At 38.9% G+C, this 128,464-nt stretch overlaps 4 protein-coding genes across 7 annotated transcripts; 3 read left to right on the top strand and 1 right to left on the bottom strand.

The window, feature by feature from the left end:
- Window positions 1–17,607: 17,607 nt before the first annotated feature.
- Window positions 17,608–43,292, top strand: tmem47 (transmembrane protein 47). Its single transcript, XM_057841785.1, has 3 exons — window positions 17,608–18,001; window positions 37,280–37,420; window positions 40,330–43,292. Exons 1-3 carry the CDS (start codon window positions 17,776–17,778, stop codon window positions 40,506–40,508), a joined length of 546 nt encoding a protein of 181 aa, XP_057697768.1. The 5' UTR covers window positions 17,608–17,775; the 3' UTR covers window positions 40,509–43,292.
- A 270-nt stretch (window positions 43,293–43,562) lies between these two features.
- tab3 (TGF-beta activated kinase 1 (MAP3K7) binding protein 3) lies at window positions 43,563–61,438 on the bottom strand. The gene is made up of 7 exons (XM_057841784.1): window positions 61,249–61,438; window positions 58,439–58,631; window positions 54,649–55,867; window positions 47,360–47,520; window positions 47,153–47,246; window positions 46,425–46,508; window positions 43,563–44,928 (listed from the first exon to the last, which is right to left on the bottom strand). The coding sequence occupies exons 2-7, from the start codon at window positions 58,538–58,540 to the stop codon at window positions 44,783–44,785; spliced, it is 1,806 nt and encodes a 601-aa protein (XP_057697767.1). The 5' UTR covers window positions 58,541–58,631; window positions 61,249–61,438; the 3' UTR covers window positions 43,563–44,782.
- Window positions 61,439–71,013: 9,575 nt separating this feature from the next.
- nexn (nexilin (F actin binding protein)) lies at window positions 71,014–95,650 on the top strand. 3 transcript variants are annotated; one of them, XM_057842158.1, is made up of 15 exons: window positions 71,014–71,129; window positions 72,032–72,357; window positions 72,445–72,642; window positions 77,511–77,595; window positions 77,670–77,818; window positions 86,428–86,628; window positions 86,720–86,893; window positions 87,879–88,067; window positions 88,323–88,514; window positions 89,216–89,260; window positions 89,964–90,158; window positions 90,892–91,113; window positions 93,255–93,443; window positions 93,520–93,877; window positions 94,014–95,650. In XM_057842158.1, the coding sequence occupies exons 2-15, from the start codon at window positions 72,064–72,066 to the stop codon at window positions 94,025–94,027; spliced, it is 2,505 nt and encodes an 834-aa protein (XP_057698141.1). In that variant the 5' UTR covers window positions 71,014–71,129; window positions 72,032–72,063; the 3' UTR covers window positions 94,028–95,650. The 3 variants fall into 3 exon arrangements, with proteins under 3 accessions (XP_057698141.1, XP_057698140.1, XP_057698142.1); XM_057842157.1 differs by having other exon boundaries at window positions 71,015–71,129; window positions 93,520–95,650; XM_057842159.1 differs by lacking the exon at window positions 89,216–89,260 and having other exon boundaries at window positions 71,020–71,129; window positions 93,520–95,645.
- A 2,166-nt stretch (window positions 95,651–97,816) lies between these two features.
- On the top strand, window positions 97,817–122,197 carry mindy4 (MINDY lysine 48 deubiquitinase 4). Of its 2 annotated transcripts, none has more exons than XM_057842048.1 (18): window positions 97,817–98,137; window positions 101,584–101,703; window positions 105,034–105,263; window positions 105,337–105,604; window positions 107,318–107,517; window positions 107,586–107,638; window positions 107,890–107,999; window positions 108,075–108,191; window positions 108,268–108,362; window positions 108,568–108,669; window positions 108,810–108,870; window positions 110,395–110,460; window positions 112,837–112,904; window positions 112,980–113,043; window positions 114,933–115,094; window positions 115,477–115,657; window positions 116,238–116,301; window positions 117,470–122,197. In XM_057842048.1, exons 1-18 carry the CDS (start codon window positions 98,078–98,080, stop codon window positions 117,516–117,518), a joined length of 2,070 nt encoding a protein of 689 aa, XP_057698031.1. In that variant the 5' UTR covers window positions 97,817–98,077; the 3' UTR covers window positions 117,519–122,197. The 2 variants fall into 2 exon arrangements, with proteins under 2 accessions (XP_057698031.1, XP_057698030.1); XM_057842047.1 differs by having other exon boundaries at window positions 97,819–98,137; window positions 116,235–116,301.
- Window positions 122,198–128,464: the final 6,267 nt, after the last annotated feature.

Here is a 128,464-nt window from a genome sequence, read left to right as displayed (position 1 = left end):
ATTACGACATCCACTGATCTGAACCCCCAAAAGAGCCAGGAAAAACCCTTAATCTTCAGTTTTAAGGAGAGGGGATGCCCCAGTGGTGACAATGGCCTTGTCCCATCTTTTTTTAGATTTGGTGAAGCCTGGAATTTAGAATCACAATATTTTCCCATAAAATGATACATCCTCTGAGTTTAAACTTTTGAATTGTCTATGTTCTGTTCTGATTAAAATAATACAAAAATTCATCATTGCCCATCATTGCTTTCAGTTTTAATTCACAATTTGCATAGTGTCCCAACTTTTATGGATTCAGTTTGTATCTACAGTACATAATTTTTTGTCGGATTCATATAATTCATATGTCCAAAAAAAAAAAAAAAATCAGGAAATCAAGACGAAACAGCTTTTCATTTTGTTTTCGGCAAAAATGCCTATAACCATGAATGCCACAGACATCTATAACCTTCAATGCCAAAAATGTCTATAACCATCAATTCCAATGACATCTACTGTATCAGTGTCAATGCAAAAAGACGGTAATAGCCATCAATTCAACAGCTATGTTCATCAATTTGAGACGAAGATATCCGTCAACTCCAGTGGGAATTAAGAAGGAAAAATACCCATAGTCAACAGGAATTGACTTATCATTAACATAAACTTGAAATGTCCTGAAAATACTCAAAAATCAACAGGAAGTGACCTGATATCAACAAGAAGTGACTTGGAAATGCCCCAAAATCAACAGGTAGTGTCCCGGAAATGCTTGTACTTTGTAGTAAAAGTACAGTATATGTACAATTATATTTAGTACAAGTACATGTGCTTGTCGTAGAACTAGGAGTACAAGGATAAATACGTTTCGTGGAAGTAGGAATATTATTACAAGCACTTGTAGTAAAAGTAGGATGATAAGCAGAAGTAGTACTTTAGATATTCCTTGTAGCAGAAGTACATATACAACTACCTGTGCTAGAAGTGAAGCGAAAAGTACTTGTAGTAGAAGTAGGACAAAAAGTACAAGTAATCGTAGTAGAAGTAGGAGTAAAAGCACTTGTAGTGCTTCTTAGAAGTACCTGTACAAGTACCCGTAGTAGAAGTAGAAGCACTTGTAGTAGAAGTTGGAGAGGAAGTACGAGTACAAGTGCATGTAGTAAAAGTAGGAATAGAAGTACAAGTAGTTGTAGTAAGAGTAGAAGCAGAAGTACTACAAGTACTAGTAGTAGGATTAAAAGTACGTGTATAAATCCATGTACACGTGTATTTAAAAGTATGCATACGTACATGTTAAAATACAATTTTATATACATGTATTATTGCAATTACCAGTACTTGTGGAAGAGGTTAAGGTTCTAGTTTTTTGGCTAAGATTAAGTACAGTTCCATCAAAATCCAATTGATATCCTCCTTGGACCTGTTAAAAATCTTTAATTCCAATATTCAATATTCCTATATTCAACAATTTCAAGGACGGAAACATCCGTCAATTCCAAAGACGGCTGAGTTTGTGAATTCCACAAATGGAAATATCTGTCAATTCAAAGACGGCTAAGTTTGTGAGTTCCACAAACGGAAATATCAGTCAATTCCAGTGAGAATTGAAATAAAGTTACCTACCAGCAGAGCAAAGCATCCCCACGCAATTTCCCCTGAAATTACATTTTCTAGTTTCGAATATAATTAAGTGATATCAGCCAGCAGTGCCGATTCTCAAATGCCCCAGTCAAATTAATTTGACATAGCGACACTAAAGCCTGAAATCTGAGTTGAAAAAAAAAGTCATAATATTACTACATCTACATGTACTGCAATTATAATGAAATTAAAGGAATCGACTGCATCGTTGCTTTTGATGTCATATAAATAATAAATGTTGATGAATGCAGTGGACAGAATACTTCATGAGGTGGAAGAGGAAATGAACCATTCAACTAGACGAAGGGGTGGCCCATTCATCGTTTACTGAATGAAATAATCTGTCCCTTGCACAAATGAGAAAACATGCATGTTTTAAAAACATGGCATGCAAGTTTTATATCATGCCGGGAAATAAATAGATCGATATACATTGAGGAAAATACAGTTGTGGTCAAAAGTTTACATACACTTGTGAAGAACATAATGTCATGGCTCTCTTGAGTTTCCAGTTATTTCTAAAACTCTGATTTTTCTCCGATAGAGTGATTGGAACAGATACTTCTTTGTCACAAAAAACATTCATGAAGTTTGGTTCTTTTATGACTTTATTATGGGTTAACAGAAAAAGTGATCAAATCTGCTGGGTCGAAAATATACATACATGGATCTGAAAAAGCGAATCATTGACTTGAAAAAGTCAGGAAAGTCACTTGGAGCCATTTCAAAGCAGCTGCAGGTCCCAAGAGCAACAGTGCAATCAATTATTTGTAAGTATAAAGTGCATGGCACTGTTTTGTCACTGCCACGATCAGGAAGAAAACGCAAGGTATCACCTGCTGCTGAGAGAAAATTGGTCAGGAGGGTGAAGATTCAACTGAGAATCACCAAAAAGCAGATCTGCCAAGAATTAGAAGCTGCTGGAACACAGATGTCAGTGTCCACAGTCAAGCGTGTTTTGCATCTCCATGGACTGAGAGGCTGCCGTGCAAGAAGGAAGCCCTTGCTCCAAAACAGCATCTTAAGCCTCGACTGAAGTTTGCTGCTGATCACATGGACAAAGATAAGACCTTCTGGAGGAAAGTTCTGTGGTCAGACGAAACAAAAATTGAGCTGTTTGGCCACAGGGCCCAGCAATATGTTTGGAGGAGAAAAGGTGAGGCCTTTAACCCCAAGTACACCATGCCTACCGTCAAGCACGGTGGTGGTAGTATTATGTTGCGGGGCTGTTTTGCTGCCAATGGAACTGGTGCTTTACAGAGAGTAAATGGGATAATGAAGAAGGAGGATTATCTTCAAATTCTTCAAGATAACCTAACGTCATCAGCCCGAAGATTGGGTCTTTGGCGCAGTTGGGTTTTCCAACAGGACAATGACCCCAAACACACATCAAAAGTGGTAATGGAATGGCTAAATCAGGCTAGAATTAAGGTTTTGGAATGGCCTTCCCAAAGTCCTGACTTAAACCCCATTGAGAACTTGTGGACAATGCTGAAGAAACAAGTCCATGTCAGAAAGCCATCAAATTTAACTGAACTGCACCAATTCTGTCAAGAGGAGTGGTCAAAGATTCAACCAGAAGCTTGCCAGAAGCTTGTGAATGGCTACCAAAAGCGCCTATTTGAAGTGAAAATGGCCAAGGCACATGTTACCAAATATTAGCGCTGCTGTATGTATATTTTTGACCCAGCAGATTTGATCACTTTTTTCTGTTCACCCATAATAAAGTCATAAAAGAACCAAACTTCATGAATGTTTTTTGTGACAAAGAAGTATCTGTTCCAATCACTCTATCAGAGAAAAATCAGAGTTGTAGAAATAACTGGAAACTCAAGAGAGCCATGGCATTATGTTCTTCACAAGTGTATGTAAACTTTTGACCACAACTGTAAGTATTTGAACACCCTGCGATTTTTGCAAGTTCTCCCACTTAGAAATGATGGGCGGGTTTGAAATTTTCATTGTAGGTACTATGAGAGACAATCTTAAAAAAGAATTAAGGTGTATGATATTTTAACAATTTATCTGTATTATACTGCTGCAAATAAGTATCTGAACACCTGAGAAAATCAATGTCAATATTTGGTACGGTAGCCTTTGTTTACAATTACAGAGGTCAAACGTTTGCTGTAACCTTTCACCAGGTTTGTACAGACTGCAGCAGGGATTTTGAACCACTTCTTCAGACAGATCTTCTCTAGATCAATCAGATTTCTGGACTGTCATTGTGAAACATGGAGTTTGAGGTTCCTCCAAAGATTTTCTATTGGGTTTAAGTCTGGAGACTGGCCAGGCCCCTCCAGAACCTTGATATGCTTTTTACGAAGCCACTCCTTGGTTATTCTGGCTGTCTCCTTCGGGCCATTGTCATGTTGGAAGACGCAGTCAGGACTCATTTTCAATTCTCTAACTGAGGGAAGGAGGTTATTCCCCCAAATCTCACAATACATGGCCCTTGTCATTCTCTCCTTAATACAGTGCAGTCGTCCAGTCCAATGTGTAGAAAACCCCCAAAGCATGATGCTACCTCACCCATGCTTCACAGCAGAGTTGGTGTTCTTGGGATGGTACTCGTCATTCTTCTTCCACCAAATACTATAAGTGGAATTAAGACCAAAAAGTTCCATTTTGATCTAATATGACCACATGACTTTCTCCCATGACTTCTCTGGATCATCCAAATGGTTATTGGCAAACTGGACAAGGGCTGGTTTAAGGAGGGGAAACTTCCATGCCATGCATGATTTTAAACCATGACGTCTTAGTGTATTACGCACAGCAACCTTGGAAATGGTGGTCCCAGCTCGTTTCAGGACATTGACCAGCTCCTCCTATGTAGTTCTTGGCTCATTCCTCACCATTCTTAGGATCACTGAGACCCTATGACAGGGGATCGGGAACCTTTTTGGCTGAAAGAGGCATGAACACCGCATATTTTAAAATGTAAATCCATGAGAGCCATGCAATATGTTTAAAAGTAAAAATACAAGTAATGTTTGCATTTTATGTAATTTCAACACTTTTGAAGTATAATACGTCTCTGAATTATTTTAATAACATTGTTATGCGCTTGCTAATCAATGATGAGTATTTTTTACCATAAATGCGACTTCTGGTGCTGCATGGTTTTGCTGATAGCTTTGTAGTCTGGTTGATACTTGGTAAGGTTAAGCTTCATGCAGGCGTTGAAAAACTTAGGATGCGTCTCTTTTCATGTTCACGGAGAAGTGCCACAAATCCTCTGTTTTTGCCCACCATGCACGGAGCGCCATCACTGCACACCGAAACAAGTTTATCCATCGTCTTTGTGTGGCTTGAAAAGCGCTCTCCAAATAAAATGCATTATTATTATTATTATTATTATTATTATAATTATTATTATTATTATTATTATCGGCAGATTTCTTTCTTCAGTTAATTCAGTGAAGGACTTGAATAAATCCTGTTTCTTTCATAATCAAAACGTCACAATCACGCTGAACTGGGATAAATTGCATTTGTCTGTTGACTCATCCAAAGCCAAAGAAAAAAATGGTGCCGCATTTATTTCCTTCACTTGCGTTGCCTCAATTTGATTTGACATAATGATGGTATAATCATGAACAGTTCTTGCCGACAGAGGCATGTCTGTTATCCATTTAATTATCTTGTCTTTAGCCAAAAAGTCGTCAAAAAGTTCATTGGCACCATCAAGCATGAATGCTTTGGCATAATCCTCATCCATGATTGGCTTCCCGTTTCCCACAATTGCTAAAGCGCCAGCAAAGCTAGCCGAATTCCAGTCACCTTGATGGGTCCAAACACGGAGTTGCTGCTGACTAGCACTCTTGATAGAAGCTGTTGACATGCTTTCTTCCTGCTGCCCCCGCAGGATATTTCGATGCAAATGTAGTATGGTGGGTGTCAAAGTGCTGCTTTATATTTGACCTTTTCATAGATGCAATTTTATCATTGCATATTAGACACATCGTAGAACATGCTCTGTCCACAACGGCAAATTCCTCTGTCCATTCCTTCTGAAACTAATACAATACTCCTCGTCTGTTTTTCTCTTTGCCATCTTCTCAAAAGGGTTTCTAAAATTAGCTGACGACGCGGAAAACGAAACTAGAAACGAGGGAAGTTTACTTCACGCACATGCGCACATCGGCCGCTATTTTGGAGAGCAAAACACGGCAACCCCACTTGAACAGTGTCTCTTCCTCATCTGCATTGCCTATGCAATTGATTGATAGATAAATAGATAAATAGACACAACAACATGTACTGTATGTTTGCCACTTTCCCACTAAAAATACTGTGAACCAGATTTCTAGTCGCCGGTGACCGCCGCCGTTTCACGCAATGCGCAAAGGAGTATAACGAAACCTTCTTTTTTCTTAATAATTAAAGATTTGTCTGCGAGCCAGATACAGCCGTCAAAAGAGCCAGATCGGGCTCGCAAGCCATAGGATCCGACCCCTGCCCTACGAGGTAGCTCTTGCGTGGAGCCCCAGTCCGACGGAGATTGACAGTCTTGTTTAGCTTCTTCCATTTTCTAATAATTGCTCTACGGTGGCTCTTATATCGCCAAGCTGCTTGGCAGTTGCCCCATAACTCTTTCCCTCCTTGTAGAGGTCTAAAATTCTGTCACTGATGTGTTTGGACAGCTCTTTGGGGTGGATAGGTGTTTATATGCAGCTAACCACCTCATACAGGTCAAAAAGTCAGACTCATAAAGTCCATCTCCACTCCACTTATTTAGGAGAACAAGTGGAGTGGAGGTGGACTTTTTAAAGGCGACTAACAGGTCTTTGAGGCTCACAATTCTATGTTATAGACAAGTGTTCAAATAATTATTTGCCGCTGTATAATACAAATACATTAAAAAAAAAAAAAAAAAAACATACGCTGTGATTTCTGTAATTCTTTTTTTAATTGTCTCTCACAGTGGACAAGTACCTACCATGAAAATTTCAAACTCGCCCAGTTGAACTTGCAAAATCACAAGGTGTTCAAATACTTTTTTTCCGCACTGTAGCTACAGTATATAGATGCTTATGCAAAGGTTATGCTCAGCGCGTGATTTATCAACACATGATTGTTGTATGCATGTAAGCCATGAAGGGCAAGTGTTCTAAAGGCCTTTTCATACTAGTGGCTAACGGCAGCTCAGTGTGAACGCGTCCAATGAACAATATGGCAAGACGACAGAGCCCTGTCGTTTTGACGTAGCCACGTTGAAGAAGTAGGACTAACAAGCCGAGAACTCTTGTCCAAGTTCCACGCAAGAATGCATTTTTTTTTTTCATTTTTGTTCAGAAAAGTCCTTACGTTTCTCATTTTAAGGAGGTTGAGGAAATTATTCAGCTGTGAAAAGGGCTCTGACTCCAGTGAGCACGCTATGTCATTGCTCTGCCCTCTTGTGCAATAGTTCAATAGTTTCAAATTGCATGGAGAATGACGTCATTGATAAATGGATTTTTTAAAAAAAGGCAAAAAAACGGTCAGGTGACTTTGACGAGAATTTACTCAGTCGTTATACAGGGGATTTTTCACCGACATCATGAATGTCATGTGATTCCACCCAAAGAAAAACTTTTAGCCATTTTGGCCGTTTAGCACACTGTGTATACGTACAGTGCAAATTAAAGTACATTGTTGCACAAAAATGGATGACAACGTGTCATCGGACGATTCAGATTAGTTAACGCTGGGAGTGGTATATTTCCAAGATATTGCATATGGGTTAACTGAACCGTATTGGTTGCTGAAAATGTACTTGAAGGAAGTGTTGTCGGATTCTGGAGTGCAGAATTTGGAACACTCGGACATGATACAAAGGAATTTACTTTAGTGCACACTTCTCACAATCAGACAAGGGCGTAGGTTTGCGTAGGGACGGTAGGGACATATCACTACCAACTTTTCCGGATGCTCAAATTTTCCCCACCATTTTTTTGAGCAACTTTATTTGCATTATATAATGAGTTCAATTTTTTTTTCGGTTTTTCAATGAATTCTTTTCATAATGTTCAAGCCTTACATTTATCCTTCTTCACTTGCTGAATGTGCCTGTCCATTTTTTCCCTCTCAAACGCACATCTGAGGACTTGCATTTATCTTAAATGTATTGACTTATTTTCCACATTATTTATTTCTTTATTTTTATTTCTAGCCTATGCAGAGGTTTTTTTTCAGATAATCATACATTAATCATAGTTGAGGTAAAAAGTTGCATGTTCTCCTCGTGCCTGAGTGGGTTTTCTGCAGGGACTCCGGTTTCCTCCCACATCCCAAAAACATGCTTTGTAGCCCGATTGAACACTCTAAATCACAGGTCTCAAACCGATTCCAGAAAGGGCCTAGTGGGTGCTGGATTTTGTTCCAACCGATAATGCGCAGAGAGTTTAACCAATGAACTTCCTGCTGAAACAAGCAGCACCTGACAAAGTTTAACTGATTACACATGTAAAAGATCTAATTGGTGAAAAGGTGTCCTCTTCATTGGTTGGAAAGCAAACCTGCACCCACTAGGCCCTTTCTGGAATCGGTTTGACACCTGTGCTCTAAATTGTCCGTAAGTATGAGTGTGTGCGTGAATGGTTGTATGTCTCATTGTGCCCTGCAATTGGCTGGCAACCAATTCAGGGTGTAGCCTGCCTACTGTCCGTAGTTAGCTTGGATAGGCTCTGCAACCTTCGTGAGGAAAAGCGGCATGGAAAATGAATGCAGGAATGAGGTAAAAGGTTTTCATATTTTGTTGCGTTTAGCTGTGCTTGTGGACAAAAGGAGTAGTGTTTTACCTAAAGGAAGGCTCCATTTTTATTTATTTTTGTCATACCATGACTAAGAAGTTTTTTTCAATTAATATTTATTGATTTAGATAGACATTGTTGAGTGGTCTTATGACAAATATTTTTTTTTTTTTTTTTGCATTCCTGGATAGTTAAGAGATTATTAACCATATTCAAATATTGCAATTTTAAATTTGCTGAATAAAATTATTATGGAGGTTGTTTCTTTAATCGTTTTTGAAAACAAAGGTTTGAATATACGTGAATGTTAGTACAAGTCAATACAGATTTACTTTGGATTGATCATTTAGCTTATCAACTATTTAGGTTCATATTCATGAGAAATGTAGCCTTGACCCTCATTCACCCAATCTGTTTGGTCTTAATAATGTCCTGCCCCCATGAAAAAGTGCACATGCAGGTTATGTCGTTCATCACACTACCAATGTTGAGACTAAACCTATGCCCTTGCATTTAGAGGAAAGTTTTGCTTCATAGTACCCATTAAACACCACTTTATACACAAACCATCGCCATTAACCAGTGGGGAAGGACAATAAATTTGTATACTGTAGTTGGTATAAAATGGTCATGACATAGCCTCGATGTGTCATTTGAAACAAAACTTTCCTGTTCTAGCAGCAAGCTACGTCACGCCTCTCCTACTCATGGTGTATCCATTAAAAGTTGCGATTTTCACAATTTGTGCTCAAATGCAACTCAGTTCTTCCTTCGAGTGATTCAATGTTTGCGGGAATAAAAAGTTGAAATCCGCCAAAAAATAGGAATTTTTGAAGGACGATGTAAATGTGTAATGGGATGTGTGAAGGTGTTTACTAGCTTTAGCTTTCTGTTTATTTGTTTTTGTAAAGTCCATCCTGGTTCATGGAGGATGTTGAACAGACAGAGGAAGCACTGTTCCAGTAGAGTTGCCATAACTTAAATACCTTCATCAAAATCATCAACATGTAATGTGCTCCTTCTTGATCCATGCACAGCACCTGCACCAAAATTTCTGGATATATTTGGGCGGCATAATCCTTCCTGTTCTTTTCTATCCTCTTTTGCTCAAAAAAAAAAAAAAAAAAGAAAAAAAAAAGTCGATTAAAAACCATTGGCTGCCTAAGACCTCTGTTTATAGTGTATAAAATCTCTGATGGGTAGCAGCTCTACACCCCTCAGAGCTACCATATCCAAAATACACTGTAATAAATGAGCACCTCATTAAATTGTGTTGAGTTACTTAATGTTGAATGTAAAAAGGTTGGAAGACATACACTGACTGTGGTGACATTAACCTTTCAATAATATGTAAATTTATGCAGTATTAGACCACCGACAGCGTTGACTTACAGTATTGAATCTGCCTAGGCATCCCAAACTATGTGTTCATTAACACATTACTTATACCAGGAAATCAATTGCAATTCATGTGTTTTGTATAATATTTTTGTCTTACTGCAAGAAAAATATCAAAGATGTCTAGAAGGTATAGCCTTAAAGACCTCCTAAGTTAATGTGACCTAATTATGGTTACTAGTAGGAGCCGAGCAAGTATGACATACTGTGTATGAAGTATGGTTACCCCAGCAACGACTGTCAGTGAAATTATTGGGGGGTTTGTGTGACTTCAAGGTACTCTCCCCAGAATGTCTGTTTTAGAAAAAAGTTAATCAGGCCATTTTCCTGGTCAGCAATGTTAGAGAGTGAAAATCGTTAGATTAGTTGAAGATTAACAACATGTTCGTAAAAAATGCATACAGTGTATCACAAAAGTGAGTACACCCCTCACATTTCTGCAGATATTTAAGTATATCTTTTGATGGGACAACACTGACAAAATGACAGTTTGACACAATGAAAAGTAGTCTGTGTGCAGCTTATATAATAGTGTTAGGTTTTGTGTTTGTTTTCTCCTAGTGTGTCTTGTCCCTGTGATTGCCCATTGATTTAACCTGTTGGGCCTCCTCCTAGTGTATCTCCAATCTGCATCCTCCTGTGCTCACCTGTTCCTCGTTGTGTCGTTACCCCTTGTCTGTGTGTGTACATAAGCTTCCGGTTTCTTTTTACTCCTTGTTGAGTCATTGTCAATGTTGAAATCAAGTCCTGTCCAAGCCCTCGTGCACCCGTCCCTCCTATTAAGTTTTGTTTGAACATTGCCTTTTTGATCCCTATTCCTTTTGGTTGCACTTTGTGATTTTGTTAGTTATTATTAAAATGTTTTTTGAGTTCACTGCCACCTGCCTTGCTGCGTTTTTTGTTTCCCTGCATTTGGGTCTACACCATCTGCCTGCCCCGCGTCCCTGACAATAGAGTTAATTTATTTTCCCCTCAAGATAACTCAAAATATAGCCATTAATATCTAAACCCCTGGCAAAAAAAGTGAGTACATCCCTTAGAAACTACATACCTAAATGTCCAAATTAAGTACTGCTTGTCCTTTTCCCTCCAAAATGTCATGTGACTCATTAATGTTACTAGGTCCAGGTGTGCATAGGGAGCAGGTGTGTTCAAATTTGTAGTGCAGCTCTTACACTCTCTCATACTGGTCATTGAAAGTTCCAACATGGCACCACATGGCAAAGAACTCTCTGAGGATCTTTAAAGACATATTGTTGCGCTACATGAAGATGGCCAAGGCTACAAGAAGATTGCCAACACCCAGAAATTGAGCTGCAGCACAGTGGCGAAGATCATCCAGCGTTTTAACAGAGCAGGGTCCACTCAGAACAAGCCTCAGGTTGGTCGTCCAAAGAAGCTGAGAGCACGTGCTGAGCGTCACAGCCAAATGCTTTCTTTGAAAGATCGTCGCGGGAGATTGAAGAGGTGGGGGGGTCAGCCTGCTAGTGCTCAGACCATACGCCGCACTCTACATCGAATTTGTGTGCATGGCTGTCACCACAGCACACTTCTGAAGACGGTACACAAGAAAGCCCGCAAACAGTTTGCTGAAGACATGTCAACAAAGCACATGGATTACTGTAACCGTGTCCTATGGTCCGATGAGACGAAGATTAATTTGTTTGGTTCCAATGGTCTCAAGCATGTGTGGCGGCGACCAGGTGAGGAGTATAAAGATAAGTGTGTCATGCCTACAGTCAAGCATGGTGGTGGGAATGTCATGGTCTGGGGCTGCATGAGTGCTGCAGGTATTGGAGAGGTACATTCCATTAAGGGAAACATGAACTCCAACATGTACTGTGAAATACTGCAGCAGAGCATGATCCCCTCCCTCCCGAAACTGGGTCGCAGGGCAGTGTTCCAGTATGACAATGACCCCAAACACACCTCCAAGATGACCACTGCTTTGCTGAAGAGGCTGAGGGTAAAGCTGATGGACTGGCCAAGCATGTCTCCAGATTTGAACCCAATAGAACATCTTTGGGGCATCCTCAAGCGGAAGGTGGAGGTGCGCAAAGTCTCAAATATCCGGCAGCTCCGATACATCGTCATAGAGGAGTGGAAGAGCATTCCAGTGGCAACCTGTGAAGCTCTGGTCAACTCCATGCCCAGGAGAGTAAAGGCAGTTCTGGATAATAGTGGTGGCCACACAAAATATTGACAATTGACATGTTGTCGGTTAATATTGACAACTTTCACTGAGGGGTGTACTCACTTTTGTTGCCATGGGTTTTGATAATAATGGCTATATTATAAGTTATTTTGAGGGGAAAATAATTTAACTCAATTATACAAGCTGCACACAGACTACTTTTCATTGTGTCAAAGTGTCATTTTATCACTGTTGTCCCATGAAAAGATATACTTAAATATCTGCAGAAATGTGAAGGGGTGTACTCACTTTTGTGATACACTGTATATGTGAAAACGATTATTGCTCTCCTAAACCACTCTTAACCACATCAATAAATACACTGCACTCCATCCAATCTTTTCCTTTCCCCTTTCACATTAACTAACTAATGAGCCCCACACCATTGGCTTTCTATTGACTGCTTTGGAAAGGCCATGAGTTGCTAGTTTGCACACTGATGATTTAGCTTTTGCTTAGTATTCTGTGGTAGTCAAATGGAAGACTTCAACAACATTAGAGACAATATTGCCCGACTTTAAACCAAGCTGGACGCATAGGAATGAATTATGTACAGCATGTATGTCGTGTAGTCTTGCAGGAGATTCCACGTTTTCTTTTATTAAATATTCCAAGTTCCAAAGGAAAAGAGCAAGGGTTGTCATGAATATGACCTGTAACAAGATTAATATGTTGGTTGGTTTTAGTACACAACACACAGGAAGAGCATTTTCAACAATGTTTTTTTTGCTCTTTAGAGAGTGTCGGTTTCATGTTATTCTGATGACTCAATGGAATCAATTCAACGTCATTGTTTCCCTGTTTATGCTTTTGCCATTAGGTAATTTTGGGAACACTGCAATATATTGGAATTATTATTAAGCTGTAGAGAAAATAATAGCTTGCCTGTCTCTAATAAAATTTTATCAGGAAGTTACAATTGTATCAAATGGTGCCCTTGCACACGTTTAATTCAGTAAGTAACAAAACCTCTGATGAAGTACAAATCCCGAATCGTCATATAGTTTAAGATCAGTAGTATTACAAAAGGACACCATAGATCGCGGTCCAGGACAGTCTCCAAGTGGACATTTCACAGCGCAGATTTTATGAATTTCAAATTCTAATCTGTTCTTGAAGTCTGCTCGTAATTCCTCAGATCAAGTGTGCACCAACATTCCACTGAGTAAACCAGATGGCCCAGAAATGTGCCATGTTTTAAGGAAATTTAGAGAAGTCTGCTTATAGGTGAAAAAGAGAGTCAGAGATGTTCAAGCTTTTAGATGCCATTTTATGACGTTTTCCCCCAGAACGGTCCAACATTTAAATAGTAAAAAAGAAGGCATAAAACCAAATAACATTCATTCATTCACATGCAGTACTCCCAGCTCGAATCTATTTGAAGTCTATCTCTGTCAATGGCAGTCAGGCAATTAAAAAAAAAAAATCTGAACATTCTTCCAAGTAAGCGCAAAATGAGGTCATATTGACGATATTGTTCTCTCCCTTACATCACAAAAACCTTGCATTTCAACTATTGCTGCAATGATTCATCGATTAATTCAAGTAATTTGATTAGAATAAAAGCTTCTGATCAAATTCTGCTGCTTCAATGATTTGTTTAATTACCGTGGGGTTGCAATGGTTTGTTTTGAAAGTGTTTGAATTTAGTTTGATTCATTTGGGTGGATACACTGCCCTCTAGTAGCAACAGTGAATACGATATAACTCATTTAACATGGTTGAATCCGGCTGCTCCCTGTTAAGACCAACATAAAGTAGGTTTTTGTTTGAGCTAATGTGATTTATTATGCAATCGTCATCTAGTTTATAGGTCTCTTAGAAGTTTTTTGGGGAATATATGTTTGAACGATTTGTTAAGAACATTGTAAAAAAACTTTAACTTTCCATACCATTTATGGCCTATTGCTATGCAAGTTAGCTAATTGCTCTGTTGTTGTACAGTGATCCCTTGCTATTTCGCGTTTCAAACTTCCCGCCCTCAGTCCATCGGAAATTTTTTTTTCAATTAAAAAAAAAATACAGATGAGCTGTCCCGAGCCGATCGCATAGTCTCAATCTCGCTCCCTCCCTCCCTCCCTCCCTCTCCATGCTCTCTGTTGGTCAGGCAGTGAGTGCACTGGCATTGCCAATTAAAGTTAACGATGATTGAATGATTGATAGATGTTTAATGTTTGAACTTGCCATAGAAGTGGACTTCAAAGCACGGCATGCGTCAGTCATCGTTTAACTTGTTAAAAAAAAACTTTAAAAAAAACTGCAATGCTCAAGCAGGTCGAAATCCAGCATAGGGCTACTGCACCTTAAAACATGTTGAGTTTTCTCCTTGAGATAACTGTTGATGTGATTTGGTCTAAACAAATAAAAGTTGATTTGATTTTATTTGATTTAGAACACATCCATAACTGAACAGTATGGACATGCAGGTGACAATGTTTTTTTTTAGGTAACCTATTGTAGTTCTTCGGTTTTATTATTATTATTATTATTATTATAGTTATTTTGTTCCGCAGCCCCTTTGAGCTCAATTTGACCCCCTTATGTCACTTACAGCAACAAATCAAGTCAGAAACCTTGGCGTAATTGTTGACTCAGACCTAAAATTTGATAGCCATCTAAAACCCGTCACTAAATCTGCTTATTACCACCTAAAAAATATAACCAGAATTAAAGGGCTTCTGACTCAACAAGACATGGAAAAACTTATGCATGCATTCATTTTCAGCAGATTGGACTATTGCAACGGTATATTTACGGGTCTTGATAAAAAAAATCAATCAGGAAGCTGCAGCTAGTACAGAATGCTGCAGCCAGAGTCCTCACAAATACAAGGAAGCTGGACCACATTACACCGGTTTTGAAATCGCTACACTGACTTCCAGTGAATCAAAGGATAGACTATAAAATACTACTGCTCGTCTATAAAACACTTAATGGCCTTGGACCAAAATACATTCTTGATTTGTTAGATTCCTATAAGACATCTAGACCCCTAAGGTCGTCTGGAACTGGTCTCCTGCATGTTCCAAGAACAAGAACCAAGCAGGGTGAGGCAGCATTTAGTTATTATGCTCCTCACCTCTGGAACAAGTTACCTGAACGTCTGAAGTATGCTCAAACTGTAAAACGCTAAGACGCTTTTGTTTAGCACTGCATATCCATAACTGTCTATATATTTCAATCTACTTGCTTTCTATTCCTCTTGTGCTTATCTCCATTGCTGATTTCAATTATTATTAGTAATAGTAGTATTTGTTTTATTTTTATTTATTTATTTTTATTCTATTTGTGATTAAATGCGATTTTTATGTATAATTTTATTTCCGATTTTGATTGTCTTGGTTTTTACATTGTATTGATTTAAATGTGATTTTTATGATCTTCATGTAATGTAAAGCACTTTGAATTGCCTTGTGTTGAATTGTGCGATATAAATAAATTTGCCTTGCCTTGCCCTTAGAATGCTTCAAAATGCACCAAAATAGGCAGGCAGGTCAAGACAGGTGCAATCTTTGATATCATCTAACACAAAATTCCAAATACACTATGTAGCGCCCCCTAGCAGTCATTCTTTGTCCCGCCGACGCTTTGAGCCCTACTTTGACCCCCTCAGAATGCTTCAAAACTCACCAAACTCAACAGCCAGGTGAACACTGGTGAAAACTTTGATAAAATATTAAAAAAAAAAAAAAAAATATGCGTAAATGTGTGTAGCGTTCCCTAGGAACAAAACCAACATTTATTTATTTATTTATTTATTTATTTAAAGGTGAAAGTGTTATGTTACAATATGGATCCAAACACAGACTTTGAAATTAGAAGTATTTATTACAAAAAACGAGAACAAAGGGAGCACGCCAAAGTAACGCGAGTAAGAAAATACAACTGAGAGAGCACGCTAAGTAACGCGGGTAAGAAAATACAACAGAGAGCACGCTAGAAAACGCGGGTCAGAAAATACAACTGAGAGAGCACGCTAGAAAACGCGAGTAAGAAAATACAACTGAGAGAGCACGCCAAAATGGCGTGAATATAACAGTACAAAATTATAATGACAAAATCCCAATAAAACACAAAGGTAAATGAGATCAAACCAGAACACGATTGAAGAATGTCGGGAAGCACCAAGGGTGACGATGAGCACACAGCGGTAAGCAAAGCAGGTAACAAGCAAATGCAATAGTCCGACACTCGCAGACGGTGACAGGAGTCCTTAAATAATGAGCGCTCCAAATGTGCCACAGGTGTGCAGCACAGCCCCGCCCATCCAGCTGCATAATGTGCTGGAAAGGAAAGAAAAGAACTGAGAAGGCACATAAACATGACAGAAAGAGGAGGTAAAAACGCACACGTTAAAACTTAAAAACACATCAGTACTACATGAATGGGATACCATACGCGGTGCCCAGACTGCTGTTAGTACTACATCCAGTTTTCTTTGGGTGGGCAGAGCGCGTCCGTGGGTTGGCACTGCCCCCCCCCCTCCCCGGTAATGCCCCTGGCTATGGTCAATTCTATCCTTACAACATATGGGAAGACAATCTAAATTACCTGTATAACTGAACACATGTTATAATGCAAATAAGGTTGCTTAAAACTTGGTGGGGACAATATAGCTACGTTCATACTACAGGTCTTAATGCACAAATCCGATTTTTTTTCATATCTGTTTTTTTGGCATGCCCGTTCAGACTGCCTTTGTCCATTGAGACCATTCAAGTATTAGGCATGCGCACTAATTCGCAGTCCGACACGCGCTGAGCAAGACGACCCGCATGCGCAGAAACATCAAAACAAATGACCACACATGTTGGCTGTCATCCGTCATTCCAGGGATTATCATATTTAGCTCGTTAAAAAGAGGACACAAATAACAGACATTAATAATCCACGTTTAGTTTTATTTTCAAAGTTTATATGGACCGATAGAACGTATACACGCACACACATAAGCCTTGACGTGTGTGCGTGAAATGACGTGAGTGCGTCAGTTTGCCCCGACTCGGCCATGTGTGCAATAATGAAATATTGCTCATTCGGCGCACAGAATTAAAATCGAAAATTGACAGGGTTATCCTTTACTGCATTTTATTTTTTTATGACTGTGGTCAATCCCGCTTCGTGCTTAAAAGCAGAGTTCAAGCTAGGCGCTAATGCCTGCATCGCTGCCGTCCTTCGTGCCTCTTGCTGTTTGCTGACGTAATTAGTGCATGAATTCCGATTCCGGAGACTGGACAGTACAGACCGCTGCGACAGTCTGGAAAAATGTGGCCCAGATCGGATTTGAACCACATATGAAAGTGACCCAGATCGGATTTGAAATGGTCCAGTTCTATGCGACTTGTCACGTTCAGACCGTCAAGTTAATGCCTCACTCGAGTCGGAAAAACACGAAAAAATCGGATTCGTGCATTAAGACCTGTAGTATGAACGTAGCCTAAGAGCATCCTGAAAAGTTGGTAGTGTTATGTCCCTACCGACGCCACGCAAACCAAGGCCCTTGCCTGAAAATGACTCTCACTCCAGCCCTGGCTGCAGCCCTAATTTCAACAACGGTGGGCAGCCTTCGCACTCGGTGGGCACTAGGACCGAGCGGAGGCAGTGCCGTGTGTTATTTCAGTGATGAAGCGCTCTTCTCTTCAGTCAGCAGTCACAGTCAGTGGCAGTACCACGGCCGTCCTGCTGAGTTGGGCCAGAGAGTGAGCATCTCCCCCATCCCTGCGACCGCCACAGTCTGTTTAAAGAGCGGAATAGCAACACTTATGTGCCACAAGTCAACTCGGCACCCTCATGCGGTTTTTGAATGACTAAAACACCTAAGACATGTCTTCATCCGTGAGCGGGACAGAGGAGGTGCGCGTTTCGGCGTTGACGCCCCTGAAGTTGGTGGGGCTGCTTTGCGTCTTCCTCGCGCTGTGCTTGGACGTGGGCGCCGTGCTCAGCCCGGCTTGGGTCACGGCGGACGACCAGTTCTACCTGTCCTTGTGGGAGTCCTGCTGGAAGCCAGTCAGCTCGGCGGAGTGGTCCTGCAACAGCACACTTGCCACCGGTGAGAGGCACATTAAACCACATGGCAGTTGTTTATTTGTATGTTAAAGAGAGTGAACTAAAGGAGTCTATTCATATTTAAATGATGCAAAGGGCGCAGAGACAACAAAGACACTTCTAGAAAGGGTGCAGAAGGTTTTCTCCTTGTAGCAATTATGGAAGATTAGCCATAGGAGACTGCAAAATGACTTGAAATAATTGGCTAGTTAATTCAAAAATTTAGCACATGAAAGAGAACGGTGAACTGTTGGCATTTCACGTGGGAAATAAACTTGATTTTATTAATTTTTTTCAATGAGTGAAATCAAAGTCTGGTGAGAGTGGGGAACCGTTCTATTTAAAATTGGATTAAGCTTTTCTTTAAATATTTGCCTTGGGAATGATGTGGGAATTCATCGGGGCCGAGGAGCGCACCAGCTGGGGTTTCGTTTGGCCTTTTGTTACCGACAAAATGAGCCTTTTGTGTGTTTCCTCACTGACCCACAAGTGGGGCAACGCCGAGTCTGAGGACTCCCCCCAGAGATCCAGATGCCTGGACATTAGTAACCTGGGAAACAAGTGCACAGCCCTAGAAATGCTCATTTTTCACGGTTCACTCAAGCAAGCAAGCCACGATATGGAGCTGTCACATGTAATCCAACATCTGGAGGACTGTCAGTTTCACACATTGTAATGCAATTTGTAAGTTGTAGTATTCAAATTTATCTGTCTGTATAGCTGCACTAGGATGTCATATTTTTACTCCAAAAGATACTGCCACAGAATGGCGAACAGTAGGGTGACCAAACGTCCTCTTTTGCCCGGACAGGTCCTCTTTTTACATTCTGTCCGTGGCGTCCGGCCGGGTTTTATAAATTTTTGAAAATGTCCAGTTTTCATTATTCTTCACAGGACCAATTAGCATGTGTTGAAATTGAATGACACTTTGCACAGAATACTACGGTACTGTGCTGCCTGTGACGTGTTCCCAAAGAACAAATTTGCGCTTGCGTGTGCAGTCATAGACTGGCTTTATCATGGCGTCAATTCTCTTTCACAAACAAACATTCATCCAGACGGGAGCCCATAGGCTATCGGTATTTACACTTGCTAAATTTACATTTCGGCAACTGTTGCCGTCTATCTGAGCTTTGTACTGGGTGTGATCTGTAAAATTCCGTTTGGTGTCGCATCGTTGCACTGCCGATGACTGAAAACCTTTATAGCAATGTTTGATTGTGCCTTGGCTACTGGTGCTCGCTAATAGGGTAGCTGTAAGTGAGCTAAGCCGCACTAGACATTATGAGAACTGTAGTTTTGAACTGCTGCGTTAGGAAACACGCTAGTTATATTGTTTGTCAGTTTGTTTCGGTTATTGTTTGCATGCAATCTAGAACAGTGAATGAGAATAATAATTGAGTGGTAATAACAATTTGTCAACGACAATTGTATTGATAGTATTAGTAATTTATAAAAATGTTTAGTTGGCACATAACCTATTGTGTGTGCGAACTGACTGGACTACATTTCAACGCGTCTGCATTATATTAATGAAATATTCAGCTTTAGTTTCTGAACGACTTCTGTGTAATGATGACCTAATGATGACGTTGCTGACTATGATTATACATTATGGTGATAGTATTATTTATACATTTTTGTATTGTATTAAAGTGATAAGGCATCGTTGAGTGAACTTCGAGTAAAATTTACGTATCTCGAGGCCGGGTCGAGCGTCCTCTTTTTTGGAAATCAATATTATATGGTCACCCTAGCTAACAGTGATGCTATAGAAAACAAATATGATGGTCATAGAAAAGGAAATAGAACTTGTCGAACAGCACATGGTCTTTGTCATGGCTGCATTGCACAAAATGGCAAAAGCGACAATAACGTTAAAATAAATACTGTGGTAGCTCTACTTAAGAATGTCTCTATATACAGAATTTTCAGGTTAGGGCGTGCCTCAACGGAAAAATATTGCTTCTTGCTACGAATGAAATTTCAGGATACGAAAGGCAAAAATACAGTACGGCTGGTACTCGCAGCTCTCAGAGTTTACTGAACAAAACATACTAAAAGCTACTCTACCATTGGCTATTGGCTAGCATTCCTGTCATCCAATTGGCTAAGAGGCACCTCTACTGTATGTGTATGTGTGTATCCCAGCGTCCTGTTCATTCGCCCCTTGTGTTCCGGCAGCTTTACGGCCGTTTCAAACTAGCGGCAACCTAGTGTAAAGGGTTCAGCGGCAACCCATTTATTGTGTATGTGGGAGGGGGCTTCTCGGCGAAAGTGAGCAGTGGGTGGCCGTTTTGGGCGGAACGTCAAGTTTGAATGAATTTTTCGCCAAGACTGAATTGGCTTTGCAGTATCTGCCCTGTGATTCAGTCCAGGGTGAACTCACACAGCACCAGTTGATAGAATAGCGTTAAATTTGTGGCTTTTGTGCATAAAACCATTTCATTGAGAACTATCTTTTTAATACTCGACAGACGATCACTTTGACACACGATCTTTCCGGCATCCGACGTAAAATTTGACTCGCCATTTGTTTCTACATCCGACGACATGCTCGAAGTACAAAGATCCATGACAGTGCCGCAGTTTCTTTGTTTTCCCGCAAGACGGACGCACAGCGGATTTTCTTGTGAAAGAAATCAACATGGGTTCCAAGAAGGTTAGCACAGGTGGTGAAAAAAAGAAAAAGGTGACGCTTACCATTGAAATGAAGATTGAAATGATAAACAAATATGAATGTTGTGTGCCGGTCTGTGAACTGGCTCGACAATACGGCCGTAGAATGTCTACCATCTCGACGGTCCTCCTCTGACCTCCGTTTTTCAGTCTTTATAAGTTAAGGTGACAATTATTATTGTGGTAACATCGCCAAAGAAATCGCCAGCTATGTCAGGTTTTTAATCATTTATTTCAGAACTTATGAAACACAACATGCCTACTGTCCGTCGCAGTTGTCGCCAAGTCGCCAACAACATCAAAACATTAAAAGAGAAAGTAAAATCTCTACCGCACTCTCTCGCTCTCACGTCAGCCACGCTGTGTGTTTAGGTACAGCACGGAAAACACATCCACCACATTATAACCCGATTCGTTACATTATTCCGGGAATTACTGTTATTTTTATACTGTATTATTATTCAGATTTTTATTTATAATTTATTTGTTTTGCTATGTGTAATTGTCACTTGTAATAGTACCAATAGTATTCATTAAGGATTTAGTGTTGGTTTTCAGTAGGGCTGCAGCTATCAATTATTTTAGTAGTCGATTAATCAATGAACTAGTTAGTTCGAATAATAAGGATAAGGAACATGAAAAATCAAAATTCCTCAGCTGAGTCTAAATTTAAAAAAAAATTTTTTTTACAATGCTCTTAACAAATGGTTCAGACACATACCCCAACAAAAAAACCGGCTAAATATACCAATACACTACATTACAAATGCATTTAAAAAAAAAAACATTAGCTCAAACTAAAACTTTGCATATGTTGGTCTTAACAGGGAGCAGCTGGATTCAGCAATGTGAAATGAGGCCGACTAGAGGGCAGTGTATCCACCCAGATCAATAACACTAAATGCAAAAACTTATAAAATAAACCATTACAATGCCACTTTAATTAAACGAGTACTCGAAGCAGCAAAATTTAATTCGAATCCTTTTTTTCTAATCGAATACTCAAGTTAAATCGATTAATCGTTGCAGCACTAGTTTTCAGGTTGTGGAACGAATTAATGGAATTATAATGTATTCTTATGGGAAAATCCTGCTCGACATACGAACATTTCAACTTGCAAACAAGGTCCTGGAACGAATTAACTTCGTATGTAGCGGTACCACTGTGTGTCCATTTGCAAATCAAAATATTTAATATGAAAATGAAAGTGCACTGTAATTATTTTTTTAACCACAGGGTATTATGAAATTATTAATTTGTCAATTTTCCAGCACATATCAGATAAAGGAGAAACGTTGGTGTACAAGCTAAAGAAAACCATGGCCTTAAACAGTCAGCGAGAAATTGGTACAGACTTCTCAATGACACATGGAACTAGAAAATTTTGTTAAAGTTTATCACTGTGTATACAGGAAACAGATAGGGAATAATATAATCATTGTCATTATCTTGGTTGATGATTTAATAATTGCAGCCAGCAATACCGACATAGTATGGGAAATCTGAAAAAGCACACTGGAATGTATTATGTTCGACATTTGAGGTTGTTCTAATTTAATCTGGAAGTCCTCTCAAGTGTTTTTGCTTATTGTATGTTTGGGCTTTTGTGCCTAGCTGTGAACAGCCTATTTGTTCTTCTGACAAACGATTGTCTTCCTGTTTAAGACTCTACTAACTGTGGGTCACGCAGACCGCTATCTTTCTGTCACCCAGTGCAGACAAGAAGTGCCCTGTGGTGCCTTATAAAGACATGTAGCCCCAGTGTTGGCATACCAACCGTAAACAGTCATCCGCTCATTTCCTTTTCCCACAGGAGCTCGAAGCTTTATTGATATGAAGAATCCTAGCACAACTATCAGGCTCGACAGTAACTCGTGTCCTACCAGTGTTCACTGTTCAGTGTCACGCTTTGAGCATTATATAAATCCTGTTATTTTGACACAGTGGTGGCCCACTCTGTGTTTTAAATCTTCAATCACGAGTGTGTAGCAGAAATTGGAAGTAAGTTTTTACTATGACGTGTTCACAAAAAAAAAGCAAAGAAATACCATTAAATTAAGTTTTACAAGTTTGGGGTGCTCTATTTTTTTGCAATTTGTGTTGCATTCATTTAGCAAATTTTGAGCCTTTTTCTCACTGAAATTGGTTGAAGAAGCAGATTCAAATGAAAATAAGAAATATTTTTTTGTGTTATAGTTGGAGAACGATTCACAACAAAATGAGTCATCGCAGTCTTTTAAAATACCAACAATTTGTTTTGAGACGTTTCTTCTCTGAGTAATTGCTAGATAAATTTGGTTGGTCCATGCTTGAACTTGGTTTTAAAAAATGAGGAGAAAACTGACTTTTCACAACAAACCTTCACTTATCCTTAGCAACCAGCATGTCAGTGACAGTGACAACCCAAAAAAATTGGCACAGAAACTCAGGACGTACTAAGGAACAATTTTTTGTATGTTTCAGCAATGAAATAATGACTTTAATATATTTCAACTTCACTTTTAAAATCCATTCTGAAACAGTGTAACTGAATCCAATCAACAAGCAAGGGTTCTTGATTGAGTGATTAATCTCCAAACCTGAACCATAATTGTCATTCCAATTGTTCTGCCCACGGCTTACGTCATTTTCAAGTTCACCAAAGTTATAGACAAGTTCCCGAGGTGCTTCCATTTTACTTCCGCATGGCTGCTCGCAACTTTTGTTTAAGAATTTCTCCATCCAAAACAACAGTGGAGCTGGAGTAACATTTCTCATCAAAATCCCTTAAAAAAGACCATTTGGAAATACCGCATTCATCTGCCATCATTACGACAGAGGAGGACAACATGTTTATGAAGGCAGATGTGGAATCAAGCTCGTGCTACCACAAAGACTGGGTGTTTTTGTAGCCATGTTGCCGCTGTGTTATGGAAGGTGTGTTCTTCCCATCCCTGCATTTTCATGTGTTCGGTGCTCGAAAAATACTTAAGCTAAAATATTGCGCATGAAACGACTTGTTGCCTTTGATATTTTTATTAAGATGATAATTGTAATTAGGATGAGCTTTAATAGTATTTACCACAACTACTGTATCTGCTACTTGCCTGTTGCTAATCAGTTCGTGTAGATGGTACAATTATGTCAGCGCATAAATGCAAGTGTTACAAGTTTTTTGTTCGTTTGTGTACAGGTGGAAAACGCTGTTAGGCAAGGGAAGATAATAATAAGTTGATGTGCCTCACAGCAACACTTACTGTACGTTAATGGACACTACGGCTGGAGGCGGTGGCTCGCCTCGCGGCAGACCGTCAGCTTGATCCCGAGATCCAACTACGAGCTTTTTAACTACAGCAACTTTAAGAGCTGGAATTGTGTGGGTGAAAGTTTGGCGAGGCTCCAGAGCTCTGCTGTCTGATAACACATTTTCGTATGCTATTTTTCCAATAATTTTATAAATTGTGATTTATTGACCTGTTTTGCACATGCGCCAATTGGTTTAAATAAAACAAGAAATGGAATCATGTTGTCCAAATGTTTGATTGCAATCAATATCTGGAATTAAAAAGAATGACATACAGTGCCTTGCAAAAGTATTCGGCCCCCTTGAACCTTGCAACCTTTCGCCACATTTCAGGCTTCAAACATAAAGATATAAAATTTTAATTTTTTGTCAAGAATCAACAACAAGTGGGACACAATCGTGACGTGGAACAAAATTTTTTGGATAATTTAAACTTTTTTAACAAATAAAAAACTGAAAAGTGGGGCGTGCAATATTATTCGGCCCCCTTGCGTTAATACTTTGTACCTTTTGCTCCAATTACAGCTGCAAGTCGCTTGGGGTATGTTTCTATCAGTTTTGCACATCGAGAGACTGACATTCTTGCCCATTCTTCCTTGCAAAACAGCTCGAGCTCAGTGAGGTTGGATGGAGAGTGTTTGTGAACAGCAGTCTTCAGCTCTTTCCACAGATTCTCGATTGGATTCAGGTCTGGACTTTGACTTGGCCATTCTAACACCTGGATATGTTTATTTTTGAACTATTCCATTGTAGATTTGGCTTTATGTTTTGGATCATTGTCCTGTTGGAAGATAAATCTCCGTCCCAGTCTCAGGTCTTGTGCAGATACCAACAGGTTTTCTTCCAGAATGTTCCTGTATTTGGCTGCATCCATCTTCCCGTCAATTTTAACCATCTTCAATTTTGGTTTCATCTGACCAGAGCACCTTCTTCCACATGTTTGGTGTGTCTCCCAGGTGGCTTGTGGCAAACTTTAAACGAGACTTTTTATGGATATCTTTGAGAAATGGCTTTCTTCTTGCCACTTTTCCATAAAGGCCAGATTTGTGCAGTGTACGACTGATTGTTGTCCTATGGACAGACTCTCCCACCTCAGCTGTAGATCTCTGCAGTTCATCCAGAGTGATCATGGGCCTCTTGGCTGCATCTCTGATCAGTTTTCTCCTTGTTTGAGAAGAAAGTTTGGAAGGACGGCCGGGTCTTGGTAGATTTGCAGTGGTCTGATGCTCCTTCCATTTCAATATGATGGCTTGCACAGTGCTCCTTGAGATGTTTAAAGCTTGGGAAATCTTTTTGTATCCAAATCCGGCTTTAAACTTCTCCACAACAGTATCTCGGACCTGCCTGGTGTGTTCCTTGGTTTTCATAATGCTCTCTGCATTTTAAACAGAACCGTGAGACTATCACAGAGCAGGTGCATTTATACGGAGACTTGATTACACACAGGTGGATTCTATTTATCATCATCGGTCATTTAGGACAACACTGGATCATTCAGAGATCCTCACTAAACTTCTGGAGTGAGTTTGCTGCACTGAAAGTAAAGGGGCCGAATAATATTGCACGCCCCACTTTTCAGTTTTTTATTTGTTAAAAAAGTTGAAATAATCCAATAAATGTTGTTCCACTTCACGATTGTGTCCCACTTGTTGTTGATTCTTGACAAAAAAATTAAATTTCATATCTTTATGTTTGAAGCCTGAAATGTGGCGAAAGGTTGCAAGATTCAAGGGAGCCGAATACTGTTGCAAGGCACTGTACATACCTTGTAGTATTTCCTTGTAACAACAAAATCCGTGTCAGCCCTTCTGCATTCGGCAAATGTAATATATTTTGTAATTTTACCTCATTTTGGTCACTCAAGTGGCTGGCGTATCAATCTATACCTCACGTCAACACAGGCTGACAGGTTGTTATAATTTTGTCCACAAATGATCCACAAAGTGATAAGAACAATCGTACAATCTCATCTACGTCTCATCTACATCGAGCTGAATCCATTTTTGGAGATTCTGTGGGTTCTTCTGGCTTGATTTTGCAGTTTTAACTTTGTCAACACACTGCTTACTTCAACCGCAATTCGTGTTGTTCTTTCTAAACCGGACTCAGTATATCACAATGCACAGTGTGCAAAAAATAGAACAACCAGAGGCTGGTATATTTGGAAGTAGATCAAAATTGACCAATCAGAGTCCCATATGTTATCTTAATAAGAAGGTAATGTAAAAATTGCAATGATTAATTAATTCACTTCTTTAATATTCTCTTCTTAATTTTATCTCATAACGATTTATTAAATGGATATCAAATTAGCACAAGGGAATCTTCATCTTTATACTGATAGCAATAAATTGGAGATTACCCATGTGCAGAGGTGGGTAGAATAGCCAAAAATTTTACTCAGAAAAGAGTAGAGTTACTTCAAAATAATATTGTTCAAGTAAAAGTAAAAGTAGTCATAAAAAAACTGGAATACTCAAGCAATGAGAAACATAGTGAGTAACTGCTTATTATGTTTAAAGCCTCACCTGCATAATGAAATAAATATAGCAGAAAACACTCAGGTGACTTGAAGTTGCCCTCTGAGACCCCCAATTTGACCACATTTCAAAATTGTCCTGTATACATTTGTGATACATCATTGGAAAGCTTAGAATCTCTATTTTCTGGGGGAAGAATTTTTTTGAACAGGAGGGCATTTGAAAAGATAAAAAAAAAAACAGCAAAACCCTAACTAGAGGCGAGAGCACGCGAGAGCAGAATTAAAGATGCCACGATTTTAACGAGGTATTATCGCGTACTTGCCTTTTTTCGATCCAAAAAACCCCATGTAGCATGTATCATCGAGTGTCAAGAAACGGATGTGAATTGCCACAGCTGGATTTTGGGGGGATTTTTTGGGTGAAATATAAAATATAGTAATATAACAAGGGTCGTGATGCAGAAATCACAGACATCAAGGAGTGGTGGAGATGTTCTTTTTCATATTTTTACCCTTATATAACGTTATTTTTTTTCTTTCAATTTTTCCTTTTTTGGATCAATTATTTATTATCTAACATTGGGGAAAATGTGACAGTAACAAAAAATACAATTAATCAATAGTTATGAGGTAGATATCCATGACTTTTTCACAGACGCCATTATTTTCATTGTGATGTAATTTGTTTAAAAGTTTAAAATATGCGAGTGAATAATTTTTTTAAAATTTGTTTTTGTTTTTTTTTAAACAAAATTTTAGACATCAGTTAATGATTCTTAGATAAAAATGACAGACATTTTGATTAATATATATGATTACTTACCTTCTTTTTATGGCTGGGTTAAAACAAAAGCGGTTGCGCGACATCTGTAAACAGAGTTTTCCAGGGTAAAAGGGACAATTTAAAAATAGTTCGGGGGCTTAATGCGCCATGAATCTGCTATGGCAGCATATAGACATATTCTATCAAACACAACAGTTCTTATGGCTTAAAATACAGCAGTTTATTTTAAAGAGGAGTGCAAGTGAAGAAACTGCTTTTTTAGTCTTGTCTGTTTTCCGCCATATCTATATATATTAAGGGTGTGATGGTACACACAAGTCATGCTTCAGTACGTACCTCGGTACTGAGGTCATGGTCCGGTGCGGGTTCAGTACAACAGGAAAAACAAAGGCTTTTTTCTTACAGCATTTCAATGTTAAAGTTTGTACTGTATACCATTACACTTATCCCTTCATAGGTGAAATTTTAAAAAATGTAGAGAAGTGTGACCTGTTTTTTTTTTTTTTTTTTTTTTGTAATGAAAAAGTTCAATTCAATCAGTTAACATAAACATATTTGATATGAAAGACCTTATAGAATGGATCATGTAATAACGTGTAGAACGTGAAAAGTAACGTCAGTTACTTTGCTGAGTAACTAATTATTCTTACATTGAAGTAACTGAGTTACTAACTCAATTACTTTTTGGGAGAAGTAATTTGTAACTGAAACTAATTATTTTTTAAAAGTAAGATTAACAACACTGGTTACTACTGGTGTCAACAATAATCGATGCGGCGATGCATCCCGATGCGGGGCATGGACGATTCGATTCGATGCGGGCAACAAGCCAAATCGATTCAGCACATTTTAAAATATATAAGACTAACAGCCTAGCTCTTGAGCCCGAACTCGACCCAACCCGAATTCCGGGCCGAGTCGGGCCCAAAATATCAATGATTTACGTTCGGGTCGGGTCGGGCCGGACTTTTTAAAAAATATATATATATATTTGTATACTAAAAGATGTATGGATGTTAAACTAAGGAATATTTCTAATAAAAATAAATACATTGAATAAAACAGAGAAGGCGCTTTGGTAATTCCAAACATGAGCCGCAGCAGAGCCAGTGCATTGTTTGCACACATGAACGCCGTGGCCCCGCCCTCCTTATAATCTTCCCCTCGCGCTTTGGCCTCTCCACGAGTCTGCAACTGCATCCTCGTATTTCCTTTTCGAATTTTGATATAGAGCAGCAAGAGGTAAAAAGCAAACTAAAGACGGGGGGATTGAAAAGGCAAGAATCTACGAGTGGTGTGTGGAAAGGATTTAAATCGATAGCGGAAGATGCTACAGAAAACCGTGTCGGCCTTGCCGAATGCAACAAATGTGGCACTTTGCTCTCGTACTAGAGCAGAAAGACTGGCACCTTGATGCTGAGCAGGCATTTAAAAAACTGTACTGGCCTAAAAGGTGATACTAGTCAAACGTCGTTATTATCATTTGTTTCGAGGGCTGCACCTCTTCGTGCTAAGCAGGACTTCGTGGTGTTCCTTTAAATGTTATTATTTATTTGGTTTCAGTGCTCCTTAAGGCGGGTTGTTATTTTGTGTGTTCTAATGCGAGTCATTAAAATAAAGAATGTTGTTTCAAAGTATTTCAGTTTTTGTTTATGCTGCTGTTCCTCTCATTGTCATAGAGGCGCGTAGTGAGCAAACTATCCCACACAGAAATATATTTAACAAACCTTTCTAGCGTTATTTCGTTGTGTAAATGCATTTATAATGATCAGAAAAAATAGGTAGACTATTTAAACATGAAGAAAACTTGCGTTTTTTTCTGCCAACTCGAAGAAATTAAAATAATGTCTATTGCATTTTGACGAGGAAATGACGCATGAACTATCCACCTGATAGAACAGACACAAAAATATAAAATATATAAATGTTTATTATATGCATCTTACAGTGTTGTTTAACTGGGAGAATTTGTTACAAAAAACGGGTTTTAATTTGTTATCATTATGCACATGGCACAAAAAAACGCAACCACGCATTGCATCCCCGCATTTCCTCCCCCACCTGAGTCCTCACAAATCAAACGGGCTCGGGCCTACGAATAAAACGTACATTTTCGGGGGTGTTCCGGGCGAGGGCCTACAAATAAAACGTAAAATTTCGGGTTGTTTTTCAGGCTCGGGCATACAAATAAAAAATGAAATTTCTGGTTTTTTTCGGGCCCGGGCCTGCAAGGTAAGTTAATTGCTTGGGGCGGGTTGGGCTTTAATACGCGCAGGCCGGGCCGGGTCGGGTTGGATTTTTTAGGCCCGAAATAGGCTCTAATATAAGTACGTTCAAAAATCTTCCCTGCGCAATTCCGGTGATGCAACGGATTTGGTTTCCCCATTTGTATTATTATTCTCATGTTTACCTGTAGAGGAAGCTACTTTACATTCAAAGCAATGCAGGAGTGACGCTTCCTCACCGGAGTAACGTCACAGACATGCGCAGTTGCAATCGAGAGAGCAGAGAGATAGGACATAACATAACAATGGCTGAAGCGGAGAAGGAGGGAGTGCTATTGTGTGTAAAAAAAAAAGAGAAAGCCCTGGTCTCATTCAAAGCACAAATTAAATGCTTTGATTTTTTTTTTTTTTTGTATAATATATATATATCTGAAAGTATACTATTTTCATTTGACTTCAACCAGGAGTGACACAAGAGCCAATAAAAAGTTGTTTAATGTCTGACCGCTTGTGTTGCCTCCTGATTCCCGAAAAATATGCGTTGCTTTAGAATTTTAATACATGCCAGGCTTTAATGCATCGCGATGCATTGCCGAATCGAACCGAATCGAATCGTGACCCTCTGAATCGAATCGGATTGAATCGTGGCCCTCCGAATCGTAATCGAATCGAATCGTGAGGGCAGTGCCGATGCACACCTCTACTGGTGACTATCCACCTTTACCCGTGTGGATATGCCAGATCATAAATGCGTCCATATAAAAGTTACATAGTATTACATTGCCCATGATATCCATCCATTTAAAAAGTATGGCCCTTGAGCAGTTATGTTTAAGGCTGGTTGGAAACAAGGAATGTGTGATGCTAATGTAAGAACCGAGTGTGAGTTGATGTCAAACTGGTGTGACTTGCGCTGATGAATGTGGAGACGATGCGTGAGCGAGTCGACTGTGTCATCTTTAGTGCTTTTGGTTCTGTATTTAGGCAATTGTGTTATCTGAGCAATGAAGAAGGGATATGGGTTCGGTGTGGGCTGCTATGCTTAATTGAACAACTTCCTGTTTACTGCATGGAGTGTATGCGCGCGTGTGTGTGAAAGTTAGACTTGAGGCTTCAATTGATACACATCTTACGCCTTTTTTCTGTGCGAGAAAAACACTCAATTTGTGCCCAAGAGGTTTTTTCATAAAAAATAATACTTAGATTGGCTCTTGAGTGGGATATCTTGTTTTCCATCTGTCATCAGAGCAACTATAGATTAACGGTTTGGCACTATTTCCCTTGTCAAGCCTTTAAGCACTCAAGCTCTTTCTGTGTGGGTCTGCTCCAAATCTGAAATGAGAGGACTCGCTGCATTCTGAGCACTGATAAGACTTTTCGCTTGATGCTGCAATCTCGAGACTGGATGGAGCTGTAGGCACCAAACTGACCCAGAGAGAAGGATGCTTGAGATGGGCAAAAATATTGGGACACCTGGCTGGAAATGGAAAATTGATATTTCAAAACTTTTCTCTTTTTCAACACCACCTCAAAGTTATTTTGACTATGTTTTAAGCATTGTGTACAGTATAAATAATAAAATCCCAGTTCAAATGGATTGGACATCAATCACAGACAGTAGTAGCCAATGAGTTATTTGTTCAAAAGTGGATGATATTATACAGTGGTATGAAAAAGTATATGTACCTTATGGAATTTCTCACATTTCAGCATAAAATCACCATCGAATGTGAATCTTTGTCAAAATCACACAAATGAAAAAACAGTGTCTGCTATAACTAAAACCACCCAAATATTTATAGGTTTTCATATTTTAATAGGAATAGTATGCAAACAACGATAGAAAGGGGAAAAATAAGTAAGTGAACCATCACATTTAATATTTTGTGGCCCCCCTTTGGTTGGTAGCAATAACTTCACCCAGACGCTTCCTGTAGCTGCGGATTAGTCTGGCACATCGATCAGGACTCATCTTGGCCCATTGTTCTCTACCAAACTGCTGTAGTTCAGTCAGATTCCTGGAATGTCTAGCATGAATCGCTGTCCTTAGGTTATGCCACAGCATCTCAATGGAGTTCAAGTCTAGACTTTGACTTGGCCACCCTAGAACGTGTATTTTGTTCTTCTGAAACCATTCTGAAGCTGATTTACATCTGTGTTTTGGATCATTGTCTTGTTGCAGTATCCATCATCTTTTTAGCTTCAATTGTTTGACAGACTGGCTTTGGTTTTCCTGCAAAACATCCTGATAAACTTTTGAACTCATTCTTCCATTAATGATTGCAAGTTGTCCCGGCCCTGAGGGAGCATAACAGCCCCAAATCATGATGCTCCCACCACGATGCTTCACGGTGGGGATGTGGTGTTGATGTTGGTAAGCTGTTCCATTTTTCTTCCACACATGACATTCTGTGTTACTCCCAAACAATTCAGGTTTCATCAATCCACAAAATATTTTGCGCAAATGTGTAGTGTCCAAGGGCCCTTTTGCGAACATTAAATGAGCAACAATGTTTTTTTAGACAGCAGTGGCTCTCTCCGTAGAGTCCTCCCATGAATACCATTCTTGGCAATCGTGTTACATATAGTTGATGTGTGCACAGAGATGTTGGACTGTGCCAGTGAATTCTGTAAGTCTTTAGCAGACACTCTAGGGCAGGGGTCCCCAACCTTTTTTGCACCACGGACCGGTGTTATTTGGGTCTTTTTTTTCACGGACCGGTGTTCTGACAAATTTTGCAACCCATCAAAAATTGCAACGATGCGGTTCTGCGCATGCGTGTAACGTTAAACATAGCCGCAAAATGCGCAAATGCAGCGATTCCAAAGTAAACACTACAAACTTTCGTGAAAGAAAGGAATATTAACTTACGTTTGATCATGGGAGGACTTGTAGAAAAGTTCTCCTCAGATTCATCCTGCCATGTAAGCTTCACACAACAGCTGCACACCGCGCTCACCATTAATGACTTCGCCTTGTCGTTAAACATTAATTAAGAACCCCGCTTCACAAAGATACGATGTTAGAAATTGTAGCAAGGTTTTCAACGCTCTTGTCGCGATGTCAGGATATTCCAGAATGACTTTAATCCAGAACCTCGGTAGAGATGTTGTCTCAAATGTACGTTTAATAAGGTCGCCGTCATTTGCGATCTCTCTGTTTATTCACAAACGGGTCACGAATCCACTCCTTCGCAGTTCGTGGGTCTTCGAGGTTGTAGGCTCGTCAGGTGCCCTTAAAAATATTTCCAAAGACGTCTGTTTTCCTGTTGTCTTCGCTTGTCTGGGGGCTAATTATTTCCGGGAACAAATGTGCTGCGCCGCGGCCTAGTAATACGCTATTATCGAGGACAAGCGCACATAGATATATTATGTACACAAACATGATGTACTGCTAGCAGTCCAATCAATGGACTTCTATGACGACATTGTAATCTATCCCATAGAATTACATCTAGAGTAGACAGAGATATTGGTGTGTTAAGCAGGGGCACAGGGTTGATTCGGCCAGTATGCGGTCGTTATTAAATTATTTTTTTCTCTGCAGCCCGGTCGCAAATGCGCCACGGACCGGTACCGGTTCGCGGCCCGGTAGATGGGGACCCCTGCTCTAGGGTTCTTTTTTTACCTCTCTGAGTATTCTGTGCTGAACTCTCGGCACCGTCTTTGGTGGATGGCCACTCCTTGGGAGACAAGCAACAGTGCCAAACTCTCTCCATTTGTAGACAACTTCTCTGACTGTCGATTGATGAACATCCAGACTTTCAGAGATGGTTTTGTAAACTTTCCCAGCTTTATACAAATCAACAATCCTTGATCGCAGGTCTTTAGACAGCTCTTTTGACCGAGCCATGATGCACATCAGAAAATGTTTCTCATCAAGACAGTTCTTACCAGGTGTGTATTTTATAGTGGGCAGGGCAGTCTTAAACCCCTAATCAGTGATTGGGCACACACCTGACTTAAATTGTTTGGTAAAAATTGGGTTTCAATTGCTCTTTAAATCTCCTTAGGCAGAGGGTTCACTTACTTATTTTTCCTCCTTCTGCCATTGTTTGCATGCTATCCTCATTAAAATATGAAAACCTATAAATGTTTGGGTGGTTTTAGTAAAAGCAGACACTGTTTTTTCATCTGTGTGATTTTGGCAAAGATCAGATCACATTTAATTGTAATTTTATGCAGAAATGTAAGAAATCCAAAAGGTTCAGATACTTTTTCATACCACTGTAGTTCTTTTCACAGATTGGCCTATACATTTTTATTCAAAGTACCCCCACGTCATTCAGTTTCTGAGTACCTACTGTCTATTGTTGGAGTTGTTGCCTATTGAGAGTGGAAGTGTAATAATAACTTAGCTTTATATAGAACCTTTCAAGGGAGCCAAGGACGCTTTTAAATGGAATAGAATAGATAACTATAAACTATAAATAGTGAGTCAGCACTTCTGGTTGAAAACCACCATAAATAATTCAAAACTGTTTATTACACAATTCTAAAGTATGTTTATGCAATTTAGAGTGCCTATCACCACCAGTGACAGGTCATAACATCCCAGGGTCGAGCCACTCAGACCTTTACAGTGATAGGGCAGGTCCCTCTATAATGGGGCCTCATGTTATTGTAAACTGGAGGGAAAGATTGCTCTGTTTTTTGTGGCTTACTCCTAACATCCTGCGATGACAGGGCTCATTATAAACACTACATTCTGAGCCATATATGGTCAAAAGTAGTTAGTGTTTGTTTATATTGCTGCTGCATAGCCCCTGGTTTGCCTCAGACAAGAGTGGGAACTATTCTTTAAGCAGCTTATGCTCCATCAATTTAATGGTGGAGGTTTTAATCGTTTTCTGTCACAAAAGAACAGATATATTTTTTGGAACAACTCCGTGGCCACCATAGCAAACAATTGAAGTGGTATGACGTTTTTTACGTGGATTAAATCTTTCAAGACACTTTTCTTAAAACGCTTTCCTGCACCTGTTTACATGCAGCGCTCCTTTTCCTGCAGTGCACACCAAAGCTATTATAGGAGACTTCCTCTACATCTCAGCAGTTAACAAGCCATGGATAATTAGGCCTGTAAAGCAGCACCTAGCAGACACTTTGCCTCAATGCATGGTCAACATACGATTCACTCGTTGACCACAACATTAGGAACAGCTGCACTATGAAACGGGATCCAACACAAGTGCTGCAAATTGTAATTAGAAGTACTGTATATACAGGGTATGTGTTAAATATATGTTTCTGTAAGAATTAACTAGAATGGATTGGTAAAAAGTGGAAAGTAGCAAACATGTCTGTAATAGGGATTTTATTAATATGATAATACAAACATTAGCCATTCTTAAGTTGATGCACCCTGCAATTTCCAGTCCCATTCACACAAGCATAAGAAATCAATCAAACCACAAAAAGAGAAAACTAACTGAATAGCTGTTGTACTCATTAATGGAAACTTAGAATATTGCCAAAAATATACTTGAAATTCTTCACCCATTTGCATACCTGTCAACCCAAGGCCGTTGGCGAGCTTACAAATAGTGACGTATGCCCTTACAAATTGATGACTAATCTTACAACCTTTTATAGAGCGTGTAATATGAAACAAGAATAAAACTCAATTTTTTAAATAATATGAATTTTTTGGTAATATAACATATAACCTGGTGCAATCAAAGAACAATCAATATCTTCAGCTACATCATGATTACTAAAATTTAACAGTGACTTTTGTTATAATTGTATGTAGAACTTTTGGCAATTTCAATCATGTTTTTTGATGGCTGCACTTCATGGCACTTCAGCTTGCAATTCAGTTTGACGGTAGTTCGTTACTGTGTCCAATTATAAATTAAAAAGGTCAATTGATAAAATTAACCTACAGATGCAGTGTTTGAGTCAGGAAACATTTCTTTTGCTAATTCTGAGAAGTGATCAGCAATAGTTTCGGGCAAATTGTGTTCTGCAACAAATTGGTGGAATAAAATCTCCGCTTTTGTTACTTTTCATTCTGCAGACTTCATCTTTATGACCAGTGTTGTTAATCTTACATTAAAAAAAATATTTACAGTTACTAATTACTTCTCCCAAAAAGTAAAGTAATTCAGTTACCTTAATGTAAGAGTAATTAGTTACTTGGCAAAGTAACTGGTGTTACCTTTCATGTATTCTTCATTTTTCAAAACACACAAAAAAAAAACCCATAGTAATCTTTGCTATGTTTGGAAGTCATTTAATGTTGTGAATCAATTGTTAAAGTTGTTATAATTGCTCCCGTTTTTGCATTAGTACTCTTCTGTCTACTTTCGACATGTGAAACTTTTAAAACTGTTTCATCATTTAAAGATATAATTCAAGTCAAGATTTTGCTGATTTAGGAGTATTTTAGATAAAAGGTTCGCTAGGAAGGTTCACTACAACAGAGCCTTTTTGAGACGTCTACTTTTTAAAAATGGCGGCTGTTTACTAACACTGCCGAGTGTCATTTCGCATGTAATTCTATATGCATGTGATATCTAGCGTAGCATCAAGCGGGCGTAGACTGTAGGCTGTCGGCTACAGTCACGAAATATTGGAGCCACCTAGCCTAGCATCCCGTTTGCAACACCGTCACAACAGTCTTCCCTCCTTCCCTCCCACTCCCGCTCTTCTCTCTCCGTGTCTCTGACTTTTCTCGCGTCATTCAACCAATGTAGTAACGCACAGTAACGCACATTGTCTCGTTGACGAAACGGTGACAAAATCCGAACGGAGGAAAAAAAAAAACAATGCACGAAAAACGTACGGATTTTGAACGTACGATTTACACATTTGAAAATCAATGCTCACTTGTACAAATTACGCCGAAACCGTACAACTTGACAGGTATGCATTTGCAAGCCTGATTGAAAAAAAAACTGCACAATATTTTGCAAAGGGAAAACAAATGGTCAGTGGGGTGATTTTTTTCTTACTAAAGATACTAAAGACAGAAATTAAGTTAGTAAGAGTGGCCCATGATCTTAAACCAATAAAGAATGCTTTTCAGTCACTGACACAAATAAGTGACAGTGGGAAAAGGTGCAAGGGAGACTTTTCGAAGGCAAAACACATAGTTTTCAGTGCCAAGTTAGTCCCCAATCTTAACCCAATAGAGCATGGTTTATTTTCCACTTATTGAAGACAAGCACCAATATCGGTGACTGCAGTGATGGCATCTCAGAATTTTGTCTGTGGTCTCTCGTCATTGCTCCCTGGCAAGAAGCTTGCGACAGAATGAAAAAGCCAGCAGCCTCAGATATTGCATGATATGTGTGACAATGTCCCTAAATTGTATAACTCAAAGACAACATTGTATGACAAGCTTGTGTTAAATGCCTCTACAGTCATTTTTACACTCTTATATTACTTCTATAGCCGAGCAGCGTATTGGCTGTTAACCTTATCGCCATGTGTCCGGTGAAAATGACTCCCATTTTGGTTGCACTTCCCAGTAAGGGCAGGATGTGATAGTGAGTTGTCAGGTTTTTTCACCCCCAATGAATGCTGAGAATGCTGCTGAGCAGGCATCTGCCAAGTAGGATGGATAAACATTAACTGAGTCACCTCACAGTTAGGCTTTTTTTTCTCTCCAGGGCACTAAAGCTGCGAAAGCATCATGTTCACTTTCATGTTCTTGTGTCAAAAGGCTACGAGCCATTTGAAACCACAAATACTACAAGCCTTACCAAGTGAAGTAATTTCCCTCATGTCATAATCCTTGCGACCTCATCGTACATTTTTTGTGTGTGCGTGCTTATAACTCAACTCCCTCAATCCAGCCCTTTTTTGTTTCCCCATGCAGACTGGCAGATCGCCACGCTGGCCTTGCTGCTGGGAGGGGCCGTGCTCACCCTGCTCTCCCTTGTCGTGGCGCTAATGTCCCTGTGCTGCAGTTCCAGGAGTCGATGCTACAAGCCTGTTGCCATCATGCTTTTCTCCGCAGGTACATGACAGATGTAAAAACAGTCAAAAGAAGCACAACAAAAACAACCAGTAATCTGATTCATCTTGATAAATTAGCTATAGAGTGATCCCTCGCTACTTCGCACTTCAAACTGCGCCCTCAATCCATCGCGGATTTTTTCTCAATTAAAGAATAAATAAAAAATGCAGTATTTTATAGAGCTGTGCCGAACTGATTACGTTGTCTCTCACTCTCGCTACTGCCGCTTTTCTTGGTCAGGCAATGCTCTGGAGTTGCTTATTAAAGTTAACTATGATTGACAGACGTTAAGGTTTGATCCTGCCAGAGATGCTTACTTCAAAGTGCTTTATGCATCAATCATCGTTTAACTTGTTGAACAGTTGCTGTGGCAACTCATTGTGTGTAAGTGAGCAGCTTGAGCAGATTTGAGTGGACTCAATCAATGAAGCATTTCATTTAAGACAAAAAAAAAAAATCTACTTTATTATTGTTTAAAAATAATTCAGTGGGACAATAATATGTTTAAAACATAATTATTACATTTGAAGTAATTAAAAACCATTTATTTAAAAAAATATATAGCTTACCTTTTTTTGTTATACGTTGGGAAAAAACATGTCTTATACAGTGCCTTGCAAAAGTATTCGGCCCCCTTGAACCTTGCAACCTTTCGTCACATTTCAGGCTTCAAACATAAAGATATAAAATTGTAATTTTTTGTCAAGAATCAACAACAAGTGGGACACAATCGTGAAGTGGAACAAAATTTATTGGATAATTTAAACTTTTTTAACAAATAAAAATTCTTCCAGAATGTTCCTGTATTTGGCTGCATCCATCTTCCCGTCAATTTTAACCATCTTCCCTGTCCCTGCTGAAGAAAAGCAGGCCCAAACATGATGCTGCCACCACCATGTTTGACAGTCGGGATGGTGTGTTCAGGGTGATGAGCTGTGTTGCTTTTACGCCAAACATAGTGTTTTGCATTGTGGCCAAAAAGTTCAATTTTGGTTTCATCTGACCAGAGCACCTTCTTCCACATGTTTGGTGTGTCTCCCAGGTGGCTTGTGGCAAACTTTAAACGAGACTTTTTATGGATATCTTTGAGAAATGGCTTTCTTCTTGCCACTCTTCCATAAAGGCCAGGTTTGTGCAGTGTACGGCTGATTGTTGTCCTATGGACAGACTCTCCCACCCCAGCTGTAGATCTCTGCAGTTCATCCAGAGTGATCATGGGCCTCTTGGCTGCATCTCTGATCAGTTTTCTCCTTGTTCGAGAAGAAAGTTTGGAAGGACGGCCGGGTCTTGGTAGATTTGCAGTGGTCTAATGCTCCTTCCATTTCAATATGATGGCTTGCACAGTGCTCCTTGAGATGTTTAAAGCTTGGGAAATCTTTTTGTATCCAAATCCGGCTTTAAACTTCTCCACAACAGTATCTCGGACCTGCCTGGTGTGTTCCTTGGTTTTCATAATGCTCTCTGCACTTTAAACAGAACCCTGAGACTATCACAGAGCAGGTGCATTTATACGGAGACTTGATTACACACAGGTGGATTCTATTTATCATCATCGGTCATTTAGGACAACATTGGATCATTAAGAGATCCTCACTGAACTTCTGGAGTGAGTTTGCTGCACTGAAAGTAAAGGGGCCGAATAATATTGCACGCCCCACTTTTCAGTTTTTTATTTGTTAAAAAAGTTGAAATTATCCAATAAATGTTGTTCCACTTCACGATTGTGTCCCACTTGTTGTTGATTCTTGACAAAAAAATTCAATTTCATATCTTTATGTTTGAAGCCTGAAATGTGGCGAAAGGTTGCAAGATTCAAGGGGGCCGAATACTTTTGCAAGGCACTGTATGTATCTTTCCTATACTAAATCTGAATAAATACATTAATTCATTTTCCGCTTTTCCACATGAAGGTCGCAGTGAATAAATACATTGAACACAAGAAAAAAAAAAAAAAGTTTTTTTTGTGGGGGGGGGCTACTTTGCGGTGTTTAACTTATTGCGGCGTGTTCTGGTCCCCATTAACCTGAAAAACAAGGGATCACTGTACTTGATCAAGTCAAATGAGATCCAAAACAACATATATTTGTATATTTTTTTAAAATCACAAACTGTAAAATTTATAAGCGGTAAACAACAGGGATTCCTGATCCGATTACCTAATCGGAAATCTGGGTGATCGCGCCATTTTGCAGAAGATAGGAATTGGGTGAAAAGCATCGGGTTCTTAATTAAAAAAAAAAAAAATACAAAAAAAAAAAAAAAAATATATATATATATATATATATATATATATATATATATATATATATATAAATTGTTCTGCTTTCTTGGTCAGCAGTGCCCTGGAGTTAGTTACTTTAAGTTGACGATGATTGACAGGTTTGTAGCTTTGATCTTTCCAGAGAAGCTTGGTAGCGCTACGGTCAAAGGCGCAAATGTGTCAATCATCGTTTATCTTGTTACACACTAGCGGTCGTGTGCTGTGGCAACTGATTGTGTTATGAGTGGCTGTCCTCAGCAGCCTGAGCGGATTTGAGTGGACTCACTCAATGAAGCATTTAATAAAGACAAACATTTTTCTACGTTATTCTTGTTTGAAAATAATTCACATTATGAAGGCGGTAAGGTGGGACAGTCACATGTTTAAAATTTCAGTTAAAAAAACAATACCAAAAAAACACTTTTTTTTTTCGGTATCGGATCGGGTATCGGCAGATTCTCAAAATCAGGGGGGACGGACTTGGGTATGAAAACATGCAATCGGGACATCCCAAGTAAACAACTAAGCTGCATTGAATATTAATTCTACACGTGATAGTAAAGTCAAAGTGATACACGTAAAGTCAGGTTCTGTATCATCACTCATGTACCTAATGCTTTTTGTTATGCTTTTCCATGTTCCATTGTAGTGGTGCTCCAGACTTGCAGCCTGGTCTTGTTCCCCATCAAATTCATCGAGGCAGTCACTTTGAGGGTGTACCACGAGTTCAACTGGGGCTACGGCCTGGGATGGGGATCTACCATCTTTTCCTTTGGAGGGGCCATCCTCTATTGCCTCAATTCCAAGAACTATGAAGACTACTATTAGGAAGAAGGAGGGGAAGTGGAACATGATGCCGTCTTGAACTTTCGGTCACACTGCATGACCACGGGCATAATAACAAAAACACAGTCCTATGAGAACCTTATTCCAAACTATATGCTCGCCCACATTCCGTCTTTAGGATTTTGAATGAAAACAGATAGGGAAAAGAATCCCAAATCAACTTTTGGAAGCTGAGAGCATCACTCAGACACACTTTGTAAACTAAAGTATTCGGTATTTGGTAATTGAAAAGAATAAAATAAGAAATTAGTCATAACTTTTGCAGATATAAGACCCACCATTTTTGAATGAATTGATACAATATTATGTTGGTGTGTGTCCATTTGTGTCTTGAGGTCAGGATTTTGTGTAAATTCTTCCCAACCAATTGCACCCACTCATCATGGGGAAAAAAAGGAAAAGGCCCAACTTCAAGCTGTTCCCACAAGACCGGAATCATATAATTGTCAAAAATGTACTGTATTTGTTAAATGATAAATTCAGACTGTAGGAGACGAGTTCAACCCTGTTGATAAGGAAGACGTGTGTATGTGCATTTGTATCTGCATATTTTTCCAGCTTCCCCTTTAAGTGGAGCTACTGAAGGTTTTGGAATCAAGCAGGCAATCTGTAGAAAACAGATGGATCCATTGACCCCATGTTGATGATAAATGGGTGGATTGAATAAACCAATCAGAGTGAAGGTAGAAAATAACAGGAGAAAATCAAGTCAATTCCCTAATCAGAGAATTAATGGCCCTAGGAAGGAAAATGTCCTATTGAGATGACATCCTGAGGACGTCACAAATAAAGGGAGACTCAGACAAAACAAGGCGCACCCAAGGAAATGCCACATTCCTTTTCTCAAATGGTTTGACGGCTTTCCCCCATTTGCTATGATGTTGTATTTTGATGTTAAAAATCTGAGAGTGGGAAGGAAGTTGGTAGATGATCATGAGTGCAAGATCATCCAATTACGCACCTCATGTGATGCCTCCTTGAGTGTGTGCTGCATTTGTCAAAGAGGATCTTTGTAGTTGTGTATTAATGTATTGTATTAATGTACTGTGTATAGTTGTTGATGACACTGTTGTACAAAATAGATCAAAGCTAAGTGCATGAAGTTTGTGTGATAAATAAACTTTACTTTCAATATGTTACTTTCCATTATTGTTGATCATTGCTAAAACTAAACTATTGACATAAATGTCACTGCCACTGCTATATACAGTGCTGGCCAAAAGTATTGGCACCTCTGCAATTTTGTCAGATAATGCTCATATTCTCCCAGAAAATGATTGCAATTACAAATGCTTTGGTCTTCATTTATTTCACTTGCAGTGAAAAAACCCAAAAGAGAATGGAAAAAAATGAAATCATTATCATTTTACACAAAACTCCAAAAATAAAAAGTATTGGCACCCTTTGAAAAATCATGTGACGCTTCTCTAATTTGTTTAATTAACAGCACCTGTTACTTACCTGTGGCACAAACAGGTGGTGGCAATAACTAAATCACACTTGCAGCCAGTTAAAATGGATCAAAATTGACTCACCGTCTGTCCTGTGTGATTGTGTGTACCACATTAAGCATAGAGAAAAGAAAGAAGACCAAAGAACTGTCTGAGGACTTGAGAAGCAAAATTGTGAGGAACCATGGGCAATCTCAAGGCTACAAGTCCATCTCCAAAGACCTGAATGTTCCTGTGTCTACCGTGCGCAGTGTCATCAATAAGTGTAAAGCCCATGGCACTGTGGCTAACCTCCCTAGATGTGGACAACAATAAGTGTAAAGCCCATGGCACTGTGGCTAACATCCCTAGATGTGGACGGGAAAAAAAATTGACGAGAGATTTCACCGAAAGATTGTGCGGATGGTGGTTAAAGAACCTCCACTAACATCCAAATAAGTTCAAGCTGTCCTGCAGTCCGAGGGTACAACATTATCAACCCATACCATAAGTTGGCGTCTGGAAGAAAAGGGACTCCATGGTAGGATACCCAGGAAGACCCGACTTCTGACTCAGAGACATAAAAAAGCCATACTGGAGTTTGCCAAAACTTACCTGAAAAGGCCAAAAACCTTTTGGAAGAATGATCGCTGGTCTGACGAGACAAAGGTAGAGCTTTTTGGGAAAAGGCATCAACATAGAGTTTACAGCGAAAAAACGTGGCCTTCAAAGAAAAGAACACGGTCCCCACATTCAAACATGGTGAAGGTTCCCTGATGTTTTGGGGTTGCTTTGCTACTTCTGGCACTGGACTGCTTGACCGTATGCATGGCATTAGAAAGTCTGAAGACTACCAACAAATTTTGCAGCATAATGTAAGGCCCAGTGTGAGAAAGCTGGGTCTCCCTCAGAGGTCATGGGTCTTCCAGCAGGATAATGACCCAAAACACACTTCAAAAAGCACTACAACATGGTTTGAGAGAAAGCACTGGAGACTTCTAAAGTGGCCAGCAATGGGTCCAGACCGGAATCGAATAGAAAACCTGTGGAGAGATCTGAAAATAGCAGTTTGGAGAAGGTACCCTTCAAATCTCAGAGACCTGGAGCAGGTTGGCCAAAGATTGGTGTAAAATTCCAGCAGAGCATTGTAAGAAACTCAATGATGGATACCGGAGGCGGTTGTTCACAGTTGTTTTGTCTAAAGGTTCTAATACCAAGTATTATGCTGAGGGTGCCAATACTTTTGTCTGGCCCATTTTTGGAGTTTTGTGTAAAATGATAATGATTTAATATTTTTTTTCATTCTCTTTTGTAAGCAAAATAAACAAAGATATTACTACCAAAGCATTTGTAATCGCAATCATTGTCTGAGGGAATTTGAGCATTTTCTGACAGAATTGCAGGGATGCCAATACTTTTGGCCAGCAACGTATGTTCAATCCATTTCGACAGAGGAAATAAACCCTCCCAATTAAAATGGATTGAACATTTATCACTGTCAAATGCAGCCAATGAGATAATCAAGATATTTTATCATTAGCAGACATGCAATTTGTAGCTACATGCTGCTTTTCTGGACAGCACATAAAAAAAAAAAAAAACACATCAGAATACTTTCATTTCTTTATTTTCTGCTTTCCTTCTGCATGTTAAACCATGGGAGATTATGTTCCCTCCGTAGACCAGACACAGGAAATGTCCTGTCAATTCCTGTTTGTACACGAGCATTTCTTAGTCGATCCCCACATAAAGCAACCTACAGTTAAATACTTTACATGCCGTCATTATTTTAAGGTTCTTTTTGTTGCCAAGCAGATCACTCAGTTGATAAGTTTCCTCCACATTGTTTATGACTTTAGCCACTGGCTCACAGATGTAAACAGGTAAGGATTTACATTGGTCAAAGCCAAATTCGAATTTTAAGCAAGTGTAACATAAATACACTTTTAAAGCATCTCCTGTTCTGTTCCCAAGTCCTCCCGATGGTGTCATCACTGACTGACTGAAAGACAATAAGCATGCACTAGAAGGCCAATATCTCTTTGTGTGGGAGGAACAACCACTCATTAAAACCATTGTTTGCAGACATAGCAGCTGATTATAGTCAAGTCTCGTAGCATCTTCTCCTTTATTAAGTACAGCAAGTTGAGGCCTTCACACAGGAAATCATCTTTTTCATAATGTAATACAGGGTGACATATTATGCATAAAAGTACCAGCAATATACTCATATGCATGTCTTTTTAGTGTTCCTTTTCAGCTCTAAGAGCCACATACAGTGTAAAATCTACATTTGCATTAGTCAGACCTTTCAGAACATTGCTTTCATTATTCCATTGTCAGCAAGAGATAAATCGGCACTTCCTGGATTTAGGAGCCGTTTGAGTTCAGGAATGGATGCGGTTTCGTAAACATGGCAGTCACTCTTTCTGCGTGGAATGTTTGCAGGTAAACCACAATTAAGAGGTCATCTCTGCTGCTTTGCTTTGACCTTTCAGATGCTCCGTGGCAGGCAGGGCCACAGTCTGTGTTTGTGTGTCCTTTTATTTCATTAGCCATCAGAGTTTCCAACCTCCCTGAAAGAGTTTTTAAAATCAAAGTGCACATGAGTAGCAGATAAAAGCAGGACGTGTGAGTGGGGAGGCATGGTGGCTCTTCCTCAGCAGGTAAAAGGGTCTATAATATTATGTAAATGAGGTGAGGTCCTTTGGACAGGAGCAAAAAAAAAAATCCAACCCTGCAGATTCCAGAAGGATTGGCCTTAGGTGAATCAAGTGTTTATGGGAATGGGCGAGACCGCAGCATGACAGCGTGGAGGCGTCAAACTCAGGTGTAACGCGGCATTTCGCATTGTTCACAGCGGTTGAGAGCAGGGTGGTTGAGGAAGGTGCAGCTGTCGCAGCTCCACTGAGCACCTTCGAAGTCCTCGTCCCTCGGCGGCACCGCCACCACCTTGGGGCAGTGTTCCCCTTCTGATTCAAATACAGAGAGAAACACGGGGTAGTAGAAATATTCTGTTATTAGAATTAAATAGTTATAAACTGACTCAACTCATTCATTGCCATCAACCATAACAGACTTCCAATCCAGTTATAAGCAGATTAGAAATCTACAGAAGGCAGCGAACGTGATTGAAGTTGCCGCAACGTTTTCCGTTTTTCAGGCTACAAACCTTTGCGTGCGATCATTAAGCTAGTCTATTGATGTTTTACATTCATTCATTAAGTTTCCATGTCTATCCTTATCACCATATATAGACCTGTTTCTGTGTTGCACGTTTTGGTCAACAGATGGCACCCAATTGGCACTGACTTGCTACATTGATGGGATTCCATATGTCATTGTAGTACCACCAATCTGCCTCAAAATGTCCCTATCTCCACTGAGTAGTAAGCCAAGTGGCTCCCTCCTTGTAATGCATGCAATACATTTCAAAATAGCAATAAATATTATCCACACAAAACACAGACAACACAATTCATTCCAATATCAATATTTAACAATTTATCATTAACAGAATTACCCTAATTTATTATACAGTAGGCCTGCACAATATGTTGTTTGAACATCGCTATCGCAATGTGCGCATGCGCCTCGTACCATCGCAGGACGTGCGTTTTATTTATTTTTTTTAACACGTAAACTTTTGTTTTGATTCATAAAAGCAGCAAGTGTGCAGAGACATGGTCTCTGGGATCCACACAGATGAACCCCCTTAGCCTGGTTTAAACGGTATTATAAGAATACAATGTGGTCATGTTGAGTCAACCAAAGGCTTCCAAAATAGAGTTATAAGTCATTAGGTGAAAATTCTTGTTTTAATATCGCAATATATCATAAACTTCCCAAAAAGTCAGTTTCTTCCTATATGGTTCCGCTTGAATACACAGCTGTCCTAAAAATCAAAATCCACTATTCACAAGTACTAGTAGATCATTAGATTTTTATACATTTAAACCAACATCGGGTAACTTTTCAGTTTTGGTCGATTTCAGCGACGCAGGTGGACAAAAGCGGGATGAAAAGTAATCAGGTAATGAATCCAGTTGTGGCTGAACAAAATCACATGACAATGTTGACAACAAGAAACATTTGATTTTAGTACCATTAACCCTTAAAGTACCCCTAAAAAAACCTAAATCTCAAAATAACCATCCAAAAACATGTATTATATATCATATGAATAAAATAAAAAAAATGGCGACAAAATGGCAGATGAGACACTGTTACGCAACTGTTAAGCCTTTATGTACCCTTAAATACCTCCTAAATCTCAAAATAACTACCCAAAAACATGTATTATATGTCATACTAATCAAATAAAATAAAAACAGACTGGAGACAAAATGACGGAAGAGACTACGGCGTTGTAAAGTCAAAATCACGTAAGCTGTGTACGTCGTAACCCAGGAACTACCTGTATATTCAAATCATTCACGTTTAATGTTGTGCTTTACAGCAGCCTCACCTTTCTTTCCCGGCTTGGGCGGCACCACTGGGCCAGGCTGAATGTTGTCATAGAAGTTGTTCATCGCCTGTGGGTCGAACTTCCCTGTGGACGAAAAGTAACATGCTGAAATAAGTTTAAGATATTTTAGTTGTATTTTTAAGACATCTGAGAGGCAATCCATATTATTAACTCCTCTGAAGATTTATTTGTTTTTAAGATTGCAAGACGAGATGGCTCAAATGGTCTTTCAGAATGTAGGTTGAATACCAAGTAGATTAAGTGCACTCCATGAGACCAGTGAAAGCGGTTTTAATTGGCCAGAAGGAACTAAACAACAATATAAATAAATGCTGTCTGTGAGAGAATTAATTGGAGGAACTACATTATGGGATGTCGTTAATCATATTTAAGTGGGCTGCTCCTCCTTACACAAAAAACAAAAAACAATGCAAGTAATATTTCTCCACTGCTGTGTTAGAAACATGAATGGAGCGGTGATACACAACTGTCACTTGGTGGTCACTGACCCAGTAAGCAATCACCGGTGGACCAGACTAATTTCTATTAAGGACCATCCGAACACTTTCCACCACTGCCTGCCAATGTCTGAGGATGATGCTTCATCCATCACATAGGACACAATTGTCTGCTTCTGGGCTAGGCTTTTTATAAATCTATACTTTCAAATTAATCAGAGTTGTTGTTCAGGATTATGGGTTGTGTTAATATTTTGTTTGTGCATGAACCTCTGGACTGCAGCAAATCCGTCTCCTTCAGGGTGCAGTCGATATCAATCTGAAGCTGTCTGTTAAGACTCCGTAATCGCGTCATCTCCTCAGGCTGCAGCGGATAGCGCAAAGACACATCCGCAAGCATTTTCAATGACATTCAAGCTTTTGTCCTTCATATTAGTGAAGCTCGTTTCAACATGATCGAAGTTGGCAATCACTCACTCTGGGAATAAAGCTGGTCGAGCTGACTCTACGGAAGCGTCTTTGCAGGGCGTCGTATTCCATGTTGTTGACATCCGACTTGAGCTGCTCCAGTTTCTGCCTCTCTACCAGCAACTCCTTCCGAAGACGCTCCATCCTGGCTCGCTGGTGGAGCAGTAGAGCTGCAGGGAAACAATTAGAGAAGAAAGACACAATAAAACAGAGGTACAGAAAAGATGGTGATAAACAACCATCACATCAACACCTCTTCAGTCATCTGTTTTTTTAGCTGCAAGCTATGCTTACAATCCAAACCAGAAAATATCAGGAAAAAGCACACCTGTTCTATCAGATAATAAAAAATATATAATTTTTTTTTTTTTGATTGACGGTATTACGGCAGCAGTCAATAAGTTATATTTTTAGGTTTAGAGCTTTCAAAGGCAAATGAATAAAGACCCTTCAATCTCATCCACGAAGAATGAGCGATAATATGGGTGGAATAATACCTGGATTTCTACAGGTATCTGCAAATCTCATTTAACATTTATTAATGCCACTTTAAATGAATTCATTCCTATGCCCCACTGCAGATAGTTTCACACACACAAAGCGTCAGTAGAGTTGTCTGATAATGAATTTTTAACCGATATCCCTAGATAGTCTAGTACTGTCCAGACTAGTCGACGTTGTCGATGTAGTCGATGACGTAAATGCGTCGACGAGCACAACATTCCGTCGACGGTTAAAGGAGAGTTTTAAAAAATATTGTAACGTCGACAAGGAGATCAGCTTAGTCAGGTTTGTAATTCTTTATTTTGGGAACTTGTGGGAACAACACAGCTCCTGGCTGGGTCACATTGGTTTGTACTAGAGATGTCCCGATCCGATATCTGGATCGGATCGGACGCCGATATGGGCAAAAAAATGCGTATCGGATCAGCCGACACGGAAAAATTCCCATCCAGACTTCCGATCCAGTTTTTTTTTTTTTTTTTTGAAAGTCCGGTCCGGGTTTTCCAGTGCACCGACTTACATAATCCATTCCAGTTTTTCCTTCGGTTTCCCTAAAATCCGGTCCGCATTTTACGCACACCTTCAACACACTACATTACCGTCTCCCAAATGACTGAGAGACTATCGGTAAAAATGTCAGCTGTGTGGGATTATTTCACTTTAAAGGACGACAAAGACGAAGAGGCAGAGTGCAACATATGCCACAATAAAGTCAAGCGTGGTGGTAAAGCTGTAAGAAGTGTTAATACAACCAAACTAATCAAGCATTTATCAAAATACCACCGCAAACAATACAAGGAGTATGAGGAGTATATGAGGAGGAGAAGGAGAAAACCGAAGACAGAAAGAAAGGTCATACGCAACGAACACTGGCAGAAACTTTTGCTATGCGTGACAAACTGGCACTTGACAGTCCCAAAGCCCAGGGAAGAGTTATTGCCAAAGGAATCATTCTGGATGACGAGGCATTATCTCTCGTGAGAAAAGTGGGATTTAGACGCATCGGGCAGACTTTTTTCAAAAAATATATATTCATATGTTTATACTAAAACGATGTATGTATGTATGTATGTACTTTCCCAGCGTTATTTCGCTGTGTAAATGCATTTATAATGATAAAAATATGTAGAGTATTTAACATTGAGAAAACTTTTTTTTTATTTTTTGCCAACTCGAGGAGATTAGAATAAATGTCAAATCCACTATCCACCTGTTAGAACACACATGCAAATATAAAATATATAAATGTTTATTGAATATCCATCTTACAGTCTTGTTTAACTGGGAGTATTTGTTACAAAAGACAGGCTATAATTTGTTATCATTATGAATGTATGCACTGGCGTCACCAAACGTGATCACACAAAACGTAACCACGCATCGCTCCTGAGTCCTCACAAATAAAGCATAAAATGTTGGTTTTTTTCGGGCTCGTGCCTACAAATAAAACATAAAATTTTGGGGTTTTTCGGGCTGGGCAAGCAAATCAAAGGGAGTGTGTAATAGTTAATAGTTTGAGGTTGTTTGTGTGTTTTGCTTTTTTAAGACAGTTTACAATATTATTAGCATGTTTTACTGTCTGAATATGTCATTTCTGTTTGTTATTTATAATGTTTTGTGTTTATCATTTTATAAACAGGTCAGTTTCTTGTTACCAACCATTATGTGTTATTCCAACTCACCTAATTCAGCTGGCAAGTTGTTATCAAGACGACCAAAACCCTTTTCAACATGAGTCTGACAACTAAGTAAGGAGGCTAAATAACTTTAAACTTTAATACATGCTCAGAGAGATCGGTATCGGCCAGTATCGGTATCGGATCGGAAGTGCAAAACAATATCGGTATCGGATCGGAAGTGCAAAAACCTGGATCGGGACATCCCTAGTTTGTACCCGAGAGATCTTGTTCATAAAGCCTTCGAAGAAAAGCAATCCATGGTTGGAGTCGTATTCATTTCTCTAAAAGGAGCTATCGAGGTAACACTTGTCTTGGAGTTCAAAGTTGAACTTCCCTGATAATTATAACCCGATTCGTTACAATATATATATGTGCGTGGAAAGTTGAGAATGGCGGACACTCGGGATGCAAGCGGGGAAAGCGGTACAAGGCTCTAAAAGCAGACCAAAGAGGCTGAAGCAGGGATTTTTTTTTAATGAAACAAAGGAGGGTGTCACTGTTGAGTGGAGCAAGGCGGCAGCACGCCAACCATGAATTAACACCTGAAGCACCGTCACCGGGGTATAATTTTGGAAGACAACAGGAGACAACAAGCTGGCCGATCTTAAGTCCATATAACATCATGTTTTATTTAAGTTGCCCTTATGTGCGTCGTACGACTGAGTATTAGGGGCTAATGTCGGGCTAACGTAGCTGAACAAGCAGCTAGGTACTTTATATAGCGTGTTGCTACCTCCGTTAAAATCAACAATATTGAAAATAGGGCTGTCCCAAACGACTAATTTCCTCCCGATTAGTCAGCCGACTATTTTTACGATTAGTCGACTAATCTAATATATATACTGGACTGTCTCAGGAAATTAGAATACACAATATTCTAATTTTTTGAGACAGTCCTGTGTATATATACAGGACTGTCTCAGGAAATTAGAATACACAATATTCTAATATCCTGACTGTCTCAGGAAATTAGAATATTGTGTATTCTAATTTCCTGAGACAGTCCTGTATATATCTCAGGAAATTAGAATACACAATATTCTAATTTCCTGACTGTCTCAGGAAATTAGAATATTGTGTATTCTAATTTCCTGAGACAGTCCTGTATATATACACAGGACTGTCTCAAAAAATTAGAATATTGTGTATTCTAATTTCCTGAGACAGTCCAGTATATATTTTTTTCTTTTTCTTTTTTTACTAATTTAATAATTAAATATTTGTTTAAAGCTTATTAATTCACAAAAACATTTTGGAACACCTAAATTCTTTATTAATGTATAAATAAATAACATAAATATCAATAATAAATCACAAACAATGAGGTCAAATGCTGCTGGCATTAACTGCTGCAAAAAAATGTAAACGGAAACACTGTGACTTCACCTTTTTAACAGGAGTCAAAACAATTCTTACTCTTTTTGCGGTATGTCATTGTCTATATTGTTCTAAATGTTAAAATGAATTGCAATGTCCCGGACAATCATTTTCAGAATACTTTGTGTGAGTTCAGAAGCTCTTTCCGGTGTGCATTCCGCATTTTTGGGGGAGGGGAAAAAACTGTTCAACTTTTGTTTGTTTTAACCTGAAGATAACGCAGAGGGCACACTGAAATATTACCACAATTATTTTGAATGAAAGGCACACATACCCACAGTAACAAAAATTAAGTATATAGTATTAATTTTATAGTAGTATACTATATGTAAAACTTTATAATATTAAATAACTAACATTAGTGCAGTCATGGATTACAGTAAGCAGGCCAGTGGTGTTTCCATTTCCATATATATTTATTATATTATGTATATACAGGATATATGTATATATTTTCCCTAAGTGGGAGCTTCCATGATCCTAACAAATTTAATAATAATTTTTAAAAATATATAATAATATTAATTATTTTATTAAATAACAATGCGCGTTGATATGACACACATAAAGGCAATTTCCATTTAAAAAATCGTTAGAGTTGTATGGACTTACAATCCGCTAGCTTGCTGTTTCTTGTTGTCTTCGAAAATTATACCTAGGTGACGGCGCCTCAAGTGTTCGTTCATAGCCGACGTGCTACCGTGGTATGCGAGCTCAGCTTAGCAAAGAGTACACACAGTGGCACCCTCCATATTTTCCTTGATATAATTCCAGGCTCTGGCTATTCTGGTCCGCTTTTTTGGCTTTATGCCGCTTTCACGTGTTACCATCTCTGCCCTTTTTGGAAATTGGCGGTGTTTTCAACTCCTCACCGGCGATTCACTTGGCTCGTTGTCGTCGGTTCGTCTGGGTTCGTCCGATTTCCTCCTCGGGAAGACGGCGGCGTGCATAAAAACACCGAGAGGCGTCGGATGGCTCTTTAAGGATACTTTTATTGACCAAAACAAAAACGTGGGGGATGAAGTCACTCAACTCAGCATTACCCGCTCACTCGCCGATCTCGCTCCCTCTCTCTCGCTCGCCCACTTTCTTCCTCTTTGCTCAATCTGACAACACCGGTCACATTGAAATAACAGCGGCCCCCTTGGGGATGCCAGTAACAACCGCTTGTACCGCGAGCGCCTGCCATTCTAAACTTTATCCGCATGTAATTTTTTTTAACCCGTCATTACCCGTCGACGGTATGTTTTGCCCGTCGACGCATTTACGTCATCGATGACGTCGACAACGTCGACTAGTCGGGACAGCTCTAATTGAAACATCTTGTATTTTAGAATCGGTTTTACAAACAAGGATTTCCTTATTATTTTTGCTAGAGCTACATCAATTTATAATCAATAGAAGAATTTATACTAATGCTTCATCGTAGCTCCCAGCTCAGGTACATGCATACAAAGTGCGTAGCGGCTCCAAGCTACATTACCCTACATAATAGTGAGACTTTTTTTTCTCATAGCAATAGTACAACTTTAAATTCGTAGTCCTTTTTTAAAATGTTAATTTGGCCCAAATACTCTGTGGTAGTGTCGTATCAACAAGCATCTTTAAGTTTTTTTCACGTACTTGACTCCAGTGATGTGACATTTATATATCTACTCTGCTGGTGCTCACTCTTAGAACAATATAGACATACCACAAAAAGAGAAAGTAAGAATTGTTTTGATTCCTGAAAAGTGAAGTCACAGTCTTCTGAATCTGCGTACATTCCATTCTTTTGCACTAGTTAATGCCATTAACGTTTGACCTCATTGTTTGTGATTTATTATTGTTATCTGTTTATTTGTACTTTAATAAACAATTTAAGTGTTCCAAAATATTTTGTGAATTAATAATCATCAGCAAAAATTTATTTGTAAGCTTAGTTAAAAAAAAAAAAAAAAAAAGATAATAAAAAAAATCATCAGACTAGTATACTCATTGTTAAAAAAGTTGGGACTAATCAGATTGATCTGGAGAAAAATAATCTGGAACAACTGTAATATTATCCAAATCCAAAAATCTGATACCGATATCAAACCGAAACCGATATATGCAGTCGTGGACTTAACATATTATGCCTAATTGTATTTTGGTGCCCCACTGGATACTTTAATCTTGATAAATGTACCAACTTAAAGGTTTTCCAATTACCATTCTGTGAAAAATAACTAGTCAACAAGTTATGGGGAAAAGTGCCTTTTTTGCACCACTACATTCGTTGTTGAAATCAAAATAGTCAAACATCAGTTTCTGAAAAGCAACTGAAAAGTGCTTCTGGATCAAAATAACAATGGAACACAGCTTTAGTAGTGAGGTATACTGTATAATGAGTTTATAATTCATTATTTTTCAATCATTTATTGTTCATTTCATTTTTGCACCATGAATGCAAACAGTCTGCTCACATAACAAATCCCAAGCATCTTAATTTGGAGGTAAATAAGCATAACAGCTGTGCTAAGCTGTGACCAGCCCTTGTACAAAGGTAGAAGGCTTCGACATTCACTACGAAGACAACATGCATATTGGCACAAAACCGATAACAAAAAAGTGATGTTGTTATAATGCGATATCATTTTAAAATGCGTTTAACGGCAGATGTTATCGGGTAGCCTATAGTATCAGCGTTCTTATCACATAATGATCTTATGTTCTCTTATCCCGGCTACCCTTTAATATCAGACAACTATAAAAAAAATAATTAAAAAAATTAACCGTCAAGTACATCCTTTTTAATGCCTCTAACATTTAGTTTAATGCTGTTTAAGGCCTGAATTTTGACAACATCCATTTAATGACTTGTAATGCTTTTTAATGACCTATATAAACCCTGAATACATCATATTATTCAATTCAATTGATTACATAATTCAAGACAACATTGCCACATTGCACAGCACGACACAAAATGTATAAATAATTGGGTGTTTTATTGCTTTTGTTAGTGGTACTGGATAATTCTCTCCCAATGTAGTAGTAGTCATCGCTATGTGTGTCCACCACCTCATAATTTATTAAACTTCATTTAACTGTTTTATTTATGCACCCTGAGTTTTTTTTTTATTTTTCAATTCCGACAAATCTTGGCTGTTCACTTTGTAGACGTATCAGTTCTTCAGTGTAGTGTAGGCTTTATTTAGGTGACATAAAAAAAGGAAATCAGAAGAATTGGAAGTTTATGATCATTTTTGTGATATACTATGTCTTCATATTGCCCAGCACTTGTTTAAGATAAAGTATCATAGTTGGACGTTCAGTCAACAAATCATTGTTTTTTTTTTTTGTTTTCTTTTAGATATATCTCATTTTTATCACAATTATTGCATTTTGCAGTGCTTAAAACCCATTTATTAAAATATACATATAAATATAAGATTAAAAAAAACATTTTTTTTTAAACATGTCATATATGTATCTCCTTCCAATGCTGGTAAATCTGAAAAAATACATTGAACACACTCCCCCCCAAAATTTATGTGAATAAGCTCCGCCTCTACTTCACGGATTTTCAATTTTCGCTGGGGGTTGAGGGGCGGTCCCAATTAACAGTGAAAAACGAGGGATCAAACGTAAGACATTTTGAGAATCTTCAGACCCATTCTTTACATTTACTGTTAAAGTAAATTATTTAGTAACTCCACCCAGTCTCATTAACTGCACACATAACCAGTTCCACAAAAGAAAATACCAGGCTCCTACCTTGTGTGTAGGCATAGTCATCTGAGCCTGAGCTTGACCGTCGAGGCATCTGTTGCAACTGTCGAGTTACATTCCCTGGTAAAAGCGAGATGGGGAGGATGGGTGGAGGGGCAGCGTTGGTGGCCCCCTGGTCGACAATGTTGAGCAGTGATTCCGCCTCTGCCACGGGAGGAGAGCTGGGTGCTCTCTGGGCCTGCCCTCCGGGGGATACTTTGCATCTAAAGGTGTAGGCTGACTGGCCTGGCTGAGGTGAGGCCGTAGGCCGAGGCTGCAGGTATATTCCGGCATGATAGGGTGACGCTCCGGTAGTTCCGCTCAACGTGACGCCCCTCGAAGGGGAGCCGGGTGAGGGGCTGGTGGCGATATAAAGTGCTCCCTGGGGGTGGGCAGTGTGGACAGGGGAGTTGCTGCGAGGCCGTGGGCCTTCCAGAGTAATCTCCATCTGGTTCTTAAGGGAGCTTTTAGCATGATAGGGCCTGTAAAGAGGGGGCTGCTGTTGTGGTTGTTGTGGGTGGTGGTAGGGCATGCTGGGAAGGGTTGGCGAGGTAATTGGGAGGAAGACATATTGCTGGTGCTGGGATGTCTGCTGGGTTTGGGGTTGATGCTGGGGAGAGCTGTAAGGCGAGCCATACGTGGGGGTGCTATACGGAGACTGTTGATGCTGATAAACAGAGGTGTTCGATGAGGACCAAGGTGGTGGCTGTGGGCTCTGGGATGGTGAGGGCCGAATATAATGGGTGGTGTTGCTGCTGTTACCATAGTGCCCCGGGGTTATTTGCAAAGCCTGCGGGGCATTGGGTATACTTTGCGGAATCGTAACCGTGATAGGGTTCATAGTATACCGTGAGGCAGAGGAGAACGTGGGGGACATACCCTGAATAGTTGGCGGAGGGGTAGGAGTGCTGGCTGAACGGCTCGGGTCGTTAATGAAAAAAGGATTGTAAACCGGAGAGGGGGCCATGGTGGCAGGGGCAGACAGTGGCTCAGGGTAACTTGGTCTCTGTGGTTCAATGTGACTGTCACTTGTGCTGTGTACGAGGGAGCGCCCAGGTCCTCCATTTGGCTTCTTTACTTCTGAACCTGGGTGACCCAGGCTTATGTGCAGCATGTGATTTTGACCCCGGCGTGCCTCCTCTGGACTGTGATGGAAGTCTCCATAGAGGTATCGATTACTCTCCTTGGCCAGCAGGTGGCAGCAGAGATCCAGATTATTGTTGTTCTGAAACAGGTAGCACAAACCCAACCATCGGGTATCAATCAATGACAATGTTAAATTCAGCTTGGTGCGAGTGAACATTTTCCACACAATATGGTATCACCTTGACAAATGTATCACCAAGCTGAGACTATTATCAAATGGTGAAGAGAAACTCATTGTATTGGAACAGTAACTGTGTGGCCACAAGTCCATACTTGTCCAACAGTCACTCCACCTTTTCATATAGTGAGTGCAGATTTCCCTCCTGGTTGTTACATCACAACTGAATAACTCCCTCATATTTAAACACAAAAAATACATTAAACGTGATCCTTGTGGTATTACCTATTATACCTGCACGGGTCATTTTAATGATAATGTTGCAGACTCACAGGCCACTTAATTACATACACCAGTATGAGCGAATGAGATCCTTTTTTCTACAAGTGCAAAGTCATTGTGTAAAGTGACCAGAATCCTTGCACCTTGGCAGAGTGCAACACTCCAATCAGTGCCTTTGTGGTTGATACGGGAGGTGTAGTGGTGTGGAACTGCACTGCATCACACTGAGGGCTGTCTCAAGTATGTAAATTGACAGATATTTTAGAAACACCCCTAGAGTATGAAGGAGTGCCTTTCTATTACATCTCCTATCACACCCATGCAGATGACACAACTCTACATTTCTGTGTCCCCACATGATTAAAGTGTCTTAGTCACCCTGAGTAAATGCATTCATCAAATCAATGAATCGATGTGCCAGAATTTTCTCCAGCTAAATGTGGGGAAGACGGAGGTGATAATTTTTGGACCAAAAAACGAAAGGTCAAAGATCAGCACGCACCTTGGCACCATGTCACTTACAGCTACAAATCAAGTCAGAAATCTTGGCATAATTATCGACTCTAACATAAAATTTGACAGCCATCGAAAGTTCGTCACTAAATCTGCCTATTACCACCTAAAAAATATAGCCAGATTTAAAGGGCTTCTATCTAAACAAGACTTGGAAAAACTGATGCATGCATTCATTTTCAGTACTGTAGATTGGACTATTGCAACGTATATTTACAGGTCTTAATAAAAAAAAAAAAATTGATAAATCAGTCAGGAAGCTGCAGTTGAGATAGAATGCTGCTGGCAGAGTCCATACAAATACAAGGAAACTGGACCATATTACACCGGTTATGAAATCGTTACACTGGCTTACAGTAAGTCAAAGGATAAACTATAAAATACTACTGCTTGTGGTCAAAACACTTAATGGCCTTGGACCAAAATACATGCTTGATTTGTTTGACCTCCATGAAGCATCTAGACTCCTAAGGCCGTCTAGAAGCGGTCTGCTCTATGTTGCAAGAACAAAAACCGAGCAAAGTGCGGCAGCATTTAGTTACTATGCTCCTCACCTCTGGAACAAGTTACCTAAAGGTCTGAAGTGTGCTCAAACTGTTAGCTCCTTTAAATCAGGGCTAAAAACGCTATTGTATACCACAGCATATTCACAAATATCTATATATTACAAATGTCAAGTTATTTGCTTTTTATTCTTTTTTTGTTTGTTTTATTTGGAGTTTCGATATTTTTTCAATTTTCTTGACAATTTCATGTGATTTGTATAATTTTATTTCCTGCTTCAATAGTCTTTGTGTTTAACTTTCTATTTTACTTAATGTGTTTTTTTTACAAATCAATTTATCTCTAATTGTGGATCTTCATGTGATGTAAAGCACTTTAAATTGCCCTGTGTTGAATTGTGCAATACAAATATATTTGCCTTGCCTTTCTGGATCGCTGTTGACACTAATACACATTTTGACACAAAGTTTGTTTATGTCATTCAAATATGATGTCGTCATCTGCACAAAAGGTAGAGAGAAAGATGCAAGGCTAACCATGGATAGGTTTACAGATATGCTATGATAGGGCTAGGGTTTAGAACCATTAGCCTCGAGTTCATCAAGCTCCATGGGGATTTTAAAAGGGCTCAGATTTTGGCAAACTAAGAAATCAGTGTAAAGTAGATTTTATGTTTTCTTTGCAATTGCAGCTACCTTGTCTTCAAAATTAAGTGCTTTTGAGGTTTTAGACAGGCTGTGAATACTGTACACCAATTAGACCTCCGCACGACATGTTGATTTGGTTAATATGGAGATTTCTGATCAATCAGATCTTTTGTTTAACATCTTTCAATGAAAATATCTAATATTACCTGCACCTGCAGTAACACCTGGAGCTTATAGTCAGGTGCTGAATATGTGTTTTTTCTCAAATCTTATTACATTTTGGTGTTGCGGCTTATAGTCAAGTGAGCTCTAACAAGCAGAATTACATGGAATCAGATAGCCCCTCCCAAAAATGGTGTAAAGGCAGGAAGTTGGATCTGGGCAACTGGACACGGGGGGAAAGTCAGCCTGAAATTGTGTAACTTTGCTTATTCAGTATTGAGTGCAGCTATGCTTCTCAGAATTATAGAAAGCTAAAACTAAGTATAATAAATGTTAACGAGAAAATGAGGCCAAAAAAAGATGAATCAAGTAGAGATGGCATGGATACAGAATTTGTTTACAGAACCAGGTTTTATGTATGTACCTGCAAAAGGCATTGTGACACCACTCCTTCCGGGATCTCGGGGAAGCGCTGCTTGAGGTCCTGCAGGATATGATAATCCAGCTGATAGCCCCCCTGTGCCATCCTGACCCACCACAGCCGCCAAGCCGCCGAGTCAACGATCCCGCAACCGCAGACACTCAAATGGCCGATGTCCTCTCATCCCCTAAGGAGGCTGAAACGAAGAACAAGAAACACAGTCACTGGGAATGTGTCAATGAATTGCTTCCCAACATATGCTTCTAAAATGCTGATATATAGTTTAATCTTTATTATTGTACAAGTGTTACCTAAAATTCCTAAGTCAAAGCACAGCTGTCTACATCCTGAAGCAAGGGAGTTCAGGCAGGTGCCAAGATAGTAAGATACAATGTAAAATTTAATTAGCGAAGCGCTGCCTGGCTGCCCATCAATGCTTCGTGATATGACGTGCTTTTCTTATAATCATATGACCTTTGTTTTTACCAGTTAACCCCGCCTTTCAGTATGATAACAGCCCTCTGAGCTCTGCCACGTCAGAGCATCGTTGTACTCTGTGTGTGATTGATGTTCTCCTTGTGATCATATGTAAACTTTTAAAAGACTTCTGGAGTGAGAGCCTTTTCCTTCTAAAAGCACAAGGAGAACGGATTCTCTCCCCTGACAGAATGCATGCAGAAATCTTATTAAGCTGAAATGCTAGTCAAGTGTAGTGGCACACATTCAGTGAATCAGCTGAGATTGCAAAGATCGAGAGTGTGAATATGTTCATCTGCATTCATTTTTTTTTCATGCTTCTCCCTTATGCAAATATTTTTCAATTGACGGATGTTTTATCTATCTATCTATCTATCTATCTATAAATACACACACATATATATACACACAGTGGAGCAAATAAGTATTTAGTCAACCACCAATTGTGCAAGTTCTCCTACTTGAAAAGATGAGAGAGGCCTGTATTGTCAGTATGGGAAAACCTCAACCATGAGAGACAGAATGTGGAAAATAAAACAGAAAATCACATTGTTTGATTTTTTAAATAATTTATTTCCAAATTAGAGCGGAAAATAAGTATTTGGTCACCTACAAACAAGCAAGATTTCTGGCTGTCAAAGAGGTTTAACTTCTAACGAGGTCTAACAAGGCTCCACTCGTTACCTGTATTAATGGCACCTGTTTTAACTCATTATTGGTATAAAACACACCTGTCCACAATCTCAGTCAGTCACACTCCAAACTCCTCTATGGCCAAGACCAAAGAGCTGTCGAAGGACACCAGAGACAAAATTGTAGACCTGCACCAGGCTGGGAAGACTGAATCTGCAATAGGTAAAATGCTTGGTGTAAAGAAATCAAACCAAACACACAGCCAGGGCAACAAAGGAGTGGCTTCGTAAGAAGCATTTCAAAGTCCTGGAGTGGCCTAGGTCGTCTCCAAATCTCAACCACATAGAAAATCTGTGGAGGGAGTTGAAAGTCCGTGTTGCCCAATGACAGCCCCAAAACATCACTGCTCTAAGGAGATCTGCATGGAGGAATGGGCCAAAATACCAGCAACAGTGTGTGAAAAGCTTGTGAAGAGTTACAGAAAACGTTAGGCCTCCGTTATTGCCAACAAAGGGTACATAACAAAGTATTTTCCACCATGATTTGCAAATAAATTCTTTAAAAATCAAAACAATGTGATTTTCTGGGTTTTTTTCTCCACATTCTGTCTCTCATGGTTGAGGTTTACCCATGTTGACAATTACAGGCCTCTCTAATATTTTCAAGTTGGAGAACTTGCACAATTAGTTGTTGACTAGATACTTATTTGCCCCACTGTATCTATTACTTGCTGTTAACCAGGTCCCTTGATAATACTCTGACCATGATGGTGATTCAATAAATGTTATCACCCAAAAATGCCTTCTGTAACTGTGCTTCTTTCATTCCTTAAAGTGTATTTTAACAACCTTTAGGGTGACTTTTCATTCTCAACGCCACAGCTGTATTGCACATCACCTAACCACCGCTTGCAAAATCTGTTGGCTCTGGACAAGAATTTTGTACAACTGAGCTCCTTGCATTCGATATGTACTTTTATTGTCGATATATGCAGTTTTGTTGCGTGTTTGGTGAGGTTTCCATTCCAATAGCACCAGCATTTTGAAAATAGGTATATGATTAATAGTTCAATACTAGCTTGTATCAGGTCACACCCTTGTTGTCGTTAAATTAAGACGCTGTACAGAGGTTGCAGCTTCAACAGCTTTCAAGATTTCCTGTACAACTTTCCTAATGTTTCAGAATATATAATGAATATTCTTTATAAATGTCATACTACATTGTGTGGACTACATGTTTGTGTTTGTTTAAATGTTACGCTCATACCGAAAAATAGGAGCGGTGTATCTCGTCACATGATCCCACAATTGTACGGTATACTTAAAATTACCTTGTTTATGGTTTCACTAAACAGTTGGAGCAAGGAACTACGACATGCCAGGGACAGCTAACTGGCTAGTGATCAGCACCAGCTCTCCTTGGTTGAAATCTTCTCACAAATTAGAGCGCTTTCAAGCTGGCCAAAGCAAGTGAATATTTTCTAACAATAGACAGATGTCACAGTGGCGTTTTTCCTCATAAATCGACTTAGCATCTCGAACAGTATCAGCCCACTTCTTGCCCTGGTTTCATGCTAATGCCTCGAATGCTAATATTAGCGCGCAGTACTGCTCAGCTGTCAAACGCTCGGCTTGTTGATAGACTGGCTAAGCAACATGCTAAGACGAGTCAGCGCTAGCTAGTTAGTACATCTTGAAACTTACCATTTTAAAGACTGTCTTTAATGTGTCAAAACATGGCAGAGCTCCCAGAGGAAATGTGCTGTCTCTAAAATGGTGCAGCGGGTGTTGTCAAAAATGAGTGAAGGCTATACAACTTGTAGTTTCACATTCCACCAGGCCCTGGCCACCGGAGTTACTACTGCATTGCATGCGAGACACAGTCCTCTCGCGATAATTGCTCTTCCCGGACCGGGAAGTTGATCAAAACATAGACAACATATATAAGGCTAGATGTCGAAAGGCTGAGTCGACGGCGTATCCAACCAGCAGCCATCTTGCGTCAGAGCCACGGTGAATTCTTGACTGATTTACAAACAGTTTCGTCGATACAAACCGTATTTACGTGGCTATGATTCACTGTGGAAACATTTTGGTAAACTGTGGGTAAAGATTACTAAACTGTGGGTACAGTTTAGTAAACTGTGGGTACAGATGACTAAACTGTGGGTACAGATTAGCTATGATTTATTTTTTTTCTACCCTGGCACCCGGGGGGCTCCGTAGATTCAGGCTGGGTTTTGAAAGAAAAAAAAAAAAACTTTAAAAATATTCTTAAATATGCAGTTAGTGAGATCACTGCATCTCTGACGTTTATGACAAACCAACCAAGCCGGTGTTCTGCCAAGGAATTGCAAAACACCTGTTGAAAATTGAGCACAGTAGTGTAGGCTTAAAATACATTGAGTATAAGAAATATAATTTTTCCTCTATAAAAATGGCCGATGAATGATGACACCCGTCCCCATTGGCTCAGAGTCGCACGTATGTATATATACATATTTATACATACATACATACATACATACATACGGCTTGTTGCAAAAGACAAAAAAAATCAGGGTAGAGGAACTGGATTCTTTTTCACTGTCACATGCTTCGTTTATTTATTAATTTTGCTATAAGTAAACTGCCAGCGTTATCACCTCATCGTCCACTCGGTATTTAATAAAAAAAAAAAAAAAAGATTAATTTATTAATTTACATGAGACTGTCAGAGAAAGAAAGTTGTGACTGTTTAAAATCAGGCTTCTGTTTACCATTTATGGGTTGTAATGCTCTGGAAAATAACTGTCCTAAATTGGTATTTTAACATTAGGTATTTTAGGTGTTTGCCCTGGATGTTGTTTTTCTACTATTTAGTTAGAATTGCAATTAAAAAATGTTTTTTCCCAAATTTACAATATTCGTGTCTAATTATATTAATTGACACAGCCGTGCTCAAAATCCTTTCAAATTAAAACATTTTAGGGACAAATATTTTTGTATGATTAAAATGTGATTCATCAAGATCAATCAATTACAAATTCTTTGTTATTATTATTATTATTATTATTATTATTATTATTATTTTGAACAAATATTGCTTGTTGAATCCATGCAAATTTTTTCCTCACATTTTGCATGCTTGATAGTGTCTGATCACCTATCCTTACTGTTACAAACACAAAATTTATTGTCACGACTGTTGTGTCCATCACTGTAAGCTCTTGCTACCCGGAGTTTTGTGTGTATGTGGGCTATATCACCACAAGAAGAAAATGTGAGGCCTGTATACGTTCTTCTCCAACAGCTGAGAGGAAGAGCCCAGTCTGACTCAGTTTAGCTGTCCTTCCAGGGTTGATTAGTTTCCACAGCTGTCGGACTATTTAAAGCCACAGCCTTGTTACCCCTGATGCCCGATAGGACTTGAAACAGTGGAAGACAGAGCTTAGTGTGAACTTTCAGACACAGTCCCATCAACAGACATTAGTCCTCAGGGGGTATATGAAATAAATTGGGGGAGTCATGAATATTACCGATGTAGTCGAAAGTATACGCCATTCATTCAACCTCTAATCTTCATGTTAAAAATAATCAACAGAAACCACAGCACGACACATTCTATATAATAATTTATGATAATCATATTTTAAAGCAATACATAGTAATAAGTAATGAGTTAATAAGACCAAAGAGATTGGTTACATTTACAAAAAAATTGCTGGTTCCTACGTAAAAATGAAAAAAGTTTAAATATTTTCATGGGAGAAAGTCATTTTTCAAAATGCTTGTTTCATATAAAGGAAATTTACAGTGGTTGTGTTTTTGTGTGTTTTTTTTTATTTATTTTTATTTTTTTTAACAAATGAGCATAGGCTGCAAATAAAAATTTATATTTTTTAAATGATTTAGAAAATACAGTTTAATTAATGAATAAAGCCACAAAATGCACAGTTGAATTGACGGTAACAGTAAAAAACATAGAGGTAGACACTTCTCTAAGCAGCTTTCAACTCGTGTTTAACAGGTTAGCAAGTTCACACAGTTTAATGTTATGCTAACTTTGATGCAGGTCAGACTTTCAGTAGCAAAATTAGTGGCGTGTTCCCCACCTCCACAACATTGACATCTTTTTACATTACATACAGTGGCTGCTGGCCGAAAAAAAAAACTTTTAATATCCATCCTTTCAAAGGGGTCGGAGGAGGCGGCCTGTTGACATGTATTTCTGTCGGGATTGTTTGAATGTGGGGGATCTAGTCATCAGCCAATCAAAATGTGCGTTTGAGGGAAAAGATGGACTTGCGCATTCAGCAAGTGATAAGGGATAAAAGTAAGTCTGGACATAATGAAAGTTATTCATTTAATAATGGTAGGGTCAATTCTATCCTTACAACATATGGGAAGTCAGTCTAAATTACCTGTACAACTGAACTCATTTTAAAATGCAAATAAGGTTGCTTGAAAGTTGTTGGGGACAATTTGAGCATCCCCGAAAGTTGGTCGTGATATGTCCGTACCGCGCCTATGCAAACCTACGCCCTTGTTGAAACCGGTTATCAGCACATGCCTATTAGCAGTCATCCCAAAAAAAATCACTCAGATACAAGCAATAAAGTATTTGTTGAATTGAATACTCAAGTACTGAGTAATTAATTAATGTTTTTAAACAATGTAATCAGAGTGCCAAAAACATACAATTATATCCAAATGTGGAAGTTCACATACAGACTCCTCTCAAGGACACTCAAGTTTTTCTGACTCCTACTTCATCATGTGATTTCACAAAAACTTTCAGGGTCTGTGGTACCAGATTACGCAATATTTTATGTTAATAAGATTCAAGAAGAAGACAATCCATCCATCCATTATGTACAGCAGCGTCAGCAGCTTTAGCAGGGAAGCCCAGACTTCCCTCTCCCCAGTATATTATTTAATGGTGTGACTTATGTTTAGTACACAACCTGACAGCCAGGATTCCTTTTTCCCCCCTCACACCTCATGAAGTTTTCCCCAGTATGTCTGAACAGACCCGTACTCATGGGCGGGCCTTAGGGAACCGTGCACGCCCCCCACAAAGGTTTGTGTTGTCCCACTCGAAGTACAGAGCTGTTAAACCACCAAACTCATTTGATGTGTCATTTGATACACATTTTAGACAGACCTTTTAAATTGTGTAAACTTTACTGTCCTTTCAAGAGGCATCTTTCATGAATGATTTTGTGGTTCAGTGACTAAATGTTTACAATGAAGAGTCGTGTGTCAGGTAACATTTGATGATACCTTTTGGTCCCAAGGTCTAATTCCACTTTTGATGCTTTCCTTAAACAATGTTCACATACATTTTGCAGCTGAAACGAAAATAGCAAACCTGTCTTAGACGTGATGATTAATGTGATGATTACGTGCTGCATGAATGGAGTACTGTTGACTCATTCAGAACAGGATTTTGGTAAAAATTATTGTGTCCCCACCAAAGCATTTCATATGCCCTCCTTGAAGGGACACTCCAGTCATTTTTCTTGTGTTCAGAATTACATGAAATATCTTTAAAGATAAGTACTGATTTGTGCTCAGCCTGGGTAAAACTGAGTGCTGAATCTCTGAGTTATAGACAAGTTTCCGAGGTACTTCCGCTTTACTTCCTTATATCTGCAAGCAACTTCCGTTTTAGAATTTCTCCATTCAAAACAACAGTGGAGCTGGAGTAATATTACTAATCAAAATCCCTTAAAAAAGACAATTTGGAAATACCGTATCCATCTGCCATTATCACTACAGGGGAGAACAACATGTCCATGAAGACAGATGTAGAACCAAGGTCGTGCCACCACAAAAACCGTGTGTTTTTGTAGCAATCTTGCCACTGTGTTTTGAAGGCTATCCCTGCATTTTCATGTGCCGGTTGCTAAAAAAATGCTAAAACTAAATTCTTGCGCATGAAACGACTTCTTGCCTTTGATATTGTTATTACCATGATGATTGTAATTATAATGATCTTTATTATTATTTACTACAACTAATGTATCTGCTGCTAGCCTGTTGCTAATCAGTACGTGTAGATGGCACAATTCTGCCAACGCATAAAAGCAAATGTTACAAATTTTTTGTTCGCTTGTTTACAGGTGGAAAACGTTGTTAGGCAATGGAAGATAAGTTGATGTGCCTCACTTACTGTATGTTGACGGACATTTATCAAGACTACGTGCGTTCTCACTGTGGGCGGCCGAGAGGCTGGGGCTGGAGACGGGGACTCGCCTCACGGCCGACCATCAGGTCGATCCCGAGATCCAACTACGAGCTTTTTAACTGCAGCAACTTTAAGATATGCTATTGTAGCTGGAATTACCGAGGATAACGGGATAAAGCCCGTCTGGATGCCGCAGAGAGTCTGCGTAATTTCGGCTCAAAGTTTGGCGAGGCTCTCAAGCCTCTCAGGAGCTCTGCTGTCTGATATCACATTCTTGTATGCTATTTTTCCAATAATTTTATAAAATGTGATTTTTTTTTTAACCTGTTTTGCACATGCGCCGATCGTTTTAAACGGAATAAGAAATGGAATCATGCTGTCAAAATGTTTTTATTGTGCTCAATATATGCAATAAAAAAGAATGACATGCTAGTTTTGTTTATATGTACATACCTTGTAGTATTTCCTTGTAACAACAAAATCCGTGTCAGCCTTTTTGCATTCGGCAAATGTAATGTAATGTGTAATTTCATCTCATTTTGGTCACTCAAGTGGCCGGCATATCAATTCATACCTCACGTCAACACAGGCTGACAGGTTGTTATAATTTTGTCTACGAATGATCAACGAAGTGATAAGAACAATTATACAATCTCACCTATGTCTCATCTACGTCATGCTGAATCCATTTTTGGAAATTCCGTGGGGTTTCTGTGGCTTGATTTTGCTGTTTTAACTTCATCAACACACTGCTGACTTCAACTGCAACTCATGAGGTTTTTTTCTGAACCGGAAGTTCGAAGCAGAAATTTTCCAAGATGGCGCCGCCCATATTTCGCACAGGAAACTTGTCTAGAGCAAGAAATTTTTTCTTAGTCAGCTGTCAGAATTTTTGGGTGGACGTAAAATGAGGGTGGGTGACGTCACTCAAAACTTTCTTGCTGGCACGCCCCTATCACTATACAAGAACTCAGCGATGTGTTGTCTGTGGCTTTCTACCCGGCACGATTGCAGCTTCTTCATTTACTTTGCCAACAGGCTGTGCAATAAATTACAACCCACAATCCCAAATACATACATAATCAATTGCATTTATATCGGTTTTGTGTTATATGGACTCAGTCCAGGTGATACAAATGGTGAGCCGAGAACAGCGCCGCAACATGGCAGGCAGCGATATCTTGTTCAGCAGTCGCCAACATTGGATACATTTTATCTCTCTTAAGAAATGGTTAAAAGATAGTCAGACCGGTAATCACTAAAGACGTCAAGCAATTATGGTGTATGTTTGCAACTATATACATAATTATGTTTGTCTCTATGATATATTTGGACTGATATTGCCGGGATGTTTTGCAGGTGCTTCTGGGATAGATGTTTTATCTACATTAAATTTTTGTATGTGGAATTTGTCAGTTTATTTAATTAACCTATTGTCACTGCTTCTGCCCAGGGACTACAGATGCAAAGTGGATTGTAGCTATTCTGGTCTGTGCAACACATTTGCTGTGCAATGTCCCTGTTAAATAAATAATATGAAAATGAAATGAAAACACAATCAGCCCCAATAAATTGGATTTATAATGGACTTTATCTGCTAATGATTCCACCAGTGTAATTGTATTCACCAGTTACATTTAAGTTAATTGGACATTTGTTATTTTTTTAAGTGTACAAAAATAGATAAATCAATGAATAAATAAATATATTTATTCAAAATAAATATATGTATGTATATATATATATATATATATATCTTTTTTTTTTTTTTTTTTTAATTTAAATGCCCTCCTGTTCAAAATTTTTCTTCGACCAGAAAATTGAGATTTTAAGCTTACTAAATTAAATAAATAAATGAATAAATACATGTATTTATTTAAAAAGAATATATATATATGTATATTAATATATATATATATATACATCATTGGAAAGTTTAGAATCTCTATTTTCTGGGGGAAGAAAATTTTTGAACAGGAGGGCATTTAAAATCTGGAGGTGAGATCACGCGAGAGCAGAATTACAGACGCCATGACTTTAACGAGATATTATCGCGTACCTACCTTGTTTCGATCAATAAACTCCATGTAGCATATATAACTGAGTGTCAAGACACAGCTGTGAATGGCCACAGCTGGATTTTTGGGGGATTTTATGGGTGAAACATGGTAATATACCAAGGGTCGCGATGCAGAAATCGCAGACATCAAGGAGTGGTCGAGATTTTCTTTTTCATATATTTATCCCCCGGGCTTCGGCCTTCCTGTGGGGAGTTTGCATGTTCTCCCCGTGTCTGCGTGGGTTTCCTCCGGGAACTCCTGTTTCCTCCCACACCCCAAAAACATGCATGGTAGGCTGATTGAACACTCTAAATTGTCCGTAGGTATGATTGTGTGCGTGAATGGTTGTATGTCTCCTTGTGCCCTGCGATTGGCTGGCAACCAGTTCAGGGTGTCCCCAGCCTACTGCCCATAGTTAGCTGGGATAGGCTCCAGCACCTCCGCGACCCTGGTGAGGAAAAAAAAAGCGGCATGGAAAATGAATGATTGAATGTATATATTTACCCTTTTAAACTTTTGTTTTCAAATTTTCTTAGTTTGGATCCATTATTTATCATCTAACATATCTGAGAAAATGCGACAGTTAAAAAAAAAAAAAATTCAATAAGTGATAGTTATGAGGTAGATATCTGTGACTATTTTAAAGACACAATTTTTTTCATTGTGACGTAATTTGTTTAAAAGTTTGAAATATGTGAGTGAATAATTTTTTAAAGTGTTTTTTTTTTATTTTTTTTAAACAAAATATTAGACATCAATTAATGATTGTAAGCTAAAAAAATGACAGACATTTTGAATAATAAATATAATTCCTTCTTTTTACTGCTTGGTTGAAACAAAAGCGGTTGCAAACTGAGGTTTCCAGGGTAAGACAGACAAATTAAAAATTGTTCGGGGGTTTAATGCACCATGAATCTGCTATGGCAACATATTGTTCTATCAAACACAACAGTTGTTTTGGCTTAAAATACAGCAGTTTCTTTTAAAGAGGAGTCCAAGAGCAGAAACTGCTTTTTCATTCTTGGCTGTGTTTTCCACCACATATATATACATACTGTATATATGTGCTGGACGCATTCCTCAGAGAGTTTGGTCCATATTGACATGATGGCATCACACAGTTGGTGCAGATTTGTCAGCTGCACATCCATGATGAGAATCTCCCGTTCCACCACATCCCAAAAATGCTCTATTGGATTGAGATCTGGTGACTGTGGAGGCCATTTGAGTACAGTGAACTCATTGTCATGTTCAAGAAACCAGTCTGAGATGATTCCAGCTTTATGACATGGTGCATTATCCTGCTGAAAGTAGCCATCAGAAGTTGGGTACATTGTGGTCAGAAAGGGATGGACATGGTCACCAACAATACTCAGGTAGGCTGTGGCGCTCCAACGATGCTCAATTGGTACCAAGGGGCCCAAAGAGTGCCAAGAAAATATTCCCCACACCATTACACCACCACCACCAGCCTGAACCGTTGATACAAGTCAGGATGGATCCATGCTTTCATGTTGTTGACGCCAAATTCTGACCCTACCATCCGAATGTCGCAGCAGAAATCGAGACTCATCAGACCAGGCAACATTTTTCCAATCTTCTATTGTCCAATTTTGATGAGCTTGTGTAGCCTCAGTTTCCTGTTCTTTGCTGGAAAGAGTGGCACCCGGCGTGGTCTTCTGCTGCTGTAGCCCATCTGCCTCAAAGTTCGACGTACTGTGCGTTCAGAGATGCTCTTCTGCCTACCTTGGTTGTAACGGGTGGTTATTTGAGTCACTGTTGCCTTTCTATCAGCTCGAACCAGTCTGGCCATTCTCCTCTGACCTCTGGCATCAACAAGGCATTTCCGCCCACAGAACTGCCGCTCACTGGATATTTTTTCTTTTTCGGACCATTCTCTGTAAACCCTAGAGATGGTTGTGCGTGAAAATCCCAGTAGATCAGCAGTTTCTGAAATACTCAGACCAGCCCTTCTGGCACCAACAACCATGCCACATTCAAAGTCACTCAAATCACCTTTCTTCCCCATGCTGATGCTCGGTTTGAACTGCAGGAGATTGAGGAATGCTTCCAGCACCTTGTTGAATCTATGCCACGCAGAATTGAGGCAGTTCTGAAGGCAAAAGGGGGTCCAACCCGTTACTAGCATGGTGTACCTAATAACGTGGCCGGTGAGTGTGTGTGTGTATATATATATATAATATTATATATATTATATATATGTATGTGTGTGTCTGTGTGTGTGTATATATATGTGTGTGTGTGTGTATATATGTATGTATGTATGTATATATGTGTGTGTGTATATATATATATATATATATATATATATATATATATATATATATATATATATATATATATATATAAGCCTAAATATATATATATATAAATAAATACATTGACTGGCACACACAGCACTAACTGTGCAAAGTTTGAGTACAATCTTGACTTTAAAGTTACCCAGCCATTTGATTCTTCTAAAAGATTATCCTCAGCAGTGTGCTCAGAATATCGTTTTAGTCACAAACATAATAGCAAGTAATCCACCAGTTATTTTCTTCAGTGTAGACTCGACCACAGTTGCTTGTGATAATGGGTATAAATTGGGTAATTTTAGATGCTCACAGATTGGCTAAAATAGTAACAGCATTGACAAAATATCTACCCCCATGTCAGGTGGGCATTTCCTGGAAATACTGGCTTGTATTGACATTTTTGTCAACTATTCCATGTCAGAAAAAATAAATTCTGTGTTTTTGCACTTTACAAAACAATATTCTTTCCGCTGGGAGGCGCATGAAACATGAAGCATGTCTTTCTCTTTAAATAATTATTTGAAGGGTAGTCCTTTTTTTTCTGGCAGGGTTTTCAGTCGTTTTGCAGATTGATTATTTACTGACTCATATTAACCAGAATTTCAGACGTTTCATTGAGGATAAAATTGGACTGCATCTCCACTCAGATAAATACACCTCGTATTAGTAAGAAACGTCGACCAAATAATGACAATATGTTTAATAATATGAAAAAACAAACAAAAAAAAACCGATAGCACAGATATGTGGACTTTTTATTTTAGGCTCCGTGTATTTTTGCAGCTGCGATTGCAGGCCATCGTCTGTGTGAGCGCACGACGCGAGGCAACAGCTGAAGCGGGTACGAGCGCGGAATGCGTGTCCACGGGAAAGTCACCAACTTTTTTATGGAAAGTGCACGTCACAAACACAGTGGCCACTCCAGTGCACTCCACTCCTCTGTGCATCATCGGACTGGACGCCTTTGGCTCCAAAGGAACGTACTCTGGGGATTATCCATTTATTTTCTCATTGCAAAAAAAAAAACACTAAGAGGTAATTCATTCTTTATTATTCGAGGTGTGTCGAACGCTATAAGTTGGCTAAAGACTGCTGTAGACTTGTTCCTTATTGTAGCTTATGTTGTTAAATTAACCTAACAGTAAATTAGTTCCATTTAGAAATCCTACATATTTGTCTTCACAAAAGTGTAAATGCTATACAAAATTATTATAAAGTTGAACTGTACATTTGATTCACAATAATTCAATAAATCGCTTTTATTAGTTCATGAATGTATTCCTTTGGGTCTTACTATATGGCAAGTTTGGCAACCACGTGATAAAACTATCCAGCCAGTAATAGTACTATTGAAACATTATCAATTATATTTTTAAACCTGTGACACAGGTTTGAATAATGATATAGCAAAATAATAGCTCTGAGAATAAACACTCACTCAAAAACTCCCACACAAAATGATTGTAATACTTGACCAAACTGTATTTCAGGACAATGAAGAAGGGAGGCGGTTTTGATGATGACCGAGTGACCGTCCTCGGTCATTGTGCTGTCTGGCCCTTAGTCTGGCCATTTTGTTAAGGGCCTTTGGGGTGGTATGTGGGTTCCAGTGTAAGAGCTGTGCAACTGACTATCACTCATCAGAAATAGCCATGATCACATGTCCCTCCACAGCCCCCTAAATGGGCTATAAATAGTACCTAGCACCATGCTACTATTGAAGTATTCCACACAATACGGATGGAAAATGAGACAGCTCCATTTGCTGAAATTGCAGGGTTTGTGTGCATAAAAATTATTGACAAAAGAGAGTTGAAAAAAAAAAATCTGTGGACAAAGACGTTTTTCTGTCTTGTTATTCCTTTATTTATGTCATTTGTGTTTTACAAGTATTTTTCCAGTAAAAAGTCAAAACATTAACCCATTTTGTTTTGCAGCTCACATTAAAACTTGTCACAGTGGTCCAAACATGGCTGAGGTGGCGCACATTAGGGCTGTGGGTGACATGGAAGATGTCTCAAGTAAAACAGAACATGTAAGCGTCACCGAGGACCAAGAGGATAAGCAGAAGAGAAAAGAAATGTCCAACGGGCAGGACAAAAAGATTGACAAGGCACAGGTGAATGGCGTGGAAAACAAGGGAAAAGAAAAGACGAGTGGTGATAAAAATAGAAGAAGGAAAACCACTAAGGCAGTAGAAGAAGAAGCGCCACCTGACACGACTGAAGAAAAGAATGTTTCTGATGTTATGCTTAAAAAGGAGGTAAAACAGCCAAATATATAAATATCAGTCATGTTAACCAAATAATTTTCTTCATAAATTTCTTAATATTCCATTGTTTAACTACAGAAACTGTTGCGATCCAAAAAACCTGTGGCCAGAAGTTACGTGCCCAATGCGAACAAAGAAAAGAGCGACGTGACGGGAAAGTTTGAGGCTATGCAAAAGGCCAGAGAGGAGCGCAGCAGGCAGAGGAACAGGGATGAGCAGCAGAAGAGGAAAGAGCAGTACATCAAGGAGAGGGAATGGAACCGCAGGAAGCAACAGGTCAAAGCCTGATAAGCCCATTAACCTGCAAGTGTGACCCGCATTGCATGATGGATGGGGCACGGCCCACCAACCAGGCTGCTACTCTCCGTGAGACCCTGCAACATGTAACACACACTGGCTATGTTTACATGCACCTAATAACACTTTCATAATCTAGTTTTTGGAAGTAACCCGGTTATGCAAGGCAATTTGAAGCACATTAAAAAACCTAAACATGCTCACATTCCCCTGGATTAACCCTTTTCTGAATATGATGATGAATATCTGTCCATGTAAACCTGTTCTCAGAATACCCCTTTTGAAAGGCACATTCTTTGCATATTTTATTCACCAAAGAATCTTCGTCTTTTGAGTCCAGGAAGTAGTTGTTGCTGCCTAAAAACTTCCATGGCCAAAACCAACATGAAAAGTTTTGGGAGTGAAGAGAAACACATGACTTCCGTAGTATAGTGAAAGATTGGACAAATAAGCTTATTAGCTGTAGATAGGTAGAGATCGACCGATATGGGATTTAGTAGTTAGATGGGCCGATGACCAGTGTTGTCACAGATTACTTTAACAAGTAATTTACTTTCTGATCACTGATTGACCCTCAAAAAAGTAGTGGTTACTTTACTGATTACTTTATTATCAAAGTAACTAAATTAGTTTAAAAGTAATTTATCGGTTACTTTTTACCAATTTTTCTCCCTTTGCCCTCTCAACATAAGAATGATAACACAAATATGTCATTGCATGTAATTGACTTTCCTATAATTGAATTTAAAGGGGAAGATCAGAATTTTTCACATAAGGCCTAATCTTCGAGTTAGCGGAGGTTTAAAACCTTTGCCTCGCGCTAGCTAGGCGACTCCGGAGCTCTGATACTAACAAATAACTGACCAACTGCATGGAATTTTTTAAAATTAACTCCACTGACTAATTAAATCCCACTAACTCGAAGATTAAGCCTAATGTCAAAAATTCAGAATTTCGGGTTAGGGTTTAGAGGTTAGGGTTACCAGCATATCAGTGCCAATGTAAAACAATCCAAATTGACTGCTCAATAATCAACAACACACAACAAAGGTGGGGGCGGGCGCGGATGTGCGGAAGTACGGCGTACACACACGTGGTCAATTTGGCTGCAAAACGTGGCGGCAACTAAGCACTACACACTCAACTGGACTTACAACACATCCCAAAGATGCTAAATGAACACGTCACCTAACAGCATAAATGTGCAACACGAATATGATGTAACAAAATAGATTCAAGATTTAGATTTAGATTTATTCAATAACAAAATAGAAACGCAAAGACACTAAGGAAACTAACTTTAATCAGATTAGTGGTTTGGAAAAATGAACGTGTTCGAGTACTTGTTACTGAAAGAAAGTAATCAGATTACAGTAAGTGACAGCACTGCCAATAACAGATTTTTGGAGCCGATATTCATTTGAAGTAAAAGTAAAATGAATAATGCAAACACTGAACTTCATTGAAATGCCTTTTCCTCTCACTGTTTAATGTGTGCGAGGACAGCTTCTTCTTCGGAGGCTCTGCCTCCGCAGCTTGGTGAGGTTCATTGGTAAAGTAGTCGTTCCCCCACCAAGCGGTTGAGGGTTCGATTCTCTGCCCTGTTGACGTCATCTAAGTATAATTGAGCAAGATACTAAACCCCACGTTGCTCCTGGTGCTATGCCACTTGTAGGTAGATAAGGATATAATGTTAAGCGCTTTGAGGGCCTTAAAAAGGTGTAAAGGCGCAATACAAGTAAAACTCCATTTACAGTAACAATGACAATAAATATTCCGAATCTGAATCTGAACCACCAATTGTGCAAGTTCTCCTACTTGAAAAGATTAGAGAGGACTGTAATTGTCAACATGGGTAAACCTCAACCATGAGAGACAGAATGTGAAAAAAAAAAACAAACAAAAAAAAAACATATTGTTTGATTTTTAAAGAATTTATTTCCAAATTGGAGTGGAAAATAAGTATTTGGTCACCTACAAACAAGCAAGATTTTTGGCTGTCAAAGAGGTCTAACTTCTTTTAATGAGGTCTAACGAGGTCTAACGAGGCTCCACTCGTTACCTGTATTAATGGCACCTGTCTTAACTCATTATGGGTATAAAAGACACCTGTCCACAAGCTCAGTCAGTCACACTCCAAACTCCACTATGGCCAAGACCAAAGAGCTGTCGAAGGACACCAGAGACAAAATTGTAGACCTGCACCAGGCTGGGAAGACTGAATCTGCAATAGGTAAAACGCTTGGTGTAAAGAAATCAACTGTCGGAGCAATTATTAGAAAATGGAAGAAATACAAGACCACTGATAATCTATCTCGATCTGGGGCTCCATGCAAGATCTCATCCCGTGGCGTCGAAATGATAACATGACTGGTGAACAAAAATCCCAGAACCACACGGGGGGACCTAGTGAATGACCTACAGAGAGCTGGGACCACAGTAACAAAGGCTACTATCAGTAACACAATGCGCCAGGGACTCAAATCCTGCACTGCCAGACGTGTCCCCCTGCTGAAGAAAGTACACGTCCAGGCCCGTCTGCAGTTCGCTAGAGAGCATTTGGATGATCCAGAAGAGGACTAGAAGAATTTGTTATGGTCAGATGAAACCAAAATAGAACTTTTTGGTAGAAACACAGGTTCTCGTGTTTGGAGGAGAAAGTATACTGAATTTTATCCGAAGAACACCATACCCACTGTGAGGCATGGGGGTGGAAACGTCATGCTTTGGGGCTGTTTTTCTGCAAAGGGACCAGAACGACTGATCTGTGTAAAGGAAAGAATGAATGGGGCCATGTATCGAGAGATTTTGAGTAAAAATCTCCTTCCATCAGCAAGGGCATTGAAGATGAGATGTGGCTGGGTCTTTCAGCATGACAATGATCCCAAACACACAGCCAGGGCAACAAAGGAGTTGCTTCGTAAGAAGCATTTCAAGGTCCTGGAGTGGCCTAGGCAGTCTCCAGATCTCAACCCCATAGAAAATCTGTGGAGGGAGTTGAAAGTCCGTGTTGCCCAAGGACAGCCCCAAAACATCACTGCTCTAGAGGAGCTCTGCATGGAGGAATGGGCCAAAACATCACTGCTCTAGAGGAGCTCTGCATGGAGGAATGGGCCAAAATACCAGCAACAGTGTGTGAAAAGCTTATGAAAAGTTACAGAAAACGTTTGGCCACCGTTATTGCTAACAAAGGGTACATAACAAAGTATTGGGATGAACTTTTGGTATTGACCAAATACTTATTTTCCACCATGATTTGCAAATAAATTCTTTAAAAATCAAACAATGTGATTTCCTGTTTTTTTTCCACATTCTGTCTCTCATGGTTGAGGTTTACCCATCTTGACAATTACAGGCCTCTCTAATATTTTCAAGCGGGAGAACTTGCACAATTAGTGGTTGACTAAATACTTATTTGCCCCACTGTACCATTACCATTTTACCAATCAAAGGACGGGGGGAATATTAGTGCAGGAGAGAGCAATGCGGCTGCATCTGAGTCAAAATAACGATTTTTTTATTTCGGCCGGTCGGATTTAAAAAAAAAAAAAAAAAAAAGGCTGATACCAATATATGTCTAATTTCCAAATATCGGCGGTGATAATTTTTTGTTCTATATTTTCACAAGTCGTCGGAGCTACTCGATTTACCTGACATTTCATATTTTGTGCCATAGTGTGCGGAAATGTATGATTGCATGATGGTTTGTATTCGTCTGTTTTTTTAACAATTACATACGTACAGTAAGTTGGTGACCCCTGCAGTGCAATACATTGTCATAAAGAGCATAATGGAAGAATGGAATGGAATGGAATCGAATGGAATCGAATAGAATCGAATCGAATCGAATCGAATCGAATAGAATAGAATAGAATAGAAAGCTTTTATTGTTATTGTACAGAGTACAATGAGATTTAAAGCTTTGCCATAACATACACCACATGGAATAGAAAAATAAGGCTAAAAAAAGTTGCAGTGAACACAGATTTGGAATAAAATGAATAAGTGACTAGCAGCAAGTGGTGATGCACTGGTAATATAACAGTGAATATTTGACTTTACAGTACTCAGACTAGGATGCAGATGGCTGACTTGATATGACACAAATGATAGTTTGTGCATAGATATTGATGTAACAGTGTAAAAATAGTATAATGTAACTGTGCAAACATTACTTTTACAGTACCCAGATTATGCAGTACCCAGATTGAGACAGATGTCTGAGAACATATTACTAAGTGAGATGCATGTGACAATGTGGTGCCATTAGCAGTGCCATGACACTTCAGTGCAAAGTTGAGTTGAGTATGGTTACAGCTCTTGGAAAAAAATGTGAGGATTTGGGGTTCAAGTTCTGGCTGTCTTGTTTCGAGTTTTTTACTATTCTCCTTGTGATTAGCTGGCAACTAGACTAAGCATTCCAGAAAATTTATGGATATTGGCATCACAGACAAGGGTACAATGTTGAATAAGAATTTTTAAGATTCATAATTAATGATGGTAGTAATTGCGATATTCTGATGAGATAAATAGTGCCTGAGATGGATGGAGGTGAAATAAAAGCATCAATACAATAGGGCAAAAGCGGATTATTAGTGACACTCGAGCAGAACAAATGTCCATGTCCCCTGCCCTTCAGTAACTGGCCAGGATGAACAAACACAGTATGCTCACCTGCTCTCAGTGCAACAGCCCAATCAAAAGCCCACCTGCAGGTCACATGACTCACTTATTATCAGGGATTAGGCCTCTGTTCTTGCAGAGAGCAGCATGGCTCCTGAGCGATCGAGGAGATGATCCTCTCCCAAGTGTAAACACTCACTTCTTCTCCAACTGATCCTCGGCAGATAAAAGAACTTCTTGCTTCCAGTGATGAGGAGGAAGAGGTAAAGTCAGCAAAAGTGGAGAAATCCTATGTCCCCAAAATCACAGGTGAGATTGTCGGTACCCCCCCCCCCAACCTGTATGAAACGTTAAAACGTAAACTTGTGTTCTTGGATTCTCAGGTAGTGTGAAGGGGAAGTTTGCTGAAATGGAAAAACAAAGGCAAGAGGGGGAGAGGAAGAAGATGGAAGGTGAGAGAAAGAGGAGGGAGACCCAAGACAATCTGGAAAAAGATAAAATCAAAAGGGAATTGGCCAAGAAGGCGGCTGAGGTAAGTCCAAGTTGAGAAAGTCAAGATTGGAAACGGAATTTTTAAGGATTCATGTTACATCCATTACGACTTGGATGAGCTGTTTAAAATTAACATACAATATTCACGGCTTGACATACGTTTTGGACAAAAGAAAGATCAGATATATTGTCAGCATAAAACAAAGTAAACGTGGGCTTTCACACCTTCAGACAGTCTGCAACGGTTATGTAATGTTGCCAGACAGGTGATTACAAGCCATTAACATGCTACGTCTTTGCCTTAATTCGAGTTCAGCAAAACACTTTCTTGTTTTACATTGCAGTACACAATAGTCTTTAAACATTGCTCAAACTTTACTTTATGATGCTACAAGAAATTCTTGGTAGTGCATTCATGTGTCTACACTGGTGCCATTTTGTACATCCAGTTTTAGCTTGGCCTATTATTGTCTCGTGTGTCCTGCTAAGAGTTGACCTGGTCATGGAGGAACAAGTGGAGCAGCACACTGACTGGCAACTGTTTCCCACACCTCCGGGTGGCTGCAGACCTCCTTAACGTGTGACAGAATTAGACTGCGTTATCTTTGAGTTACACTTACGCTGCAAATGGCCTCACTGGGTCAACATTTACCCCCTGACCTCACCATTCTCAGCCACTCCTCTACGTGTGTGACTTACATGACAATTCATAATGTGTAGGAACATTTGGTATATTTATATTAGTTTTTGTGGTCTAAATAATTAGATAAGTCATTGTAATTCGATATGACATTTTTATGTCAAAGCATAGACTTCATAATATATTGACGAGACACGGGGCACGGGGCCGATTAATAGGGGGCCTGCATTGTTGGCGTAGCCGTCAAAGCTCACCGAGTGGAATCACAGACAAAGAGCTTTTTCTGTTGAAAATTCTTGTGAATAAATGCTTAAATCCCTGAATTCTTTATAGATACAGACGTAAAACAGTCTCGATTCTTGGTTAAAAGCAAAAGCAAAAACAAAAACAAAAACGTGCAGTTAGCATTTATTTTACGTAAATATTGGAAAATGAATGAATGAATGAATATTGGGAACTATGATGCTAGTCAGTAAGCAAATGTAGCGGCCGCCTTATGAAAACAAAGAGCTTTTTCAGTTGAAAATTCTTGTGAATAAATACTTAAATCCATGAGTTCTTAATAGAAATTGATGTAAAACAGTCTCGATTCTTGGTTGAAAGCAAAAAACGTGCAGTTAGCATTTATTTTACGTAAATATTTGGAACTATGATGCTAGTCAGTAAGCAAATGTAGCGGCCGCCTTATGAAAACAAACAGCTTTTTCCTTTGAAAATTCTTGTGAACAAATACTTAAATTCCTGAATTCTTTGTAGAAATGGATGTAAAACAGTCTTGATTCTTGGTTGAAAGCAAAAAAAAAAAAACCCTGCAGTTAGCATTTATTTTACATAAATATTGCGTACTATGATGCTAGTCAGTAAGCAAATGTAGCAGCCACCTTATGAAAACAAAGAGGTTTTTCTGTTGAAAATTCTTGTGAATAAATGCTGAAATCCCTGAATTCTTCATTGATACGGACGTAAAACAGTCTCGATTCTTGGTTAAAAGCAAAAAAACAAAAAAACAAAAAACGTGCAGTTAGCATTTATTTTACGTAAATATTGCGAACTATGATGCTAGTCAGTAAGCAAATGTAGCGGCCGCCTTATGAAAACAAAGAGCTTTTTCCGTTGAAAATTCTTGTGAATAAATACTTAAATCCCTGAATTCTCTATAGAAATGGATGTAAAACAGTCTCGATTCTTGGTTAAAAGCAAAAAAAAAACAAAAAAAACAAACAAAAAAAAATGTGCAGTTAATATTTATTTTAAGTAAATATTGGGAACCATGATGCTAGTCAGTAAGCAAATGTAGCGGCCGCCTTATGAAAACAAACAGCTTTTTCCGTTGAAAACTATTGTGAATAAATACTTAAATCCCTGAATTCTTTTTAGAAATGGACGTAAAACAGTTTGGATTCTTGGTTAAAAGCAAAAAAACCGTGCAGTTAGCATTTATTTTACGTAAATATTGCGAACTATGATGCTAGTCAGTAAGCAAATGTAGCGGCCGCCTTATGAAAACAAACAGCTTTTTCCTTTGAGAATTCTTGTGAATAAATACTTAAATTCCTGAATTCTTTATAGATAGATGTAAAACAGTCTCGATTCTTGGTTAAAAGCAAAAAAAAACCTGCAGTTAGCATTTATTTTACATAAATATTGCGAACTATGATGCTAGTCAGTAAGCAAATGTAGCAGTCGCCTTATGAAAACATAGAGCTTTTTCTGTTGAAAATTCTTGTGAATAAATACTTAAATTCCTGAATTCTTTATAGATAGATGTAAAACAGTCTCGATTCTTGGTTAAAAGTAAAAAAAAAAAAACTGCAGTTAGCATTTATTTTACGTAAATATTGGGAACTATGATGCTTGTCAGTAAGCAAATGTAGCGGCCGCCTTATGAAAACAAACAGCTTTTTCCTTTGAAAATTCTTGTGAACAAATACTTAAATTCCTGAATTCTTTGTAGAAATGGATGTAAAACAGTCTTGATTCTTGGTTGAAAGCAAAAAAAAAAACCCTGCAGTTAGCATTTATTTTACATAAATATTGCGTACTATGATGCTAGTCAGTAAGCAAATGTAGCAGCCACCTTATGAAAACAAAGAGGTTTTTCTGTTGAAAATTCTTGTGAATAAATGCTGAAATCCCTGAATTCTTCATTGATACGGACGTAAAACAGTCTCGATTCTTGGTTAAAAGCAAAAAAACAAAAAAACAAAAAACGTGCAGTTAGCATTTATTTTACGTAAATATTGCGAACTATGATGCTAGTCAGTAAGCAAATGTAGCGGCCGCCTTATGAAAACAAAGAGCTTTTTCCGTTGAAAATTCTTGTGAATAAATACTTAAATCCCTGAATTCTCTATAGAAATGGATGTAAAACAGTCTCGATTCTTGGTTAAAAGCAAAAAAAAACAAAAAAAACAAACAAAAAAAAAATGTGCAGTTAATATTTATTTTAAGTAAATATTGGGAACCATGATGCTAGTCAGTAAGCAAATGTAGCGGCCGCCTTATGAAAACAAACAGCTTTTTCCGTTGAAAACTATTGTGAATAAATACTTAAATCCCTGAATTCTTTTTAGAAATGGACGTAAAACAGTTTGGATTCTTGGTTAAAAGCAAAAAAAACGTGCAGTTAGCATTTATTTTACGTAAATATTGCGAACTATGATGCTAGTCAGTAAGCAAATGTAGCGGCCGCCTTATGAAAACAAACAGCTTTTTCCTTTGAGAATTCTTGTGAATAAATACTTAAATTCCTGAATTCTTTATAGATAGATGTAAAACAGTCTCGATTCTTGGTTAAAAGCAAAAAAAAACCTGCAGTTAGCATTTATTTTACATAAATATTGCGAACTATGATGCTAGTCAGTAAGCAAATGTAGCAGTCGCCTTATGAAAACATAGAGCTTTTTCTGTTGAAAATTCTTGTGAATAAATACTTAAATTCCTGAATTCTTTATAGATAGATGTAAAACAGTCTCGATTCTTGGTTAAAAGTAAAAAAAAAAAACAACTGCAGTTAGCATTTATTTTACATAAATATTGCGAACTATGATGCTAGTCAGTAAGCAAATGTAGCAGTCGCCTTATGAAAACATAGAGCTTTTTCTGTTGAAAATTCTTGTGAATAAATACTTAAATTCCTGAATTCTTTATAGATAGATGTAAAACAGTCTCGATTCTTGGTTAAAAGCAAAAAAAAAAAAAAAACGTGCAGTTAGCATTTATTTTACGTAAATATTGGGAACTATGATGCTTGTCAGTAAGCAAATGAAGCAGCCGCCTTATGAAAACAAGGAGCTTTTTCTGTTGAAAATTCTTGTGAAATTATACTTAAATCCCTGAATTATTCATAGAAAAGGATATACAACTGTCTTGATTCTTGGTTAAAAGCAGTGTTGTTAACAACGGCGTTACAATATAACGGCGTTACTAACGGCGTTATTTTTTTCAGTAGTGAGTAATCTAATTAATTACTTTTCTCAACTTGGCAACGCCGTTACCGTTACTGAAGCGGGAAAAGCGTGCATTACTATGCGTTACTAAGTTGGTTGAATAAAAAAAGTCAGAGCGACGGACTCATGGAGACGAGAGAGCAGAGCAGGAGTGGGGAAGACGCCGTTGCAAACGCGATGCTAGGTGGCTCCAATAATATATGACTATAGCCCACAAACTACGCCCACATGATACGGTAGATATCACATATTATAGAACTAGATGCTAAAGATAGACACGGCTGCATTGGCAACATGTTTTAAGGACTACATGCGTTAGTAAACAGCCGCCATCTTAAAGCAGTAGACCTCTCAGGAAGGCTCTGTTGTAGAGATCCTTCCTAGCGAACCAACTTTTTTAATTAATTAATTTATTTATTTATTTTATCTAAAATGGTCCTAAATCGGCAAAATCTTGACTTAAATCTATCTTTAAATGATGAAGCAGTTTTAAAACTTACACATGTTGAAAGTAGACAGAAGGGAACTAATGCAATAGTGGGAGCAATTTTAACAACTTTAATGGTTGATTCACAACTTTAAATGACTTCCACACATAGCAAAGGTTACTATCTAGTTATCGCAATACCCTTGTGTCTAGTTAAGTGGAGGGTAAAGAATTGGGCTAGGGCCAATTGTCCCAAAAACCCTTTAAACTTCACATTGTGTGACCCTTTTTTTTTTTTTTTTTTTTTTTTTTTTTTTTTTTTGAGAAAAAAAAAAAACAAACATGAAAATTATCACTAGTTACTTTGCCAAGTAACTAATTACTCTTAAATTCAGGTAACTGAGTTACTAACGCAATTACTTTTTGGGAGGAGTAATTTGTAACTGTAATTAATTACTTTTTTAAAGTAAAATTAACAACACTGGTTAAATGCAAAAAAAAAAAAAAGTGCAGTTACTATTTATTTTACGTAAATATTGGGAACTCTGATGCTAGTCAGCAAGCAAATGTAGCGGCCGCCTTATGAAAACAAACAGCTTTTTCTGTTGAAAATTCTTGTGAATAAATACTTAAATCCCTGAATTCTTTTTAGAAATGGACGTAAAACAGTCTGGATTCTTGGTTAAAAGCAAAAAAAAACGTGCAGTTAGTAGTGGTGTCAACAATAATCGACGCGGCGATGCATCCCGATGCGGGGCACGGACGATTCGATTTGATGCGGGCAACAAGCCAAATCGATTCAGCGCATTTTAAAATATATAAGTACGTTCAAAAATCTTCCCTGCGCAATTCTGGTGATGCAATGGATTTGGTTTCCCCATTTGTATTATTATTCTCATGTTTCATTTTTTACACACTGCATAACTCTGGTCAAGTTTCCCACCAACCTCGTAGAAGCCAAAATGTCTCCAGATGTCTGCTTTCAATGTCTTAGGTGCACCAATAATCTTTCTCGCTCCCTCTTTCTCGACTTCAGCCATTGTTATGTTATGTCCTATCTCTATCTCTAGAGGTTAGATGTTGTGCCCGAACCCGAACGGGGTCGGGTCTGGCTCTAAATGTTAAGCATTCACGTTTGGGTCAGGTCGGGCTGCGCGCTGGACTAATAAATTATAAAAAAAACAAACAAAAAAAAACCCCAAAAGGGATAAAACCGAGAGCAGGCTCTCTGTATTGTGCATTTGCTTGTGCACGGCCCCGCCCGCTTTTTCTTCTTCTCCGCCGCTGTGGCGCTTGCTATTCGTTACGAAAGACACTTTTATTTATGCACACAAAGGCAACACAAATGTTTTGAATCTTCTCCTCTGTGTGTCTGCAAAATCGCATGTTTTTTTTTAATTTTTTTATTATTTTTATTTTTTTTATATTAAACTTTCCCAGCGTTATTTCGTTGTGTTAATGCTTTTATAATGATCATAAAAATATGTAGTTTATTTAGACATTAAGAAAACGTTTTTTTCTGCCAACGCGAAGAAATAAAAATAAATTGCTGCTGCGTTTTTTTTTTCCGCGTCACTCCAAGCCGGGTCGGGCTTCAATACCAGCGGGCTGTGTCGGGTCGGGCTGGATTTTTTAGGCCCGATCTAACATCTACTATCTCTCTGCTCTCTCGATTGCAAAAAAACTGATATTTCCTCATGTTGAAACAGATTGTTATGGCTGCTAAAATGCTGCTGCACTTCATTTTAATTCATTATTTTTTATTGTTATGTGGTAGTTACTGATTGCATTTCTAAGTTGATTGCTCATATATAATGGGCTAGGCCTACATTTTACTTTTGTTCTACATTGCAATTTAGCTGATGTTTTGTTTGCAACTGAACTGATCCCTGGATTGATATTGCGATAAAGATGCTGCTGCACCACAATATTTTCTTTGTCGTTTTCTTTCATATTTACTTGAATATTTTTATTGATGGGTCGTTGTGAATAAAATACAGTGATTGTTACTACTGATTTTGCACAGGAGTTCAGATGTTGCACTATGTGAAAGGCTGCTATATTGTGTGTAAAGAAAGAGAAAGCCCTGGTCTCATTCAAAGCACCAATTAAATGCTGTGATCTGTTTTTTAAAAATATATATATATCTGAAAGTATTTTCATTTGACTTCAGTGACACAAGAGCCAATAAAAATTTGTTTAATGTCTGACCGCTTGTGTTGCCTCATGATTCACGAAAATATGCTTTGCTTTAGAATTTTAATGCATCCCAGGCTTTAAGGCATCGCGATGCATTGTCGAATCGAACCGAATCGAATAGTGACCCTCTGAATCGAATCGAATCGAATCGTGGCCCTCCGAATCGTAATCGAATCGAATCGTGAGGGCAGTGCCGATGCACACCTCTAGCAGTTAGCATTTATTTTACGTAAATATTGCGAACTATGATGCTAGTCAGTAAGCAAATGCAGCAGCCGCCTTATGAAAACAAACAGCTTTTTCCTTTGAAAATTCTTGTGAATAAATACTTAAATTCCTGAATTTTTTATAGAAATGGATGTAAAACAGTCTCGATTCTTGGTTGAAAGCAAAAAAAAAGACGTGCAGTTAGCATTTATTTTACGTAAATATTGCAAATTATGGCGCCAATGCCTTAGCTGCTAATTTCTCCCATTGATTTTTAATGTTTCAGAATGCATGCATGGTAGGAAAAATATAATAATTATCTTGAATCCTCCAACAAATCACTCCTGAGACAATCCTTCCTGTTTGTATGCAGTACAGCTTTTGTGCTTTTTCACACTAAAGCTGGCGCTAGATCGCTGTGTGCGTGTGTTTTAGAATTACTCCTCTTGATGCTTGGTGTGGGCAAGCCCCCGACTTGAAGGCGTGGCGCAGTGTCTGACAGTGACCCATCAATATAATTATGAAGTCTATGGTCAAAGTAAATGCAAATGCTATTCACTGTAAGTAACCATGAGATAAAGACTAATTAATGTCTGCAAAATTTGGCGGATTTAAAGGGACAAACAGAATCTTTATCATGTCCATCCCAGAGGAAAAATCATGTTTACTGTACTGGAACTTATTGAAAAAAACACAGAATTAAAGATGTTTATGGTGACGACAAGTGGAGAAAAACATAACTAAAAGCCAGTGTTTTCAGGAGGTCGTCATCGAACACGAGGGCAGACATTTTATCTATGCTGATTCCTCAAAGTATTTTAGCTAATCAAATGTGAGTATCCCAGGTTTCCCACCTTTGCACGTGTCCTCATTAATACCCATTATAATATGCACTTGTGCTTCATTCTTTAAACATTATTTTCTCCGCTACCAGAATTCTAAGAAATTTGCAATTTGCATAATACCATATTTCACATAAAGGTCATTTATACTAGGAGCTGCCTGTCCGTTTAAGCCATGTGTTGCTGAAAAAACGGTTTAATTTTGGTGCAAAAACATGAAAATCTTTAATCCACAAGAACTTTTTATTTTTTATAGTTTTATGTAGAATACCGAGTTTGACAAGTTGTCAACAAGCGAGCGATCAATCTCTTTTATTGTTTTTGTATGACTTTACAATTAATTCTCCTATCTTGAACTTCCACTGCCTTATCCTTGTCAATGTGCTGCTGACAGTACTCTCATAAACACTTTTTAAAAACAGTTCGACTTTAGCAGAAGTATGCCCTGGAGTGCTATTCTATTGCCCTCTTTTGCCAAAAGTTCAATCTGTGTATGTAACATTTTTAACAGGCTGTTGTCATACTTGATAAATTACTTTGGCTCTATCAAATTGTTTTCAACACTTCATATCCTCATTAGGATAACGAGTAAGCTTGAAGCTATACCATCTGGCCACACCCTTAGTCTGTCACCAACCTATGAGACAGCAGATACTTACATTTGCACCCACAGTCACACCATTGAAACAATTAACTGATGAAGAAAGGGTAGCTAGAGAAAGCTAACATACACACCTGTCTAGGATTCAGACTGTGAGGAAGATGTGCTTACCACTTTGTGCCTAACAGCATTATGGAAAATTAAATCACTTCAATGAACCAAATCAGTTACTCTTTTGAAGCAAAACTGGTGCTGGTGTAAAATATTAAAACGGTGATTTACAGGAGGGAGATGACAGCATCCTTGTAAGGGTGGTTCCTGCTAAGCCGTCAAGAACTCCTGGAAGAATCAAAATGAACTTTGAGGACATGGAGAAGAGTCGAGAAGAGGAACTGAAGAAGTCAGCGGAGGAAGAGAAAAAAAGACGCTACGATGAAAACAGACTCTCTTTCAGGGAGGCCAAGCGGCGCTCGATTCTCACAGAGGTTAGGACACAAAGTCAAATTAATAGTCAAGCTTTACTAGTACAGATACATTAGTATCAAACATGCCTTTCTTTTGTTTGTTTTGAATTAGGAAGATGCGGAAAAGCCTGTACAGAAGCCACTGGTGTCCCCGGGAAAGCTAAAGATGACATTTGAGGAACTGGAGAGGGAAAGGCAGGACCAGAAAAGAAGACAGGCTGAGGAAGAAGCCAAGCGCCGTCTCGAGGAGGAAAAGAAAGCTTTTGAGGATGCCCGACTTGGATTGGTAAATGTTTCCAAAATTAGTTTGTTGTTTTTGACTCTACAGACCTGAGAAAATAACTTCTTGTAAAAGCTAATATTATTGAATGCGCTGTTAATTTCCCTTTAGAGCAGGGTTGTCAAAAGTACACCCCACAGACCAAACAATGGCCAGAACAGCATAGAACAATGCTGAACTTGCAGACGCGTTGAGCGTAAGCAAACTACATTTATGCTCCTGCAAAATTAACATCTCTATGCATTATATCATAGTATTGTTTTGGGCAATTTCATTTGCAATCACAAACGAGTAGGCTATGTGACGTTGCATGTTTAGTAAAATATTTCTCCGAATGGGAATATTGAGCTACATGTCACTGTAACACACTACCTACCAATGTATTGTAATGCATACATTTACAAAGTTGGGGGACAAGTGCACTTTTGTTTTGAAAAGTGCCCATTTCAGTTTGCAGGATGAAAAAAGTCCAAAAGGAGTCGCCATTGCTTGTAGATGGATGTGGAATTGCATGTAAATTTTAAATGATATAAACATCATACTTTTTATGATGATCATTTTAACTGATTATGGAATGGATGGATCAAGTTGTTTTATAATGGTCATCCACAGAGATTTGCGTATATGTATATGAATATACTCTTAAAATTGTACTCATTTTGTTAAATTGTAAAAATTTACAACAAAATCATGTAAATGTGACTATTTATTTATGTAAATATTTTAAATATTATCTCTTTGGAAAATGGGTGGGGGTTAATCAATGTCTGTTATTCATAAATTATTGGACCAAAAACGTACTGGTGTAGCCCACTTCAGATCTGTTTGCTGTTATGATGGCCCATGAACCAAAAATAAGTTTGACACCCTTGCTTTAAACTATAGCGGCAGTGATTTACTAAGGTTTTTGTATTGGACCCCACTATGTTCAAGTGGGTTTATATTTTTGCTTGGTTAGAACATGTTTGCAACATTCTTGCTTGCTTTGCAGGATGAAGAAGATGGAAATCAGGCACCACGCACTGATGACAAGGAGGACTTCAGGCCTGGAAAACTGAGGTTGAGCTTTGAAGAACTTGAGAGGCAGCGAGTTGAGGAGGAGCGCAAGAAAGCTGAGGAAGAGGCCAAGAGGCGAATGGAGGAGGAGAGAAGAGCTTTTGCTGAAGCCAGAAAGAGCATGGTGAATATTTCATGAAACTGAACACAACTAAAATGTCTTAGACAATCTGATGATGTGATTTCGTAACATTTTGTGAGATGTTCCATATCCTGTATTTGTAAATGGAAGCAACAAGAAACTCTTTTTGAGTATTTAATAGCCAATTCTTAGACAAATAATAGTATCTTATCAAAACATGGGAAAAATTCCATGTTTCCGGGGTAGTCTAGTACTTAACTACTGCCTCGTTTAAGTTTCCATTGCACTGTCAAACAGCTTGTTGATGAAGATGACGAGGCTCTGATGGCCCTGCTGAACCTGGAGGGCAGTGAACCTGGAAAAATCTGTGCCAGTTTTGAGGAGTTGGAGCGCCAGAGAAGAGAAGAAGAGCACAAGAAGGCAGAGGAGGAGGCCAAGAAGAGACTGGATGAGGAGAAGAGACTCTTTGCAGAGGCACGCAAAAGCATGGTAAGTCTGCCTGTCCAACAACTGTGGCTTTGTTTGGAATCTGTCACTCACTCACTAATTCACAATCATTATACTGTATCGTTCACTCATCGATCGAATGAGATTAGCCTTTTACCAGCACTCGATCACATTGTATGCCCATTTTTGTTGATCTTGTGTTGGTGGGACTTGATTTTAAAAATAGTATGATTAGAGTCTTTGTAATGTCATATCATCATTAGACACAAGAACTAACAATTTTCAATATCTGTAATATGACTGGATCATTGATAGGAACATATGTTGCTAATTGCGGTACCTCAGATATTCACTACTTTTCAAGATACATTGCATATTGCAGTCACTGAAGGGAATAACTTACTTATACTTGGTGGTACACTTTGGAACAACAACACGCCAAATACTATATAGGGTGCTTTATAATGGATAGGAGGAATTCTAAGTATAGTCTATTGGTGCATGTGTTTGACTGATCTACTCACATTCTTCTTCTTTGGCTTTAAACTGCAGCCGTCTAGGGAAAGAGCAGTGAGACTTTGTAGACAATACCTGTCATGTCAATGTCCTTCAAACAAATCTGCTTCAAACTAATACTTGCCTCAAACTTCACACTATTCCTAATCACTGGATGCATTTTATTCTGATGGGCTCATATGGTCCACTTTGTATTGCTGTTTCCTTGTCCAAATTATTTCTTTAAGCGCCCTGGCCTGGATCATGAGAGCTCTGCATATGGACATGAAACAGTAAGATACTGTATTTTTATCAAACTTCAAATGAATTGTGCCCCTGCCTCTATGAACACAAAATGAAAAGGCTTATTTAGGCTGGGGCACCCACACACATTATACTTCAATGTACAATCTATATTTACACAAACACATGAGGGTATTAGAGTACAGAATGCTTGGTGATTATCATTACATGTTTTAATTAAATATTTTTAGGCAGCCATGTACTTGAATCTGCTTTTGGGACTTTCGTTACCTCTATTGCTATCATTTTAGTAATGTAACTCTGCAAAGACTGACAAATACAACAATGACTGAAATACCTAATGTGTAGTTTTTGATAGGACATTATACAAAGTACTGCATGTTTTTTTGTTGTTTTTTTTTTAAAGAAAAAAATCAAAAACAATCCAGGTCAATCTCAGTGAATTTTTGCAGAATATTTATTTCAGTAATTCATTTTAAAAAGTGAACTACTTTGTGATTTGGGGCTTTTTGTTAACCGAAAGCTAAAATACTCAAGTTACGTAAACTCAATAAAATCTTGAAAATTTTAATCGATGTTTAATGAACCTGTATAATATTAGAAGTTAAACATATTGAACATGTGAATATTCTTTTAAAACTACCAAGGATCTATGTATTTGCTCTCACAAACTATGACAATGAAAGGCTAGAGAGGCTGCTTTAGAATGTCTGACTTGGTGTTTGTGTTTAGGTTCTAGATGAAGAGGATGTATTGGTCAGAACAGAATCCCAGGAGGCACTCAACCCTGGAAAACTGGAGATGAACTTTGAGGAGCTGCTGAAGGAGAAGGAGGAGGCTGAAAAAAGACGCAAGGCGGAGGAACGCAAACAAAAACTGGAGCAGGAGAAGCAAGAGTTTGAACAACTCCGACAAGAGATGGGCGAGGTTAGTCTTAAAATCTAGATTTAACTCGGGATGTCCCATTCTGATCACGTGATTGGAAATCGGGCCGATCGCGCCATTTTTCAGAGGATCAGGATCCGGTGAAAATTATTGGGTTTTTAATTAAATAAATGTTTTTCTGGTTCATGCTCGTACAGGGCCAAGCCCTCCCTCCTGCTAAGCAGTGCGGCCAAACTGTCCAGTGCAGCTTGTGTTTGGTACTTAAAGTTAACAATTATTGACAGGTTTGTACCTTTGATCTTGCCAGAAAAGCTTGGTAGCTCTACGATCAAAGGCACAAATGTGTCAATCATCATTAAACTTGCAGCCCAGTCATAAGTGTGCTGTAGCAACTCATTGTGTGAGAGGCTGTTGTCAGCGTGAGCGTCGAAGTGTGAGTGGATTTAAGTGGACTCACTCAATGAAGTCTTTAATAAAGACAAACATTTTTCTACATTATTCTTGTTTAAAAATCACATTATGAAGGCGGCACGGTGGGACAGTAACATGTTTGGAACTTTTGTTCAAATTTTTAAAAAATCTGATCGGGACTCTGTATCGGCAGACTCTCAAAATCAGGTGACTCAGACTCTGGTGCAAAAATATGCGATCGGGACATCCCTAGAATTAACAGTGACATACTTTATGTGTTTCCATTTCCAGTTGATGCAACAGCTAGTTTCCTCCAATCATGGGGTTGAAGGAAGGTAAATGAACACTCTCCCTTATTTCACAGGAAGAAGTGAATGAAAGTAGCAATGTTGTGAACAGAGAGTATGAAGAGTTGACCAAACTTAAGAGGACGGGCTCCATCCAGGCCAAGAATTTAAAGTCCAAGTTTGAAAAGATCAAGCAGCTGACTGACGAGGAGATTCAGAAAAAGATTGATATGGAGCGAGCTCGGAGGAAGGCTGTGGATGATGAGATTAAAGAGCGGGAATCTGAACGGTTCCAGGAGGTAAGAACATCGTGAACAAAATATTTGTCAGTTCATTTAAAAATATTGTAGTGTATTGTGTACTTTATTGTAATTGAAGTACAATAAATTCTGCACCATTTTTGTAATAACTCGGTTTAGCTAGACTTTTCTGGGTTTTAGGCGGTCAAATTTATTTTAAATAATACGACAGGGGTGGCCAATCCTGGTCCTCGAGAGCCGCAATCCAGCTTGTTTTCCATGTCTCCCTCCTCCAACACACCTGAATCATATTATCAGGATTGTTATCAGGCAACTGCAGAGCTTGCTGATGAGCTGATCATTTGATTCAGGTGTGTTAAAGGAGGGAGACATGGAAAACAAGCTGGATTGTGGCACTCGAGGACCAGGGTTGGCAACCCTGTAGTACGACATAGACATGTGCAGATTACCGGTTTCAAGGTATACCGTGGTATGTAAACGTTAAGGTTTCAAAACCGCAACAATTTTCCTTTTTACCGTCACTTAGGCAATCGCTATTATGTCACAAAAATGCATGGAGAAATCCCTCGCTTGCAGCTGCAAGGCTCAACCTTCCCACACCGGTTGTTGCGCAGTGTCAGTGAGTCAGCTGTGCTACACGATGACTGGAGGAGGTGAAACTCCTAAACTCCCCCATCGAAGAAAACGAAATTGCTGGTACGGGAATACTTCGGCTACAGAAAAGTTAGACGGCCGCGGCTTAGAGGAGGAGGGCCAACCAACATGTAAAAGATATTTGCCGAGGGTGGCTGCCGAGGAGGCAATACCTCCAATATAATTTAGCATTTATACAAAATTAAAGGTTGGTAAACACTAGCCACGTTTACATGATGACTTTTATTCATACCGATTCAAATAATTCCGAATGGAAATTTCAGATCAGCTGTTTACATGTCACTTCATCTATTCCGATCCAGCGTTTACATGTGTCTGCCTTTATTCCGAAAGGACGTTTGACAACTGCCGTCTGACATGCGCAGATTAATCAAAACAAAGCGTCACGTTGCAAAACATGGAGATCGATCGTCAGATCAGCTGCTGTTTTAACTTTTCGAGTGGAAACAAAACTTCAGAATGACACGCTGTTCATTTAAAAAGTTGTGTGGGTGCGCTGTGCGTGTGCTTGGAAGCCATGTTGCAAGTGACGTTACTTGCGTCACCAAGTGACGTCACCACGTCAGTACGGAGCATGTGCAGAAAGAACGCAACCAGACACCATTCCGCTTCCCTGTTTATATAATATAATTTTACTTCTAATCGGTTTGGGAAAAGGAATATTCCACCCCTGTGAAACGGAATGAAATTCCATTCGGTTTGGGCCTGTTCATTGCGAATGAGGTGTTTATATGGAACACATTTATTCGGTTTGAACATCTAAACTGATTGCAATTGGAATATTTGGCTCCATGTAAACGTGGCTACTGTCATGAACATTTTTCCCACTAGCTACGAGAGTTAACTCAAGCATGTTTAGTGTGTCTAGCAGTGGTAAAACGTGTTTCTCTCTGGCAACTGTCTGTGTTGAGAAAGAGTATGTGTATAATGTAAACACGATATGAGTCAAACACGTGTGCTTTTTATGGAAAATAATTCAATTATTTTTGTTCTGATGGTAATAATGTTCAACTGTGGCTTTGGGCTTAGGCTCACCAAAAGGACTCCATTTAATTTAATTTTATCTTAGCATTATACTAATGTTTCAGTTTGCTAAAATGTTTTGGAAAAATAAAAATATTGTTTAATGGACTTTTTTTTAAAACCCGATATCTCAAAGTAACAAATTTTAGAGCTGTGATTGAAATACCGTGATACCTTGAAACCGTGATATTTTGGCTTATGGTTATCATATTGTCAGAATATCATATGCACATGCCTAGTACCACAAAGAAATGTGAAAACCATGCCACGTTTCACTATTGTGCCATGTCATTATGGTTGGGAATCACTGCATTGGACTGGTGTCCAGCGTCTATTTGTCTTTGCTATATTAGGTCATGCATCCTCAAAGGTCAGAATGACATAGCAGTGAAGAATCTGTTCGACAAATAAGTCAACAGCAGTTGTTGTCATCGGCTTAGGGTGCTTGGGATCATGCACTATATAAGGGTTGTAATACTGTAGTTGACCTGTTATTTTTGAAGGAGGATGAAGAAAGCCAAATGACTCTGGCAAAGGGTGAAGAGTCTCCATTCAAACAGAAGGTGGACATGCGAGCCCGGTTTGAACAAATGGCCAAAGCCAGGGAGGATGAGGAGAGAAGAAGGATAGAGGAGCAGAAACTACAGCGAATGCAGTTTGAACAACAAGAGATTGATGCTGCCCTCCAAAAAGTATGACTTGCACTCTTTCTTAAATAAAAATGCTTTGCTGATTAATGACAACCCCCTCTTCCCCATCCACATTCAGAAAAAGGAGGATGACGTAGAGGACGAGGCAAGCATCGTCAATGGCTCCTACGAGGATGATGAAGATCACGCTAGGTCGGGCGCCCCGTGGTTCAAAAAACCTCTCAAAAACCAGTCTGTGGTGGATTCGGAGCCAGTTCGCTTCACTGCCAAGATCATTGGGGAGCCCAAGCCAGAGGTCACCTGGTGGTTTGAGGGAGAGATGCTACAAGACTGTGAAGACTACCAATACATCGAGAGAGGCGAAACATACTGCCTCTACTTGCCAGAGACCTTCCCTGAGGACGAGGGAGAGTACATGTGCAAGGCAGTGAACAGCCGAGGCACGGCAGCAAGCACTTGCATCCTCACGATAGAAAGTAAGACCACCCTGGTGTGACTGCATGCTTGCATGAAACATCATTCTGGCACTCCAGCCATGCTTCGAAGTGGACCGCATGCTCCTTCTCTTCGTGAAGTGGACCACAGGTAACAGCGGCTCTTTCTGTTTTACAGCTTATGACTACTGAGATTCTTCCACCTGCAAGGGACTTTCTGAATTGTCCCTCTTTGGGGAAAAAAGATTTGTCCCTCATGGTCAAACAAGAGGGAAAAATATGGAAGTATACTCGCCATTCCTAAAGGGGATACACAAAACATACAAATGCAGACTGTTTACTTGATAATCGGTTGTAAAGCTGCACTCCCTGTTGATATAGGAAATGACCTGTGCCAAAAAACACTGTCAAGATGCTTGTAAAAAAAACTAAAAAGGGTTAGCAGCATAGGTTTGACATGTTATTTTTTTTTTTGTCATTATCCTATATTATTTAGTGATGTCTTTTGTGTGTTGTTGAAATACCAGCAAATGTCATTTTGATGCTCACCCAAAGCGACAGTGACATTGCAGTCATCACTTACTGTAGTGGGAAAGACAACTGCTGTACTTTATCATGTGCATACCAGCAGAAATAATCCTGTTTAAAAAACTTGGATACACAAGATTGAATTTTTCTGATGTGTAATAGTGGAGAAAAATGTAAATAAAACCCATTATTTCCATGAAGTGACCATCCACAGAGCGGCTACACATTTTTTCAATGCCGGTACTATTTGAGCCAATCAAATGCGAGTATCCCAGATAGGCTGCCATACCCAGTGATGCCAGTAATACCCATTGTCTCATGCAACGGCAATGTCATTTTAGCAATGGCTGTGTTCATTTGCAGTGTCATTTTTTGTGTTTTAAACATTTTCTCAGAAATAAAAAAAAATTGCAATTTGCATACTTTGAGCAACAGTCGTTCAATGAACACAGTCATGCTTGTCTCTCCCTTCAAGTATACTGAAGTCTAAACCACAGCAACAAATCTCGACATTGCTGTTATGGCGTTGTCAAATAGCGGGACATTGTAAAAAAATTAATAATTGAGCATTTTTTATTGACAAGGGTTAAAATATATCCTCTGTAATACCCCTTTATATTAAGTTGTTTTAAAGTGTAATATACTCGTTTCATTCGATATGCATTTGTGCTGGATAGTAGGCAACTTTCATGTTTTGATGAAGCAATTATAGGCTCAAATTTTTGTCATACATAAAAAAAAAAAAAAGTTTTAATAAAACGAACAACAAGCAGCATTCGATGTATTTTACTGAACAGGCACTGTATACCTTGTGTGTGTGTGTGTGGGGGGGGGGGTGTATGTATTACATATAGTTTACCATGGAACTCTTTGGATTTGCTCTGTGGAACCACTATGGATATATAGTGTTCAACATAAATGAATGCATCTATTCTAAACCGACAAATGTCTTTGGGAGCTACAAAGTGCCATAGACATGGGCCATTGTTTGCAATTTAGATTCGTTGATGCACGCAACAAACACAGTGCAGAGTAATCCGACAAAACTAATGTTATAAGAATGAAAAAGCCCACTGAAAGGTTGCAAAGAAACATGCTTACAAACCTAAAAAGGAAATAAAAGAAGTTATAGCTCACATTTTAGATTTGAGAAAATACATAGTTTTGATGGATGTTACTAAAAATGATTTTGAATTTTTCATTTTTTTCCCCCCCAGGCTTCTGAATATTTGTGAGAAACAAAAATATTGTCTTGCACAACCTGTGCAAAGAACATGGTCTAATTTGGAAAATACAATTTATCAATTTGGTAAACAATGGTTTCAATTTGGAATTTAATGAGCATGGAGTTAAAAAAAAAAAAAAAAAAAAAAAATATATATATATATATATATATATATATATATATATCGAACAATAGAACATACAAATGACAACAAAACAGAACAACCAGTTATAATAGAATATAACCTTATCAACATTATTTACATTGAAAGATATACAAGTTTAAAAAAAAAAAAAAAAAAAAAAAAAAGCGTTTTATAAACCATTTTGCATGAGTTTCTAGAGTAGACTTGCATTTGTTATGTATCATATTAAATGATATGAAATATAATTTAAAGTTCGGATTTTCGTTTTGCAATTTAGATTTAGGAATATATTTCCCTAGCAATAAAGATTTATTATTGTGTATATATATATTTTTTATTATTGGATTCATATACAGTAGTGATTGTTTACCCCCTTAATTCATTCTTTTGTTTGATTTGACATAAAATATATTTGTGCAGATCAGTCCAAAATTTACTAATGGGGCAACCATAAAACAAATGAGTCACACTTTCAGGTCCAGTCTTACAAAATGTGCATTCGTTGTCAACAGCCTTAAAACGAGACAAGTACACATTAGTTGGGTATATATTGTGTAAAATCTTTAAATGCAATTCCCTTACTTTGTTGGAAACTGTTCAAAAGGAACAAGCCTTCAAAAGTCAAAATGAATATGTGTAATAAGCGCTCTAATATTTACAACCCTTGCTAAACCCTGTTTTTTTTTTTTTTTTTTCTCATGGAACCTGCAGATGCATGTGTTGACTTGCATCCATCATTTTTATTTTTATTTTTTTAAATGTCAAAAGTCTGAATTAGTCTCAAAATCATGAAATTTTAGGTGTATCAAATGTGATACATTAAGCAATAAAGGGTTAATATGATCAAACTGCATTCCAGAAGAATTTCTCACGAGGTACAATTTTCTTAGAATTAAGAAAAGATTACCTTATATGTTTAATTCTTTCTTAAAACACATTTGCATTAACAGCTTGCTCATTCTGTTTTTACTAGTATTTTTTTTTTTTTAACAAACTTTATTAACAAATACAAATATAGAAACCTAAGGCGAGACAATTCACATATAATCATTTTACAACAAAAATAATAAATAAAAGGGTCGGGGTTATTTTCAACACAAGCTGTATTGTTTGCAATGTCTTTTGGTCTGTTGGGCGCCGTTTGTGAAGCAGCACATGCTGCTTTTGGCTAAGACCAAGTGTAGTGTAGTAAAATTACATTTTCTCACATTTAGCGCCACACAGTGTTTAAAATGGTGTGAAATTTTTAGAATCACTTTTTTTTTTTTTTTTTTTTTTGCTCATTTACAACATTATATAGCAACTTAAATATTCATTTTTATATAAGTTTTGGACCTTATTCTTTAAATCCAGAACTAAATATTTAATTTAAATCTTAAATTTATATCCTATATCCTAAATGTTAAATCAGGAAACTAAATATTTAACTTAATATGCAAATTCACATGACTGGAGACCGGAAGTAACAAAATAAAAGCTGGTGGAGCAGCTCACACTGTCTGTTTACGTTGTTTGAAAATGAATAAAACCTACTCAACGGTGGCAGTCTGCTCTTAGACATGAGTCATTGTGATAATAACAATATATAGGTAAAATACATATTTAGGAGAAACTATTTAAAGAGCATTTTGTGTGCTCCAGCTTTTATTTTACTTCCGGTCTCCAGTCATGTGAATTAGCATACTAAGCTAAATATTTAGTTCCAACCGTTTCCAGATTTAGCATTTAGGATATAGGATATAAATTTAAGATTTAAATTAGATATTTAGTTCTGGATTTAAACATTCAGGTACAAAACTTATTTAAAAATGAATATTTAAGTTGCTAAATAATGTTGTAAATGTTAAAAAAAAAAAGTGACTCAAAAAATTTACACCACGTTTTAAACACTGTGTGGCGCTTATTGTGACAAAATGTAATTTTCAGCATGTGCTGCTTTACAAATATTATTGGTCCTTATAGCCTTTGGGTTCAAAGTAATTGGTCTTCGCATATTTTACACGGTGAATGTGACATTTTTGCCAAAATTAAGATTTATAACATCTTTTATCTATAGTTTGTCAATGTTCGATAGGCCATTATACTAGTATTCTTTTCAGAGCGTGAACTGACAAGGCTGTGACGTAGGACGCAAATCCTGCGTCATCACAAAACTCCGCCCACTAGATTTTTCCTAAACGTGTTTGTTACCGAGTTTTATCACAGATAATTACCTCCATTTTGCAAATACGATAATTTTGTGCGTGTATCTGATTTACATCACCCTCCCTGAGTGTAGCATAGCAAGTGGGCCGCTTTAGGTAAGCTAAATCGTAGAAAAGCTGGCTCAGTTTTTCGCTCAACGATGGTCATTTGTGTGGAGGAGGTGTCCGCGTCTCTTGTGCGGGAATATCTGAGTAGAAAGGTACGTTAGCCGTCTCCAGGGGATGAGGGGCAGGAGAGACAGTTGTACACTACCTGTATCAACGAACGTTAGCCATGCTAAATAGTTCTGATGCTAGTGTGGTGTTCACTAAAAACATTATATCCTGTATTGTCTTTCATGTACGGTACTATGTGGTGATGGGGTAGGTAGGCACGAGTTTCTGCACCTACCAGAATACACATGTATTATGTCTGCGTGCATGTTGTCAAGTGTTCATTTCACATTGATAGTTAACCAACTGTCTTTCTGCGTCTCTTTGAGGCAAGACACATACTGTACATTGCATGAGAACAAAATTTACGGCACGCCACCCAACGTTGATACCCTCAAACGTACAGTATTTACTCTAGGGGTGTGACAAATTATCGAAATGGTGATGTGGTACTTTGTATCCCAAAAGGTTATCGATATGCTCCTGCCAAGAATCGAGATATAGTTTTAAAACGGTGTCAATGTCTAAAAATAAACCAACAGGTTGCTACCAAAATCTTCCACCATAATATTGTCTTAGTTAACTCTAAAGGCCGAGTTATACTTCCGCGTCAGACCTGCGCCGTCAAGGAAGACCCGAGTTACGACCCTGCGCCGTAGCCTGACGCGCTCCTCTTGAATTTTCTAACTTTCGCGTCGCGTAGACACGTATGACGTGGTGGAAACGGACTATGATTGGTCCGCTCAGACTGTTGTTTCCGGTTCAGCGCGAAATCCCCGTTATTCTCAAACATTAATTTTCTACACGCAAAAATGGACAAAGCCGACGAGAGTATCAACGAAGAGCAAGTACGACAACTTCTATAATGTCTCAAGACATTATGAAGATTGTCAAATGGCAAGCAATTCGTGGGAGGAGATTGCTGAAAATACGGGGCTGGAGGTCAGCCAGCGATTGAAAAAAAAAACAAACAAAAAAAAACAAATAAATAAATAAATAAAAGGAAGAACCACCGAGACAAATACAGTATGTGTGTGTTTGGAATCGAATGGCCACATGAAGTGGTGACCCAGTCGGCCAAAAAGTGCCAGCTTTTTATCACTTTATGTCGTAAATTTATGTTGGTGCACTTCATCGTTTATTGTGTACATATGTTTGCTGTGAGTCTGACTTATTTACGTGTCACACTTCAAGTATATGAAGAATAAAGCACTGGTTTGGTGTCAAAAGAGTTGTTTTGATGTTTAATCTTCAACAACAGACAGTTCACACACGATACATCATCACTGATTGAGAGTTCCTCGGTGCTTTCATGATAACGTTAACATCAAGACTTCCAATGCAGTTTGGGAAGTTCAGTAGACGCCAGAAATCTGCTATGGCTTCCCACTGGCTGGTTGTAGGACATGGCAAACAAATCTGGCTGGAGGGCTTTGCAGACATCGGACAAAACGCCTGACGCAGTGCTCGACGCCAGTTTGAAGCTAGCCGCTACAGATAGCTGGTTTGCACCCGAGGCTAGAACTCTCTATGCGGCATCAAAAGTTGGACAGACCGCCTCAAAACCATCTTCTGCGTCGCCTGCGCATCAACTTTTGTATGATCAATATTTATTCACTGTTGATGAGCTGAAGATCCACATTCAAGCGTTCCATCCTGCATTGTTTATTTTTTTCTCCGTTAAACTAGACAAGAGGAAGTCAACAAGCATGCCCCAAAACCGTACAAACGTAACGCCACACCCCTCTAGTGGCTTGGCAGTGAATTACAGAGCAACGCGTCACCTGGCAGGAGAACTATCACATGTCGAATGACGCCGTAGTCACTGCGCCGTCAACGCAACGCGGGAGTATAGCATTGACGGTGCTCGACGCCCAATCCATTAAAACTGGGAACGTTCGTTTTTTTAAAATCAGAGCATTCACAGTGATTCTGTCTGATTTTTTTTAGGGTCACTTGTTCTTCATTTTAAGGCATTTACAGGTCATTGACTGTTGAGTTTGAGTCACTGCCTATTCATTTGGGTCCCAGGTCACTTCCTGTTCTGTAACTCAAAAAAAAAAAAACATGAAGTGACCCATAAAATACCCCAAAATCGACAGGAAGTAACTGAAAATTAACAGGTAAATGACCTTAAATGGCCCAAAATTACCTAATTGCCTGGCATTGGCTGCCACTACCGGCTATAGATGTTCAGTCCGTTTGAAGTGTTCGAATGGATTGGACGTCTACTAGTAATAATCCAATTCACAGCAGAAGCTTGTTTTTTTCTGTGTATTAGTTGTTTGTAGAATATCCTAGAATGATTTTCCGACCAATGTATCGATAATCGTTGTATCGCCATATCATCAGTTCATCGTTATCGTGAGCTTTGCATCACAAATTGTATCATATCGTGAGATACCAAGCGGTTCCCTCTCCTAATTTACTCTATCCTGTAATCATGGTGAGCTGGTCTCAATTTACAGTACTTTTTCTTTTTTACCTTCAGGGGTCGCCAAAGCGAATCGTTTGACCCCATCTAACCCTGTCCCCTGCATCTTCTGATCCCACACCAACTCCCTTTAGTCATTGTAAAATCTGGGCCTGACAACACAAAGATTTGATTTGGGCACTATAAAGACACACACCAAGATCTTGAATGACTTTGAAGGGGAAAAGGCATTTATTTGTTCAGCAAGTCATTCAGACCGAAAATAATTTTTGCAACCAAACAAAAAATGCCCACACAGACATGTTTAACAATAGTTGGATACAGCATTTTTAAATAACTTATGCGAGAAAAACTATCACTAAACTTATGTGTGGAAAAGTCGCCAGCCATACCTAGCCAGACTACAGTGATTTTCGGCCTGTCTCGGTTGATCATCTGCGAGGGCTGTCCCACATTCTCGTTACCCATGTCATGCCCGTGATTGGTATCACAAAAAGATTCATTTGAAAACCAATTTAGCCAAAAGATCAGTCAGCACGTACAGTGGGGAGAGCAAGTATTTGATACACTGCCAATGGGTTTTCCCATTGGCAGTGTATCAAATATATAATACTCAAATACCACCTTATATAGAGACTACAGTAAATGCATTGGCATTTACTTTTGCATAGGGACGGTAGGGACATAACTCAACAAACATTTCAGGATGCTCAAATTGTCCTCACCAACTTTTAAGCAACCTTATTTGCATTCTATAAAGAGTTCAGTTATATAGATAATTTAGATTTTTTTCCCATATGTTGTAATGATAGAACAGACCCTACCATTGTTAAGTGAATTATTTTCATTATGTCCACACTTACATTTATCCCTTTTCACCTGCTGAATGTGCCGGTCCACCATTATTACGGTATGCATTACGGTAATATCGTCCCTACCAATGTTGAGCCCAAACTTATGCCCTAGGTTCAGAGTATAAGCAAAGATGGAGAGATGTGGCATTAAAAGCTGTGGCTGCTTCAACCAAGACAATGATGTTCACCTATAATTAATGTGCAGGGACTCAAGAGAACTATTGCCTGCATGGATGAAGAGCATCCACGCACACAGTCCAGTATCAACAACAGATCCCACTTGAGGCAAGCTCTGCACATTGAGGACCTGTACAAGGAAAATAAGGTAAAGACCTTTAACTTTGGAACAAAGTGCATATTGCACATTTATGCGCATGTAGCATGCTACATATTGCAAACCTACCATTAATAATACTTTCACTGACACACTCTATTCCCAAAATTTGAGATTCATTTTAACTTTTAACTTCTTCCGTGCCGATTATCCTCATGAGGGTCGCGGGCAGTGTTGTTAATAACGGCGTTACAATATAACGGCGTTACTAACGGCGTTATTTTTTTCAGTAATGAGTAATCTAATTAATTACTTTTCTCATCTTGGCAACGCCGTTACCGTTACTGAGGCAGGAAAGGCGTGCGTTACTATGCGTTACTAAGTTGGTTGAATAAAAAAAAGTCTGAGAGAAACGGACTCACGGGGACGAGAGCAGAGCAGGAGTGGGGAAGACGCCGTTGCAACCGCGATGCTAGATGGCTCCAATAATACCTGACTGCAGCCATAGGCGACAAACTACGCCCACATGACACGGTAGATATCATAGTATAGATCTAGATGCATATGACAGACACTGCTGCATTGCCAACATGTTTTAAGGACTACATGCGTTTGTAAACAGCCGCCATCTTAAAGCAGTAGACCTCTCAGGAAGGCCCTGATGTAGAGATCCTTCCTAGCGAACCTAAGTAATTTTTTTTTAATCTAAAATGCTCCTAAATCGGCAAAATCTTAACTTAAATCTATCTTTAAATGATGAAACAATTTTAAAACTTACACATGTTTAAAGTAGACAGATGGGAACTAATGCAATAACGGGAGAAATTTTAACAACTTTAACGATTGATTCACAACTTTAAATGACTTCCACACATTGCAAAGGTTACTAGCTAGTTATCGCAATACCCTTGTGTCTAGTTAAGTGGAGGGTAAAGAATTGGGCTTGGGCCAATTGTCCCCCAAGCCCTTTAAGCTTCACATTGTGTGACCTGTTTTTTTTTTTTTTTTTTTTTTTTTGGAGAAAAAAAAAAAATATCACTAGTTACTTTGCCAAGTAACTAATTACTCTTACATTCAGGTAACTGAGTTACTAAAGCAATTACTTTTTGGGAGAAGTAATTTGTAACTGTAATTAATTACTTTTTTAAAGTAAAATTAACAACACTGCATGGCACTAAATGCGTTAGTAGACAGCCGCCATCTTAAAGCAGTAGACTTTTTAGGACGGCTCTGTTGTAGAGAACCTTCCTAGCGAACCTAAGTAACTTTTTATCTAAAATACTTCTAAATCGGCAAAATCTTGACTTGAATCTATCTTTAAATGATGAAACAGTTTTAAAACTTTCATATGTCGAAAGTAGAGAGAAGGGAACAAATGCAATAATGGGAGCAATTTTAACAACTTTTAACAGTTGATTCAGGGTAAAGGGTAAATTAGGGTAAAGAATTGGGCTCGGCCCAATTGTACCAAAAACCTTCACAAAAAACTTCACATAGTGTGGCCAATGTTTTTTTTTTTTTTTTTTTTTTTTTTTTTTGAGGGAAAAAAAAAAGTAATTATCACCAATTACTTTGCCAAGTAACTAATTACTCTTACATTCAGGTAATTGAGTTACTAACGCAATTACTTTTTGGGAGAAGTAATTTGTAACTATAATTAATTAATTTTTTTCAGTAAGATTAACAACACTGGTCGCGGGCGTGCTGTAGCCTATCCCAGCTAACAATGGACAGTAGGCAAGGTACTACAAAAAAATTAAAACAAAAAAAAAGATGCAACTCTCAAAATTTGTTAAATATTCATACCACGTTATTGGTAACCTTTTAATGTTACTGGATTTGATCTATTTTTCAATGTGACATAATGTGAAAAATTTAATGAATTCTCGTTTTCTATTTAATTATGGGACAAAACACAATATGAAAACCCATTCAATGAATCTAACGTGCTTCAAATGTAAACTAAGTTATACAGATTCACCATACAGTGTATCACAAAAGTGAGTACACCCCACGCATTTCTGCAGATATTTAAGTATATCTTTTCATGGGACAACACTGACAAAATGACACTTTGACACAGCGAAAAGTTGTCTGTGTGCCTCTTCTGAAGATTGTACACAAGAAAGCCCGCAAACAGTTTGCTGAAGACATGTCAACATAGCACATGGATTACTGGAACCATGTCCTATGCGCTGATGAGACGGGCGGGCTTTCTTGTGTACCGTCTTCATAAGAGGCTTCCTCCTGGGGTGACAGCCATTCACACCAATTTGATGTAGAGTGCAGCGTATGGTCTGAGCACTAACAGGCTGACCCCCCACCTCTTCAATCTCTGCAGCAATGCTGACAGCACTCCTGTAACGAGTCACATTACATTTTGGAGGAAAATGACAAGCAGTTCTCAATTTGGACATTTAGGGATGTACCTAGTTTCTATGGGGTGTACCCACTTTTGTTGCCAGGGGTTTGGATATTAATTAGGGCTGTCAAAATAATTGCGTTAACGGGCGTTAATTAATTTTTTAAATTAATCACGTTAAAATATTTGACGCAATTAACGCACATGCCCCACTCAAACAGATTAAAATGACAGAACAGTGTAATGTGCACTTGTTACTTGTGTTTTTGGGTGTTTTGTCGCCCTCTGCTGGCGCTTGGGTGCGACTGTGGGTTTCAGCACTATAAACGAGCATTGTGTAATTATTGACATCAACAATGGCGAGCTACTAGTTTGTTTTTGTTTGAAAACTTCACAAATTTTATTAAAACGAAAACATTAAGAGGGATTTTAATATAAAATTTCTATAACTTGTACTAACATTTATCTTTTAAGAACTACAAGTCTTTCTATCCATGGATCACTTTAACTGAATGTTGATAATGTTAATTCCATCTTGATTTATTGTTATAATAAACAAATACAGTACTTATGTACCATATGTTGAATGTATATATCCGTCTTGTGTCTTATCTTTCCGTTCCAACAATAATTTACAGGAAAAATGTGGCATATTTTATAGAGGGTTTGAATTGCGATTAATTACGATTAATTCATTTTTAAGATGTAATTAACCCGTTTAAAAATTGTATTCGTTTGACAGCCCTAATATTAATGGCTATATTTTGAGTTATTCTGAGGGGAAAATAAATTAACTCTATTATATAAGCTGCACACAGACTACTTTTCATTGTGTCAAAGTATCATTTTGTCAATGTTGTCCCATGAAAAGATATACTTAAACATCTGCAGAAATGCGAGGGATGTACTCACTTTTGTGATACACTGTATATGATTCTCCTTAGTTGCCATTACTTCTTAATTTGCTATTTTAAAATAGTCTGTATATTTGGTCCATCTCTTGACCTGTGTCGCTGCAGGTTCAGAGTTCGCCCCTGAGGACTTTACTGGAAATTATTGTCAAGCACCACATTGAAGGTCACAAAGCTGACAAGATGGCCTGTCAAAATGAAGGAAGTGATTCCCTGCATTCTGCTTCAACAATCGGCTCGCATCGTCTTTCTCCTGAAAAATCCCCATTGCAAATGAAGGAAAGTAATCCAGAACACTACACAGCGTCCTTAATTACTGGGGATCACATCAAATTAAGGTAGTAAATATCTAGGGTTTTTACTGTTATTATTTTTTTGTGGATTTTAAATGAAATGGAGTTTCCCTCACAGGTTACAGGGGAAGTTTGTGTCCCGTTCTCAAAAGGAGATATCGTCACTTGATGGAGAGAGACTCAGGAACCATAGTGAAACTCCATCATTGCCATTTGCCTCAGTATATGAAAGTAGTCAGTCCAAGCTGGCATCAATGCATGATCACGATCACTTTACTTTGAATGAACCTGAAATAAAACCCCCTGTCACTGAAGTCATTCAAAAGAGCCGACCCAATCGGGTAAGACGTGGTATGATGTCTGGACCAATAGCAAGCACTCTTCAGGTAGCACCTGCACAGAAACATACAGTGCCTTGCAAAAGTATTCGGCCCCCTTGAATCTTGCAACCTTCCGCCACATTTCAGGCTTCAAACATAAAGATATGAAATTTAATTTTTTTGTCAAGAATCAACAACAAGTGGGACACAATCGTGAAGTGGAACAACATTTATTGGATAATTTAAACTTTTTTAACAAATAAAAAACTGAAAAGTGGGGCGTGCAATATTATTCGGACCCTTTACTTTCAGTGCAGCAAACTCACTCCAGAAGTTCAGTGAGGATCTCTGAATGATCCAATGTTGTCCTAAATGACCGATGATGATAAATAGAATCCACCTGTGTGTAATCAAGTCTTCATATAAATGCACCTGCTCTGTGATAGTCTCAGGGTTCTGTTTAAAGTGCAGAGAGCATTATGAAAACCAAGGAACACACCAGACAGGTCCGAGATACTGTTGTGGAGAAGTTTAAAGCCGGATTTGGATACAAAAAGATTTCCCAAGCTTTAAACATCTCAAGGAGCACTGTGCAAGCCATCATATTGAAATGGAAGGAGCATCAGACCACTGCAAATCTACCAAGACCCGGCCGTCCTTCCAAACTTTCTTCTCAAACAAGGAGAAAACTGATCAGAGATGCAGCCAAGAGGCCCATGATCACTCTGGATGAACTGCAGAGATCTACAGCTGAGGTGGGAGAGTCTGTCTATAGGACAACAATCAGTCGTACACTGCACAAATCTGGCCTTTATGGAAGAGTGGCAAGAAGAAAGCCATTTCTCAAAGATATCCATAAAAAGTCTCGTTTAAAGTTTGCCACAAGCCACCTGGGAGACACACCAAACATGTGGAAGAAGGTGCTCTGGTCAGATGAAACCAAAATTGAACTTTTTGGCCACAATGCAAAACGATATGTTTGGCGTAAAAGCAACATAGCTCATCACCCTGAACACACCATCCCCACTGTCAAACATGGTGGTGGCAGCATCATGGTTTGGGCCTGCTTTTCTTCAGCAGGGACAGGGAAGATGGTTCAAATTGACGGGAAGATGGATGCAGCCAAATACAGGAACATTCTGGAAGAAAACCTGTTGGTATCTGCACAAGACCTGAGACTGGGACGGAGATTTATCTTCCAACAGGACAATGATCCAAAACATAAAGCCAAATCTACAATGGAATGGTTCAAAAATAAACGTATCCAGGTGTTAGAATGGCCAAGTCAAAGTCCAGACCTGAATCCAATCGAGAATCTGTGGAAAGAGCTGAAGACTGCTGTTCACAAACACTCTCCATCCAACCTCACTGAGCTCGAGCTGTTTTGCAAGGAAGAATGGGCAAGAATGTCAGTCTCTCGATGTGCAAAACTGATAGAAACATACCCCAAGCGACATGCAGCTGTAATTGGAGCAAAAGGTGGCGCTACAAAGTATTAACGCAAGGGGGCCGAATAATATTGCACGCCCCACTTTTCAGTTTTTTATTTGTTAAAAAAGTTTAAATTATCCAATAAATTTTGTTCCACTTCACGATTATGTCCCACTTGTTGTTGATTCTTGACAAAAAATTAAAATTTTATATCTTTATGTTTGAAGCCTGAAATGTGGCGAAAGGTTGCAAGGTTCAAGGGGGCCGAATACTTTTGCAAGGCACTGTAGTTGGCTTTTCTGAGGAAGGCAGCTTGATCATGAGGATCTTTCTTCTGTCCCAATTTAGGAGTCAACCAAACAAAGGCACTGTCGAAAAGTCGGTATGCCACAGCTTATGCTCAGAAAAGAAGAGGAGCACAGACAGTCTTGGGATAGAATGTCAGGGGACAGTTTACAACAAAAAGTCTTAGAGAAATCTCTAAGCGAGGCTACAGAACCAGCACAGAGCATGGAAATTGAGAAAAAAAGCACATATTTCAGAGAAATGTAAATACCTTCTATAAGTTTTGGGCAGCTGAAACTTTTGTGCTCATAATTCTGTGTGCTTCTCTTAGAGCTAATTCCAAGACCCTTCCAAATGTCACCGATTTGTCTGAGATGGTATTAGGTAAGTGTTTATTTATCTAAATCGTTCTTAGGGACAGTACAGTTACGTAATGGTTAGTGTGGGTGCCATGCAGTTGATAGGCCAGAGCAAAAGTTTTAACCAGAACCTAAGTGAAATTTGTATGTTCTACCTATGCTTTTGTGGCCCACCTGCATCCCAAAATGAGGATGTGCTAATGAAAAAGGAGGAATGAATAGGCTGATAAACACTTTTTTAGCTGCCATAGCTGACAGCAATTTTTTAATTATCAGATGACATTGACGATGAGCTGCCAGAACTCTCCAAAATGTCTATTGAGAGCGCAGCAACCACACCAAGGAACCATGAGATAGGACGCCCAATGGATCAACACACTGCTTCGGTTGTGTTTTTACTCCCGCATTTTTAGATAATGGTTGGCGATGTGTTTATCTTTTTCCTCTTTTGTTCACCCCAGGAATTGAAATCAATCCTCATCGGCTCAGGTTTAAAATGTTTCACTGTCGAATGGAGAAATCAGGGTTTCACGTTTTCTGAAAAGCATGACCTGAGATATGGAATAGTGCAGAAAAAGGTGGCTATAATTTATTTCGATTTTCACAAATTAGTTTTGTACTGTGTTACTATAATGTATCTTGTTTTCTTTCCAGGGTGGTCCTTGTGGGGTCCTAGCTACCATCCAGGCTTTCGTTTTGAAGAAACTTCTTTTTGAAAATGTAGACTGTAGCAATAATACAAAACTACAGTATGTTGTTGTTCCCCACTATATTTTGCATTACGCATTTTTATGTATGCATGTAGTGTATTTATGTGTGTGTCAACCACATGCCTTCCACAGCTACTGCAAATAAGCCTGTACTTTCCAGGCACTTGACCTTTTGCACTTGGTTATTAACATTACAATGACCCACATAAGTTTGGTTTTCACTGAAACGCCACTTTGTTCTCAGGTGTTTAAGACCAACAAATGCAACAAGAAGAAAATGCCTGGTCTTAGCTTTGGCTGAAGTCCTATGGAGAGCTGGTGAGGAAAAACAAGCCACAGTAGCAATGTAAGATCCTCCTTTATAATCCTCTTTTACCGCAGCCTGGACCTACTGTATTGCTTATGCAGATCATAGAATAGCCCTCATGATGGACCACCATCTGAGCCTGTACATTTAACTTTACATCCTGTTTTGTTTTAAAACAGAAATACAGGAAGAACAGTCTTTACTCCAAGTGGACACAAATCTGAAGGAGTGCTTGAAAAGGTATTCATGTGTGTGGTCATCTCGTACATATGAAAGAATGAAAGTTTAGGAGAGCATAGGCGTTATATAGAACACTTTGTTCCCTTAAAGAGTATGAAAACACCTGGGGAACTGCTAATATTCCGTCATTTATCCATAAACGCATAGCTTTTGGATTCATATCATGCACTTTGTGTAATTACACACATCGCAACGCCAAGAAAATGATAGAAATTTGGATTGATTGTCAAGCTAAAACGACCGGCGCCCGAGATCCCGGAAATCTAGCATATTATGTGCGTGACGTCACAACTAGGAAACACCCAGCTCAGTGCTTAGTACTGAATGGCGGCGATGATGGCGGACAATTTTGTTTCTAGTTGCAGCGACGAATCCGACGTAACGAACGTTCTTCTAATGGTGACAAGGAGAGTTTTGAACCTTTCTTTGGTGTTTTTGGTTATCAATTTGAGCCCAAACGAAAGCCAATGCAGTCTAATGAAACGATCATTGAGGGGAGCAATCACACTGATGAAACACCGGCAACAGATCGTGTGGGAAACACCGAATGGTTTGTTTTGCATTTCTTTTTGTGAAGCTGATACACCGTGACCGCAAAATAAAGTAATGTATAGAATAATTATCATTTCTTGTGCTATCATAGGTTTTCGCTCTGCCAACAGACACAAATATGAATGGGATTAGAGGATTTGTTCTATATATTTTACGAGCGATAGTTTATACATGTGTCCAGTCCTATGTCCAATGCGTAATATGTTTTTTATTATAAAAGAGTACTCACTCTGGCCATTTCGAGCTTGGCTGCTCCCCTCGTTTGCTTAGCCTGAGGTGGTGGGGTTGTCTCATCAGTGCCAGTCATCGTCCTCTTTCTTGATATCTCGGGACATTTAGGTCGTATGGTGGGCACCGCATCTGCTTTCAGCAGCAATTTCTTAGCAAAACCTGATTTCATTTGTCCATAGTTCGAATAGCTTTCAGGTGTAAAATGCGCACCACACAAAACCGTGCCAGAGGCTGGGTCTGCAAAATTAGCCCTCTTTGCACGGACGAACTTTACTCATTGTCTGCGTAGTCCAGCTCTGTTTCTCGCGTTCGGGAACTCATGGGTACGACATTGCGACAAATGGCTATTTGTACAACATATCGCATGGCAGATTTGAACCATTTTAGCGATTTTTTGATAAAACACGAACGCAACTCTCTCGTCGACAAACAACGATGGCACCTGCCTCGACCTTCTGTTTCCTGGCTGTGACGTCAAAGCCGCATTCGGCTGTTTCCGGAATACTTTCGGAAATGTTCGTAATTTTCGATCTATTTTCGATATATGCTCATGAATGTGATTTATTTTTTTGTTAACTTTATTAATATTTGTTATCTTGCCACATAATGGTTCTATTGATATCTCACAGCCCCTTAGTATTATCATTCTCTTTAACATAGTCCTGTAAATAACCTTTTTATTTAGATGTTGTGTAAACTTGTAATTAGCATCTGTTCCTTATGTCTTTTTTTCCTTTTTAGATAAGATATTTTACATTGGACCACATTAAAGATGTCCAGTTGCTACTGGAACAACATATTGAAGAGGTGAGAAATACCCATTGCTGTTGCCCCAGGTGAAATAAAGTTAAACTTTTTAATTAATAAGAAAAATAGGTTATTATCGTAAGTACAGAATTTTTAAACCAACACGGAGTACAGCAAATAAACCATGATTCCTTATAACTAAAGGGAACTTGACGTGAGCCTGGTCATAGCATGCCTGTCTCAAAGATTACGTCGGACAAGTCTAAATCCACACAAAGCTGTAATAGTAAAGTTTTTCATTAAATCAATGAAGACTTCTTGGAATTGCTCCGCTGTTACTTGGCTGTTACTTGTTATTGTGGTCCCAGCTCTCTGTAGGTCATTCACTAGGTCCCCCCGTGTGGATTTTTGCTCCCCGTTCTTGTTATCATTTTGACGACATAGGGTGAGGAGGGCGTTGAAAGTCCGGTTTGCCCAACGACAGCCCCAAAACATCACTGCTCTTGAGGAGATTTGCATGGAGGAAAGGGCTAAAATACCAGGAACGGTGTGTGAAAAGCTTGTGAAGAGTTACAGAAAACGTTTGGACTCCATTATTGCCAACAAAGGGTACATAACAAAGTATTGAGATGTTTTTTTTTTTTTGTAATCTTTATTTTATCAGGCGGTCTCATTGAGATTAATATCTCTTTTACAAGAGAGGCCTGAGCACAAAAAACATTCACAAATATCAAACAACACAAAATACGTTAACGGAAACAGTTACAATAATCAGTAAAAACATCAGACAAAAGAGATTTAAAATCACCAAGATGAATGATTGACTGTAGTTTAAGAGTAGATTGCAATGCGTTCCATTTAAGAGGAGCATAGTAGGTAAAACCAGTTCTGCCAACATTAGTGCGTGTGAGTGGGATGTTTAGGGTTAAGTAGTTGGATGATCGTGTTTTGTAGTTACTGGATTTGAATGACAGGAGAGATGTGAGGTAGTTAGGAAGTTTGCACAGTAAAGCCTTATAGATGAATAACATGATGTGGATATTTCTTGACTGTAGTGAGGACCAACCAACGTTTTGATACAGGGTACAATGATGAGTGCAGAAATTGTCATTGGTGATAAAACATAGTGCACTGTCTGTGATAAACCGGGTTTAACTGTTGAAGAGTTGATGGAGCTGCATGACAGTACAAGATGTCCCCATAATCAAGAACAGAAACAAAAGAAGATAATACAATGGTTTTTCGGTTAGAGCTTGACAGACAGCCTTTGATTCTATACAGGCAGCTAAATGTAAATTAAAGTTTACAGATTAGGTGACTAATATGAGTTTTGAATGATAAGTTACTGTCAATCCAAATTCCTAAGTATTTGTATGAATCAGTTTGAGTAATTTGAGTACCTTTTAGGGATTTGATTCCGGGTAAGTCATTGTCAGTAATGGTGGACGTTGTGAAAACCATGTATTTAGTTTTTTCAGCATTTAAAACTAATCTGTGATTATGAAGAGATATTTTTAAACAATCAAAAGCAGTCTGTAATTGAGTCAAAGCAAGAGCTGGGGAAGAACCGGGCGCATATAGAATACAATCATCAGCAAAAAAGTGGACATTACAATGTTGATTAGGATTAAAAATATTAATGTATGACGTAAAAAGGAGTGGTCCAAGGACAGACCCCTGCGGCACCCCATTTTTAATAGTAAGTGGACTTGATTGAACACCATCAGCAGCAACAGTTTGTATTCTGTCTGTAAGGTATGACTTAAACCAGTTGAGGGCATTAACATCCAAGCCTATGGCCTGCAATTTATGAAGTAGAATTTTATGATCAACGGTATCGAATGCTACTCAGATGAACTTTTGGTATTGACCAAATACTTATTTTCCACCATGATTTGCAAATAAATTACTTAAAAATCAAATAATGTGATTTTCTGTTTTTTTTTTCCACATTCTGTCTCTCAGGGTTGAGGTTTAACAATGTTGACAATTACAGGCCTCTTTAATATATTTTCAAGCAGGAGAACATGCACAATCAGTGGTTGACTAAATACTTATTTGCCCCAGTGTAGATATACAAAACAAGATGTACTGCCAAAAGTCCAATCAATGCATTTCTATGACGACCTCCTATCCTGTAGTTGTATATCTAGAGTAGACAGGGATATTGGTGTGTTAAGCGGCACAGGCCAAAGTCAATCGGCCAGAATGCAGTCATTAATAAATTATTTATTGTTTCTGCGCGGCCTGGTACCAAGTGCGCCACAGACCGGTGCCGGTCCGCGGCCCGGTCGTTGGGGACCCCTGCTCCAGAGACATGAAAAGCACAACCGAAGTGCGCGCATCCCCCCTACGTGGCATCTCGTTAACAATAAGTCCACAATTAATTGATTTGTTCTTCAAATATTCAAATATGCTGTCATCTTTTTCATACAGTTTGAGACAGGGGAGCTGGGATGCCTGCTTTTGACCATATCTGCCATCATGTCTCGATCTATTGATAAGTATGGAATTTTCAGCGGCGACAGCTCTCAGTATAAAAGTATATGCTCTTAAAAAACATGTTTTTGTTTTGTCAGATTGAAAGAGGATATGGATGTGCCAACTGCCACACTCATTGGAGCTCATGGCTACTGTACTCAGGTAAAGAGAAAGTTTGAGGTGGCTGTATAACTAAATGTGTGGATGCCCAAATACCATTTTTTTTAAGGTACTCACTTAAGTTGTACACAACCTAATTGGTTTTTATTGGGTTGGGAATGTTGTAGTCTGACTCAACTACCCTATAACATTAATATGTTCCTTGTGTTGTTGTTTTCCTTGTTCACCCATAAGAAACATCCAGGGAACATCTTTAGTGTTCTTGTTGAGGATTGAGCAAAGGAGGTTTTGATCCAAGATTTTATAATACATTGCTCCATTGATATGTGTCTGAATGTGGTCAAGTCACTCAGTAACCTTTGCAGGAGACCGCCCAAAAACATGTTTCCACTCCCATGCTTGACTCTGGGAATGCTGTTCTCTGGGTCGTACTTAGTTGGTCATCCTACAAACATGACTGGACGCAGTGACGCCAAAAACCAACTTTGGTTCAATTGACCATTGTACTTTCTTTCAAAAACTTCTTTGATTTCATTAAATGTTTGCCGTCAAATTCAAGGCGGATATGTGGCCAATATTTTCCACATTTCATATTGTTTATTAAAAGCACTTTTGACAGTTATTCTGTCACTTACGTTATTTTGTCGGTACCATACATATGATATAAAACACTCAGGCGACTTGAAGTTCCGCTTTGACACGCCCAATTTGGCCCGATTTCAAAATTGTCCTATATACATATGTGATACATCATTGGAAAGCTTAAAATCTCTATTTTCTGGGGGAAGAAAAATTTTGAACACGAGGGCATTTAAAAAAAAAAATTTAAACCCCTAAATCCTAACTCGAGGTGAGAGCATGAGAGAGCATAACTAAAGACACCATGATTTTAACGAGATATTATCGCATACTTACCTTGTTTTGACCCAAAACCTCAGTGTAGCATCTCTCATCGAGTGTCAAGACACAGCTGTGAATGGCCACAGCCGGACTTTTTGAGGATTTTATGGGTGAAACACGGTAATATAACAAAGGTCACGATGCAGAAATCGCAGACATCAAGGAGTGGTCGAGATTTTCTTTTTCAAATATTTCCCTTGTTAAACCTTTTTTTCCCCCAAGTTTTCTTTGTTTGGATCGATTATCATCTAAAATATAGGGGACAATGCAACAGTAACAAAAAAATATATATATACAATTAAGCGATAGTTATTAGGTAAATATCCGTGACCTATTTACAGACACCATTTTTTTTCATTGTGACGTAATTTGTTTTAAAGTTTAAAATATGCGAGTGAATAATTTTATATGTTTTTTTTTTTTTTTTTAACTAAATATTAGACATCAACTTAATGATTCTTAGCTAAAAATGATAGACATTTAAAATAGTAAATATATTACTTTTTATGGCTGGGTTGAAACAAAAGCGGTTGCGCGGTGTCTGTAAACGGGGGTCTCCAAGGTAAAACGGACAAATGAAAAATAGTTGGGGGCTTAATGGGCCATGAAACTGCTATGGCAGTATTATAGACATATTGTTCTTTCAAACACAACAGTTCTTTTGGCTTAAAATACAGCAGTTTGTTTTAAAGAGGGGTGCAAGAGCAGAAACTGCTTTTTAGCCTTGTCTGTTTTTTCTGCTATATACACAATAAACAACCTTAACATTTGAAAGTGCAAACGTCTTTTGAAGGGAATTAACTCACGCTCAAATGATAATTTCTCTATTCTGTATTTGGGCCACAGATGTATATAGATGTATGTAGATGTGGGGGGAAAAAGCTATCAAAACCTTTTTGTCAAATAAATGTATACACCTCATATGTACATTTTTCCTGTCATAGTGCTTTGACTTGTACATATCCCCTGTGAATGATCATTTTATTTCTAGTTAGTATATTATTTACCTTTTTGTCTTTGTGTTTTGCCAGGAACTCGTCAACCTGTTGTTAGTGGGACGTGCTGTCTCTAATGTTTTTGACGGTGACGTTAAGCTGGACTCGGGCAATGGCAACTCTACACTTCTTAAGGGAATTAAAACTCATTGTAACATTGGTCTTCTATCACTTTTTGAACATTATAACATCTTTAAGGTGAGCCACATACACTCAGATACTGCCTGTACTTTCAAATAAAAATGCAACATGTATTATACGTCTCCATAAGATTCAACAAAATAAAGTTTAATTAAGCTGTTCACTTGATATTTGAGAATTAGAGAACTCTTTACCACTTTCACTTTGTTTGAATAAATTTTAAACTTCAGTTCTTCAAATGTGAAAAGTGGCCTGTTATTGTTGGCTCATTGCAATCAAACTGAATAAGAACAGAATTTTGAGATTAAGCTAATTCAATCACTGTAATTAAGTCTGTGATTGCTCTAATGTTTCTGTAAAAGGCCACATAAGGGCAGCACTTTTTGAAAGATGAATCACACATCTTTTTCTATTTGTCACTCTGTTTTTTTTCTTCCAGGTTGGAGATTATCTAAAGAACCCTCTCTTTCCAATCTGGGTTGTGTGCAGTGAAAGCCATTTCAGTGTGCTGTTTGGCCTTCAGGGGGAGCTGTTAACAAATCAGGACAAGAGCGTTGAGTTCGACCTGTACTATTATGACGGACTGGCCAATCAGCAGGAAGAGATCCGCCTAACTGTCTGTGAGTAAACATCTTTTTTTTTTTTTTTTTTTTTAATGAACTTGAATGTGTCCTAAATTACAGTATAAATACAGTCATTTGTGGTTTGGCATTTGCGAATTCAACTATCAACATGTGAACTCCAAATTTTTCTTTTCATGGCACTGTCTATGTTGCTGGAGATCAGAGTTTGTGCTACTATTAAGGTTTCAAACTATTATGAAATAGTACGCTTTTCAGATAAACCCTGCGACTGCCGAATTTTCACTATTGGTGGTTAGGCTTGGTCTCTATACAACATAATAGTTACAGAAGTACTGGGACAACTGGCTATTACACGTTCGAAAAAAACACTGAAAGTTGCAATTACACTATAAGACCTTACTCTTGCAGGACAAAATTTTGAGATGTCTGTGGGAATTGTTATTATGAGAGACAATTAGAGAGGGAATGCCTAATCACCTTGGTTATTCTTCACTGAACACGTCCAAGCAAGCCTTTTATTCTTGAAACACACTTAATCCTTGGAATAATGAATATAACACTTTGGTTTAAAAACATAAAAAAATATGTAATTTTAATTTCTGTTTATTAATAGCAGTTGGAAAAACGGGATTGAGTTGTCAAGATCTTATTCCTCCTCTGGAACTCTGCATTCGAACACGGTGAGCCTCCGTTTTCATTTAAAGCAGTGTAAAGTACACATAAATCAGTTTTTAAATGGGTGATTGGCCCCTTCATGAATGACAAGGAAAAAATGTTGTCACCATATTTACAGTATGTGTGCTTACTTCTCTCATAGTGTGCTTTTCTCCAGATCATTTACACAGCACACACCACACACTTATTGATGACAGTCGTAGAACAAAGATTGAACTATGAGAGGTAGCATGGTGACAGCCACAGTGCTGTCGTACAAGCTACAACACAAAAAAAGGAACTTAAATTTTTTTGGTAATTACAATGACAAACCTCTGTTACACACTCTCTTCCTTGTCACCCCAAAATTCCACAGTCCATGTCCGCTCAGCGTCTCTCCGTTCCGTACGACGCAACAAATACATTTCTATTTTAAACAATACGCTCACCTCCGATCCGGATCCGCTTGAGTCCGTCCTTTCCGGTCCGTCAAACTAAAAATACGTACAAGGTCTATTTTCTGACCTGTCAACCTGCGACCGGATGAAGTCCTGTCGTTCAGCATGCACCGAACGGGAAATATAATGTGCTCTCCTCCTTTTTGAGCAGGCGCGTCTAGAGTTCGCGGGTGTACGGACCGGATGAGAAAAGTATGCAGTGGGCATCGGGCAACGCAGCCCGCATGCAGGCGGTCTGCAATGGGTCGGAGCCGAGCAGTGACAGACTCTGTGGGATTTCGGGGTTATTGTTGTTCATGACTACAAGCACTCAAAATAACCAGTTAGGCCCAGTTGTTGACCCTTTTTGTAATCCTGTTTTACACTCCCACGGTGACTCCAGTGTACTGAATTTATTTGTGAAATGCATAATAAAAAAGAAATGAAGTAGGTGAACCATACAAACTAGTTCATTATTCAGTTCACAAATTTTAAATGAACTAGTTCACTTCATAGTGCATTTTTTAACATTTTGAACTAAATTCGTTTCTAAACTTGGCTCATGATTTTTACTTCATTTAAAAAGTTCAGATACATGTATAATTAAGCAGACTGGTAAAGGTCTAGATTGTTTTGGCTTCAGTTAAGTTCTTGTCGAATTATTGCGACGTCCCAAACGGTAGACAATGGATCTACAGACATGTGTTGACTATTAAAAGTGTTTAATATCTTATTACTTTTTTTTTTCTTTTTTCAGGTGGAAAGATGCATTCGTAAGTTGGAATGACACAGAACCTATTCTGTGATTGCCTGCCTGATTTTACGTTGTTTCTATGTTGAATAAATCTGAATATATTTTGATTTCCTCCGTATGTATAATTAGGGGGACATAGTGCCTGTAGTTTTCCCTTTGCTTAATGCTAAAGTATGATAATCATCATGAAATGAACAACTTGAATGGTTGATTGAGGGAGGGGGGGACCTCATCAAGATCAAGTGTCATTCACATGAAGGGAATGACATGGATAATCACGCACACAATTTAATTTACAAACAACTATAGTATAATAAAAAAAATCAATCTAGTAATACATCTGGAGGGTACTGGATATTGTCCAGTGTTTTATAGTCTGGAAAACCTTTCAGCCACATACAAAAATAACCCGTTGCATCAGAAAGAGAAAGCTATTATTGGTAGTAGTAGTCACATTATTATTTTTTTTAACTGGCCGTGTAAAAATAATGTCAAATGAAAATGCTGTGTGTTTGTATTAGAGATTGGAATTGTAGAGACTTTTGTATTTTTACCCATATACAAATACTTAATTTTGTTCTACTCATATTAAGATTTTTTCTACCACTTACGTTTGATTTACCACAGAGGCCTTTAACTTGTGATGATACCCAGATATTTATATTTCTCAGTAAGATAATTGAATTAAATCCCATCTCATGGTAAAGACTAAAGAAAATGCATATTTTCACGTTGTCTGTGTGTCTAAAAGTGACTGACTATACTGTTTGTGTGTGGACTTGAGAGAGTTCATACAAATGTTTTAGTGTGACAATGTCATGTGTCTTTATTTTCACTTATCCCTGGAATACATACTGTAAATAAAATACTATATCACGTTGCATCTCCATTGTTGCGCCGTCACTAAAAATAATAATCAACAGCACTATCCTTAGTGTACTTAACTTAAATCTCATTACCCATTGACTCAGATTTTGGAAGAAGTTTCTATTTCTAGAATGTGAAAACAAAATTAATTTACTATGCACAAATGCTGGCTATGAGTTCCATTGAGGGGCACGCAGAGGAGGTGGTGAGGCAACCTTGTGCCAACGCTTCCAGCTTTAGGGATCAAAGACAGTGCAGCTGGCACTAGCACACATGATTATCAGTATTTAAGCTTCATGTGTACACTGATGTGATGACAATAATACCGCTCACCAATTTAATTGGGAAAAAAACCCCGAGTCGTACATCTTATTTCAAACTGTAATGTTGATTGATTGTATATTACTGGTGAGTCATAACATTCTCAGTGTGAGGAAATATTAATAAACGCTGTACTGTATATCAATGAAGACAATGCAATGCCTTTTCACCCATCAAAGCTGTAATGTGATTGCTATAAATGTAGGTGGCATGCTCGAAACACGCCTTGAGCATTAAGAAATTGGATTAAAGTGTTTAGTTTTCATTTAGAATTTTTGGTAAACAGTGCCAGGAGTGGAACATACGTCATGAGGAGCCACGTTTAGGTTTGAGGTCGTATGCTAGTCAGAATCTCGCCAGAAACGTTGGCGTGTGAAGCGTTTCAGTAAGATCCAAAGAGGTTAACCAAATTACAAACATGTATGCTTTGGAAGTCATTTTAAAGCAATGTTTAATTCATATGAGGAGATTTATTTGCCACTGCTGCACTGAAATATCGTTTCTACTGTGCACTGCTGGTGCCTGTTTCAAATGACAGTAAAGAAACTACCGTATTTTACGGACAAAAGTCGCACCTAAGTATTAGTCGCACCAGCCATAAAATGCCCAACGAAGAGGAAAAAAAAAACGTATACATATAAGTCACACCGGAGTATAAGTCGCATTTCTGGGGGAAATGTACTTGAAAAAATCCAACACATAGAACAGATATGTCATCTTGAAAGGCAATTTAAAATAAAAATACAATAGAGAACAGCATGCTGAATAAGTGTACAGTATGATAATGTTACATGCATGGACAACGAAATGCGAACGTGGCCAATATGTTAACTAATATAGCTATTAAGAGTTATTCAGATAACTCTTAGCATAAAGAACATGCTAACAAGTTTACCAAACCATCAGTGTCACTCCAAAACACCAAAATAACGTGAAATGATATGAGTGATATAATAATGTGTTAATAATTTCAAACATAAGTCGCACCCCCAGCCAAACAATGAAAAAAACTGCGACTTATAGTCCGAAAAATATGGTACTGTAACTAACTCTAATCGTCACTCACTCACTCACTCACTCACTCACTCACTCACTCACTCACTCACTCACTCACTCACTCACTCACTCACTCACTCACTCACTCACTCACTCACTCACTCACTCACTCACTCACTCACTCACTCACTCACTCACTCACTCACTCCACGTGAAAGGGTGCTTGACATACTGCAATAATCTCACGCTTGCTCACTCACCACCGTTAGTGTCGTATAAAATTATTTTTAGCTTTTCAATTTCTTTTTGTTGCAGGTTTCCCACTTCAGTGTTTGGAGCTATATTAATATTCAGGGTATAAGTAATTTTCGGACTATAAATCGCTCCAGAGTATAAATTAATGGGGAAACTTAATAAAATCCAGCCCAAGAACAAACATTATTTTGAGGAATACTTGATAAATATGGTTGGTGATATGTGGATACACCTTCACTTCCCCTAGATGTTCTTGTATCAGCACACAGGCATGTCATTAGTGAACAAGATTACTCCCAGTAACGGTGCCCTAACAAATTACCCATCAACCTTTGCGGGCGGAACAAACCAACAAGAACAGTCAAAACAAATAGTCCAGAGAATAAAAATAGATTTGGGCGCTCAGGATATAAGTAATGTTCAAAGTTCATGTTCTGTGGTAATTATTTCTTCAGTTACATTTGTTTAATTACTTGCAAATTATGCAGTTTACTTTGTTGTGTCATGATGATTTTAGTTTTGATATGACACTGTGACTTCATTTGAATTGATGACCAGCCATTATTTGTTATTGTTTGTGGCAGTGACTGTCAGCCTGTTCTTCTGCTTATAATACTGAAGTACAAATTGTCCCTCACTGTCTCGTGAGTGCCACAGTATAGAACCAACACAACATTTAAGTTGGGTCGTCCTTTTAATAATTTCTCATATACGTACATATGCATGTATGTGTGAGTGTGTACATGTATAGTGAGGAGCAGTGAGGAGATTTGGACCCCTTGTGATTTTCATTTTAGAAAAGATCCTAAGGTAGAGGTCCAAAATTTCAATAATTGATGCATTTCCACTTATAGATACATAATCTAAAAAATAAAATACAGAATTCACATTTTATATTTTTTCAATAGTTGTAATATACTGGGGTTCATAAGTATTTGTACTCCTCAGTGCTAATATTTAGTGCAGAAGCTTTTGTTTTCAATTACAGAGGTCAAATGCTTTCTCTATTTCTTTACCAGGTTTTCACATATGGAAACAGATTTTGGCCCATTCCTTCTTCACTAGATCTTTAAGGTTTTGGGGCTGTCGTTGGGAAACACAAAGTTTCAGCTCCATCCAAAGATTTTCTTTTGGATTGAGGTCTGGAGATTGGCTAGGCCACGCCAGAACCTTGATATGCTTTTTACTCAGCCACTCCTTGGTCAGCTTGGCTGTGTGCTTCGGATCATTGTCATGTTGGAAGATTCAGCCATGACTCATCTTCAAGTCTCTATCTGAGGGAAGGAGGTTGTGGCTCAAAATCTGCCAATACATTTGACTATTCATCCTCTGCTTCATACAGTACATTTGTCTTGTCCCCTTTGCCAAAAAGCAGCCCCAAAGCATGAGGTTTCCAACCCCATTCTTCACAGTGGGGATGGTGTTCTCGGGATGTTAATCATCCTTCTTTTTCCTCCACACACGACGAGTAAAGTTTGCACCAAAAAGTTCTACTTTGGTCTCATCTGACAGCATGACTTTCTCCCATGACCCCTCTGCATCATTCAGATGGTCCCTGGCAAACGTCAGACGGGTCCTCACATGTACTGGCTTCGACAGGGTGAACCTTCTGAGCAATGCATGATTTTAAACCATTGCACTGTAGTGTTCTACTGACAGTAGCCTTTGAAACTGTGCATCCAGCTCTCTACGGGTCATTGACCAGCTCCTGCCGTGTAGTTCTAGGCTGAGCCCTCACTTTTCTCTTCATGAGTGATGCCCCTCTATGAGAGATTTTACATGGAGCCCCAGTCTGAGGTAGATCATCAGTCATGCTTAGCCTTTTCCATTTTCTAACAATTCCTGCAACTGTTGATTTATTCTCACCAAGCTGCTTTCTCAATTTTCCCATAGCCTTTTCCAGCTTTGTGGAACTCTCTTTTTCTTTGGTATCTTTCGAAAGCTCTCTGGTCTTGAACATGGTAGCAGTTAGATTGTGACTGACTGTGGGGTGTACAGGTAACAATAATGAGCTCAAACGAGTGGTGGGTTGGCGGTTACTCATGGGGTAAAGGTGGACTTCTTTTAGGGTGGAGTGACAACTCTTTGAGTCATAATTATTTCTGATTCTCAGGGGTACAAATATTTATGAAACCCAGTAAATTACAAATAAATTATTTTTAAAAAATAACATACAATGTGATTCCTGGATTTTTTTTAGATTATGTCTCTATGAGTGAAATTTCAGACCTCTACCTTTTTTCTAAGTGGGTAAACTTGCAAAATCACAAGGGGTGCAAATACTTCTGCTTGTCCTCACTATATGTGTGTGTGTGTGTGGGGGGAGGGGGGGGTTGTATACATAATATATATATGCTAAAATGGTTTATTGTACGTTCTCAATTAGTGTGATTTTGGCATGTGAAAGGTTCTTTGTGTCCTTGTGTACCCTGCCTACTGCCCATAGTTAGCTGGACTCGGTTCCAGCAGCCCCGTAAACCAGTGACCCCCATGAGAATAAGCGGCATGGAAGATGAATGAATGAATAATTTACTGTAGATTCGTCAGTGAACCAAAATGCATATTGCTGGTACAGGTCATAATGAACTTGGAGAAAGCCCAGGTAGTCTTAGGGAATTGTGTTCTCAGTAAAGGTGGGTGGAATGGGGGGTTGAGATTTGGTGCTGTTTGGTGCAAGATGACAGGAAGGAAATGGTTTCTGTGGACTATTTATTGCAGTGGTATTTCTCAGCGGTACCAGAGGAGGTTTGGTGCTTGTGTATAATTGTGTTACAGTCCTCCCACAGCTGTCCCAAGCGCATCTTCTGTCTCCTCTTCTAATCTGGGCTGTTTGTCTCCAGATAAGCGATATCCTCCTCAAATTACCATCCTGTGTCCGTGCCCCGGCCACCCGGAGGGGTAAGGGATCCCGAGTGTGTCCCCTTGAGGAGCAAGCTGTATTTTTAGCAGTCTAATCCTTTTATAGCTGGAGCGGAAGCCATACACGCTGCCTGACTATGGTCCCAGGTAATTAATGGACCTCAATATTGGAAACACGTCATCAAAACATTGATAAAAAGGCCAAGTATGTATAGAAGTAGAAAGTATGTATAGAAAACCATGGAATTTATCCCAGGCTGTTAAAGCCACTGTGGTATGACATGAAGCCACCAGAAAAAACACATTTTTGACATAACACGAAAGTACAGACCCATTTAGCAAAGATGATAAGCAAACCAACAAGTTTGGGTTTATGTAGGGCAATCACAACCACATCTAAAATATGAATAGACTAGTATCTCTAGATGTTCATCAAAAACTAAACGGATTTTATTCCTAAAACGTATAGTCATTATATTGTGCACCTGATGTATACTTTTTGAACTTTACCACAGCTCTTAAATATAGAAAACTGCATACGTATACATACAGTGCTGGCCAAAAGTATTGGCACACCTGCAATTCTGTCAGATAACGCACAATTTCTACCAGGAAATGATTGCAATTACAAATGCTTTGGTAGTAATGGCTTCATTTATTTTGCTTGCAATGAAAAAACACAAAAAAAGAATGAAAAAAATAATAATAATAATAATCATGATCATTTTACAAAGAACACCAAAAATGGGCCGGACAAAAGTATTGGCACCCTTTGAAAAATTATGTGATGCTTCTCTATTTTGTGTAGGTAACAGTACCTGTTACTTATCTTTTCAATACAATACATATTTTTATACTGGAGTGCCAAGTCAAAATTTCATTGTTGACTATGTTTTTTGCTGACAATGACTATTCTATTCTATTACACTAGCAGATAGTTAAAATGGATTAAAGTTGACTCAACCTCTCTCCTGTGTCCTTTTGTGTACCACTTGAGGATAAGCATGGAGAAAAGCAAGAAGACCAACGAACTGTCTGAGGACTTTCAAAATAATGCAAAATTATGAGGAAGCATGGGCAATATGAAGGCTACAAGTCACATCTCTAAAGACTTGAATGTTTATGTGTCTACAGTGCACAGTGTCATCAATAAGTGTAAAGCCCATGGCACTGTGCCTGACCTCCCGAGAGTTGGATGGAAAAGAAAAATTGACGAGAGATTTCAACGAAAGATTGTGCAGATGGTGGATAAAGAACCTCGACTAACATCTAAACAAGTTAAAGCAGTCCTGCAGTCCGAGGGTACAACAGTGTCACCCCATACCATCTGTCGGCGTCTGAATGAAAAGGGACTCTATGGTAGGATTCCCAGGAAGACCCTCACTTCTGATCCAGAGACATACTGTAAAAATGCCAGGCTGGAGTTTGCCGAAACTTACCCGAGAAAGCCAAAAACTTTTGGAAGAATGTTCTCTGGTCAGATAAGACAAAAGTAGAGCTTTTTGGGAAAAGGCATCAACATAGACTTTACAGGGGAAAAAAGAGGCCTTCAAAGAAAAGAACACGGTCCCCACAGTCAAATATGGCGGAGGTTCCCTGACTTTTTGGGGTTGCTCTGCTACCTCTGTCACTGTACTGCATGACCCTGTGCATGGCATTATGAAGTCTGAAGACTACCATCAAATTTTGCAGCATAATGTAGGGCCCAGTGTGAGAAAGCTGGGTCTCCCTCAGAGATCATGAGTCTTCCAGCAGGACAATGACCCCCCCCCGCCCCCCCCCCCCCCCCCCCCCCCAAAAAAAACACTTCAAAAGCACTAGAAAATGGTTTGAGAGAAAACACTGGAGACTTCTAAAGTGGCCAGCAATAAGTCCAGACTTGAATCCCATAGAACACCTGTGGAGAGATCAGAAAATGGCAGCTTGGAGAAGGCACCATTCAAATCTCAGAGACCTGGAGGCAAAAAAAAGGTCTAAAATTCCAGCAGAGCATTGTAAGAAACTCATTGATGGATACTGGAAGCGGTTGTTCGCATTTATTTTGTCTAAAGTGTTGTGCTACCAAGTATTAGGCTGAGGGTGCCAATACTTTTGTCCGGCCCATTTTTGGAGTTTTGTGTAAAATGATAATGATTAAAAAAATTTCTTTTTTCATTCTCTTTTGTGTTTTTTTATTGCAAGCAAAATAAATGAAGATATTACTACCAAAGCATTTGTAATTGCAATCATTTTCTGGGAGAAATTGAGCATTATCCGACAGAATTGCAGGGGTGCCAATACTTTTGGCTAGCACTGTACTGTATATATACAGAACTTTAGTTACACATTAATTTTTTTCCCAAAATGGTTGAATTATAAAGTTGAGTGTATCAAGGATTAAGCTGGGCAAGTCTCAATCATGCAAGTAATGTACTATTAAAACAGCTGTTGTACTGATACTGTAGCAATTTTATAACCAACACCTCACCAACCAGATGTTCAAATGCCACCTTACCCCTAAACATCATAATGCTGCTTGCATAGTCTATTGAGGCTCATTTGTGTGAGTTTTCAGGATTGGTGATGTCCACAAAAAGGCCATTCGCATGTCAAAAGACAAAAAAAAAAAAAAAAAAAAACAATTAAGAGAGCTATTTTCTGGTACTTGGCAGCATAGTCGGCACCTGGTGAGCTCATCTCCATTTCATTTCAAAGGGGCTGGGCTCAAAACCTGACTCCTATTTTTCCTCTCAGTTTTACATGTTTGCGCTTTCTTCAGGTACTCTAGCTACCTCCTACATTGAAAAAATAATAACAAAACAAAACAAAAAAACATGCATGTTAGTTCAGTAAAGGCTAAATTGTCCAAAGGTATGAATGTTGGCGCTAGTTTGTCCATTTGTGCCCAGTGATTGGATGGCAACAAGTCAGATGTGATTCACCAGTGATAATGTTTCGGCTGAAAATGAAAACTGAGCCACTGAAATCTTTGTTTTAGCCTATGTTTTTATCTTTGCTATTGGTTTTCCTTTGTGTTGTACACTCCCATTCAGAAGTTTGGGGTCGCTTTGACCCCAAACTTTCGAACTGTAATGTATCATATGGGATTTTTCATTATGTACAATCCGGTTCAAAAGTTTGGGGTCAAAGCGACCCCAAACTTTTGAATGGTAGTGTACGTATCTAAATGTTTATTCCACCAAGTTATATTTAAAAAAAAAAAAAAAAAATTCAGAAAGCAATTTTAAATGTTCATGAAGCGCCACTCTGAGCACAAAACATGGACGGGATAAAGAAAAAAGCCATCCTATTTTTCTGCCAAAACATGGACGGGATAGAGAAAAAAGCCATCCTATTTTTCTGCCTTTGTTAATTTCCCCCCCTTAACACTCCACCATTTGGACTTTTAATCAATACATTCCAACACGTAGCCTTGCTCTGTTACATTTTTGGAAAACTTGAAGACAGAACTTTGATGAGTAACTGTTTTTTTTGGTGTTGTTTTTCTTGGAAGGAATGTTTTGATAGTTGGTCATCTTAAGTTGTGTAATGTTAGATTTGGGCCAATAATTGCTGGACTTGAGATGAGTGAGAAGGAAAATGTTCTGTCATTTTATCATCATGAATTAGAATATCTGAATGAGATACACCAAACAGACTAAAGTCTCTTCAGGATACTGGTTCACCTCAAGGTTGTTGTTACCTTAATTCATGTTTGTGCAATGTTTTACAGTAAGTAACACTCGTGAGGATAATTGGCATGGAAAATGAATGAATGAATGAATGAACATTCATAACTGGCTCACAAGAGCAAACATAAGTTAACCATTCTGTAATAGTAAAAAAATAAAATAAAATAAAAACTCACCATTTGATGTTCCAAGCATGTGTACTATGTGTTCCAAGCATGTGTACTAATACTATGTCAATATGTTAACTGTCGTACCTTACACTACAGTAAAAAACTGGCAATTAAGTAAATACTCGCCATTGACATTAATGAGGCACAGCAGACCTAAGAGGGAGATTATTGTATGTGACTAAGAGTCGAGTCTCTTTCCAAGTTCCCATACAGCAGCTGACATTTTGATACCAAACTGCTCCACTTACTGTTATATCAATGGGTACAAAGTTCCCAACAACTTATATTGAACACTTCCAAACACATCTGCTAGCACTTTTTCCATGTGGAAAAGGTGTGGCTTTGTATTGGCTTGTACCTGCTCAACCAAGATAGTGGACAGGTGTAGCACAGCTTGCTTATAAAGTAGGTTGCACTTTGACACAACATAGCAAATATTGATAGATCCCTTGTTGAGAAAAGTATAAATGGCTTAGAATAGCACCCCCCCCCCCCCCAACCCCCCGTGAGTCATCACCTTATCGTGGTGGAGGGGTTTGCGTGTCTCAATGATCCTAGGAGCTATGTTGTCTGGGGCTTTAAGCCCCTGGTAGGGTCACCCATGGCAAACAGGTCCTAGGTGAGAAGCCAGACAAAGTATGGCTCAAAAAGACCCCTTATGATGAGCAACATTAATGAACCCCAGTTTCCCTCGCCCGGACGCGGGTTACCGGGGCCCCCCTCTGGAGCCAGGCCTGGAGGTGGGGCTCGAAGGCAAGCGTCTGGTGGCCGGGCCTGTCCCCATGGGGCCCGGCTGGGCTCAGCCCGAAAAGGCAACGTGGGTTCCCCTTCCCATGGGCTCACCACCTGTGGGAGGGGCCAAAGGGGTCGGGTGCGTAGGGAGTTGGGCGGCAGCCAAAGGCGGGGGCCTTGGCGGTCCGACCCCCAGCTGCTGAAGCTAACTCTTGGGACATGGAATGTCACCTCTCTGGCAGGGAAGGAGCCTGAGCTGGTGTGTGAGGCGGAGAAGTTCCGACTAGATATAGTCGGACTCTCCTCCACACACAGCTTGGGTTCTGGTACCAATCCTCTCGAGAGGGGTTGGACTCTCTTCCACTCTGGAGTTGCCCATGGTGAGAGGCGCCGGGCAGGTGTGGGCATACTTATTGCCCCCCGGCTTGGCGCCTGTACGTTGGGGTTTACCCCGGTGGACGAGAGGGTAGCCTCCCTCCGCCTTCGGGTGGGGGGACGGGTTCTAACTGTTGTTTGCGCTTATGCACCGAACAGCAGTTTAGAATACCCACCCTTTTTAGAGTCCTTGGAGGGTGTGCTAGAGAGCGCCCCCTCTGGGGACTCCCTCGTCTACTGGGGGACTTCAACGCTCACGTGGGCAATGACAGAGTGGTGTTCTGTTATTGGACTTCTGTGCTCGTCACGGTTTGTCTATAACGAACACCATGTTCAAACATAGGGGTGTCCATATGTGCACTTGGCACCAGGACACCCTAGGCCGCAGTTCGATGATCGACTTCCTAATCATGTCATCGGACTTGCGGCCGCATGTTTTGGACACTCGGGTGAAGAGAGGGGCGGAGCTGTCAACTGATCACCACCTGGTGGTGTGTTGGCTCCGATGGCGGGGGAAGATGCTGGCCAGACCTGGCAGGCCCAAACGTATTGTGAGGGTCTGCTGGGAACGTCTGGCAGAATCCCCTGTCAGAAAGAGTTTCAACATCCACCTCCGGCAGAACTTCTCCCTTGTCCCGGGGGAGGTGGGGGACATTGAGTCCGAGTGGGCTATGTTCCGAACCTCCTTTGTTGAGGCGGCCGATCGGAGCTGTGGCCGTAAGGTGGTTGGTGCCTGTCGTGGCGGCAATCCC

This window comes from Corythoichthys intestinalis, chromosome 7, assembly GCF_030265065.1.
Source record: "Corythoichthys intestinalis isolate RoL2023-P3 chromosome 7, ASM3026506v1, whole genome shotgun sequence".
In the NCBI taxonomy this organism is placed as follows: Eukaryota; Metazoa; Chordata; class Actinopteri; order Syngnathiformes; family Syngnathidae; genus Corythoichthys; species Corythoichthys intestinalis.
This window is presented reverse-complemented; position numbering and strand designations above follow the sequence as displayed.

Excerpts from the sequence above, each read along its gene's own strand:
- tmem47 (XM_057841785.1), top strand. The coding sequence starts at position 17,776 with ATGTCTTCATCCGTGAGCGGGACAGAGGAGGTGCGCGTTTCGGCGTTG. Across the intron at positions 18,002-37,279 it reads CAACAGCACACTTGCCACCG|ACTGGCAGATCGCCACGCTG; the intron begins GTGAGAGGCACA and ends TTCCCCATGCAG. Across the intron at positions 37,421-40,329 it reads CATCATGCTTTTCTCCGCAG|TGGTGCTCCAGACTTGCAGC; the intron begins GTACATGACAGA and ends GTTCCATTGTAG.
- tab3 (XM_057841784.1), bottom strand. The coding sequence starts at position 58,540 with ATGGCACAGGGGGGCTATCAGCTGGATTATCATATCCTGCAGGACCTC. Across the intron at positions 47,521-54,648 it reads TGACTATGCCTACACACAAG|CTCTACTGCTCCACCAGCGA; the intron begins GTAGGAGCCTGG and ends GTTTCCCTGCAG. Across the intron at positions 47,247-47,359 it reads CGACCAGCTTTATTCCCAGA|CCTGAGGAGATGACGCGATT; the intron begins GTGAGTGATTGC and ends TATCCGCTGCAG.
- nexn (XM_057842157.1), top strand. The coding sequence starts at position 72,064 with ATGGCTGAGGTGGCGCACATTAGGGCTGTGGGTGACATGGAAGATGTC. Across the intron at positions 77,596-77,669 it reads CTATGTCCCCAAAATCACAG|GTAGTGTGAAGGGGAAGTTT; the intron begins GTGAGATTGTCG and ends TTGGATTCTCAG. Across the intron at positions 86,894-87,878 it reads AGGATGCCCGACTTGGATTG|GATGAAGAAGATGGAAATCA; the intron begins GTAAATGTTTCC and ends CTTGCTTTGCAG.
- mindy4 (XM_057842047.1), top strand. The coding sequence starts at position 98,078 with ATGGTCATTTGTGTGGAGGAGGTGTCCGCGTCTCTTGTGCGGGAATAT. Across the intron at positions 110,461-112,836 it reads TGGAACAACATATTGAAGAG|TTTGAGACAGGGGAGCTGGG; the intron begins GTGAGAAATACC and ends TTTTTCATACAG. Across the intron at positions 115,658-116,234 it reads AGAGATCCGCCTAACTGTCT|CAGTTGGAAAAACGGGATTG; the intron begins GTGAGTAAACAT and ends GTTTATTAATAG.